The sequence below is a fragment of the Garra rufa genome, chromosome 6 (assembly GCF_049309525.1).
Source record: "Garra rufa chromosome 6, GarRuf1.0, whole genome shotgun sequence".
Taxonomy (NCBI): domain Eukaryota; kingdom Metazoa; phylum Chordata; class Actinopteri; order Cypriniformes; family Cyprinidae; genus Garra; species Garra rufa.
The window spans coordinates 36785111-36911347 of NC_133366.1; the positions used below are offsets into that span (position 1 = coordinate 36785111).

The 126237-nt window shown below is 36.8% G+C and overlaps 5 protein-coding genes across 9 annotated transcripts in view; 3 read left to right on the forward strand and 2 right to left on the reverse strand.

Annotated features, from left to right (window-relative positions):
• Positions 1–8663, forward strand: part of gria2a (glutamate receptor, ionotropic, AMPA 2a) — a 44753-nt gene extending 36090 nt beyond the window's left edge. Inside the window, exons 14-16 of one of the 5 annotated variants that reach the window (XM_073842744.1) lie at positions 345–459; positions 3627–3842; positions 6319–8663. In XM_073842744.1, the coding sequence (XP_073698845.1) occupies positions 345–459; positions 3627–3842; positions 6319–6483 (496 nt within the window). In that variant the 3' untranslated portion in view covers positions 6484–8663. Of the gene's footprint in view, positions 1–344; positions 460–893; positions 1009–3626; positions 3877–6318 lie in introns of all 5 variants that reach the window. The other 4 variants (XM_073842740.1, XM_073842741.1, XM_073842742.1 and 1 more) reach the window with 4 other exon arrangements.
• An 18792-nt stretch (positions 8664–27455) lies between these two features.
• Positions 27456–29813, reverse strand: LOC141336931 (membrane-spanning 4-domains subfamily A member 4A-like). The gene is made up of 6 exons (XM_073842653.1): positions 29649–29813; positions 29324–29443; positions 29194–29250; positions 28664–28804; positions 27615–27752; positions 27456–27464 (listed from the first exon to the last, which is right to left on the reverse strand). Exons 1-6 carry the CDS (start codon positions 29811–29813, stop codon positions 27456–27458), a joined length of 630 nt encoding a protein of 209 aa, XP_073698754.1.
• A 12829-nt stretch (positions 29814–42642) lies between these two features.
• Positions 42643–49316, forward strand: tmem144a (transmembrane protein 144a). Its single transcript, XM_073842155.1, has 12 exons — positions 42643–42826; positions 42923–43081; positions 43252–43374; positions 43461–43560; positions 43642–43722; positions 43822–43900; positions 44249–44325; positions 46662–46780; positions 46872–46991; positions 47779–47876; positions 47964–48017; positions 48107–49316. Exons 1-12 carry the CDS (start codon positions 42748–42750, stop codon positions 48188–48190), a joined length of 1173 nt encoding a protein of 390 aa, XP_073698256.1. The 5' UTR covers positions 42643–42747; the 3' UTR covers positions 48191–49316.
• Positions 49144–51626, reverse strand: med28 (mediator complex subunit 28). Its single transcript, XM_073842156.1, has 4 exons — positions 51453–51626; positions 51075–51141; positions 49893–50005; positions 49144–49750 (listed from the first exon to the last, which is right to left on the reverse strand). The coding sequence occupies exons 1-4, from the start codon at positions 51612–51614 to the stop codon at positions 49553–49555; spliced, it is 540 nt and encodes a 179-aa protein (XP_073698257.1). The 5' UTR covers positions 51615–51626; the 3' UTR covers positions 49144–49552.
• Positions 51627–56664: 5038 nt separating this feature from the next.
• npy1r (neuropeptide Y receptor Y1) lies at positions 56665–93334 on the forward strand. The gene is made up of 3 exons (XM_073843247.1): positions 56665–56793; positions 65799–66637; positions 87502–93334. Exons 2-3 carry the CDS (start codon positions 65912–65914, stop codon positions 87916–87918), a joined length of 1143 nt encoding a protein of 380 aa, XP_073699348.1. The 5' UTR covers positions 56665–56793; positions 65799–65911; the 3' UTR covers positions 87919–93334.
• Positions 93335–126237: the final 32903 nt, after the last annotated feature.

Here is a 126237-nt window from a genome sequence, read left to right on the forward strand (position 1 = left end):
AGATTTGTTTGCCTCAATGCTTAAAGTGTTCTCTGCTAACTGATTTGAGGATCTGTATGTGCGGTTGTGTGATAACTGATACTATTGCTGATCCTCCTCTGTTCTAGCCTCCTGCCTCAAGAGTTTGAGTTTAAAAAAAGAACTCTTAAAGCTCGACCACCTTATATTTTAATGGGTTGTTTAACGTCATTTTGATTGGTTGGTTGATTTGATTGATTGACTGATTGATGGATTGTCTAACCCAATGTTCCATTCATTCTATGCAACTTGTGGGGGGCGTGGCCCGCTGCAGCCCCGCCCCCCCCTCATGCTGTCTGACAAATATGTTTTATCGTTTGTTTAAGAAACGCGGTAAACCTTGCAGTGCTAAAACTGAACGAGCAGGGGCTTCTGGATAAATTGAAAAACAAATGGTGGTACGACAAAGGAGAGTGCGGCAGCGGAGGCGGGGAGTCAAAGGTCAGACTCGTGCTCGGGACTTATGGGTAAAAAATGAAATGAACGAAATGCAAATGAGCAGGAAGCACGACCAGCCGTTCCAGGAAACAAGCCGAGGCACCGACAAATTTTATTACACCGTTAGTTGGTCAGCAGGAGCTTTCAGTCAGACACATCTGCTCCAGAATGAAATCGAAACTACCTAAAAAAGACATTCCCAAAGGTACACGGCTCGTCTGCGGGCGCTGTTTCTGCTTCCTGCTCGCGGCGATGAGTCTGTGCACATCTGGCACGGCAAAGCCGCGTTTGCCGACTGCCAAATGGAGCGCAGACTGCCAATCGCCACCACGCTCAGGGCTGAATCATTACCAGCGCTGTTAGCGAGTGCAAATGTTACTGACAATAACATAAAATAACATTGGTAATGTTATTTATGTTATTTCCCATACGCGAAGAACGCCAGTAAACCTTGCAGTATTGAAACTCAGTGAGCAAGGCATCTTAGACAAGCTGAAAAACAAATGGTGGTACGATAAGGGAGAATGTGGAGCCAAGGACTCTGGAAGTAAGGTCAGTCACTGCAGGGAGTGTGTGTGTGTGCGCGTGTGTGTCTGGCAGGGCTAGAATGTGTATGTGTGTACGCATGAAAACTTGTGAAAACACTGTCTCAGTTTGGGAGATCCAAACCCAAGCATTAACAGACTGTGTGTATGTGTGTGTCTTTGTGTGTTTGGGATTAAAAGAGTATGAGAGTGATATAAAAGGAAGCATGTGCAAAAAAAGAAATACAGCCTATGATGATGATTGTGTGTGTGTGTGTGTGTGTGTGTGTGTGTCAAAGCAAGTCCCCTACACAGATTTACCACCGCATGAATCAGAGCCTGACCTGTGTACAGTGAGGAAAAAACATTATTTGAGCCCCTGTTGATTTTGTACATTTGCCCACTGACAAAGGAATGATCAGTCTATAATTTTAATGGTAGGTTTATTTGAACAGTGAGAAATCCAGAAAAACGCTTTTCAAAGAAGTTATAAATTCATTTGCATTTTAATGAGTGAAATAAGTATTTGACTTGGCAAAACATGACTTAGTACTTGGTGGCAAAACCCTTGTTGGCAATCATTAAGGGTCAGACGTTTCTTGTAGTTGGCCACCAGGTTTGCACACATCTCAGGAAGGATTTTGTCCCACTCCTCTTTGCAGATCCTCTCTAAGTTGCTAAGGTTTCGAACTTTCAGCTCCCTCCACAGATTTTTTATGGGATTATGGTCTGGAGGCCACTCCAGGACCTTAATGTGCTTCTTCTTGAGCCACTCCTTTGGTGCCTTGGCCGTGTGTTTTGGGTCATTGTCATGCTGGAATACCCATCCACGACCCATTTTCAATGCCCTGGCCCTGACGGTACATGGCCCTGTCCATTGTCCCTTTCATGTGGTGCAGTTGTCCTGTTGCCTTAGCAAAAAAACACCAAAGCATAATGTTTCCTCCTCCATGTTTGAAACTCTACAACAGCGGTTCCCAATTCCAGTCCTCGCGACCCACCGCTCTGCACATTTTGTGTGTTTCACGCATCGCTTCCGACGTTTGTTCAATTCCAACATTACTGCCCTTCGAAGTGGACATCACAGGATATTCCCCCATTATTCATTAGTTCGAAGCGAGCGTATATGTTCCATCTGAAGGTCATTAAAGCGTGCGAGACGTAAATTTAAAATGCATTTATTTACAGATGCACTTATGTCATACTTCTCTAGTAAGTTTCATCTGTGTGTGAAGACGCTACATGCGGTGGCGTAGCGCAAATATGTGAATGAATGTTTCGAAGTATAGTAAACAGATTTCCCCCGCTTAGGGAGCAGGGAGCAATGAACACTTTGCAGGGACCATGTCAACCGGATCGCAGTTCCTGCACGGACCTCACTTCTAATGAGCTGGTTATCTGAATCAGGTGTGTTAACTAAGAGAGACATGCAAAATGTGCAGAGCGGTGGGGCACGAGGACTGGAATTGGGAACCGCTGCTCTACAAGATGAGATCTTGCATGGAGCCCCAGACCAAGGGAGATTGACAGTTATTTTGTGTTTCTTTCACTTGTGAATAATCACACCAACTGTTGTTACCTTCTCACTAAGCTGCTTGGTGATGGTCTTGTAGCCCATTCCAGCCTTGTGTAGGTCTACAATCTTGTCCCTGACATCCTTGGACAGCTCTTTGGTCTTGGCCATGGTGGAGTTGGTCATGGCCATGGAGTTTGGAATCTGATTGATTGATTACTTCTGTGGACAGGTGTCTTTTATACAGGTAACGAGCTAAGATTAGGAGCACTCCCTTTAAGAGAGTGCTCCTAATCTCAACTTGTTACCTGTATAAAAGACACCTGGGACCAGAAATCTTGCTGATTGATAGGTGATCAAATACAACACTCATTAAAATGCAAATTAATTTATAACTTTTTTGAAATGCAGTTTTCTGGATTTTTTTGTTGTTATTCTGTTTATATTATAGACTGTTATAGACAAAGATATTATAGACTGATCATTTCTTTGTCAGTGGGCAAACGTGCAAAATCAGCAGGGGATCAAATAATTTTCCTCACTGTATATAATCAATGATGCCTATACAAACAGGGATGTAATATAAACACAGTAATGCATGCGAGTGACACATAATGTATTTTATGTATGCTTAAGTGCGTACTTGATCCCCATTCACGCACAAACACGCATACCTGTACAGGCTCAGAATTTCCTTGTGCTCCTTTGTATTTGTGTGCTTTATTGACAACTTGTCCTGTTCCTTTTTATTTTTTATCTTTCTTACACTCTTTCTTTCTCCCTCCTATCTCTCTTTCTCTTTCCCATGCGGTCTCTCCTTCTCCCTCACCAATGCTGTAAATGTTGTTTGTATATTTGCCTTTTACTTCAGCTGTCTTTAATTGCAATTCTGTAGGTGGCGTCTTTTTTCCTCCTTTATGTGCACACACTGCACCGCATTGTCCTGTTGTATTTTTGTAGCCGTCTATGTATTGTGTGTGATTTACTGTTAGACACTCACATAAACACACTTAATACTGTACTGCTTTTGTAGCGCAATTAAAGTCTAATCTGTTAATGATAATTAGTAGTATTGGCATACTGTCATCCTTTCTTGCCCTCATCTTTGACCTTTGACCTTTAACCCCTTGCAGGAGAAGACTAGTGCCCTCAGCCTGAGTAACGTTGCGGGCGTCTTCTACATCCTGGTGGGCGGCCTCGGATTGGCCATGCTGGTCGCTCTGGTGGAGTTCTGCTACAAGTCTCGCGCGGAGGCCAAACGCATGAAGGTTGCCAAGACTCAGGCTCTAAATCCCTCCTCTTCCTCGCAGAATTCTCAGAATTTTGCTACTTATAAGGAAGGGTACAACGTTTATGGGCTGGAGAGTGTTAAGATCTAGTGGGGTAGGAACGGCAGAGGCTTTATTTTTGTCGTTTGATCACTATTTTTTTGTTTTTTGTCATTTTTTATCGTATACCAAACGCTTCATCGCCACTGCACGATTTTCCAGGCATCATGCTGACACGCATTTGTCAAACATTTAAAGGGGTCATATCATTTTTTCATTTCAGAATTTCTTTTTTTTTCCTGAGATCCACTAGTAAGACTAATTTAGTTTAACAGTTTTTAAAAACATTTTTTGTATCATTGTATACTATACTATACTATTCAAAAGCTTAGAGTCAGTATAATTTTTTTTGTAGAAATTATTACTTTTGTTTAGCAAGGATGCGTTAAATTGATCAAAAGTGATGATAAAGACATTTATAATGTTACAAAATGTTTCTATTTAAGATAATTGCTGTTCTTCTGAACTTTCTATTCATCAAAGAAAAAATTCTGCTCAGCTATTTTCAACATAATAATGTTTTTTTTGAGTAGCAAATCGGAATATTAGAATCATTTCTGAAGAATCATGTGACTGTAGCAATGATGCTAAAAATTCAGCTTTGAAATCACAGGAATAAATTACATTTTAAAATATATTCAAATAGAAATTATTTTAAATAGTAAAAATATTAAAACATTTTTATTGTTCTTGCTGTACTTTGGATCAAATAAATGCAGGCTCGGTGAGCAGAAGAGACTTCTTTAAAAAACATAAAAAAACTTTTGACTAGTGTAAATTCTTGTGTTTTCCCAACAATAAATCTAAATGGACCATATTTAATTCAATAATGTTTTAAATCTTATTAGCTATGTTTCCATCCAAAGATGCTAATTTAACTTGTGCGCAAAACTGGATTATCACATAAAGCATTTGCTAATAAAGCACCGTTTCCATCCAACGAGTCAAAGAAAACAAATTTATCCCTTCCTGATAAACTGCCACTAAATATCTAAAATATGAGAAAAGTAGGAGAAGCCACTGAATATAATAAATTTCATATTACTTGTGCCTCAGAGCGAGCAGACGAAACACAATAAATATGGTCATTGCTTTCGGAGGTGGATGGCTGTGGTTTGGAAGACCGTTACTTTGATGACAGACATTGCTCAGGCATTTCAGAAGGACCAAAACATTTCAGATGCTGTGCCATTCAAGTTATCCCATCCCATCGTCCAAGGTCACATGACTTTTTTGATGTGCATGGTGGAATTTATTTGTTCCATCGTAGTTTATGTGCATTTTTCCTTATCGGATAAAAAGTTTATCTTACTTAGTTGTGCGCATAAGTTTTTATGTGCATTTTTAGAATTTATTTGCATCTTGGCATTTCCATCCAGTGCGATATTCCAAAATGCGCAAAAAATAGGTGGATCGAAACACAGCTATTGTGAACGATTCAAGATTTTAGGAAAAAAAATGTTTGTGAAAACCAAAAATTGCGCCATAGTTTGCCCATCCTTCATAAAAGGCTCTTTGCAAAATCTGTATTATACTGTGACAGGTTTACAAACAAATCAACTTTAGAATGTGGTACTTAAAGGGATAGTTCACCCTAAAATGAAAATTCTGTCATTAATTACTCATATCGTTCCAAACCCATAAGACCTTCGTTCATCTTCGGAACAGAAATTAGGATATTTTTGATGAAATCCGAGAGTTTTCTGACCCTGCATAGACAGAAACACAACTGACACTTTCAAGGCCCAGAAAGGCAGTAAGGACATCATTAAAATAGTCCATGTGGCATCAGTGATTCAACCTTAATTAATATATGAGATATGAGAATATTTTTTGTGCACAAAGAAAACAAAAATAACAACTTTATTCAACAATTTCTTCTCTTCCTTGTCAGTCTCAGCCACACGTTCACAAGAGTACTATGACGCATATATCCATCTTACTCAATCTCTTCAGAATTTTGAATGGTACATCAAAAGATTAATTTTTTTTTTTTTTTTCATGATATGACCTCTTTAAAAAAAAGAGCACAGTTTTGGTAAACTGTGACTACACACGAATCTTATGTTATCAAGATTAAAAAAACATGTGAAGGTAGACAAAGCATAAACAAAGGGAGACTAAAACGTATGGATATATAAAAAATATGGATGGTTCAACGAGCTAGAGTGACATCATTTTCCGTTTGTTTATCATCATTGCCGTTTGTGTTTGTTTGTGGATTGGCTGCACCGCTTGCTTTTGATACAAAGCTCCGCCATCTTAACGCGAGACCCATTAGCTGTCAATCATTCTCCACCCCATCTGCTCTTCATAAACATTTACAGTTTATATAGATGTTATATATATAATCTAAATCAGTATTTCAGATAAGATGCAGAGTGTAACATTAATGAATGTTTATGTTTTTCTCTTTCTGTCTCCATGTGTGTGAATTTGGGTGTGAATCGCTGCGTATTCATATATTCTGTTTGTGTGGGTGTGTGTTTGGTAACAGATGACGTTCACAGATGCTATGCGCAGTAAGGCCAGGTTGTCTATAACGGGCGGTACAGGGGAGAACGGGCGAGTGCTGACTCCAGACTTCTCTAAAGCCGTCCATGCTGTGCCGTACCTGAGACCTGGCATGGCAATGCCTCTGAGTGTGAGCGAGCTGTCCTGAGTGCCTTACATACACACACGCACACACTCACACTGGTGCAAGCATGCTGTACCTCCACTTTCATACATATGCACACACGTGTACATATTCTTACACACATAGAAATATATAAATATATATATATACATAATAATAGTTAATTATACCATATACAATGAATCCATACATGCATAGACACACTATGTTTACTGTTCAGTGCAATCATATTTTGACCAGCGGTGACGTATACAACCAACATTTGCAAAAAAACATGCTGACAGCCACATAAAAAAGTATACAGGCACATTGCCGTGTGTACATATGCAGATAACTTCACAAACCTTGTGTAGCCACAGTCCTATACAGTTTCTTGTTGTGTATATTTTACATAACCGCATTTCCAAGTTCTCGTTTTGCCACACACTTGACCTCATTTCACTCATATATACACACACTTTTGCCCACTTTGGTTTTCATAGACGTTTTCCACAATGTAAGTGATGACATTGCAATGCTGCACTGAGGAACAACGTTACACATTGAAAATAATTCCTATGGGAAAATGTCGACACCTGTTTCCATAGCAACGTGTTTTTGGAATCTCTGATTCTCAAGAACTCAAGCACACAAAACATCTGCATCAAATGTGATTTTGTTTACTCCATCTACATGATATATATATATATATATATATATATATATATATATATATATATATATATATATATATATATATATTTAAAAAAAAAAGTTTGACTAGAATAATTTCTTATTATATGAGATATGTATAATAAATTATGTATATAATTACACTTTTGTTCATTTGATGTTAATGTTACCATGCAAATGCTTGACTTCAAGAAAAAACGAAATGATTTGAGCATTGTTTCTCCTCCTCACTGGTTTGATTTGTTGTTGTTTTTTTCTTGCCTAAAGGCGATGCAAGCAGTAGTTTTATAATTCTGTCTTTTAATTAAAAAAGAAAAAAGTTAAAAGAATATTTTACCTTCTGCATTAGATGGAATATGGAAAGTGCTATATTGATTAAGATTGATCTGTATATTAATATATAAACCTAATACCCCAAAATGCCAAATATTGATGTGTGCCAAGGCATTTCAGATGCATTTATTAATATTGTCTCTATATGGGGAAATGTGAAGACTAAAAATAAGCACCCTATAATCAGGGGGTTGTTATTTATGTCATTTTGGGCTTTTGTTCTGTTTTGGTTTTCATATCAAATGCATTGTACTTTTAATAAGGTGCACTACGATATGCAGTTTTAACTGTGAAAAAGCATGACAACCTTTAGTTATGTTTGTTTTATAAAAGCGATGATTAAGTATATCACTAATATTAGTTCACTAGGACTTTAATTTGTGTAGTACAGTTATGATCTGAAGACTAAGAGACCGAGATGATTATTACAGATAGTTATATTGATAAAGTATAAGCCAATCACCCTTTTCTATGCCATGCTGTGTAACTGAAATCTTGTTCATTAGTTTTATATGTATATGTACTGTACATGTAAATAGAAACCATTCATGTGTATAACTTAAAATCTTGGATGATACACCAATTTCTCACAGACGCGCACAAGAGGATTGCTCATATTGTGCATTTGGGACCGTTTCCCACACAAATGGACTTGTCATCACTAGCGTCATTTCAGTCGGAGAGTCTGCCATGGGATGAAATGGAGGGCGTTTTTCTAAATGGAATGTGGACCGATTGCTTTATTTTTTGGAATCTTTTGGAATAAACAGAGACTGAGAATCCTCTGATATCTGTTTCGCTCTGTTTCATGGGAAGGAGAAAAGTGCCGTAGGAGGGGGTTGACAAGCATGTCAGCTGTTCCCTCATAAATTCTCATGTTGGGTCCAAAATTAACACAGAGGAGATGAAAATGTTGACACAGCTTATCTAGGATGCCTATTTTTTTTTCTTACAGAACATGTGGCAACACATATGTGGAATATTCCTCACATTAAGCTACCAAAACGAAACTGTGAGCAACAAATTCTGAGTCGTCATGTTTTTGTGACAGGTGCAGCTTCACAGAAATGCAGCGACTGCTGCAACTTAATGACCTGGACTGATATAGTAAAAAGCTAAATAATTCCATTATGACAAAATGTATTTTGAATAAAAATGTAAAAATAATGTAAAATACTAAATAAATGTAATTTAAAGTACATTTTCATGGTTAGTAAAAAAGTACTAGAATTCTCAGTTCGCACTCTATGTATGCAAATTGTATAATATCCAAGGTGCACATTTCTAGTGATTGTGCAGGTAATTGTCATATTTTCAGTAAGTTTTGAAATATTTGCCCTCTCCCCAAATGTGTCACTACCGAAACAGTAATAATAATTTAATTAGAGGGGTTATATTGACCTTTTAAGATTTTGCTTATATCTACATTGTAAATATATATTTTTGCTTTTTTATTACATTTTTTTCAGAGGTAAACCAATAACAATCGATCAAATAACAATATTTCAAATGTCATTTTTTCTTTGTACAAGGCAAAAAGTTGATCATACTAATTTCAAAGGATCCATTAGTTTGAATTTACATTGAACCAAAAACTATTATAACATCTCAGTTGATAATTCAGTATACTTTATTTTTGAAAATACATCCCATGTTTTGGTAGTGACTGCACAGTTTTGGTAGTGACAGTATTGCTTTAGTAGCGACCACATCACATTACAGAATTTTAACTTGCATACTAAGACATACTAAAATACAAAAAAATAGCATAACTGTACTAAAATTGTGTTTGTTTCCCCCAAATGAAGGATTATGTGTTCCCTTTTGTCACTACTGAAACAATGATGACATGTTTTGGTAGTGATTGTTTCGGTACTACTGAAACGCCACTAAATGTTTTTACAATTTTATGGGAAAAGTATAGTGTATATATATATATAAAAGAATAGTGACAGTTTTATGGGATAACACCCCAAAAAATAAAGATGTCACTACCAAAACACTACTAAATGTTTTATAGTGACTGTTTCGGTAGTGACAATTTTATGGGAAAACATCTAAAAACAAAGAACCGAAATGCCACTAAATGTTTTAGTAGTGACTGTTTCGGTAGTGACAATTTTATGGGAAAGCATCTAAAAACAAAGAACCGAAATGCCACTAAATGTTTTAGTAGTGACAGTTTTAATAGTGACAATATTATGGAAACATCTAAAAGCAAAGATGCCACTACCGAAACGCCTCCAAATGTTTTGGTAGTGATTGTTTCGGTAGTGACAATTTTATGGGAAAACATCTAAAAACAAAGATGTCACTACCTAAACGCCTCCAAATGTTGTAGTACTGATTTTTTCGGTAGTGACAATTTTATGGGAAAACATCTAAAAACAAAGATGTCACTACCTAAACGCCTCCAAATGTTGTAGTACTGATTTTTTCGGTACTGACAATTTTATGGGAAAACATCTAAAAACAAAGATGTCACTACCAAAACGCCTCTAAATGTTGTGGTAGTGACAATTTTATGGGAAAACATCTAAAAACAAAGATGTCACTACCTAAACGCCTCCAAATGTTTTAGTAGTGATTTTTTTGGTAGTGACAATTTTATGGGAAAACATCTAAAAACAAAGATGTCACTACCTAAACACCTCCAAATGTTTTAGTAGTGACTGTTTTGACAGTGACAATTTTATGGGAAAGCATCTAAAAACAAAGAACCGAAATGCCACTAAATGTTTTAGTAGTGACAGTTTTAATAGTGACAATATTATGGAAACATCTAAAAACAAAGATGTCACTACCGAAACGCCTCCAAATGTTTTGGTAGTGATTGTTTCGGTAGTGACAATTTTATGGGAAAACATCTAAAAACAAAGATGTCACTATCTAAACGCCTCCAAATGTTTTAGTAGTGATTTTTTTGGTAGTGACAATTTTATGGGAAAACATCTAAAAACAAAGATGTCACTACCTAAACACCTCCAAATGTTTTAGTAGTGACTGTTTTGACAGTGACAATTTTATGGGAAAGCATCTAAAAACAAAGAACCGAAATGCCACTAAATGTTTTAGTAGTGACAGTTTTAATAGTGACAATATTATGGAAACATCTAAAAACAAAGATGTCACTACCGAAACGCCTCCAAATGTTTTGGTAGTGATTGTTTCGGTAGTGACAATTTTATGGGAAAACATCTAAAAACAAAGATGTCACTATCTAAACGCCTCCAAATGTTTTAGTAGTGATTTTTTCGGTAGTGACAATTTTATGGGAAAACATCTAAAAACAAAGATGTCACTACCAAAACGCCTCTAAATGTTGTGGTAGTGACAATTTTATGGGAAAACATCTAAAAACAAAGATGTCACTACCTAAACACCTCCAAATGTTTTAGTAGTGACTGTTTTGACAGTGACAATTTTATGGGAAAACATCTAAAAACAAAGATGTCACTACCAAGTGTCTCCAAATGTTTTAGTAGTGATTTTTTCGGTAGTGACAATTTTATGGGAAAACATCTAAAAACAAAGATGTCACTACCGAAACGCCTCCAAATGTTTTAGTAGTGATTTTTTCGGTAGTGACAATTTTATGGGAAAACATCTAAAAACAAAGATGTCACTACCGAAACGCCTCCAAATGTTTTAGCAGTGATTTTTTCGGTAGTGACAATTTTATGGGAAAACATCCAAAAACAAAGATGTCACTACCTAAACGCCTCCAAATGTTGTAGTACTGATTTTTTCGGTAGTGACAATTTTATGGGAAAACATCTAAAAACAAAGATGTCACTACCAAAACGCCTCTAAATGTTGTGGTAGTGACAATTTTATGGGAAAACATCTAAAAACAAAGATGTCACTACCTAAACGCCTCCAAATGTTTTAGTAGTGATTTTTTTGGTAGTGACAATTTTATGGGAAAACATCTAAAAACAAAGATGTCACTACCTAAACACCTCCAAATGTTTTAGTAGTGACTGTTTTGACAGTGACAATTTTATGGGAAAACATCTAAAAACAAAGATGTCACTACCGAAACGCCTCCAAATGTTTTAGTAGTGATTTTTTCGGTAGTGACAATTTTATGGGAAAACATCTAAAAACAAAGATGTCACTACCGAAACGCCTCCAAATGTTTTAGTAGTGATTTTTTCGGTAGTGACAATTTTATGGGAAAACATCCAAAAACAAAGATGTCACTACCTAAACACCTCCAAATGTTTTAGTAGTGATTTTTTCGGTAGTGACAATTTTATGGGAAAACATCTAAAAACAAAGATGTCACTACCAAGTGTCTCCAAATGTTTTAGTAGTGATTTTTTCGGTAGAGACAATTTTATGGGAAAACATCTAAAAACAAAGATGTCACTACCTAAACGCCTCCAAATGTTTTAGTAGTGATTTTTTCGGTAGTGACAATTTTATGGGAAAACATCTAAAAACAAAGATGTCACTACCAAGTGTCTCCAAATGTTTTAGTAGTGATTTTTTCGGTAGAGACAATTTTATGGGAAAACATCTAAAAACAAAGATGTCACTACCGAAACGCCTCCAAATGTTTTAGTAGTGATTTTTTCGGTAGTGACAATTTTATGGGAAAACATCTAAAAACAAAGATGTCACTACCGAAACGCCTCCAAATGTTTTAGTAGTGATTTTTTCGGTAGTGACAATTTTATGGGAAAACATCCAAAAACAAAGATGTCACTACCTAAACACCTCCAAATGTTTTAGTAGTGATTTTTTCGGTAGTGACAATTTTATGGGAAAACATCTAAAAGCAAAGATGTCACTACCTAAACACCTCCAAATGTTTTAGTAGTGATTTTTTCGGTAGTGACAATTTTATGGGAAAACATCCAAAAACAAAGATGTCACTACCTAAACACCTCCAAATGTTTTAGTAGTGATTTTTTCGGTAGTGACAATTTTATGGGAAAACATCTAAAAGCAAAGATGTCACTACCTAAACGCCTCCAAATGTTTTAGTAGTGATTTTTTTGATAGTGACAATTTTATGGGAAAACATCTAAAAACAAAGATGTCACTACCGAAACGCCTCTAAATGTTGTGGTAGTGACAATTTTATGGGAAAACATCTAAAAACAAAGATGTCACTACCTAAACACCTCCAAATGTTTTAGTAGTGACTGTTTTGACAGTGACAATTTTATGGGAAAACATCTAAAAACAAAGATGTCACTACCGAAACGCCTCCAAATGTTTTAGTAGTGATTTTTTCGGTAGTGACAATTTTATGGGAAAACATCTAAAAACAAAGATGTCACTACCGAAACACCTCCAAATGTTTTAGTAGTGATTTTTTCGGTAGTGACAATTTTATGGGAAAACATCTAAAAACAAAGATGTCACTACCGAAACGCCTCCAAATGTTTTAGTAGTGATTTTTTCGGTAGTGACAATTTTATAGAAAACATCTAAAAACAAAGATGTCACTACCGAAACGCCTCTAAATGTTTTAGTAGTGACTGTTTTGATAGTGACAATTTTATAGAAAACATCTAAAAACAAAGATGTCACTACCAAAACGCCTCCAAATGTTTTAGTAGTGACTGTTTTGATGGTGACAATTTAATGGGAAAACATCTAAAAACAAAGATGTCACTACCAAAATGTCTCCAAATTTTTTGGTAGTGATTTTTTCGGTAGTGACAATTTTATGGGAAAACATCTAAAAACAAAGATGTCACTACCTAAACGCCTCCAAATGTTTTAGTAGTGACTGTTTTGATAGTGACAATTTTATGGGCAACATCTAAAAGCAAAGATGCCACTACCGAAATGCCTCCAAATGTTTTGGTAGTGACAATTTTATGGGAAAACATCTAAAAACAAAGATGTCACTATCTTTAATGTCTCTAAATGTTTTGGTAGTTACTGTTTCGGTAGTGACAATTTTAGATACTTTTGAACCTAGCTCAAAGACAATAATCAGTACATGGTTAGCTAGCACAGTTCTGAACAGTGGTACACATAAACACTAAATGGTATGGAATAACTCACAAAAAAGTGTGCTTAACTTCAGAAAAAAGGTGTTTGGTAGGAACGTTCCTTAAAGTTAAACACAGATTTTCAGACTTTTGAACACATTTACCTCAAAATGATGGAGCCTATTTACTTAAACCTTGTAGCTTTGAGAGAGGGGGACACAGAAATATTTATTGATGATAAATTTAGTTGTGTAGTTAAAATCAGTCTCAGCCAATGGACTAAAACACTCACTGTTTCGGAAGTGACGAAAAATGCGGGACACATTTTCTTTCACATAAAGTTTCCTAATTTACAAAGAAAATATAAAATAAATATATTTTATATAAAACAAAAATTTTTGCAATATCATTTTCATAAATTTTGGGGTTAAGTTTATATTAAGCTTATTGATATTTTAAATATTAAAGTGGGTTTCAATAGATAACACAATGACCTTAGTAAACATCTAAGATTTGAATACTTAAATGCTTTTTAAATGTTTTTTTTTTTTTTTTTTGGTTGTGGGACAGCAGTTTGCACCAATTCTGTTGAATGGCTTATATACAGATAGCAGTTGTCCTTCTTTCACTGTTTTCTCTACCTTTTACCAATAGTTTGTTGTGCACTGACAGAGCTCTGGGCCAATGAAAAGAGTTTGTTGATTTGCTCAAGCTAATACGCTTTGAGCAACTCAGTAACACAGGAACAGATGTGGCCCTGTTCAGTGTGTACTGGGGACACATTAGTGTTGTGCTTCAATGTACTCATAAACAAGCTACGGTATTTTAACCAAGTTTTTCTGATTGCCTGGTAATCTTTTGGGGTGAGGAAAATTGCCAAAATGTGTGTGTGTGCTTTCTTATTGATTCCTTAGTGAATGACCAGTGCCTACTACCTGATGTTCAGTTGATATCATGTTATTGTTCTGGAACACACACAAACACACACAGTCTCTTTTTAGTCCCATTTTAGGCAAGGCTCCCAGGCAAACAGACCGACATAGCATCTGCAGCTCAGCAGTTGAGTTTCCGCTTGCTGTGTCTAGTTCCTTATTAGCTTTATCAGCCAATAAGAAAGCAGTATTCTCCTGAAGCCAAGCATAGTTAAGTTTGTTGCAGCCAATTAAAGCTCAGTGTCAAATCAATTAACACATTAACACATTCAGGCGAGTTTGTAATCATGGTTGTGGTTATGATTGCACATTTTAACAATTTAACTTTAATTGTTTTTATTTGCTATTAAAGGAACACTCCACTTTTTTGGAAATAGGCTCATTCTCCAACTCCCCCCGAGTTAATAAGTTGATTTTTACCGTTTTGAAATCCATTCAGCCGTTCTCCTGTTCTGGCGATATCACTTTTAGCATAGCTTAGCATAGATCATTGAATCCTATTAGACCAATAGCATCACGTTCAAAAATGACCAACGAGTTTCGATATTTGTTGTATTTAAAACTTGACTCTTCTGTAGTTATATCGTGTACTAAGACCGGTGGAAATGCAAAGCTGCGAGTTTCTAGGCCGATGAGATTAGGAACTACACGCCCATTCCGGCGTAATAGTCAAGGAAGTTTGCTGCCGTAATAAGGCTGAAGCAGGAGCAGTAATACCACGCAGCACATGTGCAAATGCTAAACTAGCTGGGAACTCATTTCTGATAATACTCCGCCTTAAAATTACTAAAATTTGGAACTTATTTAGAGCTCAACGAGCTGAAACAGTCCGACTCTGACCGCCATTGTGTCGACTCAAGTGCAGAAGAAAACAAGAATGTCTCTGATTGAGCGATAGAGGTGTTCTGTTGGATGTAATAATGAACATAGCAGTAGTCATTTACTCCCGACATCTGAGCCGCTTAAGACACAGAGGTTTAACGTTACTTTCGTTTTTAAAATGAAAGTGCCGATTCCCATCTATATATGCGTCTATGTTTGTGCAAATCATTTCTGATGCAGCTTCACCCACAGCAGAAGTGAGTATAAGGATTTTTTATGCATCTTTGCAAATGGCCTTTCTTAATAATGTGCTTGTTGGCAAATTTCACCACTAAATGCGCTAAATGCTGCTAAATGCGGCTAAATGGGGCTAAAGTAAACATCACATCCCAGACAGAGGGGTAGGGTGAGAAGAGCTCATTTGCATTTAAAGGGCCATACAATAATATGAGCTGATGTTTTGCAGAGCTGATTTTGACAAGGTAAAAGGGTGTTTTTTTACACTACTATTGAGAATTTTTAACCAACCATAGTATATTATAGACGTTTCATTAAGACCCTAAAGAATCATATGAACTTGTGGAAAATGGGCATCCGATGACCAGGGGCGGATCTACCGGGGTGGCACGGGGTGGCAATTGCCACCCTAAGAAAAAACCTTGCCACCCCATTTGCCACCCCAGCACTGTCCTAGTGTTCTAAAAATAAAAGAGATTCCTCGACCGATTTACAGCAGCGACTCTGTATTTTGATGAGATAAAAATAGCGTGCGTCCCAAACATCTATCAGCGTCGCCCTGGAAACCAAGGACTGACAGCTGGAAGAGCTAGTCAGAAGCCAAGCGATCAAGCGAAAACATGCCGGGAGGTTGTCGTATCAGTCCGCGATGGCTTGAAAACGACAAATACGAATTATTTTTAAAATTAGTAGTGGGGGCTCGCAAAATCGTCAGCCCGACGTCCCGGGGCTATTGTGTTTTCCTGTCGGGCTACCAAAATGTTTCACCGGCCTCCCCGACGGACTATCGTAAAGTAGAGGGCTCCTGCGGGTTCTAAACTCCTCAATTTAGTTGTATCAAATTTAAGGCCATAAAAACTTTTAAATACGTTAAATAGAATAAGAAAATGCTTATATATAATTTTAAGAGGTCTCAGTTGAGGACGGAAAGACGAGAATCGCGATAGGGCTGGATAAAACTTCAAAAGGCAATGATGTCATTGAATAAATATGCGCGCTGCACGTTTCAAAAAAGTCAAAACGCGGCACTGATGTCAATTTGTAAATTTTCAGATGTTTATAGTCAGATTATTGCAAATATCGACCCACATTTTTATGCAACAAACACAGAGTTGTAAATGTGAAACAAATTAATGTGCTTTCTAAAAATCGAAACAATTAAGACAGTAATATTTATGTTTTAAATAAATATAATCAATTATCTACCCCTTTTAATGGTATAAAGGCTGAAATGCCATTGTATAAGACGTTTTGTTTTTGTGAAAATCTGAATTATAAGTCATGTCATTTTATGGCTTAATAAAGTATGTTACATTGTCCAACCACACTCATACTGTGTTCATTTTACATGTGCAGCTCTTAAAAAGGGTCATACATTACCCTAAATTGATATTTAAAAATTCTGCAGATGCACTGTAAATAGTGGGGGAAAAAAATCCTTCCTATTTGTTTGTTTGTGTATTAAAAATATTTTTGATTGCCATTTAGACTTCTATCTGATTTTCTATATTTAAAAATATTGTCTTTTTTATTTGGGCTAGATAAATTAATGTTATAATTAATTTTATAGCTTCTTTTTGACTACCTTTTAGTACTTTTAGGCTAAAATGTGAAATGCATTTGTGAAAAACTTGTTTTTGAATTACAAGTTTTAGAATTTTAGTTTAGTATCGTTTTTTTTTTTTTTTTTACAGTCATTTTATACCAGTCATTAATATGTTACCATAGACATTGCCCTACCCCAGTCATTCAGTATTACTTTTATTTGTGCAGGTCTTAAAAAATACAAAAATAAAAATAAAAATACTGGAGATACTCTGTAAATTATATTAATTAAATATTTTAAATTAATTTGTATACTGTATGTTGGCTATTAATATTAGGCAATGTTATATGCAATCCAGACAGTTGTTTTTTAATAGCACAATAACATCTGTTTTAACACAGTGCTGGAAAATCTTGAAAATGCACCTTGAAAGTGCTTGAATTTAACTTGTGAATGGTTAAATAAACTGTTGGTCATAACCTTGTTATTTAGTTTTCGGTCCTTGCAAATTTGTTGGTTTGTTAAAAAGATATTTGAATATTTTTAAAGGTTATTTTGTTGCTCTTGTTGCACTGAATACTGTGATTTATTTTATTCATTTTGAAGATATTTGTTGGTGATTTAAATGTGGTTTCTGTATATTTATTATGTGTTTTTTACTTAAGGAAACTTGATCCACTGAGACTTTGTATCCATATGCAGTCTGCATTGTTTGTCATGCTTTGTAAATTAAACTTGGCATAGACTTGCTACAGGTTTGCATATAACTCAGTAAAGAGAAGTTAAATATACCATGCCATCTAATTAAATCTAACTTTCCAATCCAGATATCAGGTTCAAGTCAATCACACATCAGCTTTTATTTAATTTTTATAGGAAAATGTAAAAAAGTGCATCCTGGTGTATACACCAAATAAGAATAGCGTTCCTTGAATCCACAAAAAAACATGCAAGGATGCTTGCTTCAGTGTTGCCACCCCTCATAATTTTCATGCCACCCCCTTGCCACCCCATGAATAATTTTCTAGATCCGCCCCTGCCGATGACCCTATTAAGGTCAACCACAAAAAAGGTTACCAGGTAATAAATGGATCATAACTATTTCATAAATGCAATTTAACACCATAAAGTCCCCTAACAAAACAAAATATAAAATAAAAAACACAACCTGATCTCATGACAATAATGTACCTGTGGGAACTTATTTGCAAGACGTGAAACACGTACCAATGAGTGCATATCCCGGCAGTTTCCAACACAAATGTCCACTGAGTGGTGCTAAAAGAGTGTTTGGTTTTTGTCCCAGGAACAGATGAAAGTACATTTCACGAGTTCGCTCTTACATATAATAAACGGCGTAAAAGTTAAGCGTGTTTGGCGTGCTGTCCGGAAGAGGGCTCCGAGCTCGGTAGTCATTCCCGAGCCCGGGGCACTCCCCCTGCCCAGGTCCGAGCTCGGCATTTGGCCCGAACCCAATAGCGCTCCCCCCTAGCTGGAGGTGAAGAGAAAAATAAAAAAAGGGGGGGGGGATGCTGAAAATAAGTGAAGGTAGAACTGCTTGGCTATTTAAAGGGACTGTAGTGATTGGATAGGGAGTGTGATTGCTGATGGTGAATTGGCCGTGTTAATTATCTGCGCGAGCTCCTCCCGAAATTTGTTAACAAAACATCACGTTGTATGTTTTATGTGACGTTGGTTTTGTATCTGTCATTGCAGTTCTGACTTAAAATGTCTGTTGAGTGGCGCCAACTCACGTTTAAAATAACGTACCATCTACACTTAAACCTACCCGATAGATTAAACAAAAGTGAATATGTTTTAGCTTTTTTTTTTTCAATCTCTCATCTTTCAGCTCTTTCATCAGGAGTCATGTTTTTCACAGGATTCGTACCCAAGGATTCCACATCCTAAGGCCAATTGTTTGGTGGCTGAGCTACCAAGCAAACTTAATACGTTTGGTGTTGTGTCCATTTTCAACCCTCCTGCCAAATTATTAACCCCTCTCGTTGAAATCGCGACATGATTGCCTAATCCTAACCCCTTCCCCACAACTAACCCTAAACCTACCAAATCTGGGGGGTAGTAATCTGGTGAGGGTCAACACCAGAAAGAAAATGGTGCTATAATCATAACTGTGTACATGAACGATTACAAGTGCTCACTATTTTCCCGCCTCTAGTGTTTATTTCTGTTGGAAACTGCAGTAATATGTACTTATTGGTACGTATTTCGCATCTCGCGAAAAAGTTCCCGCAGGTACATTTTTGTCATGAGATCAGGTAGAAAAAAATATCAAACTAAAATACAGTGCATTCATTTCAGTGAAATTCATGAACAACACCAGAGGGTTAATGGGGAACCTCTGGGTTTAGCACTGGGCCCAAACCTCTTTTCAGTATACTCAAGATAGCTTGGACCAAACATCCAAGTACATAGTTTTTTTCCTACATATGTGGCACTGACACACAGCTCTACTTCTCATTTCAGCCTTTCAATTCCACAGGGACTGCACAGAGCTTGGCCTGAATGAAAGAACACCACTCCAACAACAGCTCCTCGTGTTCCCAGATAGCTTGGCAATTCATCACAACATCATTAGCTAGGCTCATAAACAATAACACAATCCAGGATTATGGATGTGGCTAGTGCCTTGGGGCATCAGACTATCAAGTGCCTTCAAAGTCTTAAAGTCTGAGAGTTCCAAAGGAAGCTGAGCTATTGGTACACTGAGTATGAGCTGAACACCCTTGGACGTTCTCACACAAGGTCTTGCTCCCCTCACACTCTTAAAAATAAAGGTGCTTTAAAAGTTTCTTCACAACGATGCCATAGAAGAACCATTTTGGTTCTTTAAAGGACCTCTTTCACCACAAAGAACCTTTTGTGAAACAAAGATTCTTCAGATGTTAAAGGTTCTTCATGGAACCATTTAGACAAAAAAGGTTCTCCTATGGCATCGTGAAGCACCTTTATTTTTAAGAGTGCAGCATAAAATATAAGACAGGTGCCTGAAAACTTTTTAGACTAATGTTAGCTACTAAACAAACCCAAGAAAATGTGTGTTGCACCTCACACTATAGTAAAGTTTAATGCATACAATGGCTCAATCTGATCTTCAAGTAGACTTAGTCAAAATGAATTTTCTATCAGGTTGGAAGAGTGGTGTATAGACCTGAAATAATATGGCTTCCAGTTGATCCATGCGAGTTCAAGGCACTGATGCTTGTGTACAGAACAGTCACTGGATATGCAGCCTAAGCAAATCTATGTTCCCTTCAGTAATCTGCGGTTAGTGAGTCAGTTGTGCATCATGGCACAAACACAAAGAGGCACAAAATCAATACTGATTAATCACAACAGCTTATTTTGTCTCTTCATTTGAAAACTGCAACTTTTTTTGTGAGCTCCTCACTTTACTAAAAAAAAGATGCACTTTCGTTCAAAATGTCACTTTCTGGTGTCTTACTGTGTATCGCTTCTGTCCCAGTTTGCACTTAAATACAGTTTTATTAATTCTAGAATGTTATATTGCATTAAAAATTAATAAGTAAAATCTAGGAAAGTTGTTAAATCCTTCATTTTCTGTCTTGTCGTAACATGCATAACAGTTTTTATTTCTAAAATTATGATAGTGTCATCTTTTTTCTGTTCACATAAAAATTAATGATTGATCTGTGCAGTGAAGTGTCTTTACTGAGTGATTAGAGGCCTTTTGAGCTGAGAAAGTGCTTTAAGTCTTATTCAGTGTCTATAAAACATCCAAATGTACGGTGCCCGCCAGGGGACACCTTCGGTTCACTTATGTTTGTCGTGGCCACGACATAATATCACGTTCCCACGAGTTAATATGACGTTCCCACGAATTAATATCTCGTGGCCACAACATAATATCATGTTCCCACGAGTTTATATGTCGTGGCCACGACAAACATAAGTGAACCGAAGGTGTCCCCTCCCGGTCACCGTACAAATGCCTAATAAAGAATGCCTTACATTATTAACTGTAATAGCTGCACTGGGATACAATAGACATTCCCTTGGCCCATCAAATAATCAATATTTTCATGTTAGGCCACTAAGGCACTCATTCATTCTTATGGTGGAAGCTGTTTGTGCCCATGATTGGTTGTGATTTGTGTTTGTAGTCTGACCGCTTTAAATGAAGATTAATGAAAATATTTTTAAATACTAATAATAAATTGTAAAACTATTTTACTTTGACCATGCAAACATGACTTGCAGCCATTGCTTTACCTACATGAACAACTCTTCGGTAAACCTGAATGCACATAATGTGATTTCTGATAAAACAGCATGGGCCACCCCTTTGATTCTTTGTTCTGATTTCTCAGGACAGTTATTAAAGTGATCTCATCATTATGTGTGGTATTTTAAAAAAAAATGTTTACAGCATCTTAGGAATAGTTTACTAGAAATGAACATTCTGTCATGATTTACTCAACCTCATGTCATTTCAAACATGACTTTGGCTCATCATTGAAACAAAAAAGTGTGTTGATCATTGTTTAGATGTGAATAAAAGCTTAAATCCGTTCATGAAATAAAGTGATACTTTTATGACCGTTTTACCTGGACTTTCTGGTTTCCTTAAAATATGTTATTTTGTGTTTTGAAGATTAACCAAAGTAACCGATGACAATTTCTTGGTGAACTATCTCTGTAAAAGACAGAATTGAAAAGACAATGCTGATACTGATTATTTCTGGGATGACAAGTGAACAGCAACAACAAAAATCACAGTAAAAAGGTCAAATTCGAAAACAAAACAGGTAATAGCTTTCTATTACTAGGTCATTTTATTCATTAGCCCGTCTGGCCACCATGCATTTTCTAAAAGTAGCCCTGCACAAATTGTGTATCCTCAAAAATGTGAGCTTTAGTGCTGCTTTACAAGCACTATCCATGTTAGAGAGAGGCTGTTGACGGGCTCAAAAAATAAAAGAGAATGAATCTAGGATTATCAGTTTCTATGCTGTTAATGTATAAAAGTATACATTACAAATAACTGTTTGAGCAATGTCCCGATTAAATTGCCCCGTGTATCATCAGCCTTACTATAATATAAAAACAGTATTATTGTTGTACAGTGTGCCAAAAATAACGTTGGATTGATGTGCGCATGCCCAGTAGCCAGAGCTGCATCCCTTCTAGCCTAAACCCCTTGAGCTAGATAGTGTTTAGACGGTGTGGAAAAAGAAATTACATTCCGTTACAGAGGTGCAAGTAAACTTCAAAGACTTGCCAAAATATGGGCAAACACTGGCAATGTTTTTACAAAATGGAAGAATTCGATGGAATGTTTGGGTTTCAATCGATATGATGAACTTGCGGAGTTTCTTCTTGACAGGTAAGCAAAACTTCAAGTTAAAAGTATTTATAATATGTTGGACCTTTTATTGAAAGTGCCTTAATTTAACCAAAGTCCCTTTTAGGCAAGTCATGTCACTCGGCGGCCGTCTTTGAAACGCCTCTCGGGCATGCAAATGCAGCTCCTATTTCTTTGAATGGGGAAACATCAAATTCTCCAAAACTGTTACACCAAGCTTACGATTAAATTTTATATTTTTAAATCGCCAAAGAAATCCGACAAGAACTGCCTCATAAATGTGGTTCATTGTGATCCAATAGCGTTAAAAAATGCTTACTTTTTCAGGCTAGATAAGCCATGCGCATGCGCAGTACTGAGCGCACGTCTTGGAGCGTTGCATTTTTCCCCATTCAAAACTATAGGAGTGACATGTCTTGGGTATTCTGTAGTCTTTGCTTTTACCCAATGAGACATACCTTCACTTATATAGACTTGTAAGAGCTGTGTTTGTTTGAGCCGTGAAAAAAGTTCAAAACGCCAAAAAGTTTTTTTAACGTCTACCCCTACAGAAAATACAGTAATAATTGTTGTTCAGCATGACAAAAATGACCTGAAGTGTTTTCATGGCATGTCATCAATCAGCAATATTGGCGGCACATAAACAATTATGCCACTGAACGGAACGAAACTTCCTTATTTTGCTGAGTGTTGCTTCTAAAAACGGTCAATTATTGGCATGTTTTGGGCTTTACTAATCAGTCGGACCCAGGGGCGGATCTAGAAAATTATTCATGGGGTGGCAAGGGGGTGGCATGAAAATTATGAGGGGTGGCAACACTGAAGCAAGCATCCTTGCATGTTTTTTTGTGGATTCAAGGAACGCTATTCTTATTTGGTGTATACACCAGGATGCACTTTTTTACATTTTCCTATAAAAATTAAATAAAAGCTGATGTGTGATTGACTTGAACCTGATATCTGGATTGGAAAGTTAGATTTAATTAGATGGCATGGTATATTTAACTTCTCTTTACTGAGTTATATGCAAACCTGTAGCAAGTCTATGCCAAGTTTAATTTACAAAGCATGACAAACAATGCAGACTGCATATGGATACAAAGTCTCAGTGGATCAAGTTTCCTTAAGTAAAAAACACATAATAAATATACAGAAACCACATTTAAATCACCAACAAATATCTTCAAAATGAATAAAATAAATCACAGTATTCAGTGCAACAAGAGCAACAAAATAACCTTTAAAAATATTCAAATATCTTTTTAACAAACCAACAAATTTGCAAGGACCGAAAACTAAATAACAAGGTTATGACCAACAGTTTATTTAACCATTCACAAGTTAAATTCAAGCACTTTCAAGGTGCATTTTCAAGATTTTCCAGCACTGTGTTAAAACAGATGTTATTGTGCTATTAAAAAACAACTGTCTGGATTGCATATAACATTGCCTAATATTAATAGCCAACATACAGTATACAAATTAATTTAAAATATTTAATTAATATAATTTACAGAGTATCTCCAGTATTTTTATTTTTATTTTTGTATTTTTTAAGACCTGCACAAATAAAAGTAATACTGAATGACTGGGGTAGGGCAATGTCTATGGTAACATATTAATGACTGGTATAAAATGACTGTAAAAAAAAAAAAAAAAACGATACTAAACTAAAATTCTAAAACTTGTAATTCAAAAACAAGTTTTTCACAAATGCATTTCACATTTTAGCCTAAAAGTACTAAAAGGTAGTCAAAAAGAAGCTATAAAATTAATTATAACATTAATTTATCTAGCCCAAATAAAAAAGACAATATTTTTAAATATAGAAAATCAGATAGAAGTCTAAATGGCAATCAAAAATATTTTTAATACACAAACAAACAAATAGGAAGGATTTTTTTCCCCCCACTATTTACAGTGCATCTGCAGAATTTTTAAATATCAATTTAGGGTAATGTATGACCCTTTTTAAGAGCTGCACATGTAAAATGAACACAGTATGAGTGTGGTTGGACAATGTAACATACTTTATTAAGCCATAAAATGACATGACTTATAATTCAGATTTTCACAAAAACAAAACGTCTTATACAATGGCATTTCAGCCTTTATACCATTAAAAGGGGTAGATAATTGATTATATTTATTTAAAACATAAATATTACTGTCTTAATTGTTTCGATTTTTAGAAAGCACATTAATTTGTTTCACATTTACAACTCTGTGTTTGTTGCATAAAAATGTGGGTCGATATTTGCAATAATCTGACTATAAACATCTGAAAATTTACAAATTGACATCAGTGCCGCGTTTTGACTTTTTTGAAACGTGCAGCGCGCATATTTATTCAATGACATCATTGCCTTTTGAAGTTTTATCCAGCCCTATCGCGATTCTCGTCTTTCCGTCCTCAACTGAGACCTCTTAAAATTATATATAAGCATTTTCTTATTCTATTTAACGTATTTAAAAGTTTTTATGGCCTTAAATTTGATACAACTAAATTGAGGAGTTTAGAACCCGCAGGAGCCCTCTACTTTACGATAGTCCGTCGGGGAGGCCGGTGAAACATTTTGGTAGCCCGACAGGAAAACACAATAGCCCCGGGACGTCGGGCTGACGATTTTGCGAGCCCCCACTACTAATTTTAAAAATAATTCGTATTTGTCGTTTTCAAGCCATCGCGGACTGATACGACAACCTCCCGGCATGTTTTCGCTTGATCGCTTGGCTTCTGACTAGCTCTTCCAGCTGTCAGTCCTTGGTTTCCAGGGCGACGCTGATAGATGTTTGGGACGCACGCTATTTTTATCTCATCAAAATACAGAGTCGCTGCTGTAAATCGGTCGAGGAATCTCTTTTATTTTTAGAACACTAGGACAGTGCTGGGGTGGCAAATGGGGTGGCAAGGCTTTTTCTTAGGGTGGCAATTGCCACCCCGGTAGATCCGCCCCTGGTCGGACCGAGAAAAAAACATTTGGAGTACTAGACTGCCAGAAGTTATAACAAATCAAGGAGAAGAGTTCAAAAACTGTCTGAGAAACAAAAGTTTGTGGTTGGCCAAACCTAAACCAGGATTTCCAGGACAAGAATCTTGACAACGTCCATGTCTGTTATTATTATTTCCGGTCAGGTAGGTGAAAAATTAAGCTAATATCTTAATTAATACTGCTCATACGTATCTTTACCGCCTATTAACTTTAGTTTGTCAAAATGTTGCACCCCTTCCTGCTTACTAAGTCCTTCTTTATATGATTTAGCAGCTTCCACACATTTTTTTCTATACTTTAGACAGCATTAATGAGCAGAACAATGTATTCAGTAGAACATTAACCATGCAATTCATGCTGTTGTTTACATCTAAGTATCTCTAATATGGCCGCACATCCGGGTAACTGACCAAACCGTGAGGTAAGTGCAAACCCTCAATTGCATCCTCCATATCGCTAAAGAATTTTTAGTTTTATCAAATTTATAAAAGACATTTTTCTTTAAAACAGTCTTCAAAAAATTCACTTTGTCTTGCAGCACAAAGCATGTAGGAGTCTTTTTTAGGTGGCTCCAGTATAGCAAAGCATCAAACTGAGCCACTGACATCCTGAAGCAAACTTTGAATCGCCTGGGATAATCCCTCAGCTCTCCTTGCTCTCTATGCAATCTCAGGATTGGATGGACCCAATATTTCTTCTTTCTTTTTCTCTTTTTAAGAAAAGAGAGAATAACAAAATCATCCTCACTACTTTTTACATTTTTTTTGGCAATGGATTAATTGATTTGCATCTTATTTAGAGTGTAATTTTTCAAATTTTTAGAATGACAAATACGATGCACATACAGAAATTTCGGACTCAGTGAGCATGTGAAACTGTGCAACGTTTGTGGTTGGAAAGGATAAAGCTACGGCCAAAAAGTACGAATAAATTACATTTGCTACCTATTAGATTGTGTTTTAATAACGTCTACACCTATCCCTTTCAATAATACAAATGAAGTATTTATTGTTGTTCAGGGTGACAAAAATGATGCAATATTGATGTGCGCATGTCTTCTAACATGAACCTGTCTGGTTGGTCCAGCTGTGACATTAACATAAAACAGAAACAAAAATTTTAGTGGCCCAAATTTGATTTAATTTGTTTTAAATCATTTAAAACTTTTTACAACCTGCTGCCCCAGAGAAACAAACTGCATCCTGTTCCTTCAACACTGGGTTCTTTGGGAAGCTGAACAAGGTTATCTTTAACTCACAACTAAAAGCACACTTCTTTGGTCACATTGTTGATTTCATTGTATAAAAACAAATTGACAAATCCTTCTCGAGCAAGTCTTGTGCAGTGCTGCTGAAGACTTCCGTAACCCCGTGTAGCACCCTGATGGGCTCTTCCAGAAAAAGTGCTTATAAAATGTCTTCACACAGGTCCATACTCCAAAAAATTGTAACTTTCCGAAACTTATATGAACCCGAGTGTATTTGGCACAGAAATACTACACACAATACATGTTTTTTGAAACTTTGGGCATGTTTAGCATGAGAATCCACTCAGAAAAATGAGCATATCACTCCTGTTCTAAAAGAGTTACACTGGCTTCCGGTTTCTTATAGGATTGATTTTAAGATATTATTTGTTTTTAAAGCTTTACATGGTACAGCTCCATCGCATATAGCTGATCTGATCCAGGTGAAAAAATCAGAGATAATGTTACGGTTGGAGACCACTCATTTGCGGCCGCTGCTGCTAGGTTGTGGAATGGTTTACCTCAGTATATCTGGCAATGCACCACTCTTAGAGAGTTTAAGCAACATTTAAAATCATATTTTTGCGGTGGCGTTTGAGCATACATGAGTGCAGTGTCAGTGGTGAAACAGGTTTTTAATTAATTGTTTCACTGAACTTGAGGTTGAAAGTGATTTAATTGTTTTTTGCATGGTTTCTTGTACAGCACTGTGGTCAACCTTTGTTGTATTAATATGTACTTTATAAATAAAGTGAACACTGAATAAGTGAATAATATGTACAATATGTTTGCTCTCTTGTTACAGATAGAAACACTAGAAAAAAACTTGCTTGAGTCATCAGAAGCACCACTGTGAGATATTGATTCCTTGCAGTTGCGCATTTTAGACACTAGGATCTCCTCATTATGACTCAGTATCTCTGGGAAGTATCAGACAAGGTATGTTAGTACACAAGAGACTAAAAAGATTCAAACACAAGTGAAAACTAGTCTTATCTAGATTAAAATAACTATTAAAATAATAGACTGGCACTTTGATTTATAGAGAATTAAATCACTAAGTCTTTTACCTGGTTTAGTTCCACAACCACTGTAGAGTCTTCATTGTTGCTGGTGGCTTTGCAGGCAAATGCTGAGATACAGATGGAGATGATGAACTGAAGGCTGGAGAGCAGTAGCAATAGTATAATGGTCCCCAAAATAAATCCCTAAATAAAAACATTCAACATGCCCATATATGAAAACAGTTCCACAAATAACACCCCAGCAATTATATTTATCAAAAGTTATAGTGAAAAATTATACTATACAACAAACAGATATTGTAATGATGTATCTAAAAAAAGGATAAAGTATACACATCCAAAGTATCTTGGCCAGGTGCAAGATCAAACAGTACAAATAATATAAAAAAACATTTGCAAAAGTGTGTGCCCGACGAAGATCTTTGACCGAAACTTTGCCACTTTTCTAATTACACTCTTAAAAATAAAGGTGCTTTAAAAGGTTCTTCACAGTGATGCCATATAAGAGCCATTCAGTCAAAGGTTCTTTAAAGCACCACCTTTTTATAATCTGAAGAACCTTCTTTCGCCACAAAGAACTTTTGTGAAACAGAAAGGTTCTTTAGATGTTAAAGGTTCTTTATGAAAGCATTTAGACAAAAAAGGTTCTTCTATGGCATTGTGAAGCACCTTCATTTTTAAAAGTGTAAAGGGAGAACAACAGTGTGCAGATCTGTTTTGTATTATTTAAAAGATGTATCTAAAAAAAATCAGGATATGAAGTTCACAAATTGTCAACATTTACTCTCCCTCTTGTCATTCTATTTTTTTTTCTTGAAAAGCGAAAGAAGGTATTTTGAAAACTTTAATTGAATTACAGTGAATAAAGCTTGAGCCTCCACACTTCAATCAATCAACAAACGTAAAGCTTTATCAAACTGGTTTAACTTGTGCATTATATTCTGAATTTTTATAAAACCATCCAACAGCTTTATGTGAGGAAAAAACTAAGGACTTTTTTGTCAGTGATTAATGCCTTAAAATGATGACAATCTTAATTTTGGGGTTAGCTGTTAAGTAAATAAAATAGCTAAAACAAAATATTGCACATTTACCTCAGATGTACATTCATCATCATCATGGTGGTAGGAGCAAAGGTGAGTGAGCAAAGGGCCGGATAGGTCCAAGCCCATCAGAAAAATGGCTATTGCTGCAGTTGTAGCACTGAACACATTCATCCCAAGAGAGGCTTTCACCTACAGGGAGAAAAGCTTTAAAGTGACAGGACTTGTAATGGTTTGAATTTAAGTTAAAAATCATTTTTTAACTCTGTAAAGTAATAATGAGTTTTAATATTTTAGCAGTTAAATAATGAATGTTTATTGTGCTAAAAAGAGATTAATATCTGAGAAGTTGCATCTACACAGTCTCTGTAAAAACATAATAGGCTTCATTTACAAAATAAACGCCCGGCAAAAGGAATTTATCGATAAAGACGTGAGTGGTGGCTACGATCAAATCTCACATCAGGTCTTGCGGTGATTTAAATTTCTCAAAAACTTCTTGAGTAATGTAAATAATGATGTACAAATAAGTAGTGACAGTAGTTATCACCCACAGATTTCAGCACATTATGTATACGTACCACACACAAATGAAGTTTATTCTGCGCAGCAACAGACAGAGATCCAGCACTGATGTACTGAGAAAAAAAAACATGTTAAAATTCATACTGGAAATTAAAATTAAAAGGGAAACTAATAAATGAAACTTACAATGACAGATCCCCAGTAGTTGATGCCAGTAACTATAGATATAGTAAAAAATCTGTCGACATTTACGTTGAGTACTATACCAAGTGAGAAGACCATCACTCCAATCATTATCTGTACAGTCTAGAGAGCAGATATAGGTCAGGTGTTTTATTCATGATGGCCTACCATTTATGTTTGGAGACACAAAAGTAGAAGCTATAGATTTTATTGCACTAAAGGGAATCAGAGCAGCTTACGACAATAGACTTCTTTTTAAATTATCTAGAAGAAATTGCTAAGAACAATCCCAAAACATATCATTGTAATTCATCATTAAAAGCATTACCCCCAGTGCCTTTGGTTGTGCTTTGAAAAATCCTTTAAGAGCCGCATTTTGATATGTTCCTCTGGCCTCCTGTCCATCAGCATAAATTACACTGTCTTTTGCCTGTGGATTTATTTGGATGACAATTGCAGCTTTGTCGGTTGAGATGACTTCGCTGATTTCCATCCTAAGTTCTGTTTTGTATTTCCCTGGAATTAAGCAATAAGAATTACAATTCATTTAATAATAACAATTTATTAACAATAACAACTGTTTTGTTGATTTCGATTGCTTCCGTTGTCCTTATTTGTAAGTTGCTTTGGATAAAAGCATCTGCTAAATGACTAAATGTGAATATTGAAAACAGCAAAAATGTCGTCAGTCTTGTTAACAAATAGTTTGCATGATTGCACTGGGTGTTTTATTTGTTTCATTTCGCTGATTTTTATTCTAACTTCTGTTTTGGATTTCCCTGCAATTAAGCATTAAGAAATAAATTTCATTTAATAATAACTATTTATTAACAATAACAACTGTTTTGTTGTTTTCGATTGCTTTCATTGTCCTCATTTGTACGTCGCTTTGGATAAAAGCATCTTTAAATATTTAAAACAGCAAAATTGTTGTCACTCTTGTTAACAAATAGTTTACATGATTGCACTGGGTGTTTCATTTGTTTCTGACATTTTCAAAAGCATGTTCTTTTTTACTCTTTTGTTGTAGTATGATATCCAAGCAAATCTCAAAACCCTTACATGGAATTTAATACACCAAACTATTATAAAAAGAAACAAAACATTACACTAAAGCAATCACTGGTGTGAAAGAACACGAAAGTCAAAATGTAAATCTTTTGAATATATTATATATTAATATATTATAATTTTACCTGAAATGAAATGAGTTGTGTTGATGTGGATGTCTGATCAGTCTTAGGGTGTATTTTTGTGCATATGGACCGTGAAGAACCACTAAGGAGGAGCTTTTGCGTCAAATAAGCTTGCTTTGTACTTTAAAGCATTAAGTTGATACACTTTACATAAAGATAAAAAAAACTACAAGGTACCGTAAACTATAGAAATTGACTGAGAACAAAAATATGCAAAAATAATTGTTTTCGAAATTTCATTTCACTGATTCTGTAGATGTTTTGTGTTTTGTGTATTTGTCAATCAAGTCGCTTTTATATAGTGCTTTATAAAATGGAGACTTTTTTCTAAACAGCTTTATATTAAACCGAAAAGTATAATAATCAATGTGGCAAAATAATTTTCTGTAATTTAGCTCGTCAGTTTTGTGTTCAGTTCAATAACTGTAAAATTTATTAATAATGACATGTGAGTGATGTGTAACACAAAGGAACACCCTTTTCCCACACAGGGTTAGGCTTAACATATAAAATGCATCATAAATGCAATAAACTTGCTCTGGAAAATAATTTAATCTAGTAATAAATAAAGATGTCTTGTTTTGAGTTTAGACAGCCACAGAATGTCGTTTGCCACCAATCAGGTGACAAACAGTTTACCATTGTGATGCTTGATATTTCCACTAGCTGTAACTTTGCTCTTTTTGACAGTGTGGAGAGTTTCCTGTATCTGACATAAGCAGACTGCAGACCACAAATGCTTACAATTGATGTGTATCTTGTGTCTTTTGCTTGTTCAGTGTGCAGTGGAGTCTGTCGTAAATACACTGTATATGTTCAACTTTACAGTTGACTGAATTAATACTGAATTGACCTGAGCTGTATAAAGACACTATTGGCATGTCAAAGCTACTTTACAGCAGAATTTGAATTTGCTGCAACTGCTTTGACGCAATATGTATTGTATAAATTGTCACAGAAATAAAGGTGACTTGAATTGTATTTAAATTCAGTAATTTTTTTTTTTTACAAAGTTCTTTAAATAAAAAAACAGTGTGTGTGTGTGTGTGTGGGGGGGGGGGGGGGGTGTTATGAGTGAATGGCTTCACAGGATGTGCCTCAAGTGAAACTGTGAAAGCAGTTTTTAAAAAACTGTCAATTTAAACTGTTAAAAAAAGACACAAAAGTGCATGTCTTTGTGTAAATAATCAAGTACTTTGAATTCTTTACCTTCATTTCACAAATTAATCAGTTCTGTAATCTGTTTCTCTGATGTAGAACAGAATGGTGTGTGTGTGTGTGTGTGTGTGTGTGTGTGTGTGTGTGTGTGTGTGCGCGTGTGTGTGTGTGTGTGTGTGTGTGTGTGTGTGTGTGTGTGTGTGCCTGGTATTCATCACGTTGTGGGGACCAAATGTCCCCACAAGGATAGGAATACCAGTAGATTTTGACCTTGTGGGGACAATTCTCAAGTCCCCATGAGGAAACAGGCTTATAAATCATGCACAATGAGTTTTTTTGATGAAGTAAAAGTATGCACAATCTCCTGTGAGGGCTAGGTTTAGGTGTAGGGTAGGTGTAGGGCGATAGAAAGTACGGTTTGTGCAGTATAAAAACCATTACGCCTATGGAATGTCCCCATAAAACATGTAAACCCAACGTGTGTGTGTGTGTGTGTGTGTGTGTGTGTGTGTGTGTGTGTGTGTGTGTGTGTGTGCATTTAAGTGAATTGATTTAAGGTTTAAACATTTACATCAAACATCAACTGTCCAGATAAACAAGCAAGGACAGAAAAACTATTCAGGATTTAAAAACTTTATGAGGGTTGCTTGTTATGATACAAACAATGTCTTGAGACAATCTTTGTAAAAAACTTGAACTGTGGGATCATAACTAATACATTTCCCCATAATGTCTGTTTTTAGTTTTATTACATCATTTTCTATTGAGTCAACAAAAACTTTTTTTGTTAGAAGCAGCGGTTTTGTGTGTGTGTATAGGAGCTTCCTTTCTCACTAATTCATCCTAACAGAACAACTGGTGACATTTCTTAGTTTTGCAACAAAACTGCATGTGGTTTCCTGTGTCCGTGTAAACCAAATGGCTTAAAATATAGTACATGGGTAAGAGGATAGAAAAATGCGGTTTGAACAGTTACAACAACTATTATGGAGAGTAAAACATAGACGTTTGTGTGTAGTGTGTTTGCTCCATTGTATTCCAAGTTCAATTCATAATTATAAAATAGGCACAAATATTATTGCCTGTAACATTAGAACAGAGTTTTAAAAAATCCGAAGTGACGGGTAAAATATGTTAGTTTATAAGAGACTCCAAAAGAAAAGCAACAGTGAAACTTAATTTTTTTAAGTTAAAGTTTTAGTTAAAGTTAAAGTTAAAGTAAAGTTTAGGTAAAGTCTTTTTTTAGGTTAAAATGAACAAGACCAAAAAAAGACATGAAAGTGCATGTACTGTCGACAATCAAGTCCACTGAATTCGGTCACTCTAGTAAAAAGGCTTATAAAAAAACATTGGTTAACAAACAATTTTTGGTCCATGTCAAACTTGAAATACACCAATGCATGACAAAACACTGAACCTTAACTGAAGAATTTTCCCAATAATTATATAATATGCACAATTAATTTTGCTCTGTCTTTACAGATTTATTTATAGGCATTTCATATTTCCAGCAGGCCTTAACTGATGACCTCTGTCCAGTGAAACCACATGTAGTTTTAGTGTTGTTAGGAATTAGTAAGGAAGTTCCCCGAACCACACAAACCCACTTCTTCTAAAAAAACAAAACAAATGTAATTGTCAGTGGAGTGTAGAAAATGATATAACAAATATCAAAACAGACATTATGGGACAAATGTTTTAACTATAAAGCCAGAGTTATTGACAATTTTTTTGTCAAATATTTTCTCAAGACATTTGTCTACCAACCAGTGACCCAGTGATAACTATTGATGAGGTTTTGACCATCATATTTTTTTTTTCATTCTGAATAGTTTTTCTATCCATGGTTGTTTATTGTGAACAGTTGGTGTTTAATGTAAATGTTTAAACGTTTTCACTTGAAAGCCAATTCACAACCAAATCTTTTTTTTTTCTTTTCCACATTATCATCTGCTATAGCTTGTTTCCTAATCCAGCTTTGTGCCAATTGCTAATGTTTCTGTATTGCAAGTTTTTGGAAAAACAGCAATGTACAAAATGCACATCAGAATTCATATTTAAAGCAATGCCTGATGCTATTTCCAAAGTGACATATAAATATACTATTTTTTTAACAGCTAGTTGTATGTAGAAAAGCTATAGAATGTCCCAGAGATTGCATTGTGTCAGTGTATACTATATATTGCCAAAAGTATTGGGGCACACCCTTCAGATGAATAGGTTTGACTACTTTAGCAATTTCCATGAGTACAAATCTTTTGTATTCTAGCTTGACAATGCCTCTTTGTATAAGGCAAGGTTAAAAAATAAATGATGGATTCAGTCAGTGTGGAAAAGCTTGACTGGTCTGCAAAAAGCAAAATCCTAATCCCAGTTGAACACCTCTGGTGTGACTTTAAATGCAGACCTTGAGCCAAAAACTCATCACCAAACATCAGTGACTTGTACATATGGCTACAGACATTTTAGACACTTCCAAAACTGTTGCAACAGAGATGGAGATACAATTTTTAAATTCATGAATTATGTTTCCATCTTTGTTGCCACTGTTTTGGAAGTGCGGTTTTCTGTTCTAAAGAAGGGGGTTTTCCAATACTTTTGTCCATATAGTGTATGTACAAGTCATCAGGGTTGGGGCCATTAATGAATTGAATTGAGAATGAATGGTAAATTCCAATTCACTTCCTGGAATGGAATTGGAATTGGAATTGCATGCAGCTGACAGGAAATGGAATTGGAATTGAATTGGAATGTCAGGAAACAGAATTGAATTAAAATAAATTTCACTAAATTCCACTTGATTTGCTAAATAAAATAATTTGACTTGATTTGCTTGATAGTTTATAGTACATTAAATATTGTAAATCACATAAACAACAAACATATAAAAGAAATACAAAGTACTGTATGTTTAGTATGTTAAGCATGATCATTTCACATGCCACATTTCAGGAAATGATGATAATTCGATGCAATAAAAAGAAATGAAATACATGAATGAACATGACTCATTTTTTGTGAGTTGAGACATATATTATGTGGTAATCATATATTGAATGTATAGTACATCCAGAAACTTATCACCGCTGTCATTCAATTATTAATTCATAATGTACAGTTCTCATTTTTATTTACTTGCATTTGATCAACTCTATTTCATACATGATATTTGTAAAGCATCATAAATAAAGTTCAAATGTATGTCTCTAAATGCAATCACAAATAAATGCTCAGAAACAGCAATAAACGGAATTCAGTGGAATTTCCCTGAATTGAATTCCACTTCCTGTAATTCCAATTCAATTCCAACTCTGTTTCCTGTAATTGTTGTTGAATTCCAATTCCAATTCCATTTCCTTCTTTGAATTGGAATTGTTGAGTTCATTCCTGAATTGACCCCAACCCTGCAAGTCTTTGATGTTTGGTGATAAGTTAGGGTTATGTCCTTTGTTAGGGTTATGACATTTTTGGTCCCCATGAGGAAACAAGCTTATAAATCATACAGAATTAAGTTTTTTGAAAATCTAAAAATGCAGAAAGTTTCCTGTGAAAAGGTTTAGGTGTAGGGTTGGTGTATAAGGGCGAAAATACAGTTTGTACAGTATAAAAAAACATTAGCCTATGGAATGTCGCCATAAAACATTGAAACGTGTGTGTGTGTGTGTGTGTGTGTGTGTGTGTGTGTGTGTGTGTGTGTGTGTGTGTGTGTGTGTGTGTGCTCCATCGTATCAAAACAGACTAAAATACAAGTTGAGGATATACTCTTTAAGAATCTTGGTTAACAGATAAAATCTTTAGTCCACGTCAAACATTACATACAAAAAAAACATTAAAACACTGGGCCATGTCTGATGCAGAAGCATATTAAAATCCATTTCATATATAATTATAAAATATGCACAAACATTATTGCCTGTAACACAAAAAAATCTAAAATAACAATGAAACTTGAATTGTCTGTAGACTTTGGATGCTAGGATCTCCCCACCATCACTTACTATTCTTGAGAAAAAACAGAAAAAAAAAGTTATGTTAGTACACAAGAGACTCAGAATCATTATTAATTTTAATTCTGCTAAGAAAGATTCACGCACTATAAATGATAAATGATAAAGAGAAGAACCCACTACAATCCTAAAAAAATAGCATTACCACAACTAAATCATTTACCTGGTTTAGTGCCACTTTGACCACTGTAGATTGGATGTTGCAGGTGGCTTTGCAGGCAAGTGCTGAGATACAGACGGAGATGATGAACTGAGGAATGGTGAACAGCAGCATTATTCCAACAGGCCGCAAAATAGATCCCTGCAAAACAATTAACATCCCCATACCTGTAAGCAGTTCAAATGATATCAAACAGCTACTGAGTGAGTTCCAAAAAGTATATTGAAGTGGGTATCATTTAAGCTAATTATGACAGCATCTCTAAAATCAGGATTAAGCAATAGGTCAGTAAAATATCTCTTTTACCAAACATGTATGGCTCTCTTTCTTTTGTGGAACATGACACATTTGTGTCGTGACACAGACTGTTTTCCATGCAATTACAATGAATGGTAACTGGAGCTTTCAAGCTTCAAAGAAGACCAAAAATCTGTTCGTTTTGTGGGACGAACAGACTGATACATGTGTCTTTATTTTGTCTTGAACTTAAGAAACTGGTAAGTCCAATAATAGGAATTCATAAATAGGACATTGCCTTCATGAACAAGCTGTATGTTTCTTACACTAATCTATGAATGCATAGCTATGAATGCATCAAGCCATTCGTCATGCTTAAAGGGATGGTTCGGAGTAGAATTGACTTCATTGCTATGCACTCCAAAGCCCATCTTAATACCCCATCCGAAGTTTTTTTTACCTTAGTCGAACATTTATGGAGATATTCGAGTTTTTCGAATTGCTTGTTACAGGAGTGAATGGTACATGTGATGTATCTCGTAAATTGCACCACTAAACGTGCAAGTAATCTTACCAAACTTGTACAGTAGTGTAAATAGGTTATGTACTCACAAAACGCTGCATCAGAACATTTGTAAGTCCACCATGAGTGTTTTAAAAACACGTTTTACCCGAGAACTACTAGTCTCAAAAACAACAAGTCGATGTCTTTTTCCTGGTTTGAAAAAAGCACGTAAAAGTCCTCCTACTACATCTGTGTGCATGTCAACTTGTAGGAGGACTTTTACGTGCTTTTTTCAAACCAGGGAAGTGACGTCGACGTGTCGCCATTTGTAGTTTTTGAGACTAGTAGTTCTCGGCTAAAACGTGTTTTTAAAACACTCATGGTGGACTTACAAATGTTCCGATGCAGCGTTTTGTGAGTACATAACCTATTTACACTACTGTACAAGTTTGGTAAGATTACTTGCACGTTTAGTGGTGCAATTTACGAGATACATCACATGTACCATTCACTCCTGTAACAAGCAATTCGAAAAACTCTAATATCTCCATAAATATTTGACTAAGGTAAAAAAAAACTTCGGATGGGGTATTTACATGGGCTTCGGAGTGCATAGCAATGAAGTCAATTCTACTCCGAACCATCCCTTTAAGACCACTGTCAAAGGGATAGTTAAATGAAAATTCCAAACCGGTAAGACCTTCATTCATCTTCGGAACACAAATTAAAATATTTTTGATGAAATCCAAAAGCAGTCTGACAAAGACAGCCAAGACACAGGTCCAGAAAGGTAGCATGAACCTTGACAAAATAGTCCATGTGACATCAGTGGCTCAACCGTAATTTTATGAAGCTAAGAGAATACTTTTTGTGTGCAAAAAACTAAAATAACAACTTTATTAAACAATTCTTGTCCTCCACGTCACCCTAGTGCCATTTTGGCAAGTACTAAGCTGCATGCGTGTTGATCTGCACGTAAACAACGTATGCGCGTGGTGCTGCTGATGTAGAACACGCATGAGCTGTGCCTTGTTTAGCTCTCCAAAATGGTGCTAGGGTGATGCAGAGGAAAAGAAGTTGTTGTTTTAGTTTTTTGCACAACAAAATGTATTCTCGTAGCTTTATAATACTACAGTTGAACCACTGATGTCGCATGGACTATTTTGTCAATTTTCTTCTGGACCTTGAACGTGCTAGGGCCCTGGCTGTCTATGGATCTTAATTTGTGTTCTGAAGATGAACGAAGGTCTTACAGGTTTGGAACAACATGAAGGTGATTAATTAATGACAGAATTTTTTAATGTTTGGGTGAACTATCCCTTTAAGCCAGTCTACTGGATAAACGGCAGCTCTACCTTCATATTTTCCAAACTCTTCCTGTCCTACCTCATGCTAGTGTGATGTACCTCAAACAGTATCACACCATTTTCATTTGCTTAGGCAAGAGAGAACTGGTCCCCAAACTGAGCTTGTTTTTTTCTGTTTATTTTTATTTATTTATTTATTTTTTATCTCAATTTCTGTTATCTGATGGTTGCTTACAGGCTCCTTGCCATTGTTGCCTTCTGGCTTGCTTAGTTAGGATCTTAGTTGGGGTACTTAACTTAACTACAAGGAAGATGGCACTACTATCTTCTGTAGAGCTGCTTTACAGCTGGATAACATTTTAGAATATAGAAACTGGTATTAAACTGAATTTTATCGACATTGAACTAACTCGAGCTGAATAATGAGATTGGACTGTTATTGATCTGAACTGACTTGAGCACCGTCCATCATAATTGTAATTGTATGTTACTGAATGACCAGAAAATTGTGCATGTAATACCTCATATCTTGCAAAACGCGATGATATTGCTAATTCGAAACCCATCAGAAAAACAGATAGTCCTGCAGTTATGGCACTGAACACATTCATTCCAAGAGAGGCCTTTACCTATAATAACAATGCAGTGGTTTCAGAAAATGACACAATTTGAAAATGCTTGCAGAAACTCATCACTGTTAATAAATAAATAAATCCAGAAATATTATGTCTGAGCACATAATATGACTTTTTCCTTTATTTATCTAATGGACCTTTAAGGAGTGCAAAAATTATATGCAAAGTTATATGCTTATCACCCTGCCTAAAGTGTACAACCATCTCCAAACTCTCAATTAGCTGTAGCAAATTCAGTAAAAAAATGTTGGTCCTTTTTTTAAGTTAGTGAGACAATCAAAACTGAGGTTAAAATGCACAGTCATAAATTGAATTTGTGTGGAAATGCATCAGAAATTATGTGACAAAAAATAATGTGTTGAAATCAGTGGATGATACTGTATGAACTTACCAAACGCAGATTAAGTTTATTCTGCGCAGCAACAGACAGAGATCCAGCAATGATGTACTGAGAAAGAAACGCAGGACATGTTCAATTTCATGCTGGAAATTAAAATTAAAAGGGAAATAAAGCAAAACTAACTTACTATGAAAGATCCCCAGTAGGTCATGCCAGTAATAAAAACAATACTGGGAAAATCAATAGTGATGGTGTGAAACACACCAAGTAAGAAGATCGTTATTCCAATCATTATCTGGACAATCTAGATGACAGGTACAGGTTAGACATTTTATTCATGATACCATTTATTTTTGGATATAAAAATATATAAGCTATATTGATTATTGGTGTACACAGTCTAAATTAAATCAAACACAGGTTTTTGCACTTGAGCTCTTATGACAAGAGATTTCATTCATTTTAAATGATCTAGAAGACATTAAATGCGAAGAATATCATTGTAATTCATCATTAAATGCATTACCCCCAGTGCCTTTGGTTGTGCTTTGAGAAATCCTTTAAGAGCTGCATCATGTTTTATTGTTTTCTGCTCATCAACATAAATAATGCTTTTGTTTGCCTGTGGATTTATTTGGATGAAAACTGTAGCTTTGTCAGTTGAGATAACCTCGCTGGTTTCCATTCTATAGTTTCCCCTGTAATAAGCATGCTTATGTTAATGTTATTCAAGTTATTCAAAATGACTGTTCTTCTCATTGTTAAATGCCTTTTTTGTGATCCTGATATATATAAAAATTGTGAAAACACTTGATAATTATTTACATGTATGTGTTACTTTGACAAGGACATCTTTGGAGATCTTCCTCTACTTTCAGAGATTAAAAATTACATTGTATTTCATATTATTTTAAAAAAGGGCTATATTGTGTTTGTAGCTTAATGCTGAAAGACATTATAAAACATTTAAACTGAGTTCTAGAAAGCAATAAACTTGTACGAAAGATTAGTCCGAATATTTTCTTTAACTTTTGAAACACAGATAATATACAAAATTTAAAAAGAACATGAATGGTAAGTGATAAGAAAATACATGTATTTAAAAAATAATAATAATAATGTACCTGAAATGAGGTTTGTTGATGTCTGGTAGCTCTTTTGCTCTATCTCTGTGTATGTGGACTCTGTAAAGAAGGAGGGACTAGAAAGTTTCTGCTGATGGCTGTCTTCCTCTTAAAATACAAATCGCATATAGATAAAAATACTCCGGGGCAGAATAACTTAAACCCATTGATGAAGGACAAAAATATCTGTATCTCTATAAATTATAGAGAATGTATTATTATTTTGCATAGGCAAATAATAATAATAGTAGTAGTAGCAGTAATACTTTTCAGAGAATTTTAAACAAAACCAATTTCATTTTAAGATGATATGAAAGTTTTTAGGCCAGATGTATAATTACATGATTAAACTACTGCATATAATATAATTAGTTGATAGTTTTCATAATGACTAACTTCAACTGTAGATTTTAAATGGCTACATTATTTAACTGTGTATGCACTTTTTCCTAATGAACAAAAATTGTAAAACTGTCAAAATAAAAGTAATTTACTATGAAATATGTGCCTCACACTATACTCGGCAAAGCATAATTAGGAATATTTCTATACTGGGTGTCACCAATGGTTTTTGTCAGTAATTTTGCACAAAAATATTAATAAGTAACTACTTTTACTTTCACTAATAATAATCACATAACTACATAATGATTATTGATAAATTTTCACCGCAAAATGACAAAAAAATCCACTGCAATTTGGCTCCCTTTATTTCCTTTTTTAACTGATAGCTGTACCTTTGGGTATGTAAGATATTTATCTATGAAATCTTTATTTGAGCAGACTTTTTAACTTCATCAGACTTTTTAACTTTGCCACATCAGTTTCTTTTTGAGCACTGACCAAATTAGAATCCCCTTAAGAACAAGCATAAGATACGTGTGCAACATTCTATGCCATATCAAAACCATTTACCATTTACTGAAAAATTGCCTCAACACAATGATGGAAGTGTATATGTGTGGTCCTGGTATTCCCTAAACTGTGGGGACGAAATGAGACCAAACAGCTTATAAATTATACTTGTATAAATCGTACAGTACAAAAATATACAGTATAAAATCCGTATGCCTATAGAAGGTCCCCCTAAATTAAAACGTGTAAACCCAACTTTGTGTGTGTGTGTTTTCTGACACATTGAAGCTCAGTCTGAGAGCTACTGCCCCCAGATGGTAAATTTAGATAATGCAAACGTTTACCTTGTTTACTGACTTTATCTAAGCAATTTATATTTACAGTAATGTAATAAAACTCCTGCTCTGGCTTTAGGATCAGTTTAGATTCAGTAATATTTTTTAATTAGTTTCTTATGCTCATCAAGGCTGTATTAATTTGTGTGAAATATTATTGCAATTTAAAGTTATGGTTTTCTATTTTAATATACTTTAAAATGCCATTTATTCAGTCATAACTCCAGTCTTCAGTATCACATGATCCTTAGGAAATCCTTCTAATATGCCGATTTATTATCAATTTTGTTTGTGGCCCTTATATTTCTTTTGGAACCTGTGATACTTTTCTGGATTCTTTAATGAATCAAAAGTTAATAAGCATGGCATTTGTTAAAAATTGATTTTTTTTTTTTTTTTTTTACTGTGCAACAGTATACACTACTTTTCAAAAGTTTGGGGTCAGTAATATTAAAAAAAATTTTTTTGGAAGAAATTAATACTTTTATTCAGCAAGGATGTGTTAAATTGACAAAAAGTGATAGTAAAGACTTATATTGGAGCAATGACTGGTGAAAATGCAGCTTTTCATCACAGAAATAAATTATATTTTACAGTATATAAAAATAGAAAAGTTCTTTTAAATTGCAATAATATTTGATAATATTACTGGGATTTTTCTGTATTTTTGATCAGATGAATACAACTTTGATGAGCATAAGAGACTTCTTTAAAAGACATTAAAAATCTTACTGATCCCGTGCTGTTGGATTGAATGAAAAGTTAAAAAGAATGGCATTTATTCAAAATGGAAATCTATTGTAACAATATGCACCACTGTTCAAAAGTTTCGGGTCAGCAATTTCTAGCTTGACTAAATTATGTTCTTTTTTTAACTTTTTAAACCATAGGGAAAAGGCTGCAGTTTTAGCATTAGCATGTTGTGATTAACTTACTGTATAATTCTTTAATTAATTTCATAAAGTATAATGCGCAGTTGTTTTTAATTAGGAGTATATGAGTTGTGTAGTTATGGAGCAGAACTACATTTCAAAAATAAATGACTAAAGATTAAAGATAGTTTACTGAAAATGTAACAGTTCCTAGTAGTAGATTACTTTGCAGAAATCTTGCCATTTGATTAAGTAAAACAGCAATTAAAAACTAAAAACAGATTGCAATAACACAAAGTATTGCAAACCGATTGTAATAATATGAAGTATTGCATATTAGATATGTAGTAGGCCCTATCTCAAAAACTAAACACAATAGTGTTAAGTACAAACGGCAACTCTAATATTTGCAGGTCCGAATCGAGTTTTCTATGACTGCCATAAATGAGGAAAAAAATGTCGCCGGACTGTTTACAGTCTGGCTCCGCCCCTGATACTCATCATATTCAAAGCATGTGGTTCATCACACGCGTGCCCAAGATGTGTGTCTTTTAACAATCATGTGATCCTGCCTGTCAGCTGACACGGAAGTAAAGTCACACTTTTTCACTGAGCAGCTCAGGCGATCTCCGCCTGAAAGTTGCTTTTATGAACATTTGTTAATTACTTGAATGCTGTTGCGTGTGTGTTTATAAGATGAATTCTCGCGTGACCGCGCTTATCATTGCGCTCCTCTGCGCGCTGTCCACCGGTGCCGCGCAACACTTGGACACAGGTAACGAATCCAAAAATGAATGAACTGCAATGCATAGGTAAAACATTGCTGACTTTGCTAAGTAAAACACAATGTAATATTACTTTGATTCAATAGAGTGGCTATCAGACGGTTCAAGCGCATCCATGGAGCTTCAGCAAGAATCCAACAGCACCAACTCCTCTGATTTGGCTTATGGATTCATATCCTGCGCCGTATCGGTAGTCTTCTACGGGAGCAACTTCGTACCAGTGAAAAAGATAGACACTGGTGATGGTTAGTCAATTTCTTTCTTAGTTTTTGACACTTCATTGTGCTTCTGTCTGTGTTCTTTATGCCACAATACATGTTTGTGGTACCGAATGTTTCGTAGCATTTTGTACGTTCATTGAACATTCAATATGGCTCATTGATGAAATGTTTACCCTACTGTGCTTTATGTGCAGGTATGTTTTTCCAGTGGATTCTATGTGCTGCAATATGGACAGTCTCCCTAGTGGCGAACATCATTCTTCACAGTCCAAAGTTTTGGCCTCTTGCTATGCTGGGAGGAGCCATCTGGGCTACTGGTAACATCTAATTATTTAATAGGCTGTTAATGATGATACAGTATGAAAATCAAACATAAAGTCTTAAGTTTGTGTGTTTCGTCTAGGTAATATAACTGTAGTTCCTATTGTAAAGACTATTGGGCTTGGGCTTGGTCTTCTTATATGGGCTTCGTTCAATCTGCTTTTGGGTTGGGCCAGCTCACGGTAAGCAAAATTTGATTTCTGAATCTATTTATTAATGACGTAAACACACACAGACACACTGATTCTTGCTGCTGATTTTAGGTTTGGCTGGTTTGGTATTGGTGCAGAGACTGTTTCCAAACCAACACTGAATTCGATTGGAGCAGGCCTTTGTTTACTTAGGTAAATGTGCATGCATTCATATTCTGTTTTGTAGGTTAGAAATTTCAGAATGTGATGTTACCTTTAAATCCCATTTTGTTGATTTTTGTATGTTTACAGTGCCTTAGTTTTTTTCTTTGTGAAGACTGATGTTCATAGATCTGCAACATCTGAAGAAACACCATTACTAATAGACCATGTATGTATGTTGACATATTTTAAAATTGTGCTAATAAAGTAACATTTTTATAGAGCCCCTAAGGGACATGGTGATAGGGGAAAAATGATTTATTTATTATTATTATTATTTTAATGCTTTTGTATTCCCCTAAAAAACGTACATGCGTTTGCGCATAAAACTGTTCTTTGTGAGTGCAAAGTTTCTTGCAGAAACACAAAAAATTGCAAGAGAACTCAAAAGCATTTAAATTATTTAATATCTTATTTTTTTCATCAATATGTTCCTTTACAAGCTCTGTACATTTTTAATTACTTCATGTTCGAATACTTAATCTAGTTAACTAATATTTATTCATTTCACCCACAGGCTGTGAACGCCGATTCTGCGGTATCAACAGATGATTCCTGGGTTGATGCATTAAGACCACGCACCAAACGTCTAGTGTATGTACACATTAGAGATGCGCGGATGGGCTCAATCGTCACCCGAATCCGCAGCTTCAAATAAATTATCCGCCCGCCACCCACCCGCACCTATATTTTTCTCTGATTTAGATAACCGCACCCGACCCGCACCCGATCGTCATATTACACTTATTGTAATTCTTAGTTTTGCATGATGATATGATAAATTGATGGTTCATGTTAACAGCAGATTGATTCAGCTGATCTGCAAATCGCTGCACACTTATACGTTTATCACTCATGATTTTAAGCCAAATCCATGCAGAAAAGAATAACATTAACTGACATCTGGATGCGACTCTCCGCAATCTCTGACGAAATCGGTCGGGTTTTCTCTCTATTAGAGCCGCTCTGAACTTAGTATTTGAACGCATGCTTGGACTGAAGTTTACAGGGGTTCACCAGTTTAAGAAAGGTCTGAGCGTAAAAATCTGCTTCTTTTCATTTTTAAGGTATTGTTTTCATTATAATCTACTGATTCAAATAAGTAATCAATAATAATTATAGCCTACCACTGCGCGCCTAGCCTGACATGCTTTCGCGTAAGAATGAACAGGCAGCATGGACGCATCAGGCAAAATCGTCAAATATATTTCAAAAGAAGCCGGCGCCACGGTCCTGACCACATCACTGTCTTTACTGGGTGTTTTTAGGGAATATTTCAATTTATTAACATGCGACTGAATTAGCTATTCATGTGTTGGACTGTCATGATTTTGGCTAATGCAGGACACTTCTGAATGATGCGCATCAGAGACGTGGGTAAACGCAAAGCGACCAATGCACTACACCGCTGCATTACCGTGCTCAATAGCATTAGCACAGGCATAACTCCCTTCAAACTTTATATGGAATGTCAACGTTTCTGTCACCAAAAACTTAGAACAGGCAAACACACACACGCACACAAATGAAATCGTCTCTGCCTGATGAAAAACATATTTAAAACACGTTCAAGTTTTAGAAAATGTAGTTAATATTTGCATCATTATTGATTTATCTCATCCACCCGCGACCCACCCGCAAATAATCAGAATGCATTTTTTTATTACCCGACCCACCCGACCCGCGGATTATCCGCAGCGCCCGCGGATATAACCGCCATCCGCGCATCACTAGTACACATCACAATTATGTGACATCTTAAGGCTGGAATAAACTACACGACTTTTACACTCTAAACAGATTTTTAAAATGCTAGACATCATACACTTACCGACCTTTGTAAACAGTCACAAAGGAAAAACAGGGGATCATACACTACCAGACATTAAAGTTGTAGTGTATTCCAGCCTTTATGTACATAAGAAGTGTATATAGATGAATAATTGAATGTATTATGCACCATAATCATCAGAAATAAACCTTTATGAATATATATTTTTATACATATTGTACAAATTGTACACTACCAGTCAAACGTTTTTGAACAGTAAGATTTTTAAAGTTTTTTTGAAGAATTATTTTCTGCTCACCAAGCCTGCATTTATTTAAATAGAACCAAAATAATTTAAAATAACTGCTTTCTATTTGAATATATTTTAAAATGTAATTTATTCCTATAACCAAAGCTACATTTTCAGCATCATCAGTCTTCAGTGTCACATGATCTTTCAGAAATCATTCTAATATGCTGAATTGCTGTTCAAGAAACATTTTTATTACGTTTATCAATATTTAAAACGGTTGAGTACATTTTTGATAAATAGAAAGATCCAAAGATCAGCATTTGTCTAAAATAAAAACATTTAACATTATACACTTTACCATTCAAAAGCTCTGAGTTAGTATCAGTAATATTAGTAAGAAATTATAGAAATGAATACGTGTATTTAGCAAAGATGCTTTAAATTATTCAAAGGTGATGATAAAGACATTTATGATGTTACAAAAGATTTCAGATAAATCCTGTTCTTTCTATTCATCAAAGAAAAAAATTCTACTCAACTGTTTTCAACATATAATAGTAATAATAAATGGTTTTTGAGCAGCAAATCAGAATATTAGAATGGTTTCTGAAGGATCATGTGACTGGAGTAATGATGCTAAAATTTCAGCTTTGAAATCACAGGAATAAATTACATTTTAAAATATATTCAATATTTCAATTAGTAAAAATATTTTACTGTTGCTGTATTTTGGATCAGATAAATGCAGGCTTGGTGAGCAGAAAACATTAAAAATCTTACTGTTGAAAAGCTTTTGACTAGTAGTGTATATATAGTATCAACCTCAGACGACAATAAAAGTATCTGCAACAGAATAATGCACTTATAAATTTGTTTATAATAAGAGTTTTAAATGGTGTGTTGCAGTGGATCGTTTCTTGCTGTTGTTGCTGGACTGCTGTACGGATCATCATTTGTTCCAGTTCTGTATATAAAAAATCATGCATCAGACCCAGACAGCCAATACAGTGGGGCTAGCCAGTTTGGTAAATCCAGATTACCTTATGAAAAGCATTATTTGAATTCTTAAATATAACCTCTAATGCTTTTTGTTGATATATACTGTTTTTTTCGTAGATCTGGATTACGTCTTTGCACAATATAGTGGGATTTTCCTCACTAGTACAGTGTATTTCATCCTGTACTGTGCCATCAAAAAAAACAAACCTCAAGTTTTCCCTAAAGCAGTACTGCCAGGTAACATAAATCACTTTAATTTAAAAGTAATATTTTACCCAAAAATTATTTTTCCCCCTGAAAATGTACCCTCAGGCCATCCAAGATGTACAGCAGATTTGTTTCTTTATCAGAACAGATTTGAAGAAATTTAGCATTACATCACTTGCTCACCAATGGATCCTCTGCAGTGAATGGGTGCCATCAGAATGAGCTGATAAAACATGACAATAATCCACATGACACCAGTCCTTCCTTGTGAATTGAAATGTTGCACGTTTGTGTTGCGCGTTAATTTAAAACCAGTTTAATATAAACACTTGCTTTTGGCCAAAACATGAGTTCATAATAATGCTTTTTCCAATTATGAAATCCATCCTCTGTTATTCTCTCTCATCAAAATCCACCAACATTTAGAACTGTTTTGGACCCTTTTCTTTTGTAAACAATGTTAGATCTGTGCATAATGCTCTCCTGATTTAGACTAGATGAATTTTTCACAAATAGAATTTATATTTTAGTTAGAAGCAGTGGTTTGAAGTTAATGTTTTGATGAGTTTGTCTCTTACAAATGCGCAGCATTTCTCTACACGATGTTAACTGATATAATGGTGTCATGTGAATTACCTGTGGATTATTGTGATGTTTTTATCAGCTGTTTGGACACTCGTTCTGACGGCACCCATTCACTGCAGGGGATTTTGGCTGAACTATTCCTGTTATTTGCATTTCCTTTAGTTTCATTATCTTTCTTCCGCATACCTCTGCATACCAGATGTCATGTTGTACATGTTTTTTTCTCTTGTAGGATTCCTTTCTGGCATCATGTGGGGTGTAGCCACGTGCTGCTGGTTCCTGGCCAACCATTACCTCAGTGCTGTAGTGAGCTTCCCTATTATCACAACAGTGAGTGACAGATGTCAAAAAAAAGTGTATTTTGTATTTTTCACAGATTTTTTTTCACAGTAATAACGTGTGTGTGGTTCATTCCAGGTTCCTGGTTTGATTGCAGCTCTTTGGGGTGTTGTCGTGTTCAGAGAAGTGAAGGTAAATACTTGTGTATGAGTTTTATTCCTGTTGTGTATTGCTTTTGTCTTTTTGTATTGAACTCTTCTTCTCTCTTCTCTCTCCCTCAGGGTTGTCGAAATTACATTGTCCTCGTTGTTGCTTTCTGTCTTGTTTTATCTGGGGCATTATTGACTGCATTTTCAAAGGTTTAAACCTTTTTAGACAAAAAAACAAAGAAATAATTTTAACATTTTAGGTTTATCTTTAAAATCACTTCTGCTGTTTTAAATATTTTGAATACTGCAAATGAGAGATTTATCATGCATTTTATACAGGTTATGCAGCTACAAAAACCTAGACATATTGAAGGGAAACAATATGGTTTATACCAGGGTGGGATATGGTCGTAAAATATAAGATACTTGAAATGTTACAGTAATATTAGCACAGATATGTTAATTTCTTTTTTTTTAAATGGGAACACAGTTCACTTTATTTGTTGTATTTGCAATAACACAAACATTTTTTTAAAAGTCATGTTGACACTGTAATGGACCTCATTTTACTGTATGTTTGCACATGTATTTTTTTATACTAATGCATCTAACTGCACAGGATAAATGACAAATGCACAATGACAATTGTGCATATTTTCCCTCCAAATTATTTTTTTAAGGTTTTTGTATTTCCAATTATTCTCAACGGTGATTCTCAGTACTGTACTAAAGTATTTTATTTTACTATATCTTTCATTCAATTTTTTTTTTCCTGTTAAATGATAATTGCATTACAATACTGGCGGAACTGTCATGTATGTAACCATGCAAAAATGTTCATGGTTTTAAAAAGTAGTCTTTTTTTATATATTTAATCTCTACATATGTTATGTAATTTCTTTTTTGCTTTACTAGTTTAACCTATTTATTGATCCATGGATTGCTAATGGGATGTTTTATTGTTGCCAAATTGTGTCAGAGGCCAGTTTTTACTTGATTTTTCTTTTTTGGACTTAGCAAAAGGGAAATAAATATTCAAATACAAATGGAAAGGATTTGTGGGATGTGTTTGTAGGTAGTTGGAAGATATCTGAAAAATGTTGGTTATATTGATATAGCATGTTATAAAAGGGAAAATGAAGCACTGAGTAGAGAGTATGGAGATACAGTTTTCAGTTATGACAAAACATGTTTATTTTAAACCTTACAAAAGGTGTTTTAATAAAATATGAACAATGTGGAAACAACTTATCTCACTTAATTCTCTTAACTAAAGCCTTATCTGGTCATTTTAGCTCTATGAACACCTGTACTTGAAATAATAAAAATGTGATTAACTTCTCATCACATTACCTACTTAATAAATTCAGTTTTAAATATGCTTATGACTAAATGTCAAAGACCCTCAAGTTCTTCAGAGTGACCTCCTTCTGGCAGACCTACCAACTCCTCAAGTGGCAGTAATGTCCTTTAGCACCTCTTGAAACACATCATGGATCACACATCAAAAGCTGGGCACGGAGAGAAAGAGTGGCCCCTGGAACAGTCTGATTATGGTTCTGGATCTCTGTACATGCTTCAGTTTGGTTTCATGGGAGCAGGGATGTTGGCTGAGGCCTGTTCCAGGAAGGCCAGTGGACCCTGCGGCAGTTCTGTGGGCTTCTTATGCTGGACGTTGATGTCCTCCAATACCTGCTGCCAATGATGGATTTTGGTAAGATGTTTCTGAATCAGCATTTCTTTCCTCTGGAGTTCATTCTTCAGTTCTGACGCATCCTAAAACACAGCACAGCACACAGTTTATACTACAGATTAGTGTATGTTTCAAATGTTATACTTGAACTGTAAGAGATTTTAAATGTTCATCTGGATTTTAAACAATGCTACAGAGAATTTAAAAAGCAAAAATGTGGTTTACCTCTTTTTCCACCTGTTCTGGTTTCTGTACAGACAGCTGCAGTCTTTTCTGAAGGAAGAAACATTCAGTCTGTCTGGCTACATCCAGAAATTTCTGTATACACTGATCAACCCCTGAAATACATGCAAAATAACCGAGACAAGATATTACAGGTAAAGCCACTGTTTTACATGCACTGGTTAATTTTGAGATGTAGAGCTATTTTACTTTCATAACATGTCTTTTCAGACTAGTGGGAAAAAATCTACAGACACACTTATCTATGTGTCTGTAGATTTCAATTACACTGTACATCTTTGAAGAAAACGTTCTCAAAATGAATTGTGCCTCATGTACTTAGCCAGAATTCTCCACCTTAGTAGTATTTGCATATACCAACCTTTATAGGTTTTTACAGAAGAATTTGTTTATATGTGACCCTGGACCACAAAATCAGTCTTAAGTAGCAGAGGTATATTTGTAGCAATAGCCAACAATACATTGTATGAGTCAAAATTATTAATTTTTCTTTTATGCCAAAAATTATTAGGATATTAAGTAAAGATCATGTTCCATGAAGATATTTTGTAAATTTCCAAACGTAAATATATCAAAACTTAATTTTTGATTAGTAATATGTATTGCTAAGCACTTTAGAGGTGATTTTCTCAATTTATTTTATTTTTATTTTTATTTTTTTGCACCCTCAGATTCCAGATTTTCCAATATTCGTATCTCGGCCAAATATTGCCCTCTCCTAACAAACCATACATCAATGCAAATCTTATTTATTTGGCTTTCAGTATATGTATAAATCTCAATTTCAAAAAATTAACCCTTATGACTGGTTTGTGGTCCATGGTCACATATATCATTTGTCTCATTTAAATAACATTCTCTTCCTAAAACATGGTGATAATTTTTCTGGCTGTGGACAGTATTTTATCATTTATGGGGTGTTTTAAAAACTGTAAAAACTATTGACTCTAGTAAGTCAACAAATGAAGCCATCATTTTGTAATATCACGGTACTCATATTACACTATTGTAACATGGTATTTTTTGAAACAGCTTGTAGAATATGGTATACAAGAATGGTCATTATTAAGTATTATCAATGTTCCTTTGCGATTATCAGATATCAATGCATGAGGATACAGCAATGTTTATAATGAAGAACGGAAAGATGGGGGGAAAAAATACCAGTCCGAATTTCTTCCTGGTCTGTTCCGTTCACATAGTCTTGACTGACAAGAGATGCAAAACACGCCTGTGGTAATAAAAAAACATTAAAAGGCGGATTAAAAGACAAAATATAGAATAATAACCCCATTAATTATATAGACTAAAATATGAACTAATAACTGACAAAATAATGGACAACTGACACCGTATGAATCTACAACCAAGCAAACTATTTTTTTCTACATAAAAGACGAATATATTCATTTTTAATATAAAAATGGTTCAGTGCGTGTAGAAACAGTTAATGAACAATCCAGAAATCGTAGCTCTTTGTAGAATTGTACAGAAAATCTATCACTGGCATGTAAGCAGCAGCAGTTTTCTCGATCTCCTCACCTCGAAAGAAGCTTCCAGCTCATCTACTAAAGTGCTGTTTGCCCCTCTATTACCAGGAGGACCTGTGAGAAGCCCTGGCTGACCTGGACCGCCAGGACCTGTAGGTGGATGAGATCCAGGAGGCTGCTGACCAGGGAACATACCGCCCATGGAAGACGCCATTTTCCACTATCAACAACAACTCTTCTTCGTGCGCGTCAAAAGACGTCCCAGTCTATTGAAGATGGAATGTATCGCCACCTAGTGCACTTGACATGTAATTCATTGCGATAGATAGATAGATAGATAGATAGATAGATAGATAGATAGATAGATAGATAGATAGATAGATAAAGCTTTACCAATATTATTACTCTTTAGGGGCAAAATTGTTAAGTGTGGTGGAAATGATGGCACAAGTGTGAGCCAAAATTTTGGAAAAATAATTGGTCTGCAATATTTATTTAAATGAATGTATGACTTATGAAAACAAACTAAACAAAATTGAAACCTGTTTTAATCAAATCAATCCTCGGGGCATAAATGTAGGCTACCTAATTCTTTTGTGTTTCTGATTCTTATTCTGTATCCATTGTGTCCTGAAAACCAGACTTTGAAGATTTCAGCTTCGTGCCATTGCACATTGTTCATTACACATACACGGATGAATAAGAGCTCAAAATTTGCCATTTCGACCCTCCCACTGACTTGGGCCTTTTAAAGAAGCTTGAGGAATAAGTACCAGCCAGATAAAAAGTGACAGCTCGCACAAACAGGTCAAAGAGAAAGTTCACTGACATTTAAAAGAGCTTGAGCTCCCGAGCTACTTCTAATGTAATTGGCAGAAAAATCTATAGAGCATCTGTCTAGTTGTCATTAAGTGTCAGAAGAGTCTCTTCATTGACCTGTGGGCTTCCAGTTATTGGACAATGTAGTTTAACTGTCTATTTTTCATGTCGAAAGTAAAAAAGAAAGATTTACAATCACCGATTTTTTTTTTTTTTTTTTTTTTTTTTGGAATAGCTAAAAAAACTCTTAAATAGAGTAAATCTTTTAGGTTATTTTCATATGGATTTCAAATTGATTTCTATTCATTAACATGCACCTGAACTGTTTTCTCGCTACTTTATTCCACCAGGTGGCGCTGCTACATTCAGCAAGAGATTTCACAACATCACACCTACAGCTCTATTGGAACGGTTTACTGGGTGTATTGGAACGAATTCCACAGCTTTTGTCTGGTAGGTTTATTTTTAAATGCCAGATTCTGAGACCTTAAAAGTCTTGGCTACAAAAAGATGTTGTTATTTATACTTTCATCGCCCAGAAACTTTTCAGCAAAATGTAAACAGTAAAAACACAAAACAGCTACAATATCTAGTGTAAAGGTAACTGGATGAATTGTATATTAAAATGCATATGACAACTTGAATTTGCCTTGACCACCTGACATGTATGACAAATGTCTTTGTTCTGAGAACTTAACTCAATCTTTCGGTTAAAATCTGTCATCATTAGCCTATAGTTGACTCTTGCGTGAGTGTATGTCAGTGTGATTTATTGTGTTCACTTGTTTACCTAGCAGCTATTACAAGAATATTACATTTCAGCTTGGAAGAGAGAATTCATAGAAAATATTTTAATTTAAGAGGGTTTTGAACTGTAGTTTACGTTTCCTTGTGACAACTTGCCTCCCCTATATTTTTTTTCTATAGCCTACCTCAGAACTTTGGCTAATGTTCTGGCAAGATTTTCTTAAAGTTATAAACAAATATTCTTCCAATAACATCAGTAGAACGTTTGCTCAAAGTTATCTGGGGCCTTTAATAATATTCTGAAAACATTAGCACAGACACGCATACAAACATTATTTATACGAACACTACCAGTCAAAAGTTTTTGAACAGTATTGTTTTCTAAATGAGTCTCTTCTGCTCTCAAAACACAGCAAAAGCAGTAACTATTTAAAATAACTGCTTTCTATTTGAATATATTTTAAAATGTAGTTTATTCCTGTGATCAAAGCTACATTTTCAACATCATTACTCCAGTGACACATGATCATTTAGAAATCATTCTAACATGCTGATTTGCTGATCTTTTTTTTTTATTATTATTATAATCATCAATATTTAAAGCAGTTGAGTAAACCTTTTTAGAATTATTTGATGAAAGATCCAAAGATCAGCATTTGTCTGAAATAAAAAGCTTTTGTAACATTATACACTGTACTATTCAAAAGTTTGGAGGCAGTATAATTTTTAATTAATTTATTTATTTGGGAAAGAAATGAGCAAGGATGCTTTAAATTGATTAAAAGTGATAATAAAGACATTTATAATGTTACAAAAGACTTCTGTTTCAGATAAATGTTGTTCTTCTAAACTTTCTATTCATCAAAGAAACCTGGAAAAATCAGTCACTCAGCTGTTTTCAACACAATAATAAAAGAAATATATGGTTTTTGAGCAGCAAATTAGAATATTAAAATGATTTCTGAAGGATCATGTCACTGGTGACATGATGCTAAGAAAATCAGCTTTGAAATCACAGGAATAAAATACATTATAAAATATATTTTAAATAGTAAAAAAATAAATGTTACTGTTTTTGCTGTACTTTGAAGCAAATAAATGCAGCCTTGGTAGGCAGAAAAGACTTCTTTAAAAGCATTAAAAAAACTTTCACTTAAAAAACTTTTGACTGGTAGTTCATGGAACGTTTTTTTCTGAAATGTTTTGGATGATTGCATGTTAAAAGTTATTTTTTTTACAGAACGTTTAGATAACAATAAAAACGTCTCCTTAATCTCTGTCAACCATTACGAATCCACTGAAACACTGCTCAGAATGTTTAACTAATTTTACAAAGAAGAAGATGAAAAGCAAAATGCACCATTCAGTGGACAGAATTATTAAAAGAACCATTTGTTTCTTACTGTGAAGAACTAACAATATTTCCTCAAATAAAGAACCTTTTCTGCAATAGTTGCAGTGATGTTAAAAAGTTCTTTGTGGAACCGTATGCCAATTAAAAGAAATGTGAACCTGGACCACAAAACCAGTCTTAAGTAGCACCAAAATACATTGTATTGTATGGATCAAAATTCTCAATTTTATAGTAATATTAAGTAAAGATCATGTTTCATGAAGATACTTTGTAAATTTCCTACTGTAAATATATCAGAACTTACTTTTTGATTAGTAATATGCTTTGCTAAGAACTTCATTTGGACAACTAAATATAATAATATATATATATATATAATTTTTCCAGATTTTCAAATAGTTGTATCTCTGCCAAATATTGTCCAATCATGATAAACTATACATCAATTTAAAAAAATGACCCTTATGACTGGTTTTATGGTCCAGGGTCACATATGTTTTATGTGTCACGTTTATCAAATGGCAACCTTTTACTGAAGCCTTGTGAATAGTTTTTGATTTACAAGAACTAGAGACGAGTTTTTAACAGTTCTTGAATAAGTGTCATGCTATGAATGCATCACCACGTCATGCTGTGAATTGGTGGCGTTTGGTGCTTTCTGACAACCATGGACCCCAGCGTGACTCGTGAGCAGTGTTGGGGTTAGTTACTCAAAAAAGTAATATATTACATATTACATATTACTCTCAAAAATAGTAATGCCTTACTTTACTTTATTACTCCCTGGAGAAAGTAACTAGTTATATTACTAGTTATATTACTAGTTACATTTTTTTTTTTCTTACACAAAAAACTGTCATTCTTAACAAAAAAGCATGACGTGCATCCAGTGCATACGCGATCTCATAAAGCTCTTATAACACAATGGATATTATGCACAATTAATCTTTCATAAAGGTCTACGTGTGTTGTGATTCGTAAGCACGCAATATTCAGCACTGTTCAAAACTTTTGAGCAGTGAGTGAATTCTATCTTAAACACCATTGATTGGCGATGCGTTCCAAAAATCAGCAGATGGCTACATGGCTCATGCTGCAAACAAGTTTTAAATCGAAACTGCCTATTCTTGCTCTTACTAATCATATATGTTGTTCTTGCTGTTTTTGTGCAATAGATGAATAACTTTTTTTTGTTTTTTTTGTTGATATTTTATGTTTAGATATTTCTATATTGCGGGAGTCCCGCGAATCATTTTATTTTCCCGCATCCCGCGCACGCACACACACACACACACACACACACACACACACACACACACACACACACACACACACACACACACACACACACACACACACACGAGTCTCTACCCGCCCGCGCCAGCACACGCACTTGTCCATCAAGTTTTGTCCCGCGCCGCACTCTGTTGCGTTGGGTCCCGCGGGTTTGCAGGTCTCTATTTGCAAGTGCCGCTCTGCTGCTGGCTGCCGGGTGTCGACCAATCGGTGATGGTAATTTAATGATACCTCGTGCCAAACCCAGACCAATCACTGTTCCATTCACGCCCCCTCCCCTTCTGTTCTCTGTGTTGTCGTGTGCATTGTGTGTGATGAAGGTGCTACTGGCAAATGTAACGCAAGTAACTACCTCGGGAAAACTGTAATAATATTACAATTTTCAGACGAGTAATGCCTTACACTACTAGTTACTGGAAAAAGTAATATTATTACAGTAACGCGTTACAAAGTAACGCGTTACACCCAACACTGCTCGTGAGTAACGCTTGTGCAGAGGCGCAGTTGAGCCAGCTGTCAGTTCAGTGTGCGGGGAAGTGTCAGTGCTGCACATACACGTTCACTCATTCAGACTGATGATGGAGACTCGCGCGTACCTTTAGGTCTGACCGCCGCAGGTAAGACTCTGGAACGCGCTTTTTTGAAAACACGCCGAATCTCTGCACTCGAGCGTCAGTATTTCTGTTTTTCCGCGCTCCAAAATGTCATGTTATTATTGAAAAACAAACCAACCTCGCAGTGCGATTCAATCTTCCTCTATACGGTTGATATTATTCTGTTCGTTAAGATGCGATTCACTGTAACACGTTTTGGCTTCAGGTGAAAACGTAGTGAAATATAAGATAAATAGGTTTGGCTAATTTCATAATGCGTTTTCAAATAAACTTTACGCGCGATACCGAGCGCAGCTGGTGGGCAAGAAGAAATGGATCATTAGGTTATGAGGACTAAAGTACCTGCAGGACTTTGACCTGTTTACGATACACTAAATGAAAGCACTTAACTTAGGAGTTTGCAGGCTAATAACATGCAATAATTGATTTCAACCAGGGAACGAGAGGACGGTGAGAAGAAGCCTCACACGCCTAAATTTTCTCCATGGATGGGCTTATCTTTCTCTTCAGGATTTGATGGCACATTTCAGATTGTTGAGAGGTGACATTAAGATAATATGTTGGTGAGCTCAAATCCAATCTTTTTGTGTCTTATCAAGATTGTATTTCAACACTAGATACATATTATTGTAACTGCTGTCATGCTCTGTGAAATTGTCTTTTATGGTGCTCTATAAATTCCTGGTGCAGACTGAAAATATCAAAGTTCATTTTGTGTCGTCATTCTTCTAGCCAAAGGATGTCTGATGCTATGTCTGCTATGAAAGATGTTTTTATCATCACCACAAAACCAGTCTTTAAGTAGCACTGGTATATTTGTTGCAATAGCCAAAAATACATTGTATGGATCAAAATGTTCGATTTTACTTTAATCCTAAAAATCATTAGGATATTAAGTAAAGATCATGTTCCATGAAGATATTTTGGAAATTTCCTATTATAAATACATCAAAACTTTATTTTCAATTAGTAATATGCATTGCTAAGTAGTTCATTTGGACAACTTTAAAGGCAATTTTCTCAATATTTAGACTTTTTTCCACCATCAGATTCTAGATATTCAAATAGTTGTATGTCGGACAAATAATGTCCTATTCTGACAAACCATACATCAATGGAAAGCTTATTTATTCATAAATTCCTTATGACTGGTTTTGTGATAAAGGGTCACATATTTTAATGGTGATTTGTGGAATTTTGTGCTTTAGAGGTATTTTTTTACCGAAATTTGCATCATTAACGATATTTATAGAGCACCTGGCTTAAACTTCTACACGCATAGTAGAATCCAGTTTTACTATTTGCTAGAACACTAAAAAAGACTTAAGGCGTTGGATCTCATTTAAGATGTGTTTCTCTGTCTCGCCTTCCCAATTTTCTCCTTCCCTCTTCTGTCAGTCAATATGTCACTGTGTTCTTCCATCCTTCTCCTTATTTATCTCAGTGCTTGTCTTTTTGTACTTCGTCTCTCGCTTGTTTGGTTCCCATGGCTCCCAATGACACTTTTTGGAGAAAATTTCATCTCTTTTATCATTTTATCACTCCTCAAAGGCTAAACTTTGAAGGTTTTATGTGTTCCAGCATATCAGCTTCATTACGCACACAATCTTTCAGTTTCTTCAATGAGTGTCTCCATGGGGTTTAGAAAGACCACAGTTGATGACCTAATTATATTGTCATGGCAATGGCATTAAAAGTGTCTGCTGATTCATTGACAGACAATAAATGCATTCATTTTATTGCTTATCAGCTCATTTGGAAAAAGGAGCAATATTGACCATACTAATTGTTTGAAGTCACAAGAGCGCCTAGAGTGCTTAATAGTTTTTTTTTTAATGTTCTAGACAATTAACATTTGACCAGTTTTGTGCCAGATATTACACCCTATACTGTTTAAAGAGTTAGTTTACCCAAAAATGAAAATTGTGTTATTAATTACTCACCCTTATTTCATTCCAAACCCGTAAGACCTTCGTTCATCTTCGGAACACAAATTAAGATATTTTTGTTGAAATCTGAAAGCTTTCTGACCCTGCATAGACAGCAACGCAACTGACACGTTCAAGGCCCAGAAAGGTAGTAAGGTGGTTCAGCCAAAAGTAAAGTGGTTCAACCATAATTTTATTGAATACTTTTTGTGCGCAAAGAAAATGTAAATAACAACTTACAATATAACAATATAACCTCTTCCGTATTAGTCTTCAACAGTCAACGTGCGTTCATGAGAGTTGCACAACACATGCATGTGCGTTCCTCTGCTTGCAAACAAGGCACAGCACATCTGGGCTCGACACCAGAATGCCAGCTCCTGTGTCAGCAGCACAATTCGTAGCACCATTTACGTTTCATGACATATTCGATGTGAAGTGTCCACTGAGTGGTGCTAAAAGAGTGTTTGCTTTTTTTTTCCTGGAACAGATGAAAGTACATATGTTATGTTTTATGTGATGTTGGTTTTGTAAGCGTCACCGTAGTTCTGACTTAAAATGTGCATTAAGTGGCATTATAACTCCGTAGCGTTTTAAAATATCCAGTGATGTAAATAACAGCATTATAAACGGCGTTACTAATGGCATTACTTTTTTCAGTAACAAATAATCAAACGAATTACTATTTTCCCCCGTTACTACGCCGTTACCGTTACTGACAATAAAAACGCAGTTACTATAATTTTCACATTGCATTTTTCTTCTGAGGTAAATTTTGTCTTGATTCCTCTTAGCCCATCTTCTTCCACAAATAAAAAGTACACGAGATGAACTTGATGCATGTTCGCGCTTGTTATGGAGGTGATGTGGGCATTTACCTACGTGTCTGTGCGTTTCACGTGGATGTTTAAAATTTGAAAAGCGAAACCGCTTGTGGGCTAGTTAAATGAGCTTGCATTGGTGTCATATGGATTACTTTATCAGAGAATATTTGTTTTCGATGTGACTTAAAGGAGAACTCCGGTGTGATTTTGACCTAAAGTGTATTGAATCATGATACCGAGTGTGAACGTACCTTGCATATCTCATCTCGGTTTGTGTCCTGCTGTCCGAAATCTGGGGTCAGTTAGCCGATGCTCACAACAGGCTGTCAATGAGAGTCAACAGGGCATCGGAATAGCCATGTAAATAAATCACTGTTTTACGCCATTTACGAGGCACAAAGTAGCTCCACACTTCATTGGTAGACTTCCAATGGCCCCGACATTTAAAACGAGACATTGAGAACTCAGAAAAAGCACCGGTAGTTTATTTACAAGTAGATTTATACAGACATTTTCCACCAGGAACAGACCGGTCGCCGCCATCTTAAATGTAGTCACGATAAGTCGAGTGTCGAGCATGAAGGAAACTACAACCTGATACGTTGATAACCTGATAAATTCCTTGGTGCTCGACACTCGACTTATTGTGACTAAGTTCAGGATGGCGGCGACCGGATTTTCTTTTCCAGGTACTGTCTGTATAAATCTTCTTGTAAATAAACTACCGGTGCTTTTTCTGAGTTCTCAATGTCTCGTTTTAAATGTCAAGGCCCTTGGAAGTCTACTAATGAAGTGTGGAGCTACTTTGTGCCTCGTAAATGGCGTAAAACAGTGATTTATTTACATGGCTATTCCGATGCCCTGTTGACTCTCATTGACAGCCTATTGTGAGCATCGGCTAACTGACCCCAGATTTCGGACAGCTGGACACAAACCGAGATGAGATATGCAAGGTACGTTCACACTCGGTATCATGATTCAATACACTTTAGGTCAAAATCACACCGGAGTTCTCCTTTAATTTAAAAGTCGATATTTCAATCTTTCTTTACACTTAATTCTCATGTCTGTGAGGCACGGATTTGTGGAGATTCATGTTTTTATTTACGTGTCTGTAAATGGAGATGACGGCAGAGAGCACACCCTTTTTATTTTATTTATTTTACAAAAGCACATTGTTTTCTTGTTATTATGACTATTCAAAAATAAAAGTAGACCCTTCACAGTTTCAAAATGACAGAGTATTTTTTTTAGATCTTTTTGCGGTCCTCAAGAAAAAAAAACAAGACAGACCACACCGGAGGGGTTAACAGTGTGCCGTAGGATGTTTTTCATGTCCGCAGGGTTAAAGCGACCCCAATAATGTGATATTTAGCCCCTGGAAGGTGTCTCTCAGATTGTCCCACAGCAATGTTATAATAGTGTAGATTAGTGTACAATGTTTTATTCATTTACCATATTTAATATTTGGGGCATCTAAATTATTTGACATATTTAAAAACAATTTTTTAAGTTACATTATAGTTACTTTCCCTGGTAATTTGTTACTTTTATAATGATGTAACTCAGTTACTATTTGTGAGAAGTAACTATAACTAATTACTTTTTTAAAGTAACATGCCCAACGCTGAAAATAACATACCATCTACACTACTCCTAAACTTACCCAATAGTATGGTATAGTAACAAAAGCGAATGTGATGTAAAGCAAAATCGCAAGCATGCTGTTTTAGCTTTTTTTTCGATCTCTTATCTTTCAGCTCTTTCATCGTGCCAGCTGAGCTACCGAGCAAGCTTGTTACAACCAGAAAGCAAAACATATGGAGCTGTAATCATAACTATTTATAAAAATGATTACAAGTTCTCACTGTTTTACCGCGCATAGTGTTTAATTCTGTTGAAAACTGCAGTGATGTGTACTTACTAGTACGTATTTTGCATCTTGCAAACAATTTCCCACAGGTACATATTCGTCATGAGTTTAGGTAGATTATTTCTTGTCTCATTAACTTTTAGCTTAAATCAATTAACAGACTTAGTCTGATTTCTTAACTCTGTCAACTGGTTAATTGAAAAGACCCAATTAATAAAACTGTTCTTTCTCTTGGTTTCAGAAAATGTTAAATATAGCGCACAGTTTGCATTGACTAATGATGTGTCAAGATTCTACATGAACCTCCTTTTGTGTCTCGCAGCAAAAATAACATGCAGGTTTGGAACAACTTCATGACAAGTAACTAATGACCGAATTTTTATTTTTGGGTGACCTACCCCCTACGCTAATGTGGACTGGTCTACTTAGGACAGTTGGGAATTAACTCTGTGACCATTAACATTGTAAGAATTAGTGGAGCCTAAATCTAAGAAAAGATGGCAAATGTGAAATGAGGCAGAGCCTAAAACAAGGCACTGCATTATCAAAAAGAAAAAAGTAGGGCAGGAACTTCAATCCATGGGTTGTTATTTAATGTTTATGAGGAAGAAATAATTAGAGAAGTCGGAATATCGAGTAATACAATTTTGATTAAAAAAAATAAGCATGGATGAATCGTTCACAATAAGAAAAATATCTGTTTTGTGCCAACTTAAAGAGTGTAACTTGTCTGAAAGGTTTTATGGCTGTTAAACAGATCTTTTCAAGAGACAAACAGTTCTGTCATAATGTCATTCATCCCTTTCTACTGAAGCAAAACTGGCAAAGTCTTAAACATAACCCAGATTTGCTTTATGCATACATTATATACCCAAGATACCCAAACAGCCTCTGGCAACTTTCAAAAAAACATCTAAAGACATCTCTTCTGTGAGCACTCGACTCAAACCTGCAAATGCAATAACGCTTTTCTTTCACCATTTCTTCCTTTCATCTCTGTTCTAGTGTTTAGATCTCTGAACAATCTTGGACCTTATGGCAGCACTTCTCATGTTATCACTCGCTAAGGATGAATCGCTCCTTATTTTTAAGTCGCTTTGAATGAAAGAGCCTGTTAAATGATTAAAGATAAATGTCAGTGCGATAAGAGACTATTATTCACACAGTTTATGTATTAATGGGGTTCTGCTGGAGCATTAAGCACTAGGGTGTGTTATTTGTCAAAGCATTTGCCATATGTTGTCCATAACTATACAATAAATCAAACATACCCTTACAGTAATTGTTAACTACTTTCAAACATTACTTTGAGTATTAAATGGCATTGTGTTTCTGAGTGATTTCTCAGTAGCTAATTATCTAATTTGGCATCTCTGGAATACATTTTTAATACTCTGCACACCTAATTAATTTTTCCCTGTACAGGCAAATGAATGACTCTTCTCCATCTTGACATTTAAGTGCCTGCTTCAAATGCTGGCGTATTCCCTTTGTAGCCCACTCTACTCTTAAGGTCACTTTGTAGAATGTTACCGTCAAGGGAATACTCTGCACAGAGCATGTGAACAGCCTGCCATTTAGCCTCAGTCTATTGGGATTAGCCACCGTCTGCATATCCCATAGCAGTTCATTCGCCACGAGACTATTGTACTGTAAGCGTAAGAAAGGTTAGTTAGTGATTCATGGCTGGGTTTCTAGGAATGTTTCTGTGGTTTGAATCGGTGTTCATGCAATTTATTTACAATAACTGAATATTATAAAACAGTGAATTTAGAGTTGAATTTGGCTGCTGATAGAGACTGAAGAAAAGGGAGATGAAAGAACCAGAGACCTAAAAACTGGAGGCTTCGCCACCTCTGTTACCTTGACAACCTGTTTCAGACTCTGTTATACAGACCCATGCTAGTCATTCATAGAGTTTATGTCTGTGCTTATGTCTGGAAGTAAAATTATTTATAATTACGACCTATTCAGGATGTGTACTGTATGTTTTTCCATGCACTATATTATATCCTACAGTATATAAAGGATTAGTTCACTTCCAGAATAAAAATTTCCTGATAATTTACTCAGCCCTATGTCATCCAAAATCTTGTCTTTCTTTCTTCCGTCACAAAGAAATTAAGGTTTGTGAGGAAAACATTCCAGGATTTTTCTCCATATAATGGACTTCAGTGGTGGCCAGTGGGTTAAACTTCCAAATTGAAGTTTCAGTGTAGCTTCAAAGGGCTCTACATGATCCCAGCTGAGGAATAAGGGTCTTATGTAGAGAAAAGATTAGTCATTTTCTAAAAAAACATTAAAATGTACATTTTCACCACAAATGCTCGTCTTGCACTAGCTTGAACTCACGTATTATGTTATCAGTCACGTGTGTCCTACCCAGTGTTAACAAAGTGAACATGCAAAGAAAGTTAAATGCCCTTTACAAAAAAAGGTAAAACAACAATGTTGGACAATTTTGAAGTTGGAGGAGAATGGGATCATGTAGGGCCCTTTAAAGCTGCGTTGAAACTGCAGTTTGGACCTTTAACCTGTTTGCTCTCATTGAAGTCCACTATATTGAGAAAAATCCCTCCATGTATTCCTCATTAACCTTAATTTCTTTTCGACTGAAGAAAGAAAGACATAAACAACTTGGTTGACATGGGGGTAAGTAAATTATCAGTAAATTTGTATTATGGAAGTAAATAATCATTTAAATAAGTTTGAAGATCACAGTCACATTTTCTTGGTTAAATAAACATTACTTACATTGTTTTTGCATTAACAAAGTAATCAATATTCTATTTATTAAACCCAATGAACCTAATCAAGTTAGTGTTTTTAAGCAGTTTACATTAATCCAAAATAATAACTCAAGGCAGTAAGAATTTAACGAATACATATTTTATTTGTGAACTTGTGTTCAGCTATTCTTTTTAATAGTAAGCTTTTAACTATTTTTGAATTTTACAGATCATCACTCATCAAAGCTTATATTATATTGGTCACACTCATATAGATTCACCTTAAATTTCAGTGATTACTGCTGATTACTTACTAAACCATTTAAAGTGTTATTTTGACGCAACTAAGTGGTTATATCCAAGTGTGTGAGTTGTTTATTTTTTTTTAAATTAGTCTTCCCATTAGCAGCATTATATTGTTCATTCAGACTAATTAACGAACGCGGAACGTGCACGAACACAGTAGGCGGGATTATTCACATACCAATCACAGCCGATTATAACCAGTGTTATCCAGTCATATCACGATGGAGGCATTGCTTTCTCTCATGTGATTTTCACTCATTCATTCTCAAATACTCCCCACTAAACTCATTGCACATTTTAGGAAGTCTGTTAAAACTTAATGGGCTTAGGGGAGGCGAGAGAGATGTGGACTCCCGTTGTAACTTTAACTGCTGGTGTCACTGTTGGACAGTGTTTCTTTAGAAAAACTAGTAATTTACACTTTTTAATGTCATATTTTGTCATACTATTTTTTTTTCCTCATCCAATTTTTTTAAAGGAGGCACTGCCTCCCTTGCCTCCTCAAAGAAAATGCTCCTGGTAAGTACATACAACATGTGTAAACAGCTGAAGTCAAAAGTTTTCATACACTTGTTATTAACAAAGTGTTAATTATTTTACCAAAATAAGAGGGATCATACAAAATGCATGGTGTTTTTATTTAGTACTGACCTGAATATGGTATTTCACATTTACATGTAGGCCACCTAGACAAAATAGTAGTTGAATTTATAAAAAAAAAAATGACCCCGTTTAAAAGTTTACATACACTTGATTCTTAATACTGTGTTGTTAGAAACCGTGATGCATTGAGACCTTGGGTGAAAACTTTTTAAATTTGAAGATCAGGGTAAATTTTTACTTATTTTGTCTTCTGGGAAACATGTAAGTATCTTCTGTAGCTTCTGAAGGACAGTACTAAATGAAAAAAAAAAAGGATATTTAGGCAAAATAAGAAAAATGTACACAACTTAATTCTGTTCAAAAGTTTACACCCCTGGCTCTTAATGCGTTGTTTTTCCTTCTGGAGCATCAGTGAGTGTTTGAACCTTCTGTAATAGTTTCATATGAGTCCCTCAGTTGTCCTCAGTGTGAAAAGATGGATCTTATAATCATACAGTCATGATTAGAAAGGGTTCAAATACACAAAAATGCTGAAAAAACACAGAATTTGTGTGACCTGAAGGATTTTTCTGAAGAACAGCGGGCAGTTTAACAGTTTAACAGCTGTGGTACTAAATAAAAAATAACATGCATTTTGTATGATCCCTCTTATAATTAACATTTTGCAGATTCTGCAAGGTGCATGCAAACTTTTGACTTCAACTGTTACTGTACATAAAGTGTTACTGTCAATGGAAAATGCCTAGACGTGCGTGTGTGTGTGTGTGTGTGTGTGTGTGTGTGTGTGTGTGTGTGTGTGTGTGTGTGTGTGTGTGTGTGTGGGCCAAAATCCAGTGGTTTAATTCATATTATTAGCCAGTAGCTCAGCAAGGATTATTTGATGGCTTTGTTTTAGATAGATTTAGATTTAAATAGAATTGAGTGCCAAAATCTTAATGAACTTCTCAATTCTATGCATACCATGCAGGCTTAATTAAACCGCTTTTAGAAATGGAGAACATAATTATACATTTTTAATATCGTTACTTCGCCTGTGGAATGCTGTTGGATGATTGATAATTATTATTACACAATTTACTTGCCCTCTCAAAGTGTAATATAAGTATTAGAAATAAAGGTCAACAAGGCTAAGGTCAATGCTAGAAGATTAAAACAACTCTTTAATAAATAAATCTGTAGGGAACATTTATTGACTTTTTTTTTTTTTTATATATATAGAACTGGATTTGTCCGTAATCAAACATGACAGCAGAGACAGGCTTGTCTTTTCTGAGTATTGATTAAAATGTTTTCTTATGTCCACAGTGTGTTGTCAGAATTACAAAAACATGGTCCTGGAAAGGTTGTTACCTGGAAGGAAGGAGTCTATGATCACCTGACACAAACCAACACCAACTAACTGCAAAGGAGGCAGAACCATGCCAGACTCAGCCTTCTCTCCACCAGCTCCACCAATCACTGCTCTGAACTGTTCTTTGGCCGCATTGAATTGCTCCTTCGCTAACCTCTCCACAATCGCATATGGAGATGAGTGCTATGGCAGCCACTCTTTGTTTGTCGTGATGGCCATTGCCTACAGTGCTGTCGTGCTGTTGGGTGTCGTCGGGAACCTGGCTCTAATCCTTGTCATTGGACGGCAACGGGAACTTCACAATGTCACAAATGTCCTCATCGCAAACCTCTCTGTTTCAGACCTGCTGATGTCCCTAGTATGTCTGCCGTTCACCTTCATCTACACCTTCATGGACCATTGGGTGTTTGGCGCTGTCATGTGTAAACTCAACAGCCTGGTCCAGTGCTGCTCTGTCTCGGTGTCTATCTTCTCCTTGGTTCTGATCGCTATTGAGAGGCACCAGCTCATCCTACACCCACGAGGATGGAGGCCCAGCCTGAACCATGCCTGCCTGGGCATCAGCCTCACCTGGGCCCTGGCTGCCCTCACTGCTACACCTTTTCTGTTGTTCTCCAGGGTGACAGACGCCCCGCTGAAGCAGCTGCCCTCAGTGTTTCAGGAGCAGTACAGGGGAAAGGTGGTGTGTGTGGAGGAGTGGCCCTCAAGAGAAATCAAGCTCACCTACACCACTGGGATGCTGGTGCTGCAGTATATCACTCCTCTCACCTTCATCTTCATCTGTTACTTGAAGGTAAGACCAGAGAGATGAGTACAGGGATGGTGTGCATACTGTAAAAGTATAAATGTGAACCTCGACCACAAAACCAGTCTTAGGTTGCACCTAAGTATATTTGTAGCAATAGCCAAAAATACACTGTATGGGTCAAAATTCACATTTCATTAGGATATTAAGTAAAGATTATGTTCAATGAAGATATTTTGTAAATTTCTTACCGTAAATATATCAATACTTTAATTTTGATTGGTAATATGCATTGCTAAGGACTTCATTTGGAAAACTTTAAAGGCCATTTTCTCAATATTTAGATTTTTTTTGCACCCTCAGATTCCAGATTTTTAAATAGGCCAAACAGTCTCCTATCCTAACAAACCACACATCAATGGAAAGGTTATTTATCCAGCTTTTTAGAGCTTTTATGTCATTTATGAGTTATGTATATACGTATAACATTTGTATATACATACATAAAGCGGTACCATTCATAGTTTGAGGTAAGTTAGATTGCAGTTGATTCTGACTTTTTTTTTTCTCGCAAATAAGAGTTTGTATTTTACAATTCTAACTTTTTTTCTTGTGATTATGAGCTTATATCTCGCAATTCTGACCGTTTTTTCATCGGAAATGTGTAATATAAACTCGCAATTCAGAATTTTTTTCTTAGAATTGTGAGATATAAACTTGCAATTGCGAGTTATAAAGTCAGAATTGCAAGACATAAACTTGCAATTCTAAGAAATAAAGTTGGATTTTTTAAGATATAAACTCACAATTCTTTTTTTCTCAGAATTGCGTGAAATAAACTCTTTGAGTTTTAAGTTATAAAGTCAGAATTGCAAGATATAAACCTAAAATTCTTTTAGATATAAATTAAAATATAAACTCGCAATTCAGAGTTTTTTCTCACAACTGCGAGTTTGTATTGCAAGTTTGTCACGCAATTCTGAGAAAAAAGTCAGAATTATGAGTGTATATCTCTCAATTCTGAAAAAAAAAGCCAGAATTGCGAGATATAGACTCACAATTCAGAATTTTTTCTCAGAATTGCGTGATATTAACTGGCAATTGTGAGTTATTTTTTTCTCAGAATTGCAAGTTTATATCTCATTATATTCTTTTGTCAGAATTGCGAGATACAAGTTTGCATTTGTGAGAAAAAGTTCCGAACTGCAAGTTTATATCACACAATTCTGAGAAAAAAGTCAGAATTTTAAGTTTATATCACAATTCTGACTTTATAACTCGCAATTGCGAGTTTATATTACACAATTCTTAGGATAAATGTCAGAATTGCGAGATATAAGCTCACAATTGCGAGAAAAAGTCAGGTTTGCAAGATACAAACTTGCATTTGTGAGAAAAAAGGTCATAATTGCAAGATACAAACTCGCATTTGTGAGAAACTTTCTAACTTTCCAACTTGCAATTGTGAGTTTTTTGCAACTCTGAGAAAAAAGTCAGAACTGCTCATTTGTATCAGACAGCTCTGAAAAAAAAAGTCAGATTTGTGAGAAAAAGTCCCAATAACCATTTTTATGTTTTATTCAGTGGCAGAAACTGGCTTCCATATTTTATTCAGCAGTGCTGCATTACTTTTTTCAAAAGTGACATGTAAAGACTTTTACATTTAAAAAGAAAACTTTAATGCTATTTGTTTGATGTTTCTGTTCATCAAAGAATTCTGAAAATAATGTCATGGTTTAAAAAAAAAACTAGAAAAAAAAACAATTAATCAAAATTAATAATAATATTACATGTTAAATAAAAGTCAGCATATTAAAATAATTTCTGAAGGATCATGTGACACTGAAGACTGGAGTAATGGCTGCTGATAATTCAGCTTTGCCATCAAAAAATAAGTTACATTTTAAAATAGAAAAACAAAAATTGATATTTTGTATCAATATTTTATAATATTACTTTTTACTGTATTATTAATTAAAGTAATGTGGCATTGGTAAGGATAAATTTTTTTTGAATTCTTACCAACCCCCAAATTTTGAATAGTAATCTATTCCCAAGACTCCCAAAAACTTGCTTGCTTTGAACACTCACAAAAACAAACAAACAAAAAATACATATACAGAATATCTATATGCAGATCATTTCCACAAAGATTGCAACACAAGTTAAGATTGACGTTGTGTTGAAGCCATTATTCATTGTTCAAATTCACTAACCAGATATGCCACCTATGACGCATACTAGACGTCAGCATCATCAGACGTCATCACTGGTCCTTGAGTGTTTCTTGACCACATGTCATGATGTAGAACCCCAGACATCATTATAGGAATAATAGACACAATATTTGATTTGAGAGCTGCTGCAGTGATCAAGATTATCAAGAAATAATTTACTGAAATTATAGCCTGTTCCTGATAAAAACCTATTATATGCCTTGAGAAGGGTTGACGTATAGTGCATGAATCATACAGACCACTTTAATAATGTGTTTTTGTCTTTTTTGGAGCTTGAAGTCTGTGGTCACTATGAATGATTGCTTAATAGAAAAGATCAATGTCACACTTCTCATTGCAGTCTCAGTGAGAACAAACGTAGCCGTTGTAGTATTATAAAAGTCTGTTATGTTATTTTTCTTTCCAATGGGTTTACTTTAGAATACTAACTGAAGTTGAAAAGTTGATTTTTCCCTTCAAGGTTTTTCCTAAAACATTTCACAGACTTTAATACAATTTTCCACAACAATGAATAATGTATTGTTTTTTGGGGGGAGTGCTACGGGAATGCTCATTTCTCTCAGTCAGTTTAAAGACACTCTGTGGACTGTGGACAGCCAAATTTATACCATATCCTTCTGTTAGTCTGAACAGAACAGAACAGAACCAATCCCTCCTACAACATCCTGACTGCTGTATTACAGTCTAGTACATGTCTCTTGCAAAAGAATATGATATTCAAGCAAATGTACTGTACATGTTTGTTACTCTTTTCCTCTCCCTTGGGAGTTCAGCTTATGTCTGACCAGGGAGGTTAGGGGTGGGTGAGATGCCACTGAGAGCTTTGCAGTTTGACATTTATTCAGGCTTATCTAAGTGGGTTTGGTACTTATTTGTAAATGTTAAGCTGACATACTTAATAGATTTCAATTTAATAGTGAGTGGTTATCCATCAGAAGAGGCACATAAGGCTTAGACTCCCCAAACCTTTGTCAAGTAAAGTGATAAACTAACTATTTTTTAATCAATCTCTTATGTGCATGTGCATAATTCTGTTAATAGCTAGTGAAGCTATCTACACTGTATGGTGAATAAATCTCTTACCACACACTGCACACGTCTATGGCACGGCTCTGTCACGGCCACCGATGATCGTCACTCTAGTCTATGCTTGTGTTTACATCAGCGGCGGCTCTGCATGTCTTTCGACCCTCTGTACTGCACAAGTCAACAGCACGGCTCCAGCACAGCAGTTTGCGGACACTTTAGTTAATGCTTGCGTTTATACAAGCTGCCCGGGATTTATTTGAATGAAATTCTAATAGCCCGCGTTGTAACATCGTAGCATCCGGAAAACAAATGCTGTACAGTTCGCTGTAGTTCTTAAAAAGGGATTTTTTAAAAACTAAATATCTCCCTTTGGAGTGGACTTTGAGATTTGTAACTTTGTATATGTTTTTTAATGACCAAACATACATACCACACACTGGCTAAAATTCAAAAAGTGAAAAAGCATAATAGGACCCCTTTAGAATAGTCCATGTGACGTCAGTGGTTCAACCGTATTTTATGAAGCTATAAGACTACTTTTGTGTGCAAAGAAAACCAAAATGTTTTCAACTTTATTCAACAGTTTCTTGTCTTCCACGTCAGTCTCTGTTGCACATTGATGATAGTACCACAGAAAGTACCAGAAGAAATTGTTGAATAAAGTATTTTTTTTTTTTTTTTTGCAGGCAAAAGTTTTCTCTTAGCTTCATAGAAAACTGTTGAACCACTGACGTCACATGGACTGCTTTAACAATGTCTTTTCTACCGTTCTGGGCCTTGAATGTGTCAGTTTTGTTGCTGTCTGCAGGGTCAGAAAGCTCTCGGATTTCATTAAAATTATCTTAATTTGTATTCTGAAATATCTTTCTTTTGGAATGACATGATGGTGAGTAATTAATAACAGAAGTTTTATTTTTGGGTGAACTATCGGTTTAATGGTATATTTTAATTGATAAAATTCCGGTTGAACCACTAATGTCACATGGACTATTTTATTGATGTCCTTACTACCTTTCTGAGCCTTGAATGTGGTTGTTTTTCTGTTGCTGGAGGGTCAGAAAGCTCATAGATTTCATCAATAATATATCTTAATTTGTGTTCCAAAATGAATGAAGGTCTTATGAGTTTGGAACGACATGAGGGTGAGTAATAATAGATTTTGATTTTTGGGTGAACTATCTCTTTAAACACAAGTACTGTCAATACAATGAATGTATTATTTACAAACATACAATGAAATCAGTATTTGGTAAATGTGCAAATTTGTTGTAAGGATATTTAATTGATATGATAAGTCAATTCTGCCAGCCCTAAAATTACATTTTGTAAATCCAATTTTTATAGATTTTTTTTAGACTGACTCCCAGGCATCCTCTTGCACAACAAACTTCCGCCATGGTAAATGATGCGTTATACATTCCAGTAACAAGACACTTTATACAGCCTTAAGCCAAAAAAGCAAAAGAGTCAGTCAGTGTTTTGACCTAGTGACTGTGATGTGAATGGCTGATATGAATTGAACTCAACATGAGATTCTATAAGTCTGACTTTTTACTCTTTTGTACTCTGTTTACCGTTATCTTTTCAGTTAAAGCGTCATCCTTTGATAACATTTATAAAGCTATTTTAGGAATTAATGGACGTGTGTGTTTTCATCCAGACTGATTGCCCTCTATGTAAAGATAACGAGTTGAGGCTGGCTTTAAAGTCAACTAAAATAAAAACTGACCTATATACTACACAGTCATGTTCTTGTTGTAAACAATTCATCAGCCCATATTATTTCAAAGAGGAAAGTGGTTGTCTTCAATCAAAATGAATCTTTCTCACTGATTTCACTTTAGCCATGTGAGATAATGCTAACCATTGTTTAAGCAAATTCACATTCAGTCTGACTTGATTCTGTTAACACCCAAGTTTCATCATCCAGTCAAATCCCAAATGGATTAAAATGGATACAATCTCTTGTCATATACAGTACCTTGCGAAAGTATTCATACCTCTTCTTTTTTTTCACATTTTATGTTGCTGCCTTATGTTAAACTGTTTTAAATTACTTTTTTCCAATATTAATCTTCATTCCATACATCATAATGGCAAAGCAAAAAACTGTTTTTTAACATTTTTGCAAATTTATAAAAAATTAAAAATCTAAATGATTCCATTGCATAAGTATTCATACCCTTATCTAGGACACTTGAAATTTAGCAAATTTGTGGAATTTGCAAAAAAAAAAACCCTAAAGGACCCTCAGACTGTGAGAAACAAGATTCTTTAGTCTGATGAACCTAAAGCATCATGTTTAAAAGGAAGCAGGCACTGCTTATCACCTGCAGAGTACCATCCCAAAAGTAAGGTGTGCTGTGGGGGTGTTTTTCAGCGGCAGGGACTGAGGGACTCGTCAAAGTAGAAAAACAGCTCAATGCACCAAAATACTGAGATAGCCTTAATGAAAACGCAGTCCAGCGTTCAGTTCAGTTCAGAACCTCAGACGAGGCAGAAGGTTCACCTTCCAACAGGACAATGGCCCTAAGCAAGAGTGGCTTATAGACAACTCTGTGAATGTCCTTGAGTGGCCCAGCCAGAGCTCCTGGGCTTGAACCCAGTCAAACAATTCTGAAAAAACCTGAAAATGTCTGCCAGACCCCTTCTAAGCTGACAGAGCTTGAGAGGTGAGGCGAAGAATAACAGATAATTGCCAAATGTTGATGTGCAAATCTTTTCACATACAGTCAGGTCCATATATATTTGGACACTGACACAATTTTTATTATTTGAGCTGTTGACCAAAACATATTCAAGTTAAAGTTACACAATGAATATGGGCTTAAAGTGCACACTCTGAGCTTTAATTTTTAGGGCATTCTCATCAAACTGGTAGAAAGGTTAAGGAATTACAGCTCTTTAATATATACCTCCCCCCCTTTTCAAGGGACCATAAGTAATTGGACAGTTGACTCAAAAGCTGTTTCATGGACAGTTGTGGGCTATTCCTTCATTTTATCTACATCAATTAACCAGGTAAAAGGGTTGGAGTTGATTTTAAGTGTGCCATTTGTATTTGCAAGCTGTTGCTCTGAACCCAACATGCAATCAAAGGAGCTCTGCATGCAAGTAAAACAGACAATTGTTAGGCTTCAAAAACAAAAGAAATGCATCAGAGAGATAGCAGGAACATTAGGAGTGGCCAAATCAACAGTTTGGTGAATTCTGAGAAGAAAAAGAACACACTGGTGAGCTCAGCAACATAAAATGGCCGGGATGTTCACAAAAGACGACAGTATGGTGGATGATTGGATGATCCTCTCCTTGGTAATAAAACATTTTACAACATCCAGCCAAGTGAAGAATACTCTCCAGGAGGTAGGCGACGTGTCACTGTCAAAGTCTAGAATCAAGAGAAGACTTCACCAGAGCAAAATAGAGAGGGTTTACCACAAGGTGCAAACAAGGCCAGATTAGACTTTGTCAAAAAACATTTAAAAAAGCCAGACCACTTCTGGAAAAGCATTTTTGGACTGCTGAAATTAAAATCAACATGTACCAGAATGACGGGAAGAAAAAAGTATGGAGAAGGCTTGGAACAGCTCATGATCCAAAGCCTACAACATCATCATCTGTGAAACATGGTGGAGCAGTGTAATGGCATGAGCATGCATGGCTTCCAGTGGCACTGGGTTACCGGTGTTTAGTGATGATGTGACAGAAGACAGAAGCAGCCGGAAGAACTCGGAAGTGTATAGGGATATACTGTCTGCCCAGATTCAGTTAAATGGAACAAAGTTGTTTGGGCGGCTCTTCATAGTACAAATGGACGATGACCTAAAACATAGAGCAAAAGCAACCCAGGAGTTTTTAAAGGTAAAAAAGTGGAATATTCGGCAATGGCCAAGTCAATCTTCTGATTTCAAATTGATTGTGCATGCATTTCTCTTGCTGAAGACAAAACTAAAGGCAGAAAGACCCACAAACCAACAACTGAAGTCAGCTGCAGTAAAGGCCTGGCAAAGCACCACAAAGGAGGAAACCCAGTCTATGGTGATGTCCATGAGTTCCAGACTTAAGACAGTCATTGCCTGCAAAGGATTCTCAACAAAATATTAAAAAGGCACATTTTATTTCTATTTCATCTTGATTGTATCATTTTAAAACTATTCTAGTGGCATACAGAGCCGAAATTATGAAAAGTGTGTCAGTGTCCAAATATATATGGACCTGACTGTAATACCCAAAAAAGACTTGAGGCTGTAAAGGTGCTTCAGCTAAGTACTGAGTTAAAGTGCCCCTATTATGCCCTGTTAAAGGTAGTTAATATTGTTGTAATAGTCTCTTAAAACAGGTTTACATGTATGCAAGTTCAAAAAACACTTTAGTTTTCTCAAAAATTAGATTTAATTTTACCCCGTTTCTAAATGATTCGTAAACGACTCGTTTGAAGCAGTTCGAAGAATCAGTCTCTCTAAACCCCTCCTTTCCGTGAGCCCTCACTGCTGTGATTGGTCAGATGGTGCAGTCCTTTTGGATTGGTCTACCGCTTCAGCGCAAAACGAAACGCCCATTGGCATAACTGAATGACAGCTGTGGAGACCTGTTAATGCGTAGAAAAGATAGCCTCGATTTTACCCTATCAATTCGAGCCGGAGTCTGACGATGAAACGGTTGAAGTGGCACATAGACAAGAAACTGTTTTGCAAGCACGACTGGAGCAGGACGTTTCTCAGTGGGTGTCATATTATAACTGTGGGAAGTGCTTGCAATTTGCTTTTGTAAGCGAACCGGGCACACCTCTACGTTGTGAACTTCAACACTGTAACGTACAACCCATAACACTGCGTTAAGCCATCGTTTATCATTATCATTACTTAAACTAATAAGGCAGACAGACAGTCAAGCTGCATCAATCACAATTTTTAGACTACATTGCACTCACAGCTGAACAACAGAACTACAGAAACGCAAGTTAGCCGGTTACCAAGACATGTGCGGGGTTGTTACACACCATAACGTACACAAAGACGTATTTTGAACGATCGCTAGAAAATACAATCATCAATTATTAATCATACTTACAGGTAGAAGTTCAGAGGAGCAAGCCGGTCCAAATAAACTGGGCACTGATCCATTTTTTAAAACCAAGCGTTTGGTGAATCTCGCGTTGTAACGTTACTCCCCAAGATTGGAAAAACAGTCATCAGTAAAATGACGCGGACACAACACAAGATTGGCATTGGACTGCTGAGGTGTTGAAAAAATTAATGTTAACCACTCATCCTTGGTAGTTTCATCTTTCGGAAGGGCATATAAAACAAATTCACTCGCAGGGCGTCTTCTTGACATGATGTAACGTTAATCCACGTGAAAATGGTAGGCCTACTGTTTGTGGGCGGGCAAGTTGTTCGCGAAATTGAACGTGGGCGGACATTACGCAAATGTGTAGCTCGTGACGTGTGGCCGTTACAGAAAAAAGATTCGAATTGCTGACGACTCGTTTAGGCGAATGTGAGCCGACTCTTTTTTTTGTTAGACAAAAACTTCATTTATAGTGCACTGTCGGCGTCACAACTTTGCAGATAGTTTATGTTCACATACAGCTACATGACACACTACATGAAATATCATATTTGAAAAGGCATAATAGGGGCACTTTAAGGGTATGAATACTTATGAAATGTACATATTTCAGTTTATTTTTACTACATTTATGAAGTTGTGACAGTTCATTTTTGTTTTGTCATTATGGTGCATGGAGTGTAGATTGATGTGAGAAAAGAAGTCATTTAAAACAGTTCAACATAAAGCAGCAGCAAAAAAAATTAAGGGGTATGAATGGGTTCGCAAGGCACTGTATTCAGTTTTACTCTGAGATACTGCTAACTACAGAAGTAAAATAGAAATTTATGTTGACTTTCTAGGAGTGGAGACAAGTTGCAAGTTGAATATTTTAGCAGTCTCACAAATACAATCATAAACACACATAAGCAAAAAGGCACGTCTCTTCTGTTTTGCTGTATTGTCTAAAGATTATTGCTGAGTTTTTTTTTGTCCTAGAATCCAGTGGTTTTGGACATAGCTCAGTGAAACAGAGTGTATGTTCTGACTGAACATGACCAGCAGCCAACATGACCTGCCACATCAGCTCATTGCCAACACAAACCCAGTACTGCTGCAGGTTTTCAAAGAACACAGAGAGAGGGTGGGATTGGTCAGAGAATAAATGAGTAAGAGGCAGAAGAAAGGGTCTGTGCAAAAACTGATCATTTAAAAATTCAAAGACCCCCAAGATCACAAGAATGAGTCATAATCGCTCATTCGCAAAGGGTACAAAAATAGTAGTAATAGTAATAAAGAAACAGAAAGATATGCTGCAGTACAAAGGATTCAAAACTTTATGATGTGTAAAGAACAGCGTAAATGGAAAGGAAGATGCAAGTGACAAGCTCCCGCTTCTCAGTAATGGGTTTAATATGGAGATTATAATGCTAATAGAGTTGTAAAAATTAAAATGCGTGTGTGGGGTGACAGAATGAGCGTTCTGCCGTCACTGTGACGATGGCTCACTGTTCACATTGTCAAGTGCTGTGGAGCATTTGTTGGTGTTCAAGTGAAATGACAGAGTTTTGTCAAGGATGCTTGTCACTTTTACACCCAATTAACCACAGGCGGTTAGTTCAAAAATGGAACAGCACTTACACCCACATGCACACATATCCATATTTGTCTCATTCTTTCTCTTCCCCTCTTCCTCACTCGCATTTTCTGCTGTCATTTTAAAATAGTGCTTTTTGTGGTTCGGACCAAATTGCTTCACAGAAGAAAAAAAAAAAAAAAAACGCTTTTCACACTGATTCGTCAAGCATTGGACACAAGCCTTTTTGTCATTTTTTAATGAAAGCCATGGAAACCCACATCTGAAATTATGTATTTTGTTTAATAACATACTGTGGTGGAAATGATGGTGGTGGAAATCACATTTTGGTGTCTCATTTGTCTCATTTCAAGACCAACTTTGTAGCAAGCAAATGATATTAACATTTTTTTTTCATTGTGTTCTACAAATATCATGTTTCATATTTCGCATCAACCACTTTCATCTCTTTAATTGATAAAGAAGGATACTTGACATGGTAAAATAATGGAAAACAAAACTAAGGACAGCTGTATTTTTGTAGTAACTGATCTTTTTTGTCACACAATCAGTGCCAAAATGCTTTAGGATTATTTTGTTTTTTGTTTAAATTATAGTTTTAAAAGAGCAATTCATCTTATTTTGTTCTACAAATATCATGTTTCATGTCATATCAACCACTTTCATCTTGTTAATTGGTAAACAAGAATAATTAACATGGTAAAATAATGCCAAAAAACTGTGTTTTTGTAGCAACTTACCTTTTTTTTTTTACACACACAATCGGTATCAAAATGCTTTATGATTATTTTCTTTTTGTTTAGATTATAGTTTTAAACAGGCAATAACTTTTTTTGTTGTTCTACAAATGTCATGTTTCGTATTTTATATCAACCACTTTCATCTCCTTAATTGGTAAACAAGGAAACTTGACATGGTAAAATAAAGCCAAAAAACTTTGGAAAGCTGTGTTTTTGTAGCAGTTGACCAAGCGTTTTATGACTATTTGCTTTTTGTTTAGATTATAGTTTTAAAAAGGCAATTCATCTTATTTTGTTCTACAAATATTGTTTTTATATCTGTTATTTCATATCAACCACTTAATCAACCTCATGTTTTATATTTCACTTTCATCTACTTTGGACAGATGTATTTGTAGTAACTGACCTTTTTCCACACAAACGGTACCGAAATGCTTTATGATTATTTTGTTTTTTGTTTAGATTATGGTTTTAAACTGGCAATGAATCTTATTTGTTTCTACAAATATTATGTTTCATATTTCATATAAACCACTTTCATCTCCTATTGCTACAAGGATACTTGATGTGATAAAACAGGGCACGCAAAATCGCTAGCCCGACGTCCTGGGGGCCGGTGTTGTGCCGAATTCTGACCCCCGCCAGATTACTACCCCCCTAGTATTGGTAGGTTTAGGGTTAGGTGTGGGGGAGGGGTTAGGATTAGGGGTGGGGTTAGGATTAGGCAATCAGGTAGCGCTTTCAACGAGAGGGGGTCATAATTTGGCAGGGGTCGAAAAAAGGCACAACACCGGGGCTATTGTGTTTTCCAGTCGGGCTATCAAAATGTTTCACCAGCCTGCCCGACGGGCTATCGTAAAGTAGAGGGCTCCTGCAGGTCCTTAAACTCCTCAATTTAGTTGTATCAAATTTAAGGCCATAAAAAGTTTTAAATATGTTAAATAGTATAAGAAAAGTCTTAATTATAATTTAGGAGGTCTTACATTTGGGGGCGGAAAGACGAGAATGGCGATAGGGCTGGATTAAACTTCAAAAGGCAATGATGTCAATGAATAAATATGCGCGCTGTACGTTTCAAAGTCAAAACGCGGCACGGATGTCTTTATAAGAATGTATCTGAAGTGAACTGACTGTCCTCAGAAACGTGTCGTTGGCATTTCCATTTCATGCCTGATAAAACAACTTTAATGCTGCTTTGTGTACAGCCGTTACTAGGGAAACCGTAGTATTTCAGCGCTCCTAAAGCGCCCCCTCGTGACAGAGAATCAATTTTTATTTCCACTTTTTTTTTCTTCAGCTGTTTATGGTCAAATGATTGCAATTATCGACCTATGTTTTTATGCAGCAAACACATAGAGTTGTAAATGTGAAGGAAGTTAATGTGCCTTCTAAAATACTAAACAATTAAGACAGTAATATTTATGTTTTAAATAAATATAATAAATGATATACTCAATTTCTAAATTGCCTTAAATTGATATTGAAAAATTCTGCAGATACACCAAATAGTGAAATAAAATTCCTTCCTTGATATTTGTTTATATTTGTGTATTGAAAACATTTTTGATTAAGTTAAGACTCCTATCTGATTTTCTACATTTAAAAAAAGAAAGAAAGAAGAAAGAAAAGAAAGAAGTCTTTTTGTATTTGGGTTAGTTAAATTAATTTCGGGCTACCAAAATCTGAAGAGTACCTGCCCGAAGGGCTACCAGAGATTTTGAAATTTTGCGAGCCCTGTAAAATAATGGCAAAAAATTTGGACAGCTGTATTTTTGTGGCAACTGACAATCAGTACCAAAACTCTTTATCGTTATTTGCTTTTTGTTTAGATTATAGTTTTAAATAGGCAATAAATCTGATTTTGTTCTACAAATATCATGTTTCATATTTTATATCAGCCACTTTCATCACTTTAATTGTTAAACAAGGATACTTAAAGGAGTAGTTCACTTTCAGAACAAAAATTTACAGATGATGTACTCACCCCCTTACCATCTGAGATGTCCATGCCTTTCTTTCTTCAGTCGTAAAGAAATTATGTTTTTTGAGGAAAGCATTTTAGGATTTCACTCCATATAATGAACTTGGTGCCCACGAGTTTGAACTTCCAAAATGCAGTTTAAATGCAGCTTCAAAGGGCTCTAAACGATCCCAGCTGAGGAAGAAGGGTCTTATCTAGCGATACGATTGGTTATTTTCTAAAAACATTTACAACTTATATACATTTTCATATAAACACTCATCTTGCCTAAAAAATGACTGTGAATTTAACAGCAAAAAACTGTAAAAATGCTACGGTAAAAACCTGTGAAATGGTTAACGGTAAGTTCCCCTTTTATATACGGTGAAAAACTGTGCATGTAATTTCACGGGAGTATACCGTTTTTGGAAATGAAAAAGAACGTAAAATTTACAGTGAATAACCGTAAATTGACATTCCCAGAATTCCCTGTTTTTCATTTTTTTTATTTGATGTTTTTTTTTTTTTGTTGTTGTTGAAATAACTTTTTCTTCTTAGGTTTTTCTTGGCAGTTTTGTACATTAATGTTGTATGTTACATCTAATGTTGTTAAATTAATGTTTTTTGCATTATTTCAGTTTTATGTGTGTTACCATGCTGGTGTTTAGTGTTTGTGTGAATGACACTGTGTACCTTCTTTATAAGTTATTATTTTAAATCTCCTTGTGATGGGCTTTGGTTCATCATGTGATGTTGTCATCACTACCTGCTTTTGGTGGTTAGCAGTGTCAGTACAGATTTCAGTATTTCAAAAAGTTGGTACATTACCATTATATCAGTGAAATTACGGTATTTACCTGTAAATTTAAGTGAAAACCATAAAATGTAAAACATTGCTACCGTATTTTTTACGGTATAATTCTGGCAACCACAGCTGCCAGTGTTTTACCGTAAATTTTACGGGTTTTTTTTTTTTTTTTTTTTACAGTGTAGCTCTGTGTGAACTCTGTGTATTCCCGTTTATGACATTTAGGGTATGTCAAAAAACTCCCATCTTATTTTTTCCTCCAACTTCAAAATCGTCCTACATCGCTGCAGAAGTACCGACACAGTGTTTACAAAGTGAACGTGCAAAGAAGATCAAACACCCTTTACAAAAGGTAAAACAGCGATGTAGGATGATTTTAAAGTTGGAGGAGAAAATGAGATGCGAGTTTTTCAACCTACCCTAACTGTCAAGAACCTGGAATACACAGAGTACACACAGAGATAGACAAGATGAGCATTTGAGGTTAAAAAGTAGATAAATTGTAATTTTATTTTAGAAAATAACCAAAGTTTTGCTAGATAAGACCCTTCTTTCCTCGGCTGTGATCGTTTAGAGCCCTTTGAAGCTGCATTTTAGAAGTTCAATTATAGAAGTCCATTATATGGAGAGAAATCCTAAAATGTTTTCCTCAAAAAAAAAAAAAAAAAAAAATTCCTTATGACTGAAGAAAGAATCAACCACTTTCATCTCCTTAAGTGGTCAACAAGAATACTTGACATGGTAAAATAATGCCAAAAAACTTTGAACAGCTGTATTTTTATAGCAATTGACCATTTATTTTCACAAAATCAGTACCAAATGCTCTTTATTATTTGCTTACTGTTTAGATTATAGTTTTAAACTGTCACACCCCCGGACTTTCATGTTGGTTTCTCCCATTTTCCCCCGCAGTTCTGAGTGTTTTGGTTTCTCCCTCATTGTTGTCACCTGGATGTTGTAATCAGTCTGTCTATTTAAGGTGTGTGTTTTCCCCTGTATTCTTGTCGGTCTTTGATGTTATATGGATGTCTTACCCTGCTGTTCCTGTGTCTGCTTGTATTCCGTTGGATTTATTAAATATTTGTCTTTTACTACGTCGTTGTTCGTGTGTTCCTGCCTACATCGTGACAGAAAGACCGACCAATACAGTTTATTTTCTTGGCGTGTTCACCTCCGTTTTGTTTCCCGTTCGTTTTTCCCAGTCTTTTTGTTTCCGTAGTGTTTTCCCCATGGAGTCCTTCCTCCGTCCAGAATTCATCCTCCTCCGGCTGAAGCAGGGGGATTTACCGCTCGAGGGTTACACTTTGATGTTCCAGCTCGTAGCTCATACCACCAGCTATCCGGATGACGCACTCTGTATGTTCTATGATGCAAGCCTCAACGCGTCATGCAGAGCGCCGTCGTCCGAGGACGGCCCTCGAGCGGACTTCGCCGCATTTGTGGAGTGGACACTGGCGAGAAACAAACCCTCGTTTCCCACCCGTTTCCAGGAGAACCTCGTCAGTGCCACTCCAGACCCAGAGCCCAGCCAGCCACCCCGACCTGCGGATTATGAGCCCATCGTAGACGGGAAGCCCGAGCCCGGAGCGACAGAGTTATGGAGCACCGATGGGGTCAAAACTTCCGACCAGGTGCGAGAGCCGGCTACTACATCAGCGACGGTGGAGTGCTTCATGGCGCAAGAGAGGGCTGTAGAGAGCCCAGTCCACTGCACCGCCACTGGGGGTGAGCAAGAGCACAACTCTGGGGACTTAATTGACTGTTTCACGGAAATACCCATCTGCCTGGATTTCCCACCCACCCTCCCTCTTCTGCCTAAGCCTGAATCTCCGCTGGTTCCGCCCAGCCATCCAGAGTCACCGCTGGTTCTGCCCAGCCTTCATGAATCCCCGCTGTCATCTGTCAGTCCCCTTGCTCACCCTCAGCCCACCATCTGTGCGGTGGGTTCGCCGCGGGTCTGCCAGTCTCCATCGGTGTCATGGCTGGAGGATCCCTCACCATCGCCTCCAGCCTCAGAGTCCTGGACTCCGCCTCGGCCCTCCGACCCTGCGGCTCCACCCCGGCTCTCTGCTCCCTCGTCTCCGCCGTCGCCCGTCGGTCCACCAGCTCCACCAGGCTCCATCGTCCCTCTGGCTCCGCCCTGGTCAGTCGTCGCCCCACCTTCGCCTCTGGACTATACTCTTCCGGCTGTGCCTCGTCGCTCCGTCCCACCGGCTCGGTGGACCTCCTCCCTCCCGCGGGCACAGCCTCGGCCCTCTGTCGCTCCGGCTCCGCCGCGGACCTCCAGATCTCCATCTCCGCCTTGGTCGCCAGAGCCTTGGGTTCCGCCTTGGCCCTCCGGATCCGCGGTGTCACCCAAGATCTTCGGCTTTCCGTCTCCGCCTCGGGCTCTCCCACCACCTGCTCCGCCTCCGTCGGTCGGACCCATGTTGTCGTCAGCCTCTCCTCCACCATGGCTCCTCCCTCCATCGGCTCCACCGTGGGATTACATCTTGGCTGCGGCCTGGGTCCCACCTGGCTCCTCCTGCTCCAGCCCCTTCCTGTCACCTCCTAGGCTCCTCCCTCCGTCATCACCTCCATGGACTATTCAGTCACCACCCTGGACTCCATCTTTTGCCCTCCTCCCGGGAGTCCGTCCTCCGCCGAAACCCCCTCCTGAGACTGTTTGCTGTTTCCCATTTGTCGGCGCGAGGACACGCCTTCCGGGAGGGGGAGGTAATGTCACACCCCCGGACTTTCATGTTGGTTTCTCCCATTTTCCCCCGCAGTTCTGAGTGTTTTGGTTTCTCCCTCATTGTTGTCACCTGGATGTTGTAATCAGTCTGTCTATTTAAGGTGTGTGTTTTCCCCTGTATTCTTGTCGGTCTTTGATGTTATATGGATGTCTTACCCTGCTGTTCCTGTGTCTGCTTGTATTCCGTTGGATTTATTAAATATTCGTCTTTTACTACGTCGTTGTTCGTGTGTTCCTGCCTACATCGTGACATAAACAGGCTATAATCTTATTTTGTTATATACAAATACTGTTTCATATTTCATGCCAACCACGTTCATCTCCTTTACTGGGAAACAAGGATACTTTACTTGCTAAATTAATGCCAAAAAACTTTGGACAGCTGTCATTTTGTAATAATTTAGTTTTTTTTTTTATTCTTCACACAATTAGTAACAAAGTGCTTTGAGTATTTTGCTATTTGTTTGGATTATAGTTTTAACCAGGCAACAAATCTTGTTTTGTTATTATCATGTTTCATATCAACCACTTTTGTCTCTTTAATTAGTAAACAAGGATACTTGACATGGTAAAATAATGCCAAAAAACTTTGGAGAGTTGTATTTTTGTAGTATTTGACCATTTTTTTCCACGCAAACAATGCCAAAATGCTTTAAGATAATTCTGCTTTTATTTAGATAATAGTTTTAAACAGGCAATAAATCATATTTTTATTTTGAATTTTCAGAGTTCAAGATCAAAACAAGGGTAAAATAATCAAATCTACACAAAGGTAGACAACATAAATAGTGGAAGCATTGTAAAATGTTTCCAAGACCTTTATATAACAAAAATAAGAATGTTGAAGTTAAACTGTACACCAAATAGTACCTTTTAATAATTACTCAGCTTTGAAATAAATGCTTATTTTACATAATATTCATACAAACCCAGCAATTGGGCTGTTTGACCCATCAGCTGGTTTAAATGTTTAGCTTTAACCCAACCTTCTGGGTAGTTTTATTTTAATGCAACTATTGTTTAAAATTTACTATATTTCTGATTTAAAATGAACCCTAATATAGATTGTAAATTAAAAATCAGACACATAATTACTAGAGGCATCAGCAATATTTAAGAGGTGAACATTTATCATAAGCAATTAAAAAATATATATTTTCCAATCTATTTTAGGTTAATTTTAAGCAGAAAATATAGATTTTTTTTTAACAATAGCTGAGTTAACTAAAACTACCCTAAAAGCTGGGTTAAACATTAAATACATATTGTCCATATTTCACCCAGCATTTTTAACCCAGCATATTTTAAAGTGTACTTGAAATTCACCAATATATTTCAAATGTACTATTCACTGACAGCGCTGTTAGTGGATTTTGATTTATTTTGTAACAAGCGATCTGAAAATGCCCATGCACCAGCCAATTAATCACCCTAGCCAATATTTTAGCCTATCTTGGTCTATCACTACCACAGAGAATGACTAAAGCATTTATATTCAGTTGGATCCTTAGGTGCTACTGTCATCCAACCATCCCACGGTCCAATACTTCAGAATGTGACGCCAACAAAGATTCTGGCTGTCCGGTCAGGGCAGCAACTGTCGGATTGCATCAGATCAGTCTCTCTCTCTTTGTATGAGCCAACGACTTTATGAGTCCTAATGACTGAGGGACTTTTTTTTGTTCAGCTGTCAGTAAAATCGACCTAGAATCACATTTAATCAGCCCACTAAACACAGCCATCTCCATCTTTCCATGGAAATAATTTAGATATGGAGTCAAGCCTACAAATTACATAGCATACTGTATACAAATTCACTGTTTCAGTCTGGCTTTCAGATTTGAGCTGAAGTAAATAATAAGTTATGAACACATGCATCTCAGTCTGTGCATTCGTTCTCTCTCTCTGCCTCTGGGTTTTGTGTCATGCAGTTATTTCAGGTCACAGGACTCTGTGCCAGTGCTGCCATTCATCAAATAAAGAGAGAGAATGAAAAACAGAGAAAAAAATAGCTAGAAATAAAGAGGAGAGAAAAGGAGGCTGGAGTCAGTTGTGTTCGCAAGACTGTGATCTGTGTGTGTCTAATGAACTAATGATTAATTCATTCATCTTGTCGAGCTAATAAGGCATGAAAATGCACATGGACTGGGTGGAGCTTGTACAGATGTTCTGTTGTAGGTGGACAGACTGTGGTTCCATCATTAGGAAAGACAGACAAGGCTTTTTGACCCTGTCCCATAGCTATCAAAATCCACACAACTAGACATTAATGGCACTGCACAAGTTTTTACTTTTTTATATAGATATATATAAAGTTTTGAGGTAAATGTTGAGCAATCTAATTTGCCTTTTGGAGCCAAATAAGCTATTGTAAAGGCTAATATTCTATGGCATGACATATTTAATATGTATTTGTTTGATCAGAGCTCTATAATGATCTTATCATAAAACGGCTTGGTTATTTGCTTTAACACAATTTCTATTTGTGAGTGGCCTTTTTTTTATTTTGTGTTTATTGGAACAAAAGCCTGTGACAACATCAATATATCAGTGTTATTTTAGTATTTTTTTAATGTGTTAAATGTATATTAATGTTTTAAATTTTCATTATTTCTCATATTTAATAATTGTTTTATTTATTAAATCACTGTATTATTTTATTGCATAAAAAATTGTGTATTTAATTTATTTCATTTAAACATTTAGTAATTTTAGTATATATTTATTTTAGTTTATTTCCAAGGCAAAATTTGTCATTTTATTTTGTATTTATAATTTTTATTCATATTTCATTTAAATATTCATATTTTTCATATCAAATATTTATCCACAGCTGTGATTTTTTTTTTTTTGTGATAGTTGATAGTTGAGTCCCTTGTTTGTCCTGAACAGTTAAACTGCCTGCTCTACTGTAACCCTTCAGGTCCCACAAATTATTTGTTTTACCTTTTCACACTGAGGACAACTAAGGGACTCATATGCAACTATTACAGAAAGTTCAAAAGCTCACAAATGCTCCAGAAGGAAAACCCATGCATTAATGGGGGGTGAAAACTTTTGAACAGAATGGAGTACATTTTTCCTATTTTGCCTAAATATTATATTTTTTTTCATTTAGTACTGCCCTTCAGAGGCTATAGAAGATAGCAACATGTTTCCCAGAAGACAAAATAAGTTAAATTTACTTTTAAAAAGTAAAAGGCTTTTAATGCATTGTTTTTCCTTCTGGAGCATCAGTGAGCGTTTGAACCTTCTGTAATAGTTTCATATGAGTCCCTCAGATGTCTTCAGTGTGAAAAGATGGATCTCAAAATCATACACTGGTTGTCGGAAAGGTTTCAAATACTCAAAAATGCAGAAAAACCAAAGATTATGTGGGACCTGAAGGATTTTTCTAAAGAACAGTTGGCAGTTTAAGTGTTCGGGACTCAGGAACAACTATCACTAAACAAAAAAACACAGCTGTGGATAATTCAGGTAAAAACACAGAATTAAGAATCAAGGGGATGTAAACTTTTGAACAGGGTCATTTTTATAAATTCAACTAGTATTTTCTCTTGTGGACTATATGTAAACATCTTTTATGTGAAATATCTTATTTAGGTCAGTAATAAATAAACAATAACATGCATTTTGTATGATCTATCCTATTTTGGAAAAATAATTTATGCTTTAAAGATAAAAGTTTCATCCATAGTCTCAAATGGCATTTTTGATGGCGGTATTCTACACAAATGATTTGCGCAACACATTTTTTTGTCTTATTCCATGGATTTTACTCGTTTCCCTTCACTTGATACCAGTATTTTTTTAGTCACCACAATGCGTGCGCAGCTGCAGGTGACGTAACATCTTTACTCCAAATTGGTCTATAGAATATCACAATACAATTAAATATTTGTAATTCAACTGTTGCTTAATTAAAGTTAATTATTTTAATTGCTGTCAAAGGAGAAAGATGCTCTTTATAGACCCAGATATTGTAATTCCAATATCTACCAGAGCTAATAAGTCCATGCTAACCTTCAAAACCTTGACCTCTTGGGTCAGACCCCTGCTGCTTCCCATTCCTCTTTTCATTTTACCTGTTTTCTGTTTGTTGGCAGAGTAAAATAAGAGAAATGCATTTGCCCTGATTTGTTTTTGGCAAGTTCAATGTGCTTACTGAGGCACTTTACCATTCTATGACGACACAGTGATGTTGTAACACCATTATTTAGCTTGCAATGTTGTGTTTATGGTCCTGAAAGAGTGTTCTGTTTGTATTCTGTCTGTCAGTTTGTGTTGACTCAATAATATAAAAGACACAGAGCCTGAAAACACACACACACACACACACACAAAGATCATCATCTGAAATGCCAGAGCAGCTTTTTGTTCTTAATGATGGTTTGCCCTCAGGTCAGCTATACTTTATGAGCTTCGGCGAGCGTGTCATAGGGTTGTGTGCTATGGATGTGGGTGGAGGGTGTTGATTTTAGACAGCAAATCTAATTAAAGTATATAGAAAAGGTGAAGTGTTCAACCTTTTTAATAAAGATCACATTCAAGTCATTAATTATGTAAGTTTTCATTTTTAGACAACATTTTGAAATAGTAGCAGCAAAAATGATTTATGATACAGTGATTTGACATTGGATAAATTATATAAATCATTGTATAAATGTCCACAGGCCCAAAAGTGTTCATACTGTAATTGAAGAAAAACTCTTAATAATAAATAATTGTTTATCTGTCGCCCTCTTCTCTTTCACTCAGATCTACACACGTCTGCAGCGGCGTAATAACATGATGGACAGAATGCGTGAAAACAAATACCGCAGCAGTGAGACTAAACGGATAAACATCATGCTCTTTTCCATTGTGGTGGCTTTTGCGGTTTGCTGGCTCCCGTTGAATGTCTTTAACGCCGTCATCGACTGGAACCATGAAGTGGCTATGAACTGTACCCACAATCTCCTGTTCTCGCTGTGTCACTTGACTGCAATGTGCTCGGTCTGCATAAACCCCGTGTTCTACGGGTTCCTAAACCGCAACTTCCAGCGTGACCTCCGGGCCTTCCGACTCTGCAAAATGATGTCAGTACGAGAGAATGAATATGACATGGTTGCCATGTCGACTATTCACACGGATGTGTCCAAGATGTCACTGAAAATTAGTAGCCTAGATCTGTAGTACAGTTTTGTAAATGATACTCGTGTCTGTGTTCTAAAAAATGCACTTAACACTAGAACTACCAAGGCAGTCATTTTGACCATTTTTAAATTTTGCAATATAATAACTTTGTGGAAATAAAACCCTGTTAAAAAACTTCTGTTATTCATTCGGGAGCGGTCTAGTATCTCTTACAAAATTTTATGCTCTATATTTCAGAAAGAATCATATTTTTTAGGGTGATGTCTTCATAAAATATAATGACAGACATTCAAAGCTTTATTTTAAAACATCAACAGAGCTTCTAATTTAAATATGACATTGCAATCGGTTCAGTCTAGTACGAACGGTCAGAATGACTGCTATGGCCATTCTAGTAGTTATATAATTCCGGTAGTTCTAGTGTTGAGAAAACATGTTTTTAGATTTAGTTCAAAAAGAAGTGTCTATTTACAATAAGAATGGGCCTCATTCATGAAACATGAGCAGAACGAAATTTTGTTTAAATGTTAGTTTTGACGTAAACTTTAGAATTCATAACAATTAAAACATTTTCAAAATGGTAGTTGGTACAAAAGAAATGTATAGAGGTTTTGCACGATTTGGTCAGTTACCGAATGCATGGCCATATTGGTGATATTTGGATGTACACAGAAGCATAGCGTGCAAGATAAATGTACTACTGAATATATTGTTCTACTAATTTATGCTGTCTAAACCACGGAAAAAATGTGGAAGGTGCTAACTCATAAAGAGAAGGACTTAGTAAGCAGGAAAGGGTGCAATATTTTGACAAACTTAGGTTAATAGGTGGTAAAGATACATACGAGCAGTATTATTTAAGATATTAGCCTAATATTACACATGGCTGACTGGAAATGATAAGAACAAACAAGAATGTTGTCAAAATTCTTGCCTATGAAATCCTGGTTTAGTTTGGCCAACCACAAACGCCTTTTGTTCCTCAGAGTTTTTGCACTCTTGTCCTTGATTTGTTATAATTTTTAGTAGTCTATAGTACTCCAAATGTTTTTCCCAGTACGAATGATTAGTACAGCCCAAAACATGACAATAATTGACCGTTTTCAGCAGCAATAATCAGCAAAATATGCAAGTTTCGTTCAGTTCTGTGACATTGTTTACATTCAGTGCTGCCAATATGGTCGAGTGATGACGCGTCGTAAAAACACTCTCTAAAAAGTTCAGTTTTTTTTTTCCAACTGTTCAGCGCAGCACTCGTCACCGTCACTGTCACTTTTTACTCAGCCATCCAATCCGTGGAGGGAGGGTGGGACAAATACTACACTGAACAACAATTACCACCCTACTTGTACAAAAGAACAACTATGGAAAAGTTAATATGGCTGCTTACTTCATTTTTATATTCAGTAATATTCTTGTAATGTATTCTTGTGATAATACCTTACTTCCATGGATATTCCAAATCATAGCAACCAAAGCATTTTAGCTGGAAAAACGCTGTGCCACCAAAGTGTTCTCAAGCGCCACCGACTGACCACTTTTAGAAGAGCACCTGACATTTTTTGTGCTATCTAAAAATGCTTTGGTGGACACGTTAATTAAATATTTATAGGTATATGGCCAATTAGTCCTTGTCCTTATGTAATATACTGGAGCCAAACCTGAGAAGGTAGTCATTGCGTTCCTACGTAATTTACGTAGCTGTAATTCATAGGCGGGGATAATGCTAATTGAGTCTTCGCAGGGAGTTTGATTGACAGGCAATCGGACCAATCATAATGCCAAATCTGCCATTTTGTCAGACAAACAAACTAGACAGAAGAGTAGATTAACGTTGGTGAACTTGAACTTGAAAAATGGTGCGTACTGACGTCTTTCTGCGGTTGAACTGAAGCAAGATACCTTCTTATGTTCATTCATTCATAGCAAAGAGGAAAAGACGATCAGTTCACCTGCTGCTTGATCTGAGTCGCTACAGCAATCTGTCACAACACATCAAAGAGCCACAAAACGGTATTTGTTTGAATTTCTTACAAAATGGCAAAATTTAAAAGCTGAAACTTAGTTTCATACCTAAATTAACCTGCTCTGTCTTGTCTGTCAGCATGTTGTCAGTTTCCTCTTTGCTCCGCGATGTATTTTTCACTGCATGCTACTCAAAAATCACGTTCCGGGGGATAAAATACAATTTTTTTCCCTGGTTCCCTGGTAAAACTCACATTTCAGGGGCTAAATTTAATGTAATTGGGGTCATTTCAAGCCACGGACATGAAAAACAACCCATGGCAACAGTATTAAAGTAGCCCAATTCCACAGTCAAATCCATGGACATGGCAACACTGCTGCGTTAGAACATGAGAGCGCCATGGTTTGTCAGACACAGCAATGAAGTAATGAAGGGGTGCAAAGGGTCAGTTGTGAATGAGCATGCACCCTATTTACGAATGATTCAAATTCATTTGTGTACACAAGTTCAGTCAGAAGTGTCCCACCCCCTACATTATAAATAGACGCAGAAGCTGTGGCTGAAATCGGTCACTTTTCAGACAATATTTTCTCTATGGTGAAAAGCATGTAGTGCACTATGTAGGGGAGAGGGAACGATTCAGATAGTGTAAATATGCTTTCCATTGGGGCGAATGAAGTCTGGTTTTTCGTTGTGTAACATGAACCGCTGCAGCATGCATACCATTTCGGGTCCAGAGACATGATAGCATGGAGCAAATCATTTTTGCGAAACGGAGCAGTCCATAAAACACATTGGATCCATTTGAATTCTACACAGAATGCTGTATTTTATTGCTATATGGATGAGATTGTGGCTGCCATCTGCTTTTAAATGCAGCTTCGGCTTTACCGCCCAAGCTATTAATAAAACACTACTGGCTATTTTGAAAAGTGTGTGGGGCTGTTTGATATGTCACGCCCTCTCTTCCAGTTTCAGTTGAAATTATCTCAACAAATAGAATAACGCAGCATATTTCAAAACACGTAAGTGGACCTTTAACTGCCACGTCCGTGGTCTATGAAGCGTTTTTTGAATCCGGAGGTTCGTTTTCGTAAAAAGACTACGTAAAAATGTATTTGAATATGAGTTTCATGAATGAGTTTCATGAATGAGGCCCATTGTTAGTAAACATAACGATTGATGTCATGACTTTTGCTGCATGAAAGCAACTATTTGCCAAGCTCTGTATTATAGAAAAATCTTAAAATTGTAAATAACAAAATCAAGCAAGGATGCTGAATACATTTCTTGCAAACATCCAGTGTCCTCATCAGTGAGGGCTTATTTGGGACCAAGTCAGATTCTGAAAACATAACAGAAATCGAGGTTCAGGCGAGTGGTCTGAGCTTTGATCACTAAGATGAAATCTTCCTGCTGTGTGTTTGACTTGGAGTGAAGAAAAAAGAAATGAAAATTAATGCAAAGCCCAAGAGGTCACAAATTCAAAGATGGATTTAAATGTCTAATGAATGTCAGATGTGACTTTTAAGAGAAACCCCGTACTGTTTCTGTACTGGATTAATTTGTTTGCGCTCTGAAACCAAAACTAAATTGGTTTTCTTCTTAGTTAGTCCTTTGACAAACCAAGTCTGCAGGAAGTAAAAGCCTGGGTTTAAGAGGCATTCACACGGACAGCAATTTGCAGCAACAAAATGGCCTGACATTGTTCGCTTTCAAAGAGACTTGGCGATTTCTGATGTCACGAGTGACAGCGACTGTTGGCGATGTGACAAAGCTGTGCAGGACGACACGCAACCTCTAGCAATTTAAATGATGTCAGTGTGAACAAGGCTGCTGTCCTATTGCTCACAGTGGTTTATTTTAAACCAGGGGTGTCCAGTCCTGCTCCATTGACTGGAAGGCCAATCTCCTGCGGAGTTTAGCTCCATACCATAATTAAAACATACCAGTACCAGATAATCGAGGTCTTTCAACAGGACTGGGTACCCTTTGAACACTTTTTTTGTTACTTCTGTTACTTTCAATCCATGTTATACACAAAGAAACAAATAGGAATGTGTCAGCAGTTTATCAAATGTACGTCTTCACTTATGCATAATGATTGTAATTGATGCTTTGCTGTTTCTAATTTGATAATGATGTTAATTACCTCTACTTTATTAGGTTATGTGTGATACACTTGCTTACTGACGGATTTTCAGTTTATTTTTTAGCTTTTGCACCTTCATTATTAGAAGAAATTTTTTTTGCCAATGTAATGCCTTCTCCATTTGTTTTATGGTCACTGTGGTCTCTGACATTTTAGTTTTTAGACTACCATTGAAAGTGTATAGCAAAAATATTGTATGATGAAGTAATTGCAGGATTTGAAAAAAAAAAACATGTTTGATTTACCCTCAGAAATGATTACATGATGAATAGAGGGCAATTGAGGTTGTTTTCAAGCTCCTCTATTTCTGAGCAGACTATCATGTGCTAATGTTGGGATTTTCCCGACATCAGTGATTGATCCGTTCTAAATTACCCCAAGAATATTATCACAAAAAGATCAAGCCAGTACAAAAGAGTCACTGTGCTTTTTGTGTACAGAATCTTTTTGGATTTCAGATTTCTATTTTTTCATGTTTGTTCATTTTTTTCTTCCTCTAAAAAGGCCATTGCATATTCTACATATAAAGAGCGCAATACTGAAAACACATTTCAAACAATACTGTATATTCTGATATTAATTCTTTCATACAGTTTTACGTAACTTATTTTGTCCACCGTAAAAAAGACATTTTGATTTGTATGTAGACATTTCAAAAGATGCCATCAATATGACAGCTGCTGGTGCAAACAAGTAAGCAAAAATGCATCTCTTGAAAAAGGAAGAAGCATTTCATGTTTACTTTCAGCGTTAGAGAAAGCTCTTTAACTTCCCACAAGAGCTTAGCGACACAGGGCCAGAATTGGAGCAACAAAAATATCACAACACAGGCAAACACATTTGACAGATTATTTATTTATTTATTTATTTATTTTGAAGTGTAAGTGAGCTCTGATGCTCTCGCCACCATTATAGGGAATCAAGGGGGAATAGTGTGCTGGGAAAATAACAAGCAGAATAATTAAATATGGATTTTCAAAACCTGCTGTTTTCATTCTGAATATTCCAACTGTCTGTTATCCGTACTTGTAATATTTGAAAGGAATTGTGCAGTGTTTTTTACTTTGATGGAATATTTTACTGCCAGTGTGGATATCCTGTGGATTCTGCAGTGATGTTCTACTTTTTATATTGCTCATATTTATGCTTTCTCTATAGCAGTTTTTCTGTCATTGTGTCTTTTTGTTACATTCAGATACGTCGAGTCTAATAAAGATGTTCTGCAGTGCACTATAGATCAAAATCATCCATTTTTGCTTCAGTGAGTGCAGTGATCTTTTCTCTCTGTTAGGGAATTGTATCACATGACTTTTGACACAACCTTTCTTTGTAGTATGAACGCACAAAAAATAAAAATGTCATGTAAAAATTATTTTACGGTACTTGGTCTTTTGTTGTCTTATGGTGTATTCTGCATAGCTTTGGTAAGAAATTTTGTTTTTTGATGATAGAAAGAGCATATCGAACAGGAAAGGTCACAGGTTTGAGCCTTGGGGGGACTCCACAATTCAAAGGAGTCCCAGATTTATAGTTGATAATGTAAGTAATCCCTGCTTTCTAAATATTACCTGAACCAGTTGAGGACCATCTCAGAGAATGTTGTCCGGGCTTCCAGTCTGTCTTGGAGTACATCGTGGATGACAGTATCTAAGGCAGCAGCACTAGAATCTTGTTATATAGTCAATAAAAAATGTAATGTAAAAATGTATTTTACGGTACTTGGTCTTTTGTTTGTTTGTGTGTTTTTGCCACATGGGGCTATTTAAAACACTTAAATCCTGTTTCAGGTGTTAAAATTAATTTCATTAATGCATATGGATAGAGAGTCTATGGAGCTGTAATGTCTTGGTGATAGAGTTAGGTAGATATAGGTGTATTCTGCATAGCTTTGGTAAGAAATTTAGTTTTTTTAGATAACAGTAAGAGCATATACAAGTCGAACAGAAAAGGTCCCAGGATTGAGCCTTGGGGAACTCCACAATTCATTAGAGCTCTCACAGATTTATAGTTGTTAATATGAGTAATCCCTGCTTTCTAAACCAGCTGAAGACCATCTCAGAGAGTGTTGTCTGGGTTTCCAGTCTGTCTTGGAGTATACCGTGGATGACAGTATCTAAGGCAACATTAGGACCTAGTTATATCGGCAATAAAAATGTCATGTAAAAATGTATTTTACGGTACTTGGTCTTTTGTTTGTTTGTGTGTTTTTGTCATATGGGGCTATTTAAAACCCTTAAATCCTAAATGTTTCAAGTTTTAAAATTAATTTCACTAATTCAAATGCATAGAGAGTGTATGGAGCTGTAATGGCTTGGTGATAGAGCTAGGTAGATATAGATGTATTCTGCATAGCTTTGGTAAGAAATGTTGTTTTTTTAGATGATAGTAAGAGCATATATAGATGGAAAAGAAAAGGTCCCAGGAGTGAGCCTTGCAGGACCCCACAATTCATGGGAGCCCTCTCAGATTTACAGCGGTTAATATGTGTAACCCATGCATTCTAAATATCATCTAAACCAGCTGAGGACCATATCATATACAGGTCCTTCTCAAAAAATTAGCATATTGTGATAAAGTTCATTATTTTCTGTAATGTACTGATAAACATTAGACTTTCATATATTTTAGATTCATTACACACAACTGAAGTAGTTCAAGCCTTTCATTGTTTTAATATTGATGATTTTGGCATACAGCTCATGAAAACCCAAAATTCCTATCTCAAAAAATTAGCATATTTCATCCGACCAATAAAAGAAAAGTGTTTTTAATACAAAAACAGTCAACCTTCAAATAATTATGTTCAGTTATGCACTCAATACTTGGTCGGGAATCCTTTTGCAGAAATGACTGCTTCAATGCGGCGTGGCATGGAGGCAATCAGCCTGTGGCACTGCTGAGGTGTTATGGAGGCCCAGGATGCTTCGATAGCGGCCTTAAGCTCATCCAGAGTGTTGGGTCTTGCGTCTCTCAACTTTCTCTTCACAATATCCCACAGATTCTCTATGGGGTTCAGGTCAGGAGAGTTGGCAGGCCAATTGAGCACAGTAATACCATGGTCAGTAAACCATTTACCAGTGGTTTTGGCACTGTGAGCAGGTGCCAGGTCATGCTGAAAAATGAAATCTTCATCTCCATAAAGCTTTTCAGCAGATGGAAGCATGAAGTGCTCCAAAATCTCCTGATAGCTAGCTGCATTGACCCTGCCCTTGATAAAACACAGTGGACCAACACCAGCAGCTGACATGGCACCCCAGACCATCACTGACTGTGGGTACTTGACACTGGACTTCAGGCATTTTGGCATTTCCCTCTCCCCAGTCTTCCTCCAGACTCTGGCACCTTGATTTCCGAATGACATGCAAAATTTGCTTTCATCCGAAAAAAGTACTTTGGACCACTGAGCAACAGTCCAGTGCTGCTTCTCTGTAGCCCAGGTCAGGCGCTTCTGCCGCTGTTTCTGGTTCAAAAGTGGCTTGACCTGGGGAATGCGGCACCTGTAGCCCATTTCCTGCACACGCCTGTACACGGTGGCTCTGGATGTTTCTACCTCAGACTCAGTCCACTGCTTCCGCAGGTCCCCCAAGGTCTGGAATCGGTCCTTCTCCACAATCTTCCCCAGGGTCCGGTCACCTCTTCTCGTTGTGCAGCGTTTTCTGCCACACTTTTTCCTTCCCACAGACTTCCCACTGAGGTGCCTTGATACAGCACTCTGGGAACAGCCTATTCGTTCAGAAATTTCTTTCTGTGTCTTACCCTCTTGCTTGAGGGTGTCAATGATGGCCTTCTGGACAGCAGTCAGGTCGGCAGTCTTACCCATGGGAGTTTTTAAAAGCCTCAGGAATCTTTTGCAGGTGTTTAGAGTTAATTAGTTGATTCAGATGATTAGGTTAATAGCTCGTTTAGAGAACCTTTTCATGATATGCTAATTTTTTGGGTTTTCATGAGCTGTATGCCAAAATCATCAATATTAAAACAATAAAAGGCTTGAACTGCTTCAGTTGTGTGTAATGAATCTAAAATATATGAAAGTCTAATGTTTATCAGTACATTACAGAAAATAATGAACTTTATCACAATATGGTAATTTTTTGAGAAGGACCTGTAGTGTTTTCTGGGTTTCCAATCTGTCTTGAAGTACATCGTAGATGACAGTATCTAAGGCAGCATTAGGACCTAGTTATATCGGCAATAAAAATGTCATGTAAAAATGTATTTTACGGTACTTGGTCTTTTGCCATATGGGGGTATTTAAAACACTTAAATCCTAAATGTTTTAAGTTTTAAAATTAATTTCACTAATTCATATGGATAGAGAGTGTATGGAGCTGTAATGGCTTGGTAGCTAGGTAGATATAGATGTATTCTGCATAGCTTTCGTAAGAAATTTCGTTTTTGGATGATAGTAAGAGCATATAGAGATGGAACAGCAAAGGTCCCAGGATTGAGCCTTGGGGAACTCCACAATTCATTGGAGCCCTTACAGATTTACAGTTGTTAATATGAGTAATCCCTGCTTTCTAAACCAGCTGAGGACCATCTCAGAGAGTGTTGTCCAGGTTTACAATCTGTCTTGGAGTACATTGTGGATGACAGTAACTAAGGCGGCACTAGGATGTAGTTATATCGGCAATAAAAATGTAATGTGAAAATTTATTTTACAATACTTGGTCTTTTGTTTGTGTATTTGTGTATTTTTGCCATATGGGAGTATTTAAGACACTTGAATCCTAAATGTTTAACTAATATTTTTTTCGATGTGAGAATAAGTTATGGAAATGGACAGTGATCTGTGTTATGGAAAACTGAAATTATTTCACTAATGCATATGCATAGAGAGTGTATAGAGCTGTAATGGCTTGGTGATAGAGCTAGGTAGATATAGGTGTATTCTGCATAGCTTTGGTAAGAAATTTTGTTTTTTGGACGCTAGTAAGAGCTTATATAGATGGAACAAAAAAGGACTCAGGATTGAGCCTTGGGGGACTCCACAATTCACAAAAACACCCTTACAGATTTATAGTTGTTAATATGAGTAATCCCTGCATTCTATATATTATCTAATCCTGAATGTTTCAAGTGTTAACATTTATTTCACTAATGCATACGGAACTGTAATGGCTTGGTGATATGTGTATTCTGCAAAGCTTTGGTAAGAAATTTAGTTTTTTTTGGATGATAGTAAAATCATATACAGACTGAACATCAAAGGTCCCAGGATTGAGCCTTGGGGAACTCCAAAATCACAGCAGCCAAATTACCGCCTGCTTTAAGACATGTTTTTTGGTGGGGTGTTATATAATGGTGTATTTAACACACTTGAATCGAAAATGTTTAACTATTTATTTCGGTGTGAGAATAAGTCGGTTATAGAAATGGACAGTGATCTATGTTACGGAAAACTGAAATAATGACCAAATAATTCTTTGTGACCTACAGGAAGGATCAACTAGCAACATTCCCTCAACATAAAAGTTGATGCATTTTTTAGTCATTCGTCAGTAGTTGGCTACTAATCGAACAGAAATGTCCGACAGTCGGACAGGAAGTGTGAAGGGTAATGGAGTGAAGGGGAATAGAAATAGGAGAGGATGTGATGAATGTGAGGATGAGTCTAACCAGAGGGAGGATGGTCACCTCTCCTTCTCTTTTGAGCCTCATGCAGTTAAACACTCCTGACAGCCGCCATGAGCTACTCTAACAACAAGGAGCAATGACGACAATTGCTGGGAATGAATAGATACCGTGACAAAAGACACCACACAGCAGGCTTCGTTTTATGATGCAAAACTTGACAAGATACTATAGTATAAAAACTCACATTTCCAATGAGCTCTAAAACACGGAGTGTAATAAAGTGTCTCCCAGGCAAAATCTGTTGCTTAGCAACAAGAGGTAGACATCTCGAAGTTGTGGTGTGTGTGTCAAACTTTTTCTCTTCTGTCTGAAACAGATGTCTTTCATCATTTCATGAGTTCACCCTTACATCTAATCTGCTTGAGCATGTAGAAAGCATATTTTGGCGTGCTGTCCTGGGGGAGGGCTCCGGGCCCGGAATACAGGCCGAACCCAGAGAACTCCCCCTATCCCTAGTATGGGATAAAAACAGATTAGAAGTGGGGAATTGGGGTGGAGGAGGGATGCCAAGAAACTATCGCAGGACAGAGGTAAGAAGGCGGTCTGTTTCATACGTGTTGTGCTGGTTAGGATGATTGGCTAAACAAATTACACCTGTGCCGAATTGGTTGATTATCTGATCGTGCTCCTCCCAAACCTTGTTAATAAAACATAATTTAAAACAAAAAACAAAAAAACTAAAGCATTAAATGTTTTGAGATTTTAAAATGCGGTGCATGTGCACTTACATTTTTTATGTTAGCAAACGTAAGTACTATCAGTAAGTACTATTAATTTCTTTGTGTGTAAATGTTGTTTTTAATCAGTATAAATTGACTGAGTGCACCGCTACCTCTGATGAAAATGAAGAGTTTGGCATAAAGAGTATGTGGGTGTACTTGTGTGTTACTCATGAGAATGAAAGTATTATGTGTCAACTACATTATATGGTTTTAGAACCGTTAATATTCTGATGGCAGTTTTGTTAGCTTGCATTTACCCTGTCAAAACAAAATCACATGACATAAGACTCACTCTCACTTCCTCCTCTTTTTATGCACAATAGCTAGACAGATACTGACTTACTTTGTACCTTTGTCAGATCTGCTTTTATCTGATTTGATTTATGGTATGCATATACTGTAAATCAACTCAGATAAAAGCAGATCTGACAAAGTTATAAAGCTTCCTATCTCACAGACATGCAAAAACATGCATAACAATACAGTGTAAAAAAAATTGTTTTGCAACATATGACAGGATCTTCTGAATTTTTTTTTTTTTTTTTGTCTTTTTGGAATACAAAGAATGTATTTCTTATTAAAAATTTTTTTGGATGATAGCAGGAGCATATACAGATCAAACAGAAAAGGTCCAAGTATTGAGCCCAGGGGCCTCATTTATAAAACTTTCTTACGCACTGATTTGATCTTAGAGTGTTCGTACGATCAAATCCACGTCAAAGTACAGATTTATAAAAACCGTCTTTGACGTGGGAAAGTACTTATCTCCACGTCAGATTCCAGCTTGGCGTACGACCGTTTCCTTGTGGTAATGCCTGGTATTGCAGATAGTTCAGCCTCACTATAATTTGATTTCTTGCACTCCTTTTTACTTGCCATTGTCACAGAGTTTTTGCTTTAGGAATGAGCTCATTTTATATGTTAATTAATTAAGCAGGGGCGTTTCCACGGCGGAACATTCAGTTGCACACAATTCCACGATCATTTGTGATTTATAACCGAATGACTGGCGTATGCATGGATTTCGTGGTACGTTCGTTTTCTCTGAATCGCTCTTACGATCAAATCAGAAAAGTTCTTAGATAAAATCAAGGATGGTTTCTACGCAAGTCTTTATAAATGAGGCCCCTGGGGGATTCCACTATTCATAGGGGCCTTAACAGATTTATAGTTGTTAATATAAACATTAAAGAGGTCATAAACTGAGAAATGTAAATTCCTTGGATCTTTTGACGTATAAGAGGTCATTGTACTATAAAAACTTCCTGTACGTTTCAGAACTCAAAACTTTCTCGTTATTCTAAAAACGACTTATATTGAAGCCAATCTGCCAAAACGACAGGTTGTGGAATAAGCCACTTTATGACATAATAGTGTAAACACAGCCTAAACAAAAGAGGCAAATGCAGGTCTACGCAGAAACCAAACAATAAAGATAGTTTTGAAGACAACAAGATGCTGTGCAGTGCCAAGTTGTGTCTTTGCATTACCTTCCTTTTAAACCTCACATTAGGAAATTGTGGATGAACTTTATTTTTAAGGAAGTTCTGGAGCGTGTCAGTAAGAACTTGGTCCTTTGTTCACTTCATTTCACAGTGGATTCATTTACAAACAAGGCACAATTTAATGCAGGATTTTCAAAAGATTGAAACTAAAAGATGATGCTGTGTGACTATATTGGATCCGACAGTAATGTCGCACCACACAAGTGTGAGTAACTGTTTTTAATTTTGAGGTCACTATTGTTATTACAGATAGTTTGATAGTATTTATATGTTTTTAACCTAAATCACAGCAGCGTCCATCTACAGCAGTGTTGTTTTCGTCAACGATGACGATGACGAAATCATTTCGTTGACGCCACTTTTTTCCATGACGATAACGAGACGTTGACAAGATAAAAATGGCTCGTTGATGACTAAAACATGACGAGACGTGTGTGAGTTTTCGTTGACGAGACGAGAATAGACGAAAATGTTAGTGGGTGGTCCGTCAGACGTTTAAAATGCATGACATTTCTGCTTATTGTGCATGCCAATTAAAACCGAAAAATATCTGCCGCTATGGCAAGCCGTTTTAGCATTAAATACTCTTTGCCATACTACTATGGCAAGCCGTTTTAGCATTCCATCCTTGTTTGTCTTTTATGTTTTAAAACATTCCTTCATTATTGTAATTATTGGTAAAAATAGTCGATCCGGAAGCTCACATTGTGTTGAACTATAGATCTGCTATTTTCAGAACTTATAAGTGACACTACCCAACAGCAAAATACTTACTGACCTACATTAATTTCTTAAAAGACTACTTTTTCCCCTTTTTTTGACTAAAACTAGACTAAAACCTTTTTGACTTTTCGTCGACTAAAACCAGACTAAAACCTTCTTGACTTTTCGTCGACTAAAATTGGACTAAAACTATCACATATAGAAGTGACTAAAATTTGACTAAAACTAATAACCATTTTAGTCCAAAAGACTAAGACTAAGACTAAATCTAAGATGGTTGTCAAAAACAACACTGATCTACAGTTTAAGTCAAAAGTTTATATACACCTTGCAGAATCTGCAAAATGTTGATTATTTTACCAATTTTATTTAGTACAGACCTGAATAAGATATGTCACATTAAATACATTTACATATAGTTCACGAGAAAATAATAGATACATTTATTAAAATGACCCTGTTTCTTAATTTACGTACAATTAATTCCTAAATGATCCACAATTGTGTTTTTTTTGTTTGTTTGGTTTAGTGATGGTTGTTTGTGAGTCCCTTGTTTGTCCTGAACAGTTCAACTGCCCGCTGTTCTTCAGAAAAATCTTTCAGGTCCCACAAATTCTTTGGTTTTTCAGCATTTTTTGTGTATTTGAACTTCTTCCAACAATGACTATATGATTTTGAGATCCATCTTTTCACACTGAGGACAACTAAATGAACTATTACAGAAGGTCCAAATGCTCACTGATGCTTCAGAAGGAAACACGATGCATTGAGAGCCAGGGGTGTAAACTTTTGAACAGAATTTTTTTGCCTAAATATTTTTTTTTTCATTTAGTACTTCCCTTTCAGAAGCTAAAGAAGATACTTACATGTTTCCCAGAAGAAAAAAAAAAGTAAAATTTACCCTGATCTTTACATTTAAAAAGTTTTCACCCCACCCCAGTCACTGTTAGAAAGGGTTCAAATATACAAAATTGCTAAAACACCAAAGAATTTGTGGAACCTGAAAGATTTTTCTAAAGAACAGCGGGCAGTTTAACTGTTCAGGACAAACAAGGGACTCATGAATGACTATCCCTAAAAAAAACACAGCTGTGGATTAATCAGGTAACAGCACCGTATTAAGAATCAAGAGTATGTAAACTTTTGAACAGGGCAATTTTCTCTTGTGGACTATATGTAAACGTCTTTTATGTGAAATATCAGGTCAGTACTAAATGAAAAATTTGTATATAATAGCATTTTGATAATAGCATTTTGTATGCTTCCTCTTACTTTGGTAAAATAATTAACATTTTGCAGATTCTGCCAATTGTATGTAAACATTTGACTTCAACTATGAAGGATGTAGGCTGCCAAACATACACATCTGTTCAATTCCAAAGAGGGGGGTCAAAACAGGACAGAAAATAGCCTGTTACTTCTAAATTATGATGTTTTTGATACACAAATCTTGATAACATTATAAGTGGACCTCAGAGAACAGTACAAAATATTAAAAAAGTCAGTTTATGACCCCTTTAAATATTATATCTAATAAATATAATCTAAACCACCTGAGGTCCATCTCAGAGAATGTTGTCCAGGTTTCCAGTCTGTCTTGGAGTATACTGTGAATGACAATATCTAAGACAGCATTAGGATGTAGTTATATCGGCAATGGAATTTACTTGAATCTGTATGTAGGCAAATATTATTGAGCAGATTGGAAATTGCCCAGGTATCAGTTTGCGTTTACAAATTTGTTCTGCTAAATGAAAATAACATTGATTTTGCCTTTCAAAGGCAGATTTAAGATAAATCTGCCATTGTATAGTGTGCAGTTATCTGGATTGGGACTTAACAGCGATTTTAATACACTTTGGAAAAATGCCTGAAATGACTGAGTCATCTTCTGTATCTAAAAGGTCTCTTTCTATACATTTAATCACATTTTAAAAAAAAGGATGTTGGCAGCGTGTCAAGACAGCCAGTGGATGTTTTTAAAATACTACACTGTTACTTCCTGCATGGGTTTTGCAGTCAACTGCCTTAACATCAGTCATACTGACTAATTTACTATAATGATGTGGTGGGGGTTGTCATGATCGGGGCTGTGGGTTTTCCCTCAGCCACCTGAGGTCGCTGTTTGCACTGCACTTTGATTCATCACGTCTGTTTTGTCATTACCACTGATTCACACACAGCTGTTCACAATCTGGACTCTGTATAAGAACACTCACACTTCATTCCGTTTTCAGGTCTGCATTGTCTTATGTCTCCTGTGTTGTCTGTTCACTCTGCGTTCCTGAATTCCTGGCTCAAGATCATGTTCCCTGTTTAGTTTATTTAGTGTTTCAGTTTGTTACGTTTGTGCCGTGTTGGCCTTTTGTTTGTTTATTTGTGTTTAATTATATTAAAATAAAATACTTACCTGCATCTGGACCCAGACCTCCTTGGCTGTAACGTGACAGAATGCAGACCTCACTGATGGGTCCAGCGGGGAGTAATTTTTTTTCTGAGGAGGCGGAGGCAGCGTCGGCCACCCGCTTTGAGACCATCTACGCCTGTTTGGCGGCGATGGAGGCCATTAACGCTGAGGCGGAGCGGAAGCGCCCCTACTATAGGGCCAGGGCGGAGGCGTTTTTTCGGGAGAGGGCGTCCGCTCAATCTGCTCCTGACGCGGCGGTGACCGCTCTCTCTGTTCCTGACGCGGCGTTGACCGCTCTCTCTGTGCCGGACGCGGCGGTGACCGCTCTCTCTGTGCCGGACGCGGCGGTGACCGCTCTCTCTGTGCCGGACGCGGCGGTGACCGCTCTCTCTGTGCCGGACGCGACGTCGACCGCTCTCTCTGCTCCTGACGCGGCGGTGACCGCTCTCTCTGCTCCGGACGCGGCGGTGACCGCTCTCTCTGCTCCGGACGCGGCGGTGACCGCTCTCTCTGCTCCGGACGCGGCGGTGACCGCTCTCTCTGCTCCGGACGCGGCGTTGACCGCTCTCTCTGCTCCGGACGCGGCGTTGACCGCTCTCTCTGCTCCGGACGCGGCGGTGACCGCTCTCTCTGCTCCGGACGCGGCGGTGACCGCTCTCTCTGCTCCGGACGCGGCGTTGACCGCTCTCTCTGTGCCGGACGCGGCGGTGACCGCTCTCTCTGCTCCGGACGCGGCGGTGACCGCTCTCTCTGCTCCGGACGCGGCGGTGACCGCTCTCTCTGCTCCGGACGCGGCGTTGACCGCTCTCTCTGTGCCGGACGCGGCGGTGACCGCTCTCTCTGCTCCGGACGCGGCGGTGACCGCTCTCTCTGCTCCTGACGCGGCGGTGACCGCTCTCTCTGTTCCTGACGCGGCGTTGACCGCTCTCTCTGTGCCGGACGCGGCGGTGACCGCTCTCTCTGTGCCGGACGCAGCGGTGACCGCTCTCTCTGCTCCGGACGCGGCGGTGACCGCTCTCTCTGTGCCGGACGCGGCGGTGACCGCTCTCTCTGCTCCTGACGCGGCGGTGACCGCTCTCTCTGCTCCGGACGCGGCGGTGACCGCTCTCTCTGCTCCGGACGCGGCGTTGACCGCTCTCTCTGCTCCGGACGCGGCGGTGACCGCTCTCTCTGCTCCGGACGCGGCGTTGACCGCTCTCTCTGCTCCGGACGCGGCGTTGACCGCTCTCTCTGCTCCGGACGCGGCGTTGACCGCTCTCTCTGCTCCGGACGCGGCGGTGACCGCTCTCTCTGCTCCGGACGCGGCGTTGACCGCTCTCTCTGTGCCGGACGCGGCGGTGACCGCTCTCTCTGCTCCGGACGCGGCGGTGACCGCTGAAGTTCCTCTGGCGGCGAGGCCAGCTCACGTTCCACTGGCGGCGAGGCCAGCTCACGTTCCTCTGGCGGCGGTGTCCGCTCACGTCCCTCCGCTGCACGGGCCTGGCCCGCCATCCCTCCCCCTTATGCACCTTCCACCGTTCCTCCTCCCTCCAGAAATTTTGTTTTGGGAACGTCTGGTAGCCGTTCCCTAGAGAGGGGGTACTGTCATGATCGGGGCTGTGGGTTTTCCCTCAGCCACCTGAGGTCGCTGTTTGCACTGCACTTTGATTCATCACGTCTGTTTTGTCATTACCACTGATTCACACACAGCTGTTCACAATCTGGACTCTGTATAAGAACACTCACACTTCATTCCGTTTTCAGGTCTGCATTGTCTTATGTCTCCTGTGTTGTCTGTTCACTCTGCGTTCCTGAATTCCTGGCTCAAGATCATGTTCCCTGTTTAGTTTATTTAGTGTTTCAGTTTGTTACGTTTGTGCCGTGTTGGCCTTTTGTTTGTTTATTTGTGTTTAATTATATTAAAATAAAATACTTACCTGCATCTGGACCCAGACCTCCTTGGCTGTAACGTGACAGAGGTTGTGTGAACAAACTATTTTTGGTGCTAGTACAGATATTAGACAGATATATTGTAGTCTGCATTAGTGTCTTTGATTCATCTCCTCTATGGGAGAATTGAAACATGCATCTTGACATATTTGCTCTTGAATTATCTGATTGTTAAAATGGCTTTACAATAAGAAGATTTATGAGTGTTAGGGTTATTTACTTTATAATGGCAATAAAATGTTCCCATAAATTGAGATAAAACAGAAGGGATGGAAATAAAGAGCTAACATTAGGGATTAAGTTATCTTATATGACGTTAGAATGATTACATATAGTTCATTTTTATATTTTTTATTTCATTTCATCTTATTTTAATTTACAATGATCTTAAATATGGTATATATAGCAACACTAAATTCATCATCTAATCTTTTGCTAATATTGTAAATTGTCCTTCCTTTTGTTTGTTAAAGGAAGGAAAGTCAAATTGAGCAAAGGAAAATAGATCAAGTGTAATAATTCTTATTTAATTTACTGAATACATTTTGATATTTTAAAGTGCCCCTATTATGCCTTTTCAAATATGATATTTCATGTAGTGTGTCATGTAGCTGTATGTGAACATAAACTATCTGCAAAGTTGTGACGCCGACAGTGCACGATAAATGAAGTTTTTGTCTATCAAAAAAAAGAGTCGGCTCACATTCGCCTAAACGAGTCGTCAGCAATTCGAATCTTTTTCTGTTACGGCCACACGTCACGAGCTACACATTTGCGTAATGTCCGCCCACATTCTATGTCGCGAACAACTTGCCCGCCCACAAACAGTACAATTTTCACATGGATTACATCATGTCAAGAAGACGCTGTATCCTGCGCTGTGAGAGTAAATTTGTTTTATATGCCCTTCCGAAAGAGTAATCTACAAAGAATGAGTGGTTAACATTCATTTTTTCAACAACACCTCAGCAGTACAATTCCAGTCTTGTGTTGTGTTCGCGTCATTTTACTGATGACTGCTTTTCCAATCTTGGGGAGTAACGTTACAACGCGGGATTCACCAAACGCTTGGTTTTAAAAAATGGATCAGTGCCCAGTTTATTTGGACCGGCTTGCTCCTCTGAACTTCTACCTGTAAGTATGATTAATAATTGATGAGTGTATTTTCTAGCGATCGTTCAAAATACGTCTTTGTGTACGTTATGGTGTGTAACAACCCCGCTCATGTCTTGGTAACCGGCTAACTTGCGTTTCTGTAGTTCTGTTGTTCAGCTGTGAGTGCAATGTAGTCTAAAAATTGTGATTGATGCAGCTTGACTGTCTGTCTGCCTTATTAGTTTAAGTAATGATAATGATAAACTATGGCTTAACGCAGTGTTATGCATTATACAATGTTGAAGTTCACAACGTAGAGGTGTGCCCGGTTCGCTTACAAAAGCAAATTGCAAGCACTTTCCACAGTTAACATATGACACCCACTGAGAAACGTCCTGCTCCAGTCGTGCTTGCAAAACAGTTTCTTGTCTATGTGCCACTTCAACCGTTTCATCGTCAGACTCCGGCTCGAATTGATCTTTTCTATGTATTGACAGGTCTCCACAGCTGTCATTCAGTTATGGCAATGGGCGTTTCGTTTTGCGCTGTAGCGGTAGACCAATCATGATAGACTGCACCATCTGACCAATCACAGCAGTGAGGGCTCACGGAAAGGAGGGGTTTAGAGAGACTGATTCTTCGAATTGCTTCACACGAGTCGTTTACGAATCATTTAGAAATGGGGTAAAATTAAATTATTTTTGGAGAAAAAGTGTTTTTTGAACTTGCATACATGTAAACCTGTTTTAAGAGACTCATAAAACAATATTAGCTATCTTTAAAATGGCATAATAGGGGCACTTTAAGACTGAAAATCTGGGTCTTGGACAAAAACAACAAACAGTCATTTGTAACAAACATGGCATATTTATTTTTACAATAATTAATTGTTATTATGCCCAGAAATATCAAAATACCCAACTCACTACCCTTTGGAAAAAATACACATATTTGCTACACAAAAGGAACCAAGTCCTTAGTATAGTCAAAATGTACCTGTACACACACACAACCCACAAAATGTGAGTTTTAAAACATTGAACAGTATTCATCTCAACCATTTTTTCATTCCTTTAGTTTCTGAGTGCTAAAAGATGTTTAGCAGTGACACTAAGGTGAGTGTAAACTATTTTGTGCTTCTGAGCTTCATTATGTTCTTTTCCACGGCATTGTCTGTTGAAAAACAACCAACAACAAAGCTTTAATAATACACGTAATTCTTTTCAGCTTTGAAACATGTATGAATGACGCTTTTAAGCATCTGCAAGCAGGCTCATTCTCTCTTTCGTTGGCAGACATTGCCAAGAAACAGTGGCAGAAACACTAGGGGCCATCATTAGAGCAAGTGTTGTAACACAACGGACGTAACATGCATAATGAGAACGCCTGCATTGCTGTGCGTTTTGTTCTGTCCCCTTTTGTACAGTTGAAGAGAATTCTTACCACATCTTACATCCAGGATGTTTTAATGATGTTGTGTGGAAGTGGATGAATAAAGGGCCTCTAGACTGCAGCTGCTGTGAGAGATTAGTCATTTTAGTCCATTATTATTAACTGAAGAGATTAGAAACCATCTTAATGAAGTGAGCCCATAATGAAGAGAGAGGACAGAAAGAGGAACACATTGAGGCAAGGAAATTCAAATGGGCTACTCTGTATCCTAAGAGACAGAGCTTTCATAATACCAGCACCCTATTTTTCTTGGTGTATTCAGTTTCCCCGGTTTGAGTGTGTGTGTGTGTGTGTGTGTGTGTGTGTGTGTGTGTGTGTGTGTGTGTGTGTGTGTGTGTGTGTGTGTGTGTGTGTGTTGCCCTAATTCATTTGAGAAAGTGCCATTATGTGCTGGATATGTTCATGCCTGGTGTATATGGGCCATTCCTGCTACATAGTACATTTTTATCACCCCAAAATATTAAACTCAGTTTTTCTTATTTCTAACATGTACTGTATAACTGGCAGTTTGTTATTAGTTCATTTAAAAATTCTGTCATTAATTACTCACCCTCATGCTGTTCCAACCCCGTAAGACCCTCGTTCATCTTCGGAACACAAATTAAGATATTTTTGATGAAATCCAAGAGCTTTCTGACCCTGCATAGACGGCAACACAACTACCACGTTCAAGGCCCAGAAAGTTAGGAAGGACATTGTTAAAATAGTCCATGCGACATCAGTGGTTCAACCATAATGTTATGAAGCTACTAGAATACTTTTTGTCCGAAAAGAAAACAAAAATAATGACTTAAAGGGATAGTTCAAGCAAAAATGAAAATTTCATGTTTATCTGCTTACCCCCAGGGCATCCAAGATGTAGGTGACTTTGTTTCTTCAGTAGAACACAAACGAAGATTTTTAACTCAAACCGTTGCAGTCTGGTAGTCATATAATAGCAGTCAATGGGCTCCACGGCTTTGAGAGTCAAAAAAAAAAAACATACACATTGGCTGTTGTGAACGTGCTTAGGACAGTTGGACATTGTGGTGGATCAGAGGTAAAAAATTATATAAATACTGTTCAGTTTCTTGCACAGACCGATTGTTTGGTGTCTTAAAACCTCAATGTGTCATCACAAGCCACAGGGTTTAATTTGGTTTTGTCTGTGTATGTTTTTTTTTTATTTTTAAAGCCATGGGGCACATTGACTGCCATTATATGACTGACAGACTGCAATGGTTTGAGTTAAAAATCTTTGTTTGTTTTCTACTGAAGAAACAAAGTCACCTACATCTTGGATGCCCTGGGGCTAAGCAGATAAACATCAATTTTTCTTTTTTGCATGAACTATCCCTTTAGTTCAACTATTTCTTCTCTTCAGTGTCATTCTTCGATGTGTATTCGTGAGAGTATATCAATGAAAAGAGTAGAAGATGAACGAAGGTCTTACAGTTTTTTTACGACAAGTAAATAATGACATGAATTTTCATTTTTGGGTGAACTATCCCATTAAGAAAAAAGCCTTACCTTCCTTTTTCACCTTTCTCTAATTTAGGCATTTAGAAAAATGCTTTTCAACATTTTTATATAACCTGATAAAGTTATGTAAATTTTATAATAAAGTAACAAATTATAAATTTATAATTTTGAAAATACTTAGTTACCTGTAGACATAATTTAAGATATGTAATGTGCAGAAATAAATAATATATAAACAGATTATTTTAATCAAGTTAGACAAAGGAGTCTAAAATGTTATTCCATGTTTAAAATGTAATTTCCACCACAGTCATTTTACATTTTCAAACTGCCATTTTATTGTCAGTCTATCATTTAAAATATCATTGATTTTAAGCTACTATTGTCATTTACAGCAGAATCTGAATTGTATCCATAGTTGAGTTTCCATAACTAATTCTGCTATTTTTCTGTTTATCTCTATGAGGCTGCATAATCTCTATTGCATAAAGTGTTATAGAAATGAGGTTGATTTGACTTGACATTGTTGTGAACAGTCTGGCTGTGTTTTAAGAATGTTTATTATCTAAATATCTACAAGCTCAAAAATATTCATATTTTGAAGAAACACCCATTTACTTTTGATGCAGTGGTGGTTGTAAGTTAGCTATTTCTATCTTTTAGTGTGTCAGTAGGAAATATCAATTTACATTTCCAAACATTGTAATAATCCAGTGAGATTTTTGTTTGCACAAGGAGTCTGACAACAGCCAGTGCTCCACACAGAGATCTGATCTCATTATCATTCAGTCTGTCTGGAATGACATAAAGAAACAGAACAAACTGAGACAGACTAAATCCAGAAGAACTGTGGCAACGTTTCTAAGATGCTTTGAGAAACCTACCTGCAAAGTTACAGTACTGTTAAAAGTTTTAGGCATTTGTGTAAAAATGCTGTAAAATGAGGATGCTATCTAAAATAATGGCATAAATAGATTTTCTTTATCAATTAACTTCTATTAACTAAATTAAATCAACATTTGGTGTGGCCATCCTTTGCAATTAAAGCAGCTTTTGCCTTAGGTGCATTTGTGCATGGTTTTTTCAGGTAGCTTTGCAGGTAGATCTCTTAAAGGGGCTTTGAGCCAGAGTTCTTCTGGATTTAGTCTGTATCAGTTTGTTCTGTTTCTTCATGTCATTCCAAACAGACTGGATGATGATGAGATCAGATCTCTGTATAGAGCACTCGCTGTTGTCAGACTCCTTGGGCAAACAAAAATCTCACTGGATTACTACAATTAATGGCAAATGTGAAAATGTAAACTGATATTTCCTACTGACACACTACAGCAGAAGATAGGAATAACTGACTTAAAAACATTTTTTAGCTAGTGAAAATACTAGTGTTCTTATAATTTTGAGCAATACTGTATATTAACTGAGATACAGTATGGAACCATTGCCAGATGAAATGAGTGTTTACTGACTATTATGTACAATCATTAACGTCTAAAGAGATTTACTAAATTGGTTTTAGATGATGAATGTGACTTAATGTGATTTAGTTCCCACAGCCTCTGAACAGGAAGTGTTTCCTAGATGAATATGGCTCATCTAGATGGCGTCTGTTAGTGTGAGTGTGGGTGTATTTGCGTATTTGTGTGTGGAGGGACTGTGTCAGGAGGTATGATAAAGTGTGTTGCTCCTACAATCTTAATCTTAAAGAAAATTCTTGGAGTAAAATATGTTTCATGTTTCTGCACAAAATGGACTTATATGGGTAAAAAATGAATTATGTTTAATATTTATCTTGCTGACAGCAAGACCAACATTAGCCATATTATCTCTCCACATTAAAATCGGTGACCTTACATACTTGTTCTGTGACCTAGCAAGTATGCAGTACCAGTTTTAGTAGAAGTTATTTAAGCTTTTGTAAATGGATAGTTCACCCAAAAATGAAATTTCTGTCATTAATTACTCACCCTCATGTCGTTCCAAACCCGTATGACCTTCGTTCATCTTAGCAAAGAGCAATTAGCTTTGTAAAATTATGGTTGAACCACTGGTGTCACATGGACTACTTTAATGATGTCCTTACTACCTTTCTGGGCCTTGAACGTGTCAGTTGCGTTGCTGTCTATGGTGGGTCAGAAAGCTCTCGGATTTCATCAAAAATACCTTAATTTGTGTTCTGAAGATAAACGAAGGTCTTACAGGTTTGGAATGACATGAGGGGAAGTAATTAATGTCATATGTTTTATGTCAATGTTTTATGTCAAATTCTGGGACATATTTCTAATTAGTTTTTAGTCCAGTTCAAAGTAGTCAACAACAAATGCCAATGGTTTACTTCAAGTTGCATTATTTATGCCATAATCCCTTGATTTTCACAATACAATCAGCTAATTTATTCTATTGTAATTTTTTTAAATGTTTAATATGTATTTTTTTTTATTTCTTAACTATTATATTGTCTTCTAATTCTTCTTGAGTTTGTGGAGTCTGTCTTTGGCCCTTTGACTAAATTGATATTGTCTTAATAAGATGCCAAAGGTGATTATAATTTACAATGAAATGTCTGCAACAGCAGAAAGTAGTGTGAGCATATTGCATGCTTAATAAGGTTCTCTGAGGAAGACACAAATGAGAAGACACGTCTTTGAAGTGCTGCCCAAATCACAGATCCAGCTCATTATTTTCATACACAACCAGCTCAGCTGCTCTTGAGGATCAAACACGATATAATTCAAATCCTTCAAAGGAGATGTCAGGTTTTCAGAGATAAAAATGAAAGTCCTATCATTTTATTGACCATATTTTATTTATGTACTAAAATGTGTACATTTATCTACACCATATGGACAAAAGTAAGTGAACACACTGCATTAAATGGACAGTTGAGGCTTTTAGAGAAATTATAGCGGTGACAAATTGTATAGGATTTAGTAGCTAAACTCAAACAACATTGTTGGGGTATAATTTTGAGGGTTATAAAAGTTACCCAAAACTATTTTATTTTATTTAGGGTATGTACTAAAATATTTTACAAATTCTAAAAATACGGTAACACTTTACAATAAGGTGTCATTTGCTAACATTAGTTAATGTATTAACTAACATGAATGAACAATACATTACACTATTTATTCATCTTTGTTAATGTTAGTTAATAAAAACACAATCGTTCATTGTTAGTTCATGTTAGTTCACAGTGCATTAACAAATGTTAGTAAACACAACTTGTGATTTTAATATTGCATTAGCAAATGCTGAAATGAACATTAACTAAAAAATAATAAATGCTGTAGAAGTAATGTTTATTCTTAGTTCATGTCAACTAATGAAGTTAACTAATGTTAACTAAAGAACCTTATTGTAAACTCTTACCAAAAATGGTAATAAAAATGATAAAAACACAACAAAATTACTAAAACTTTAATTACATTTAAAATGAAAACAGAAGATATTCATTTAAAAATAATTAAAAACATTAATGTAAACTATATTTTTTAAACAAGCACTTAGATTTTAATTATTCTGTTAAAAAAGCTAAAATTATATACAGTTGAAGTCTTGTAGAATCTTCTAATTATTTGACCAAAATAAGAGGGATCTTTCAAAATGCATGTTATTTTTATTTAGTACTGACCTGAATAATATATTTTACATAAAAGACACTTACATATTGTCAGGATTATGTCTGTGTTTTGTCCTGTCCTGTTCAGTTCTCCTAGTGTTTTTCCCCCTATGTTTCTAGTTCTTTGGTTTAGTCCTTGTTTTCCCCCTTTTTGATTTAGTCCTTTTGGTTCCTTCTATGCCCATATTTGTATTTCCCCCTCGTTATCTTGTTAGCTTGTTTGTGACCACGCCCATGTTTCAGTGTATTTAAGAGTCTGTGTGTTCACTCCCCATTTGTCCGTCAATGCTTACTGTTACCTCTGTTTGCTTGTTTTCATGTGCTCATCCGATACTCCCGGTTTTTGTTTGTTTGTGTTAGTTACAGTGTTTCATTTAATAAACCATTTACGTTTTCATTTACTCCGGTTCTCCTCATCATTCTCCACTCCTCAACCCCGCCTGGATCGTGACACATATAGCCCACAAGAGAAAATAATAGTTGAATTTATAAAAATGACCCTGTTCAAAAGTTTACATACGCTTGATTCTTAAAGGAGTAGTTCACTTTCAGAACAAAAATGTACAGATAATGTACTCACCCCCTTGTCATCCAAGATGTTCATGTCTTTCTTTCTGCAATCGTAAGGAAATTATGTTTTTTGAGGAAAACATTTCAGGATTTCTCTCCATATAATGGACTTCTATAGTGCCCCCGAGTTTAAACTTCCAAAATGCAGTTCAAATGCAGCTTCAAAGGGCTCTAAATGATCCTAGCCAAGGTATCTAGCGAAACGATGGGTTATTTTCTAAAAACATTTACAATTTATATACTTTTTAATCTCTAAACAGAGAACACACGGAGCTAGACAAGATGAGCATTTGAGGTTAAAAAGTATATAAATTGTCTTTTTTTTTTTTTTTTTAGAAAATAACCGATCGTTTTGCTAGATAAGACCCTTCTTTCTTCGGCTGTGATCGTTTAGAGTCATTTGAAGCTACATTTTGGAAGTTCAAACTCGGGGGTGTTACATTCATGTCTGTTCACTTGGTTTCTCCCATTGTCTCCCCCTGTCATTCTGTTATTATCCCGTTATCCCCGTCACCTGTGTTTAATGATTAGTTCCCTTTTATAAGTCTGTCTTTGAGTTCTTTACACTGTTGGTCTTTGTGAATGTTACGTGTCAATGTGTGTGGATATTCCTGCCTGTTCCTGCTTGTTATTCCTGAAGATTTATATTAAATATCGTTGTTTGTTATCTCGTCTCACGTCTCGTCAGTCCAGCATGCAAAACCCTAACAGAAAGACCGACCTACAACAGTTTAACCCGGCACCTTCCCCTGCGTTTATTTTTCCATCTTTTTCTCAGTGTTTTGTTTTTTGATTTTGCATTATGGATCCCACCGTTCTCCTCATCCTCCTGAGGCAGGAGGAATGCTCTCTTGAGGACCACACCCGTGATTTCCTCATCCTGGCTGAACACTCCCACTTCCCGGATAGCAGCCTCTGCAAGTTTTTCTTCATTGGACTGAACACCACCACCAAGGCGCTACTATCCGGGGAGGGTCCTCAAGAGAGCCTGCCGGATTACATCGAGTGGGTGCTGGCGTCCTGTGGATCGTCATGGACTGTCGACATCGTTGAGGAGGACATCAGCCCCACTCCAGACCCAAAGCCCAGCCAAACATCACCCCGACATGTGGAGTACGAACCCGGATTCACCGCGGACGGAGAGCCTGAGCCCGGAGCGACAGCCCTATGGAGCGCCGATGAGCCAGAGCTCAACACTTCCGACGAGGTGCGAGAGCCGGCCATTACATCAAATGATAAAAACACAACAAAATTACTAAAACTTTAATTACATTTAAAATGAAAACAGAAGATATTCATTTAAAAATAATTAAAAACATTAATGTAAACTATATTTTTTAAACAAGCACTTAGATTTTAATTATTCTGTTAAAAAAGCTAAAATTATATACAGTTGAAGTCTTGTAGAATCTTCTAATTATTTGACCAAAATAAGAGGGATCTTTCAAAATGCATGTTATTTTTATTTAGTACTGACCTGAATAAGATATTTCACATAAAAGACACTTACATATTGTCAGGATTATGTCTGTGTTTTGTCCTGTCCTGTTCAGTTCTCCTAGTGTTTTTCCCCCTATGTTTCTAGTTCTTTGGTTTAGTCCTTGTTTTCCCCCTTTTTGATTTAGTCCTTTTGGTTCCTTCTATGCCCATATCTGTATTTCCCCCTCGTTATCTTGTTAGCTTGTTTGTGACCACGCCCATGTTTCAGTGTATTTAAGAGTCTGTGTGTTCACTCCCCATTTGTCCGTCAATGCTTACTGTTACCTCTGTTTGCTTGTTTTCATGTGCTCATCCAATACTCCCGGTTTTTGTTTGTTTGTGTTAGTTACAGTGTTTCATTTAATAAACCATTTACGTTTTCATTTACTCCGGTTCTCCTCATCATTCTCCACTCCTCAATCCCGCCTGGATCGTGACACATATAGCCCACAAGAGAAAATAATAGTTGAATTTATAAAAATGACCCTGTTCAAAAGTTTACATACGCTTGATTCTTAAAGGAGTAGTTCACTTTCAGAACAAAAATGTACAGATAATGTACTCACCCCCTTGTCATCCAAGATGTTCATGTCTTTCTTTCTGCAATCGTAAGGAAATTATGTTTTTTGAGGAAAACATTTCAGGATTTCTCTCCATATAATGGACTTCTATAGTGCCCCCGACAAGATGAGCATTTGAGGTTAAAAAGTATATAAATTGTCTTTTTTTTTTTTTTTAGAAAATAACCGATCGTTTTGCTAGATAAGACCCTTCTTTCTTCGGCTGTGATCGTTTAGAGTCATTTGAAGCTACATTTTGGAAGTTCAAACTCGGGGGTGTTACATTCATGTCTGTTCACTTGGTTTCTCCCATTGTCTCCCCCTGTCATTCTGTTATTATCCCGTTATCCCCGTCACCTGTGTTTAATGATTAGTTCCCTTTTATAAGTCTGTCTTTGAGTTCTTTACACTGTTGGTCTTTGTGAATGTTACGTGTCAATGTGTGTGGATATTCCTGCCTGTTCCTGCTTGTTATTCCTGAAGATTTATATTAAATATCGTTGTTTGTTATCTCGTCTCACTTCTCGTCAGTCCAGCATGCAAAACCCTAACAGAAAGACCGACCTACAACAGTTTAACCCGGCACCTTCCCCTGCGTTTATTTTTCCATCTTTTTCTCAGTGTTTTGTTTTTTGATTTTGCATTATGGATCCCACCGTTCTCCTCATCCTCCTGAGGCAGGAGGAATGCTCTCTTGAGGACCACACCCGTGATTTCCTCATCCTGGCTGAACACTCCCACTTCCCGGATAGCAGCCTCTGCAAGTTTTTCTTCATTGGACTGAACACCACCACCAAGGCGCTACTATCCGGGGAGGGTCCTCAAGAGAGCCTGCCGGATTACATCGAGTGGGTGCTGGCGTCCTGTGGATCGTCATGGACTGTCGACATCGTTGAGGAGGACATCAGCCCCACTCCAGACCCAAAGCCCAGCCAAACATCACCCCGACATGTGGAGTACGAACCCGGATTCACCGCGGACGGAGAGCCTGAGCCCGGAGCGACAGCCCTATGGAGCGCCGATGAGCCAGAGCTCAACACTTCCGACGAGGTGCGAGAGCCGGCCATTACATCAAATGATAAAAACACAACAAAATTACTAAAACTTTAATTACATTTAAAATGAAAACAGAAGATATTCATTTAAAAATAATTAAAAACATTAATGTAAACTATATTTTTTAAACAAGCACTTAGATTTTAATTATTCTGTTAAAAAAGCTAAAATTATATACAGTTGAAGTCTTGTAGAATCTTCTAATTATTTGACCAAAATAAGAGGGATCTTTCAAAATGCATGTTATTTTTATTTAGTACTGACCTGAATAAGATATTTCACATAAAAGACACTTACATATTGTCAGGATTATGTCTGTGTTTTGTCCTGTCCTGTTCAGTTCTCCTAGTGTTTTTCCCCCTATGTTTCTAGTTCTTTGGTTTAGTCCTTGTTTTCCCCCTTTTTGATTTAGTCCTTTTGGTTCCTTCTATGCCCATATCTGTATTTCCCCCTCGTTATCTTGTTAGCTTGTTTGTGACCACGCCCATGTTTCAGTGTATTTAAGAGTCTGTGTGTTCACTCCCCATTTGTCCGTCAATGCTTACTGTTACCTCTGTTTGCTTGTTTTCATGTGCTCATCCAATACTCCCGGTTTTTGTTTGTTTGTGTTAGTTACAGTGTTTCATTTAATAAACCATTTACGTTTTCATTTACTCCGGTTCTCCTCATCATTCTCCACTCCTCAACCCCGCCTGGATCGTGACACATATAGCCCACAAGAGAAAATAATAGTTGAATTTATAAAAATGACCCTGTTCAAAAGTTTACATACGCTTGATTCTTAAAGGAGTAGTTCACTTTCAGAACAAAAATGTACAGATAATGTACTCACCCCCTTGTCATCCAAGATGTTCATGTCTTTCTTTCTGCAATCGTAAGGAAATTATGTTTTTTGAGGAAAACATTTCAGGATTTCTCTCCATATAATGGACTTCTATAGTGCCCCCGACAAGATGAGCATTTGAGGTTAAAAAGTATATAAATTGTCTTTTTTTTTTTTTTTAGAAAATAACCGATCGTTTTGCTAGATAAGACCCTTCTTTCTTCGGCTGTGATCGTTTAGAGTCATTTGAAGCTACATTTTGGAAGTTCAAACTCGGGGGTGTTACATTCATGTCTGTTCACTTGGTTTCTCCCATTGTCTCCCCCTGTCATTCTGTTATTATCCCGTTATCCCCGTCACCTGTGTTTAATGATTAGTTCCCTTTTATAAGTCTGTCTTTGAGTTCTTTACACTGTTGGTCTTTGTGAATGTTACGTGTCAATGTGTGTGGATATTCCTGCCTGTTCCTGCTTGTTATTCCTGAAGATTTATATTAAATATCGTTGTTTGTTATCTCGTCTCACGTCTCGTCAGTCCAGCATGCAAAACCCTAACAGAAAGACCGACCTACAACAGTTTAACCCGGCACCTTCCCCTGCGTTTATTTTTCCATCTTTTTCTCAGTGTTTTGTTTTTTGATTTTGCATTATGGATCCCACCGTTCTCCTCATCCTCCTGAGGCAGGAGGAATGCTCTCTTGAGGACCACACCCGTGATTTCCTCATCCTGGCTGAACACTCCCACTTCCCGGATAGCAGCCTCTGCAAGTTTTTCTTCATTGGACTGAACACCACCACCAAGGCGCTACTATCCGGGGAGGGTCCTCAAGAGAGCCTGCCGGATTACATCGAGTGGGTGCTGGCGTCCTGTGGATCGTCATGGACTGTCGACATCGTTGAGGAGGACATCAGCCCCACTCCAGACCCAAAGCCCAGCCAAACATCACCCCGACATGTGGAGTACGAACCCGGATTCACCGCGGACGGAGAGCCTGAGCCCGGAGCGACAGCCCTATGGAGCGCCGATGAGCCAGAGCTCAACACTTCCGACGAGGTGCGAGAGCCGGCCATTACATCTGCGATGGTGGAGTACTGCGTGGAGCAAGAGAGGGCGGTAGAGAGCCCTGCCCACTGCACCACCACTGGGGGTGAGCTTGAGCAACACTCTGGGGAGCTGATTGACTTCTTCACTGAAATTTCAAATTGTTATGAACTACCTGCCTGCCTGGACTTCCCACCCACCCACCCACCCTCTTCTGCCTATGTCAGCATCTGCCTGGTCACCACTGGTTCCGTCCAGCCGTCCTGAATCTCCGCTGGTTCCGTCCAGCCGTCCTGAATCTCCACTGGTTCCGTCCTGCCTTCCTGAATCTCCGCTGGTTCCGTCCAGTCTTCCTGAATCTCCGCTGGTTCCGTCCAGCCGTCCTGAATCTCCACTGGTTCCGTCCAGTCTTCCAGAGTCACCGCTGGTTCCGCCCAGCCTTCCAGAATCCTCACTGTCATCTGTCAGTCCCCTTGCTCACCCTCAGCCCACCACCTGTGCAGTGGGCTCACCGCAGGTTTGCCAGTTACCACCGGTGTCATGGCTGGAGGATCCCTCAGCTCCAGAACTCCACCTCGGCCCTCCGACCCCGCGGCTCCACCACGGCTCTCAACTCCCTCGTCTCCAGCGTCGCCCGTCGGCCCACCAGCTCCACCGGGCTTCCTCGTCCCTTCGGCTCCGCCTTGGTTGGTCGTCGCCCCGTCATCGCCTACGGACTCTACTCCTCTGGCTGCGCCTCGTTGCTCCATCTCATCGGCTCCGTTGGGCTCCTCCCTCCCCCCGGCTCCACCTCAGTCCTCTGTCGTTCCGGCTCCACCGTGGACCTCCGGATCTCCGCCTCTGCCTTGGACTCCAGAGAGAGATCTTTGGCTCTCCGTCTCCGCCTCGGGCTCCTCCTCCACCTGCTCCGCCTCTGTCGGTTGGACCCCTGGAGTCGTCAGCCCTTCCTCCACAATGGCTCCTCCCTCTGTCGGCTCCACCATGGGTCGTCTTCATGGCTGTGGCCTGAGTCTCGCTCTGTTCCTCCTGCTCAGGGTCCCTCCTGTTTCCTCCCTGGCTCCTCCCACCTTCGTCGCCCCCTTGGACTCTGTGGACTCTTGTTTTTGTCCCCCTCCCGGGGTTGCGTCCTCCGCCAAAGCCTCCTCCATCATTGACTCTGTTGTTCTGTTTTGTCGCCCCTCTCGTCTGTTTTGTTTTCTGTCTACGGCGCGAGGATGCGCCTATGCGGAGGGGGGCGTAATGTTACATTCATGTCTGTTCACTTGGTTTCTCCCATTGTCTCCCCCTGTCATTCTGTTGTCATTTGGTTTAGCCCTTATTATCCTGTTATCCCCGTCACCTGTGTTTAATGATTAGTTCCCCTTTATTAGTCTGTCTTTGAGTTCTTTACACTGTCGGTCTTTGTGAATGTTACGTGTCAACGTGTGTGGATATTCCTGCCTGTTCCTGCTTGTTATTCTTGAGATTTATTTTAAATATCGTTGTTTGTTATCTCGTCTCACGTCTCGTCAGTCCAGCACGCAAAACCCTAACAGGGGGCACCATAGAAATCCAGAGAAATCCTTAAATGTTTTCCTCAAAAAACATAATTTCCTTACGACTGAAGAAAGAAAGACATGAACATCTTGGATGGCAAGGGGGTGAGTACATTATTTGTAAATTTTTGTTCTGAAAGTGAACTACTCCTTTAATACTGTGTTGTTACTTGAATGATCCACAGCTGTTTTGTTTTGTTTTGTTTAGTGATAGTTGTTCATGAGCCCCTTGTTTGTCCTAAACAGTTAAACTGCCCACTATTCTTCAGAAAAAATCCTTTAGTTCCCACATTCTTTGGTTTTTCAGCATTTTTGTATATTTGAACCCTTTCCAACAATGACTGTGTGATTATCCATCTTTTCACACTAAGGACAACTGAGGGACTCGTATGCAACTATTACAGAAAGTTCTAACGCTCACTGATGCTTCTGAAGGAAACACAATACATTAAGATCCGGGGGTTGAAAACTTTTGACTTAAACTGTATACAGTAGTGTTATGGGTTTTTTTTGGACCCCACTGACTTTCATTGTGTGGCCAAACAGTTCTTTTGTGTTTCATAGAAGAAAGAAAGTCTTGCATGTTTCTCATTTCATGCTGTTCAGGTTGCCACATACTTTTGATGTTGTGTATGTGTGCACCTGGTATTCATCACGTTGTGGGGACCAAATGTCCCCACAAGGATAGGAATACCAGTAGATTTTGACCTTGTGGGGACATTTCTCAGGTCCCCATGAGGAAACAGGCTTATAAATCATGCACAATGAGTTTTTTTGACGAAGTAAAAGTGTGCACAATCTCCTGTGAGGGCTAGGTTTAGGTGTAGGGTAGGTGTAGGGCGATAGAAAGTACGGTTTGTACAGTATGAAAACCATTACGCCTATGGAATGTCCCCATAAAGCATGTAAACCCAACGTGTGTGTGTGTGTGTGTGTGTGTGTGTGTGTGTGTGTGTGTACCTGGTATTCATCACGTTGTGGGGACCAAATGTCCCCACAAGGATAGGAATACCAGTAGATTTTGACCTTGTGGGGACATTTCTCAGGTCCCCATGAGGAAACAGGCTTATAAATCATGCACAATGAGTTTTTTTGAGGAAGTAAAAGTGTGCACAATCTCCTGTGAGGGCTAGGTTTAGGTGTAGGGTAGGTGTAGGGCGATAGAAAGTATGGTTTGTACAGTATAAAAACCATTACGCCTATGGAATGTCCCCATAAAACATGTAAACCCAACGTGTGTGTGTGTGTGTGTGTGTGTGTGTGTGTGTGTGTGTGTGTGTGTGTGTGTGTGTGTGTGTGTGTGTGTGTGTGTGTGTGTGTGTGTGTGTGTGTGTGTGTGTGTGTGTGTGTGTGTGTGTGTGTGTGTGTGTGTGTGTGTGTGTGTGTGTGAATATATGAGTCATAATATGAGTCACACAACAATATGATTGTTAGCATTATGTGATCAATTCATGTGGTGTTTGAAGATTTTGCAGGTGCATGTGTCTGTTCATGTGTTACCTCTAACAGTGCTGTTATGTGCTTGTCTTCATGTGTTACCTCTAACAGTGCTGTTATGTGCTTATCTAGAGAGACCGATGCAGTTGGATAGAGTGACAACAGCTGTTGAACAACAGATGAGACACACACACATGAAACAGTAATTACTGTAAGCACAGATGCATTTAAGATAGATGACTTACTGAAATAAATTCTGGATCCTTCTATCTTTAAACTGTGTGTATGTTTGTGTATAAAACACCAAACCTTTGATTTTACTTAAAGCAATCATTCCTCCATCATTACCTCAATTAAATCAGAGAGCAGCCCAGAATAATAATGAAGGAACCAAACCACTTTTATACAGTACTCATGGTCAATATTTGCATAATCGTACCCGGATGGAAGGAAAGGATAGAGAGAGAAAAACACATATAGGTGGTGGGCGTAGTGTTTGCTTTTACTGAATGACAAAATTGTATTTTGATGTATGCTCTTAAGTTTTGTGTATAAATTACAGGATGAATAAAGGTTTGAAATAACACATGAGCAGTGAGCATACAAAAGCAGCCATTAATCAAGGCATATATATATATATATATATATATATATATACTTTCACACAGACACCTTATATACCCACACCCATGCTTTAACCATCTGGGCATATAGATTAGGTAGATAAAACAGCAATATTTTCAGTACTTCTTTGTTGCTAAGGGAACAGAGCTTTAGCACCCTTGGTGTTAGTCACAGACTTCTAACACCCATCCTCATGGTGGTAATTAGTGTCATATAGATCTTTGCACACACATGTTAGTGACCCTTGTTTCTGATATACAGGACTGTTATACAAACCGAAGAATTTCTATCTGCCCTGTTTTTTTTTTCTCAACCCCCCATCCCACACTCCTTTCATCATACCCTTGCTCTTTTCTCTTTGTGTATGTATCTGATGCTTCCCAGCTCTTTTGTTGTAGATATATTACTGACCTCACGGTTTACACCAGTCCTTTTTTCCGTCCAAGTACCTACAGTCTGAGTGCTTCAAAATACCCTGTTTATGAACACTTTGATTGATGCATTGTAGGCGTGTGTTATGTGTGATTTGTTTTTGTCTGGGTGCAGGTAGTGGATGAATCTGTATCACTTCATTAAAAACAATTGGGAATGGTTGTTTTGCTGTAAAGTATTGGGGCTGTACACCATCATTCATCCTTTTATTTGAAATTAATGCTTTCTAATAGATAATCACACACACACACACACACACACACTAGTTTCATTATATTATAGAGGACACTATGATAAACCTCAACCCAAACCCTACCCCTAAACCTGTTAGCATTATTGAATTTATAAACAATTTCAAATGTTTTGACAAGACAGTTTTCATATTTCACTATTTGTAAGGACATTTTAAAAGAATTTGGCCCTCACAAGGATAGCCAAACCTAAACACACATTTATTTAGCTTATGTATCTAAATAGGGAGATACAATGTATTAATTTTAGGGCTGCATATGCAGCTGAGGTCAAAGGTTTACAAACACCTTCCAGAATCTGCAAAATGTTAATTATTTTACCAAAATAAGAGGGATCATACAAAAAGCATGTTATTGTTTATTTAGTACTGACCTGAATAGGATATTTCACATAAAAGACGTTTACATATAGTCCACAAGAGAAAACAATAGTTGAATTTATAAAAATGCCCCTGTTCAAAAGTTTACATACACTTGATTCTTAATACTGTGTTGTTACCTGAATGATCCACAGCTTTGTTTTTTGTTTTTAGTTTAGTGATTGTTCATGAGTTTGTCCTGATTTTGAGATCCATCTTTTCACACTGAGGACAACTCATGCACAACTAATACAGATGGTTTTTGAATTTGAAGGTCAGGGTAAATTTTACTTATTTTGTCTTACATCTTATCTTTTGTAGCTTATAAAGGGCAGTACTAAATGTAACAAATATGATATTTAGGCAAAATAAGAAAATGTAAACATCGTCATTCTGTTCAAAAGTTTACACCCCTGGCTCTTAATGCACATACAGTAATTGTTGAAAAGGGTTCAAATACACAAAAATATTTGCGGAACTAAAGAACAATGGGCAGTTTAACTGTTCAGGACAAACAAGAGACTCATAAACAATCACTAAAAAAATCACACATCACTAAAGAAGTAAAATAAAAACACAGCAGTGGATCATTCGGGTTACAACATAGTATTAAGAATCAAGTGTATGTAAACTTTTGAACAAGGTTTCTCAAATTTTCTTAAATGTAACTATTATTTTCTCTTGTGGACTATATGTAAATGTCTTTTATGTGAAATATATTATTCAGATCAGTACTAAATAAAAAATAACATGCATTTTGTATGCTCTCTCTTATTTTGATAAAATAATTAACATTTTGCAGATTCTGCAAGGTGTATGTAAACTTTTGACCTACACTGTGTTTTCCCTGCTAAATAAAAAAAAAAAAACTATTGAAACATCATAGAAATTCTAATGGTTTCCACTACAAATACCACTACAAACAATACACACCATCAACTTTTAACCATTAAAACCAAAATGGTTTCCTGTAGTGTGTTTTTGGACATATTCCATTAGGATTTAGTGGTTTTAACAAGCCACCAATAGAAAGCAACAAATTATCAGTAAAGACCAACAGGCATCATTACAGTTTCCATTACAACCAGTACAATTCTCATTATAACCTGTAAAACCATTACAAATGATGTAATGGTTTCTAATGTTTTTTTCAAGCAGAGTTATGATTGCTATAAACTAACCATAACTTTACCCTAAAGAAAACGTTTCACTTTTAGAATGTGAAAAAGAAAACTTCATTTATGCTTTATTTATGGATTGTTTTATCTAATTTATGAAGTTCATGGTTGTCCCAAAGGGAGGTTTTGGATTTAGCTCACTTCTGGGAAGACATTTGTCCCTAAATAAAACTGTACAAACACTGTAAATATGATCAGGCACATGAGAGATCTTGCCTAGACGTTTCTGTCTTTATCAGCTGAACTCCAATGTAAATTATATGCAAATTATGTCAAATGTAAATTATTTACTTTGAGTACCTCCTGAGATTTTCAGTAAATAAAACGGAATAAATATCCTAATAGATGTAGTGCTTCATTACTGCAAATAAAACAACAGTAAAGTAACTGATAGTTCTATTCTATTTTATACGTTTTAAAATTACATAATATATATAATTTAAAATGTGTTTTATTTATTTTATTTGGCATTGGCATTTCTTTCGGGAGCTCACGCAGTTCCCTCATGAACCTCGTAACGCTAGTGTTCAAACAGTGATCTAGCGCAACCTGCTGGTCGTTTTAGGTTCAACACACAAACAGTTTTCACTTCCATAAAATAATATGATACGCCATATCAGTAGGCCTAAACGCCTTATAAAACATGTATAAACACTTCCCAAATTATATCTTTAGTAAACGTTTGATTGCTTATAATGTTGTTTATCAATTAATAATTAGGTCTAATGGCTTGGTGTTTAATTGATGTCTAAAAGTCTAATAAATTTTTAAAAATCCTGTTGTATACTGCGCCACATATTTCACTGTGCTGTCGTATATATTATGTTAAAAAAGGTAAATGCCATGCATGTGATGGCAATCTTTGTTCTAAGTAAGATACACTACCAGTCAAAAGATTGAATAGAAGATTGAATAGAAGATATATATATATTATTATTATTATTATTTAAAGTAACTGTTTTCCATTTGAATTTTCCTGTGATTTCAAAGCTGAATTTTTAGCATCATTACTCCAGTCGCATGATCCTTCAGACATCATTCTAATATTCTGATTTGCTGCTCCAAAAACATTTATTATTATTATTATGTTAAAAAATGTTTCTTTGATGAATAGAATGTTCAGAAGAACAGCATTTATCTGAAATAGAAATCTTTTGTCTTATAAATGTCTATAATCACTTTTGATCAATTTAAAGCATCCATGCTAAATAAAAGTATTAATTTCTCTGATTCCAAAATTATACTGGCTCCAAGCTTTTGAATGGTATAGTATATAATGGTACAAAAGTTTTTTATCTTTGGATCTTTCTTTTCATCAAAGAATCCTGAGAAATGTACTTAACTGTTTTAAATATTGATGATGATGATGATGATAATAATAATAATAATAATAATAATAATAATAATAATAATAATAATAAATGTTTCTTGAACAGCAAATCTACATATTAGAATGTTTTCTGGAGGATGATATGATACTGAAGAGTGAAGACTGGAGTAATGATGCTAAAAATTCAGCTTTGAAATCACAGGAATAAATTACATTTTAAAATACAATCAAATAGAAAACAGTTATTTTAAATTGTAAAAATATTTCAAAATTGTACTGTTTTTGCTATACGTTGGATCAAATAAATGCAGAAGAGACGTCTTAAAAAAATTACTGTTAAAAAACTTTTGACTGGTACTGCACTCATACCGATTGTGAAACAAAAACAATTGTTTTTTTATTATTAATTGATTGTGAATTTAATTAAACGTAAAAAAACATTTAAGCGTTTAAATATGAGACTTTAGATCCAACGGCTTTTTTTCTAAACCGACTGATACGTTTCTGGTTATGAAATGCGCTTTGTTGTCCACTGGTCGCCGCTATGCTGCTCCATTATAACAGCTCTACCTTGAAGTTTGACTTAACTTGTTGTCCTCTGGGGGCGCTAGAGGTCGGCTATTTAATTTCTTGCTTCTTCAAATCTTGTGAATCACGGCGTTGTCACCGGTCCAGTTTCACCCCACCCGTCCGTCCGGTGTCCGTTGCATAGTCGCTATGGACGCACGTCACTTTCTTAAACTACTCCAACTTGGATTAACGGACGTTTAGTGTCGGCTTTCGCCTTCGGCGCAACGAAAGATACTCGCCAGACGCGGAGGGATGAACAGCGACCCCAAAACAACGGAGTTTACGCCTGTATATCCGTGAACCTCTATCCGGACTCAAGACAATGCTCAGACATTTGTGGACGTGTTTTGTTGTTGTATAGTTGTTTCAGTGATGCCAGTCGGCAAAACGTGATTCTGTTACACTGTAGTCATTACGCCCTCTTGGAAAAGATACATTTGAATGC

What these genes read in the sequence shown, in the direction of transcription:
- LOC141336931 (XM_073842653.1), bottom strand. Translation starts at nt 29,813, where the DNA reads ATGGAAATCAGCGAAGTCATCTCAACCGACAAAGCTGCAATTGTCATC. An exon ending in ACTACTGGGGATCTGTCATT is followed by an intron (nt 29,251 to 29,323) that starts GTAAGTTTCATT and finishes TTTTTTTCTCAG; the next exon opens with TACATCAGTGCTGGATCTCT. An exon ending in ATAAACTTCATTTGTGTGTG is followed by an intron (nt 28,805 to 29,193) that starts GTACGTATACAT and finishes TTCTCCCTGTAG; the next exon opens with GTGAAAGCCTCTCTTGGGAT.
- med28 (XM_073842156.1), bottom strand. Translation starts at nt 51,614, where the DNA reads ATGGCGTCTTCCATGGGCGGTATGTTCCCTGGTCAGCAGCCTCCTGGA. An exon ending in AGCTGGAAGCTTCTTTCGAG is followed by an intron (nt 51,142 to 51,452) that starts GTGAGGAGATCG and finishes TTATTACCACAG; the next exon opens with GCGTGTTTTGCATCTCTTGT. An exon ending in CCAGGAAGAAATTCGGACTG is followed by an intron (nt 50,006 to 51,074) that starts GTATTTTTTCCC and finishes CATGTATTTCAG; the next exon opens with GGGTTGATCAGTGTATACAG.
- npy1r (XM_073843247.1), top strand. Translation starts at nt 65,912, where the DNA reads ATGCCAGACTCAGCCTTCTCTCCACCAGCTCCACCAATCACTGCTCTG. An exon ending in TCTTCATCTGTTACTTGAAG is followed by an intron (nt 66,638 to 87,501) that starts GTAAGACCAGAG and finishes TCTTTCACTCAG; the next exon opens with ATCTACACACGTCTGCAGCG.
- tmem144a (XM_073842155.1), top strand. Translation starts at nt 42,748, where the DNA reads ATGAATTCTCGCGTGACCGCGCTTATCATTGCGCTCCTCTGCGCGCTG. An exon ending in CACCATTACTAATAGACCAT is followed by an intron (nt 43,901 to 44,248) that starts GTATGTATGTTG and finishes TTTCACCCACAG; the next exon opens with GCTGTGAACGCCGATTCTGC. An exon ending in TCGTGTTCAGAGAAGTGAAG is followed by an intron (nt 48,018 to 48,106) that starts GTAAATACTTGT and finishes TCTCTCCCTCAG; the next exon opens with GGTTGTCGAAATTACATTGT.